Source organism: Oncorhynchus mykiss, chromosome 6 (genome assembly GCF_013265735.2).
Source record: "Oncorhynchus mykiss isolate Arlee chromosome 6, USDA_OmykA_1.1, whole genome shotgun sequence".
Classification (NCBI taxonomy): domain Eukaryota; kingdom Metazoa; phylum Chordata; class Actinopteri; order Salmoniformes; family Salmonidae; genus Oncorhynchus; species Oncorhynchus mykiss.
Window position 1 is genome coordinate 92,597,775 of NC_048570.1, and position 144,179 is coordinate 92,741,953.

The 144,179-nt window shown below is 47.5% G+C and overlaps 3 protein-coding genes and 1 long non-coding RNA gene across 8 annotated transcripts; all 4 read right to left on the bottom strand.

Annotated features, from left to right (window-relative positions):
* Nucleotides 1–1,990: 1,990 nt before the first annotated feature.
* On the bottom strand, nt 1,991–59,111 carry LOC118964979 (sodium/potassium/calcium exchanger 1-like). Of its 4 annotated transcripts, XM_036981557.1 has the most exons (12): nt 58,830–59,111; nt 57,077–58,117; nt 55,850–56,055; nt 38,818–38,925; nt 38,512–38,620; nt 32,290–32,343; nt 30,819–30,872; nt 22,358–22,449; nt 11,395–11,667; nt 10,862–10,951; nt 3,446–3,612; nt 1,991–2,277 (listed from the first exon to the last, which is right to left on the bottom strand). In XM_036981557.1, the coding sequence occupies exons 2-12, from the start codon at nt 57,921–57,923 to the stop codon at nt 2,028–2,030; spliced, it is 2,250 nt and encodes a 749-aa protein (XP_036837452.1). In that variant the 5' UTR covers nt 57,924–58,117; nt 58,830–59,111; the 3' UTR covers nt 1,991–2,027. The 4 variants fall into 4 exon arrangements, with proteins under 4 accessions (XP_036837452.1, XP_036837455.1, XP_036837453.1 ...); XM_036981560.1 differs by lacking the exon at nt 38,818–38,925; XM_036981558.1 differs by lacking the exon at nt 32,290–32,343.
* Nucleotides 59,112–66,182: 7,071 nt separating this feature from the next.
* On the bottom strand, nt 66,183–66,994 carry LOC118964980. Its single transcript, XR_005052307.1, has 3 exons — nt 66,451–66,994; nt 66,347–66,399; nt 66,183–66,244 (listed from the first exon to the last, which is right to left on the bottom strand). It is a non-coding gene; the product is annotated as an uncharacterized LOC118964980 (long non-coding RNA).
* Nucleotides 66,995–67,353: 359 nt separating this feature from the next.
* LOC118964981 (very-long-chain (3R)-3-hydroxyacyl-CoA dehydratase-like) lies at nt 67,354–82,491 on the bottom strand. The gene is made up of 11 exons (XM_036981561.1): nt 82,049–82,491; nt 80,029–80,071; nt 79,859–79,932; nt 79,353–79,517; nt 79,164–79,215; nt 78,117–78,227; nt 75,733–75,860; nt 74,650–74,762; nt 68,778–68,884; nt 68,411–68,542; nt 67,354–67,558 (listed from the first exon to the last, which is right to left on the bottom strand). The coding sequence occupies exons 1-11, from the start codon at nt 82,127–82,129 to the stop codon at nt 67,482–67,484; spliced, it is 1,083 nt and encodes a 360-aa protein (XP_036837456.1). The 5' UTR covers nt 82,130–82,491; the 3' UTR covers nt 67,354–67,481.
* Nucleotides 82,492–89,348: 6,857 nt separating this feature from the next.
* On the bottom strand, nt 89,349–112,909 carry LOC110507000 (E3 ubiquitin-protein ligase arih1). 2 transcript variants are annotated; one of them, XM_036981562.1, is made up of 14 exons: nt 112,447–112,909; nt 111,321–111,388; nt 110,753–110,897; nt 110,050–110,142; nt 109,666–109,721; nt 107,175–107,241; nt 106,804–106,910; nt 106,495–106,537; nt 105,717–105,788; nt 105,284–105,414; nt 103,074–103,137; nt 92,620–92,880; nt 91,596–91,708; nt 89,349–90,756 (listed from the first exon to the last, which is right to left on the bottom strand). In XM_036981562.1, exons 1-14 carry the CDS (start codon nt 112,720–112,722, stop codon nt 90,672–90,674), a joined length of 1,581 nt encoding a protein of 526 aa, XP_036837457.1. In that variant the 5' UTR covers nt 112,723–112,909; the 3' UTR covers nt 89,349–90,671. The 2 variants fall into 2 exon arrangements, with proteins under 2 accessions (XP_036837457.1, XP_036837458.1); XM_036981563.1 differs by having other exon boundaries at nt 90,651–90,756; nt 103,080–103,137.
* Between the last annotated feature and the right edge of the window lie 31,270 nt (nt 112,910–144,179).

A 144,179-nucleotide genomic window follows, 5' to 3' on the forward strand; every position in this document is an offset into this window, starting at 1 on the left:
GTTTCTACACTGGGATTAAATCACGTATACCGTGGCCAATCGTATGTGTTTCTACACTGGGATTAAATCATTTATACCGTGGCCAATCGTGTGTGTTTCTACACTGGGATTAAATCACGTATACCGTGGCCAATCGTGTGTGTTTCTACACTGGGATTAAATCACGTATACCGTGGCCAATCGTGTGTGTTTCTACACTGGGATTAAATCATTTATACCGTGGCCAATCGTGTGTGTTTCTACACTGGGATTAAATCACGTATACCGTGGCCAATCGTGTGTGTTTCTACACAGGGATTTAATCACTTATACCGTGGCCAATCGTGTGTGTTTCTACACTGGGATTAAATCACGTATACCGTGGCCAATCGTGTGTGTTTCTACACTGGGATTAAATCACGTATACCGTGGCCAATCGTGTGTGTTTCTACACTGGGATTAAATCATGTATACCGTGGCCAATCGTGTGAGTTTCTACACTGGGATTAAATCACGTATACCGTGGCCAATCGTGTGAGTTTCTACACTGGGATTAAATCACGTATACCGTGGCCAATCGTGTGAGTTTCTACACTGGGATTAAATCACTTATACCGTGGCCAATCGTGTGAGTTTCTACACTGGGATTAAATCACGTATACCGTGGCCAATCGTGTGAGTTTCTACACTGGGATTAAATCACGTCTACCGTGGCCAATCGTGTGTGTTTCTACACTAAAACGACGTCCACAGCCTTGACAGCGAACGCCATCTTTGTGAACGCCGGCGAAAATGACGTTTGAGAGACACACTGTCAACAACACACTTGGTTGTATATATTTTTCTGTTAAATACACCTTTTGATTGAATCCTGGCTTTCAATTTCAAATGACCTCAGAACATTTGTTTTCACACAACATAATTAATTAACCAATCAACACTACACCTTGCATTGAATATAATTTTTTTTTTAAAAGGATTTAATTGTACAACATATGGATAGGTTACTATACATCAATGCATTCTCTTTGTATCCATCTGACCCACACAAGTGTATTGCATACATACGTAACACATGACACACTACAATGCTGACAGTCAATGACATAATGGTACCATAGGGGGGTCGTGTAACTGATCTACACCATTCCTGGGTATTCTACACACTGAATCATTCACATGAAGAACTCAAAAGCTACTGTACCTCTCTGCACCTGATAAACCGGGGTTTTTGTTTTTTAACTCTAAAAGAAATTACTGTATTGACATTTATACACGGATGAACACTAAAATGGATGTGTATTTGTGGTGTGGCTGGACAACGTCTACGATTACTGAGTCTCTCTTCAGGATTGTTGTGGACAGACAACCTCTACTGCTGCACGTCAGTTCTGGTGAAGGAGACCAGCCATAGTCCAACCATGAAGGTGTCCACTGATTCAACAACACCTGGCTCAACACAGACAACACCATCCCCTCTGTGAACAGTAACACTAGGGGACCTCTAACCCCCCTGTACTGTGAATGTTAGTGACTGACAACGATACAGTTTGGCGGTTATTATTTAAATGACTTCCTGACACGCCTCTTTTTTTTTCTCCCCTCCCTCCTCATTGTAGTATGATGTATGTACTACAGTACCCATAATGCTCTGTACAGTACAACATATTCAGTTTCATCTTTAGTTTAAAAAAATAATAATTAAAAGAAGACGTTCCTGAAGCTAACATAATGGTTGGGTGGACTGGGTTCCAAGTGGGTGGACTGGGTTCTAAGTGGGTGGGCCTGGCTCCCCAGTGGGTGGACTGGGTTCCAAGTGGGTGGACTGGGTTCTAAGTGGGTGGGCCTGGCTCCCCAGTGGGTGGACTGGGTTCCAAGTGGGTGGGCCTGGCTCCCCAGTGGGTGGGCCTGGGTTCCAAGTGGGTGGGCCTGGCTCCCCAGTGGGTGGGCCTGGGTTCCAAGTGGGTGGGCCTGGCTCCCCAGTGGGTGGGCCTGGGTTCCCCAGTGGGTGGACCCGGCTCCCCAGTGGGTGTGTCTGACCTCTGACCTCAGATGGAGACGGGGCAGATAATAATACGGTCTTCCAGCATCACGCTGAGCACCAGAAACACGAAGTAAAGCATGAACATGGTGAGGCCCAGAACGCGGCTCATCTTCCACCGACACGCCGCGATGCTGACGATGACGAAGAGGAGCATGACGAAGAGGAGCACGATGGCACAGAACAGACCGTTGGAGTTCACCGCCACCGGTACGCCGCCTTGCATCGCCGAGAAGATCAACCATGGGACAGGCAGGCTGCAGAAATGTTGGGGGAGGGTGGGGACAGAGAGAGGAGGGGTGGAGGCAGAGAGACAGAGAGAGAGGAAAGGTGGAGGCAGAGGGATGTAGAGAGGGAGAGACAGATAGAGGAGGGATGTAGAGAGGGAGAGACAGAGAGAGAGGAAGGGTGGAGGCAGAGGGATGTAGAGAGGGAGAGACAGAGAGAGAGGAAGGGTGGAGGCAGAGGGATGTAGAGAGGGAGAGACAGAGAGAGAGGAAGGGTAAAGGCAGAGGGATGTAGAGAGGGAGAGACAGAGAGAGAGGAAGGGTAGAGGCAGAGGGATGTAGAGAGGGAGAGACAGAGAGGAGGGGTGGAGGCAGAAGGAGGGATGTAGCGAGGGAGAGAGGAAGGGTAGAGGCAGAGGGATGTAGAGAGAGAGAGACAGAGAGAGAGGAAGGATAGAGGCAGAGGGATGTAGAGAGGGAGAGACAGAGAGGAAGGGTAGAGGCAGAGGGATGTAGCGAGGGAGAGAGGAAGGGTAGAGGCAGAGGGAGAGGAAGGGTGGAGGCAGAGGGAGAGACAGAGAGAGAGGAAGGGTGGAGGCAGAGGGATGTAGAGAGGGAGAGACAGAGAGAGAGGAAGGGTAGAGGCAGAGGGATGTAGAGAGAGAGAGACAGAGAGAGGAGGGATGTAGAGAGGGAGAGACAGAGAGAGAGGAAGGGTGGAGGCAGAGGGATGTAGAGAGAGAGAGAGGAAGGGTAGAGGCAGAGGGATGTAGAGAGGGAGAGACAGAGAGAGAGGAAGGGTGGAGGCAGAGGGATGTAGAGAGAGAGAGGAAGGGTAGAGGCAGAGGGATGTAGAGAGAGAGAGGAAGGGTAGAGGCAGAGGGATGTAGAGAGAGAGAGAGGAAGGGTGGAGGCAGAGGGATGTAGAGAGGGAGAGACAGAGAGAGGAAGGGTAGAGGCAGAGGGATGTAGAGAGGGAGAGAGGAAGGATGGAGGCAGAGGGGGGAAAGACAATCACTTTTGAGAGTGGTAACACAAATTGCCTTGATTGTTTACAACAGACAACGGTACACAGTTCATAGTGATATCTCTGTAGTTACAGTGGTCTATACAAACCCCATAGTGATATCTCTGTAGTTATAGTAGTCTATACTAACCCCATAGTGATATCTCTGTAGTTATAGTGGTCTATACTAACCCCATAGTGATATCGAAGATGTTGGATCCCACTGAGCTGGACACAGCCATGTCTCCCAGTCCTTTCCGGGCCACGATGACACTAGTGATGAGGTCAGGGATGGAGGTGCCTGCTGCCAGGATGGTCAGGCCCATGATCTCCTCTGAGATGCCTATGGTCTCACCCACCTAGGGAGACAACAGTCAGTCAGTCAACCAATCAGTCTCACCCACGTATGGAGCCAACAGTCAGTCAATCAATCAGTCTCACCCACCTAGGGAGCCAACAGTCAGTCAATCAATCAGTCTCACCCACCTAGGGAGCCAACAGTCAGTCAACCAATCAGTCTCACCCACCTAGGAAGCCAATAGTCAGTCAGTCAATCAATCAGTCTCACCCACCTAGGGAGCCAACAGTCAGTCAGTCAATCAATCAGTATCCCCACCTAGAGCACTAGTAATCAGTCGATTAGGATTCAACCAGATCAGCATTAACCCACAATTACCCACGATAACCGTAGCTCATCATTGCTTTTGTTTATAGTGGGTGGGGTCAGAAGTGTTACTGCGTTGGAGTTGTCAAAACCCCAAGAGGCTCCCGACGTTATCCCTATCATTATCTCTATCAGTATCCCTATCATTATCCCCATCGGTATCCCTATCATTAGACCGATCATTATCCCTATCATTATCCCTATCGTTATCCCTGCCGTTATCCCTATCGTTATCCCTATCGTTATCCCTGCCGTTATCCCTACCGTTATCCCTATCGTTATCCCTACCGTTATCCCTATCGTTATCCCTGTCGTTATCTCTATCGTCATCCCTATCGTCATCCCTATCGGTATCCCTATCGGTATCCCTATCATTATCCCTATCGTTATCCCTATCGGTATCCCTATTGGTATCCCTATCATTATCCCTATCGGTATCCCTATCGCTATCTCTATCGTTATCCCTATCATTAGACCTATCGTTAGACCCTGTCGTTATCCCTATCGTTATCCCTATCATTAGGCCTGCCATTATACCTATCGTTAGACCTATCGTTAGACCCTATCGCTATCCCTATTGTTAGACCTATCGTTATCCCTATCATTATCCCTATCGTTAGACCCTGTCGTAAGACCCTGTCGTTAGACCCTGTCGTTAGCCCTATCGTTAGACCCATCGTTAGACCCATCGTTAGACCCCATCGTTAGACCCTATCGTTAGACCCATCGTTAGACCCCATCGTTAGACCCCATCGTTAGACCCTATCGTTAGACCCTATCGTTAGACGCATCGTTAGACCCTATCGTTAGACCCTATCGTTAGACCCGTCGTTAGACCTATCATTATCCCTATCGTTAGACGCATCGTTAGACCCCATCGTTAGCCCTATCGTTAGCCCTATCGTTAGCCCTATCATTAGACCCTATCGTTAGACCCTATTGTTAGACCCTATCGTTAGACCCTATCGTTAGACCCCATCGTTAGACCCATCGTTAGACCCTATCGTTAGACCCTATCGTTAGCCCTATCGTTAGACCTTATTGTTGGCCCTATCGTTAGACCCTATCGTTAGACCCATCGTTAGACCCTATCGTTAGACCCTATCATTAGACCCATCGTTAGACCCTATCGTTAGACCCTATCGTTAGCCCCTATCGTTAGACCCTATCGTTAGACCCTATCGTTAGACCCATCGTTAGACCCTATCGTTAGACCCTGTCGTTAGACCCTGTCGTTAGACCCTGTCGTTAGACCCTATCGTTAGCCCTGTCGTTAGACCCGTCGTTAGACCCGTCGTTAGACCCTATCGTTAGACCCTATCGTTAGCCCTATCGTTAGACCCATCGTTAGACCCAGCGTTAGCCCTATTGTTAGAGACCCTATCGTTAGCCCCGTTGTTAGACCCTATCGTTAGCCCTATCGTTAGACCCAGCGTTAGACCCTATCGTTAGACCCGTCGTTAGACCCTATCGTTAGACCTGTCGTTAGCCCCTATCGTTAGGCCCATCGTTAGACCCTATCGTTAGACCCTATAGTTAGACCCTATCGTTAGACCCTATCGTTAGACCCGTCGTTAGACCCTGTCGTTAGCCCTGTCGTTAGACCTATCGTTAGACCCTATCGTTAGACCTTATCGTTAGACCCAGCGTTAGCCCTATTGTTAGACCCTATCGTTAGCCCCGTTGTTAGACCCTATCGTTAGACCCTATCGTTAGACCCATTGTTAGCCCTATCGTTAGACCCAGCGTTAGACCCTATCGTTAGACCCTATCGTTAGACCCTATCGTTAGACCTTATCGTTAGACCCAGCATTAGACCCAGCGTTAGCCCCGTCGTTAGACCCTATCGTTAGACCCTATCGTTAGACCTTATCGTTAGACCCAGCGTTAGCCCTGTTGTTAGACCCGTCGTTAGCCCTATCGTTAGACCCATCGTTAGCCCTATCGCTAGACCCAGCGTTAGCCCTATCGGTAGACCCTATCGTTAGACCCCGTCGTTAGACCCCATCGTTAGACCCCATCGTTAGACCCATCGTTAGACCCCATCGTTAGACCCCATCGTTAGACCCTATCGTTAGACCCCATCGTTAGACCCCATCGTTAGCCCCATCGTTAGACCCCATCGTTAGACCCCATCGTTAGCCCTATCGTTAGACCCCATCGTTAGCCCCATCGTTAGACCTATCATTATCCCTATCGTTAGACGCATCGTTAGACCCCATCGTTAGCCCTATCGTTAGCCCTATCATTAGACCCTATCGTTAGACCCTATTGTTAGACCCTATCGTTAGACCCTATCGTTAGACCCCATCGTTAGACCCATCGTTAGACCCTATCGTTAGACCCTATCGTTAGCCCTATCGTTAGACCTTATTGTTGGCCCTATCGTTAGACCCTATCGTTAGACCCATCGTTAGACCCTATCGTTAGACCCTATCATTAGACCCATCGTTAGACCCTATCATTAGACCCTATCGTTAGCCCCTATCGTTAGACCCTATCGTTAGACCCTATCGTTAGACCCATCGTTAGACCCTATCGTTAGACCCTGTCGTTAGACCCTGTTGTTAGACCCTGTCGTTAGACCCTATCGTTAGCCCTGTCGTTAGACCCGTCGTTAGACCCGTCGTTAGACCCTATCGTTAGACCCTATCGTTAGCCCTATCGTTAGACCCATCGTTAGACCCAGCGTTAGCCCTATTGTTAGAGACCCTATCGTTAGCCCCGTTGTTAGACCCTATCGTTAGCCCTATCGTTAGACCCAGCGTTAGACCCTATCGTTAGACCCGTCGTTAGACCCTATCGTTAGACCTGTCGTTAGCCCCTATCGTTAGGCCCATCGTTAGACCCTATCGTTAGACCCTATAGTTAGACCCTATCGTTAGACCCTATCGTTAGACCCGTCGTTAGACCCTGTCGTTAGACCCTGTCGTTAGCCCTGTCGTTAGACCCGTCGTTAGACCCTATCGTTAGACCCTATCGTTAGACCCTATCGTTAGCCCTATCGTTAGCCCTATCGTTAGACCGTATCGTTAGACCTTATCGTTAGACCCAGCGTTAGCCCTATTGTTAGACCCTATCGTTAGCCCCGTTGTTAGACCCTATCGTTAGACCCTATCGTTAGACCCATTGTTAGCCCTATCGTTAGACCCAGCGTTAGACCCTATCGTTAGACCCTATCGTTAGACCCTATCGTTAGACCTTATCGTTAGACCCAGCATTAGACCCAGCGTTAGCCCCGTCGTTAGACCCTATCGTTAGACCCTATCGTTAGACCTTATCGTTAGACCCAGCGTTAGCCCTATCGCTAGACCCAGCGTTAGCCCTATCGGTAGACCCCATCGTTAGACCCATCGTTAGACCCCATCGTTAGACCCCATCGTTAGACCACATCGTTAGACCCCATCGTTAGACCCCATCGTTAGACCCATCGTTAGACCCTATCGTTAGACCCCATCGTTAGCCCCATCGTTAGACCCTATCGTTAGACCCCATCGTTAGACCCCATCGTTAGACCCTATCGTTAGACCCCATCGTTAGACCCCATCGTTAGCCCCATCGTTAGACCCCATCGTTAGACCCCATCGTTAGCCCTATCGTTAGACCCCATCGTTAGCCCCATCGTTAGACCCCATCGTTAGCCCTATCGTTAGACCCCATCGTTAGCCCCATCGTTAGACCCCATCGTTAGACCCTATCGTTAGCCCTATCGTTAGCCCCTATCGTTAGCCCCATCGTTAGACCCCATCGTTAGACCCTATCGTTAGCCCTATCGTTAGACCCTATCGTTAGCCCTATCGTTAGACCCTATCGTTAGCCCCATCGTTAGCCCCTATCGTTAGCCCTATCGTTAGCCCTATCGTTAGCCCTATCGTTAGCCCTATCGTTAGCCCTATCGTTAGACCCTATCGTTAGCCCTATCGTTAGCCCTATCGTTAGCCCTGTCGTTAGACCCTATCGTTAGCCCTATCGTTAGCCCTATCGTTAGCCCTATCGTTAGACCCTATCGTTAGCCCTATCGTTAGACCATATCGTTAGCCCTATCGTTAGACCCTATCGTTAGCCCTATCGTTAGACCCTATCGTTAGCCCTATCGTTAGCCCTATCGTTAGACCCTATCGTTAGACCCTATCGTTAGCCCTATCGTTAGCCCTATCGTTAGCCCTATCGTTAGACCCTATCGTTAGCCCTATCGTTAGCCCTATCGTTAGACCCTATCGATAGCCCTATCGTTAGCCCTATCGTTAGACCCTATCGTTAGCCCTATCGTTAGCCCCATCGTTAGACCTATGATGGACATTGCCATTGGATGTACTAGTAGAAACCCCCTGCAGCCATGTTAAACTCAAACACTAAAATGCGTGATGTTATTTTTATTTTTTTAAATTTGAAACTTTATTTAACTAGACAAGTCAGTTAAGAATACAATCCTATTTACAATGACGGCCTACCGGGGAACAGTGGTTTAACGACAGTTTTTTTTACCTTGTCAGCTTGGGGATTCGATCTAGCAACCTTTCGGTTACTGGTCCACCCTCTAACCACTAGGCTACCTGCTGGTTACTGACCCAACCTCTAACCACTAGGCTACCTGCTGGTTACTGACCCAACCTCTAACCACTAGGCTACCTGCTGGTTACTGACCCAACTCTCTAACCACTAGTCTACCTGCTGGTTACTGGTCCACCCTCTAACCACTAGGCTACCTGCTGGTTACTGGTCCACCCTCTAACCACTAAGCTACCTACTGGTTACTGGTCCACCCTCTAACCACTAGGCTACCTGCTGGTTACTGGTCCACCCTCTAACCACTAGTCTACCTGCTGGTTACTGGTCCACCCTCTAACCACTAGGATACCTGCTGGTTACTGGTCCACCCTCTAACCACTAGGCTACCTGCTGGTTACTGGTCCACCCTCTAACCACTAGGCTACCTGCTGGTTACTGGTCCACCCTCTAACCACTAGGCTACCTGCTGGTTACTGGTCCACCCTCTAACCACTAGACTACCTGCTGGTTACTGGTCCACCCTCTAACCACTAGGCTACCTGCTGGTTACTGGTCCACCCTCTAACCACTAGGCTACCTGCTGGTTACTGGTCCACCCTCTAACCACTAGGCTACCTGCTGGTTACTGGTCCACCCTCTAACCACTAGGCTACCTGCTGGTTACTAGTCCACCCTCTAACCACTAGGCTACCTGCTGGTTACTGACCCAACTCTCTAACCACTAGGCTACCTACCGCCACTACACTCTAACCACTAGGCTACCTGCTGGTTACTGACCCAACTCTCTAACCACTAGGCTACCTGCTGGTTACTGACCCAACACTCTAACCACTAGGCTACCTGCTGGTTACTAGTCCAACACTCTAACCACTAGGCTACCTGCTGGTTACTAGTCCAACGCTCTAACCACTAGGCTACCTGCTGGTTACTAGTCCAACGCTCTAACCACTAGGCTACCTGCTGGGACTGACCCAACGCTCTAACGACTAGGCCACCTAATGGTTACTAGTCCAACCTCTAACCACTAGGCTACCTGCTAGTTACTGGTCCAACCTCTAACCATTAGGCTACCTGCTGGTTACTGACCCAACACTCTAACAACTAGGCTACCTGCTGGTTACTAGTCCAACACTCTAACCACTAGGCTACCTGCTGGTTACTGGCCCAACACTCTAACCAATAGGCTACCTGCTGGTTACTAGTCCAACACTCTAACCACTAGGCTACCTGATGGTTACTAGTCCAACCTCTAACCACTAGGCTACCTGCTGGTTACTGACCCAACGCTCTAACGACTAGGCTACCTGATGGTTACTAGTCCAACCTCTAACCACTAGGCTACCTGCTAGTTACTGGTCCAACCTCTAACCATTAGGCTACCTGCTGGTTACTGACCCAACACTCTAACCACTAGGCTACCTGCTGGTTACTAGTCCAACACTCTAACCACTAGGCTACCTGCTGGTTACTGGTCCAACACTCTAACCACTAGGCTACCTGCTGGTTACTAGTCCAACACTCTAACCACTAGGCTACCTGCTAGTTACTGGCCCAACACTCTAACCACTAGGCTACCTGCTGGTTACTGGCCCAACCCTCTAACCACTAGTCTACCTGCTGGTTACTGGTCCACCCTCTAACCACAAGTCTACCTGCTGGTTACTGGTCCACCCTCTAACCACTAGTCTACCTGCTGGTTACTGGTCCACCCTCTAACCACTAGGTTACCTGCTGGTTACTGGTCCACCCTCTAACCACTAGTCTACCTGCTGGTTACTGGTCCACCCTCTAACCACTAGGCTACCTGCTGGTTACTAGTCCAACACTCTAACCACTAGGCTACCTGCTAGTTACTAGTCCAACACTCTAACCACTAGTCTACCTGCTGGTTACTGGTCCAACACTCTAATCACTAGGCTACCTGCTGGTTACTGGTCCATCCTCTAACCACTAGGCTACCTGCCGTAATCTACACCTTCATTAGGCTGATCTACATCCTTGCTATTTTGTTTAATGATTTTCAATTTCGGTGTCATTATCTCTATATAGCCTGCCCTACACCTTCTCATTCTGAACTTCTAATATGGGGGAGATATAAGGATGGGTGTGGTTTCGTGACCATGGCAACAAGAGCAACAGCTCACGGATTTGACAGCTCCTACGTAGTTACACCTCCTAAATCGCCTAAACAAAAACAACCATAAGCTACAGGTCTGTCTGTTATCTCGGGTTTGTCTGTTACCTCGTCGGGTCTCTCTGTTACCTCGGGTCTCTCTGTTACCTCGGGTCTGTCTGTTACCTCGGGTCTGGTCTGTCTGTTACCTTGGGTTATCGCTGATCTGATTAAATCCTGGCCTGAGTCAAAGAAGCACTGGACTAATAGTTTCTAAACAAGATGGAAGTCCTGTGATCTAAAAACCCAACCAGAGTGATACCTGATGTGCCCACCAGACCATTAGATAGGAGAACACAGCGATCCACGTGATGGAACCAATAAACGTCATGGCGAAGTATTTTCTGGAAGCCTGAGGAAGAACTCACAGGAAGCTCATATCAGCATGACATTAGAAAGATATTTTGTGTTCTACATTTTGGCCACTTTGCAGGACACAAACACAGTACACAAAATGGCGTGAATGTAAAGACAGAGATGATAAAGACAGAGATGTTAAAGACAGAGATGATAAAGACAGAGATGATAAGATGTTAAAGACAGAGATGATAAAGACAGAGATGATAAAGACAGAGATGATAAAGACAGAGATGGTAAAGACAGAGATGGTAAAGACAGAGATGGTAAAGACAGAGATGATAAAGACAGAGATGGTAAAGACAGAGATGATAAAGACAGAGATGATAAAGACAGAGATGATAAGATGTTAAAGACAGAGATGATAAAGACAGAGATGTTAAAGACAGAGATGATAAAGACAGAGATGGTAAAGACAGAGCTGTAGGTGATATTTACCGGGTTGCGTACGTCGGGCACAGTGAGCCACAGAGGGAACACTATCGGTAGGAGAAAAAGATATGTGGCCTGTTTACGTCTGGTGTCTGGCCATTCTAACGACAGAGGTTCCTCGTTCTCTTCACCCTCTTCCTCTTCTTCATCTTTATTTTCCTCATCGTCCTCTTCGTCTTCATCATCCTCGTCTTCCTCATCCTCGCTCTCTTCTTCACTCTCGTCCTCCTCACCGCTGTCTGAGCCGTCGGACCCCCCTGCGCCCGCTGGCCCCTGGTCCTAGTGAAGAGGGAGGGCGAGAGGGTGAGAGAGAAGGGTCGTAGGGGTAGAGTAGTGTTATGAATTAACTCTCTCCTATCTCTCTCCACCCTCTCTCCACTCTCTCTCCTCTCTCTCTCTCCTCTCGGTCTACTCTCCCCTCTCTGTGTCTCTGACGGATCTGGTTTCTTCTCTCCCTCTCCTCCCTCCCCTCTCTCCTCTCTCTACCGTCTGAGTCTCTGACGGGTCTGGTTTTTCCTATCTCCCCTCTCTCCCCTCTCTCCCCTCTCTCCCCTCTCTCCTCTCTCTCCTCTCTCTCCTCTCTCTCCTCTCTCTCCTCTCTCCTTTCTCTCCTCTCTCTAATGTCTGTGTCTCTGACGGGTCTGGTTTCTACTATCTCCCCTCTAGAGTAGTGTTATGAATTAACTCTCTCCTATCTCTCTCCACCCTCTCTCCTCTCGGTCTCCTCTCCCCTCTCTCCTCTCTCTCTCTCCTCTCGGTCTCCTCTCGGTCTCCTCTCCCCTCTCTGTGTCTCTGACGGATCTGGTTTCTTCTCTCCCTCTCCCCTCTCTCCTCTCTACCGTCTGAGTCTCTGACGGGCCTGGTTTCTCCTATCTCCCCTCTCCCCTCTCTCCCCTCTCTCTACCGTCTGAGTCTCTGACGGGTCTGGTTTCTCCTATCTCCCCTCTCTCCCCTCTCTCCTCTCTCTCCCCTCTCTCCTCTCTACCGTCTGAGTCTCTGACGGGCCTGGTTTCTCCTATCTCCCCTCTCTCCCCTCTCTCCCCTCTCTCTACCGTCTGAGTCTCTGACGGGTCTGGTTTCTCCTATCTCCCCTCTCTCTCCTCTCTCCTCTCTCTCCCCTCTCTCCTCTCTACCGTCTGAGTCTCTGACGGGCCTGGTTTCTCCTATCTCCCCTCTCTCCCCTCTCTCCCCTCTCTCTACCGTCTGAGTCTCTGACGGGTCTGGTTTCTCCTATCTCCCCTCTCTCCTCTCTCTCCCCTCTCTCCCCTCTCTCCTCTCTACCGTCTGAGTCTCTGACGGGTCTGGTTTCTCCTCTCTCCCCTCTCTCCTCTCTCCCCTCTCTCCCTTCTCTCTACCGTCTGAGTCTCTGACGGGCCTGGTTTCTCCTCTCTCCCCTCTCTCCTCTCTCTCCCCTCTCTCTACCGTCTGAGTCTCTGACGGGCCTGGTTTCTCCTATCTCCCCTCTCTCCTCTCTCTCCCCTCTCTCCCCTCTCTCTACCGTCTGAGTCTCTGACGGGTCTGGTTTCTCCTATCTCCCCTCTCTCCCCTCTCTCCTCTCTCTCCCCTCTCTCCTCTCTACCGTCTGAGTCTCTGACGGGTCTGGTTTCTCCTATCTCCCCTCTCTCCCCTCTCTCCTCTCTCTCCCCTCTCTCCTCTCTACCGTCTGAGTCTCTGACGGGTCTGGTTTCTCCTATCTCCCCTCTCTCCTCTCTCTCCCCTCTCTCCCCTCTCTCTACCGTCTGAGTCTCTGACGGGTCTGGTTTCTCCTCTCTCCCGTCTGAGTCTCTGATGGGTCTGGTTTCTCCTATCTCCCCTCTCTCCTCTCTCCCCTCTCTCCTCTCTCTCCCCTCTCTCCCTTCTCTCTACCGTCTGAGTCTCTGACGGGCCTGGTTTCTCCTCTCTCCCCTCTCTCCTCTCTCTCCTCTCTCTACCGTCTGAGTCTCTGACGGGCCTGGTTTCTCCTATCTCCCCTCTCTCCTCTCTCTCCCCTCTCTCCCCTCTCTCTACCGTCTGAGTCTCTGACGGGTCTGGTTTCTCCTATCTCCCCTCTCTCCCCTCTCTCCTCTCTCTCCCCTCTCTCCTCTCTACCGTCTGAGTCTCTGACGGGTCTGGTTTCTCCTATCTCCCCTCTCTCCCCTCTCTCCTCTCTCTCCCCTCTCTCCTCTCTACCGTCTGAGTCTCTGACGGGCCTGGTTTCTCCTATCTCCCCTCTCTCCTCTCTCTCCCCTCTCTCTCCTCTCTCTACCGTCTGTGTCTCTGACGGGCCTGGTTTCTCCTATCTCCCCTCTCTCCTCTCTCCCCTCTCTCTCCTCTCTCTACCGTCTGAGTCTCTGACGGGTCTGGTTTCTACTATCTCCCCTCTCTCCTCTCTCTCCCCTCTCTCCTCTCTACCGTCTGAGTCTCTGACGGGCCTGGTTTCTCCTCTCTCCCCTCTCTCCCCTCTCTCCTCTCTCTCCCCTCTCTCCTCTCTACCGTCTGAGTCTCTGACGGGTCTGGTTTCTCCTATCTCCCCTCTCTCCTCTCTCTCCTCTCTCTCCCCTCTCTCCTCTCTACCGTCTGAGTCTCTGACGGGCCTGGTTTCTCCTATCTCCCCTCTCTCCTCTCTCTCCCCTCTCTCTCCTCTCTCTGCCGTCTGTGTCTCTGACGGGCCTGGTTTCTCCTATCTCCCCTCTCTCCTCTCTCCCCTCTCTCTCCTCTCTCTACCGTCTGAGTCTCTGACGGGTCTGGTTTCTACTATCTCCCCTCTCTCCCCTCTCTCCTCTCTCTCCCCTCTCTCCTCTCTACCGTCTGAGTCTCTGACGGGCCTGGTTTCTCCTCTCTCCCCTCTCTCCTCTCTCCCCTCTCTCTCCTCTCTCTACCGTCTGTGTCTCTGACGGGCCTGGTTTCTCCTATCTCCCCTCTCTCCTCTCTCTCCCCTCTCTCTCCTCTCTCTACCGTCTGTGTCTCTGACGGGCCTGGTTTCTCCTATCTCCCCTCTCTCCTCTCTCCCCTCTCTCTCCTCTCTCTACCGTCTGAGTCTCTGACGGGTCTGGTTTCTACTATCTCCCCTCTCTCCCCTCTCTCCTCTCTCTCCCCTCTCTCCTCTCTACCGTCTGAGTCTCTGACGGGCCTGGTTTCTCCTCTCTCCCCTCTCTCCCCTCTCTCCTCTCTCTCCCCTCTCTCCTCTCTACCGTCTGAGTCTCTGACGGGTCTGGTTTCTCCTATCTCCCCTCTCTCCTCTCTCTCCTCTCTCTCCCCTCTCTCCTCTCTACCGTCTGAGTCTCTGACGGGCCTGGTTTCTCCTATCTCCCCTCTCTCCTCTCTCTCCCCTCTCTCTCCTCTCTCTGCCGTCTGTGTCTCTGACGGGCCTGGTTTCTCCTATCTCCCCTCTCTCCTCTCTCCCCTCTCTCTCCTCTCTCTACCGTCTGAGTCTCTGACGGGTCTGGTTTCTACTATCTCCCCTCTCTCCCCTCTCTCCTCTCTCTCCCCTCTCTCCTCTCTACCGTCTGAGTCTCTGACGGGCCTGGTTTCTCCTCTCTCCCCTCTCTCCTCTCTCCCCTCTCTCTCCTCTCTCTACCGTCTGTGTCTCTGACGGGCCTGGTTTCTCCTATCTCCCCTCTCTCCTCTCTCCCCTCTCTCTCCTCTCTCTACCGTCTGAGTCTCTGACGGGCCTGGTTTCTCCTATCTCCCCTCTCTCCTCTCTCTCCCCTCTCTCCCCTCTCTCTACCGTCTGAGTCTCTGACGGACCTGGTTTCTCCTATCTCCCCTCTCTCCCCTCTCTCAACTCTCCTCTCTCTCCTCTCTCCCCTCTCTCTACCGTCTGTGTCTCTGACGGGCCTGGTTTCTCCTATCTCCCCTCTCTCCCCTCTCTCCTCTCTCTCCTCTCTCCCCTCTCTCTACCGTCTGAGTCTCTGACGGGCCTGGTTTCTCCTCTTCTTTAGGTGTGGTCTGGTTTCTCCTATCTCCCCTCCTCTCTCTCCTCTCTCCCCTCTCTCTACCGTCTGAGTCTCTGACGGGCCTGGTTTCTCCTCTTCTTTAGGTGTGGTCTGGTTTCTCCTATCTCTCCTCTCTCTCCCCTCTCTCCCCTCTCTCTATCGTCTGAGTCTCTGACGGGCCTGGTTTCTCCTCTCTCCCCTCTCTCCTCTCTCCCCTCTCTCTCCTCTCTCTACCGTCTGAGTCTCTGACGGGCCTGGTTTCTCCTATCTCCCCTCTCTCCTCTCTCTCCCCTCTCTCTACCGTCTGAGTCTCTGACGGGCCTGGTTTCTCCTATCTCCCCTCTCTCCTCTCTCTCCCCTCTCTCCCCTCTCTCTACCGTCTGAGTCTCTGACGGGTCTGGTTTCTCCTATCTCCCCTCTCTCCCCTCTCTCCTCTCTCTCCCCTCTCTCCTCTCTACCGTCTGAGTCTCTGACGGGTCTGGTTTCTCCTATCTCCCCTCTCTCCCCTCTCTCCCCTCTCTCCTCTCTACCGTCTGAGTCTCTGACGGGTCTGGTTTCTCCTATCTCCCCTCTCTCCTCTCTCTCCCCTCTCTCCCCTCTCTCTACCGTCTGAGTCTCTGACGGGCCTGGTTTCTCCTATCTCCCCTCTCTCCCCTCTCTCAACTCTCCTCTCTCTCCTCTCTCCCCTCTCTCTACCGTCTGTGTCTCTGACGGGCCTGGTTTCTCCTATCTCCCCTCTCTCCCCTCTCTCCTCTCTCTCCTCTCTCCCCTCTCTCTACCGTCTGAGTCTCTGACGGGCCTGGTTTCTCCTCTTCTTTAGGTGTGGTCTGGTTTCTCCTATCTCCCCTCCTCTCTCTCCTCTCTCCCCTCTCTCTACCGTCTGAGTCTCTGACGGGCCTGGTTTCTCCTCTTCTTTAGGTGTGGTCTGGTTTCTCCTATCTCTCCTCTCTCTCCCCTCTCTCCCCTCTCTCTATCGTCTGAGTCTCTGACGGGCCTGGTTTCTCCTCTCTCCCCTCTCTCCTCTCTCCCCTCTCTCTACCGTCTGAGTCTCTGACGGGCCTGGTTTCTCCTATCTCCCCTCTCTCCTCTCTCTCCCCTCTCTCTACCGTCTGAGTCTCTGACGGGCCTGGTTTCTCCTATCTCCCCTCTCTCCTCTCTCTCCCCTCTCTCCCCTCTCTCTACCGTCTGAGTCTCTGACGGGTCTGGTTTCTCCTATCTCCCCTCTCTCCCCTCTCTCCTCTCTCTCCCCTCTCTCCTCTCTACCGTCTGAGTCTCTGACGGGTCTGGTTTCTCCTATCTCCCCTCTCTCCCCTCTCTCCCCTCTCTCCTCTCTACCGTCTGAGTCTCTGACGGGTCTGGTTTCTCCTATCTCCCCTCTCTCCTCTCTCTCCCCTCTCTCCCCTCTCTCTACCGTCTGAGTCTCTGACGGGTCTGGTTTCTCCTCTCTCCCGTCTGAGTCTCTGATGGGTCTGGTTTCTCCTATCTCCCCTCTCTCCTCTCTCTCTCCTCTCTCCCCTCTCTCTACCGTCTGTGTCTCTGACGGGCCTGGTTTCTCCTATCTCCCCTCTCTCCCCTCTCTCCTCTCTCTCCTCTCTCCCCTCTCTCTACCGTCTGAGTCTCTGACGGGCCTGGTTTCTCCTCTTCTTTAGGTGTGGTCTGGTTTCTCCTATCTCCCCTCCTCTCTCTCCTCTCTCCCCTCTCTCTACCGTCTGAGTCTCTGACGGGCCTGGTTTCTCCTCTTCTTTAGGTGTGGTCTGGTTTCTCCTATCTCTCCTCTCTCTCCCCTCTCTCCCCTCTCTCTATCGTCTGAGTCTCTGACGGGCCTGGTTTCTCCTCTCTCCCCTCTCTCCTCTCTCCCCTCTCTCTACCGTCTGAGTCTCTGACGGGCCTGGTTTCTCCTATCTCCCCTCTCTCCTCTCTCTCCCCTCTCTCCCCTCTCTCTACCGTCTGAGTCTCTGACGGGTCTGGTTTCTCCTATCTCCCCTCTCTCCCCTCTCTCCTCTCTCTCCCCTCTCTCCTCTCTACCGTCTGAGTCTCTGACGGGTCTGGTTTCTCCTATCTCCCCTCTCTCCCCTCTCTCCTCTCTCTCCCCTCTCTCCTCTCTACCGTCTGAGTCTCTGACGGGTCTGGTTTCTCCTATCTCCCCTCTCTCCTCTCTCTCCCCTCTCTCCCCTCTCTCTACCGTCTGAGTCTCTGACGGGTCTGGTTTCTCCTCTCTCCCGTCTGAGTCTCTGATGGGTCTGGTTTCTCCTATCTCCCCTCTCTCCTCTCTCCCCTCTCTCCTCTCTCTCCCCTCTCTCCCTTCTCTCTACCGTCTGAGTCTCTGACGGGCCTGGTTTCTCCTCTCTCCCCTCTCTCCTCTCTCTCCCCTCTCTCCTCTCTCTACCGTCTGAGTCTCTGACGGGCCTGGTTTCTCCTATCTCCCCTCTCTCCTCTCTCTCCCCTCTCTCCCCTCTCTCTACCGTCTGAGTCTCTGACGGGTCTGGTTTCTCCTCTCTCCCCTCTCTCCCCTCTCTCCTCTCTCTCCCCTCTCTCCTCTCTACCGTCTGAGTCTCTGACGGGTCTGGTTTCTCCTATCTCCCCTCTCTCCTCTCTCTCCTCTCTCTCCCCTCTCTCCTCTCTACCGTCTGAGTCTCTGACGGGCCTGGTTTCTCCTATCTCCCCTCTCTCCTCTCTCTCCCCTCTCTCTCCTCTCTCTACCGTCTGTGTCTCTGACGGGCCTGGTTTCTCCTATCTCCCCTCTCTCCTCTCTCTCCCCTCTCTCCTCTCTACCGTCTGAGTCTCTGACGGGTCTGGTTTCTCCTATCTCCCCTCTCTCCTCTCTCTCCTCTCTCTCCCCTCTCTCCTCTCTACCGTCTGAGTCTCTGACGGGCCTGGTTTCTCCTCTCTCCCCTCTCTCCTCTCTCCCCTCTCTCTACCGTCTGAGTCTCTGACGGGCCTGGTTTCTCCTATCTCCCCTCTCTCCTCTCTCTCCCCTCTCTCTACCGTCTGAGTCTCTGACGGGCCTGGTTTCTCCTATCTCCCCTCTCTCCTCTCTCTCCCCTCTCTCCCCTCTCTCTACCGTCTGAGTCTCTGACGGGTCTGGTTTCTCCTATCTCCCCTCTCTCCCCTCTCTCCTCTCTCTCCCCTCTCTCCTCTCTACCGTCTGAGTCTCTGACGGGTCTGGTTTCTCCTATCTCCCCTCTCTCCCCTCTCTCCTCTCTCTCCCCTCTCTCCTCTCTACCGTCTGTGTCTCTGACGGGTCTGGTTTCTCCTATCTCCCCTCTCTCCTCTCTCTCCCCTCTCTCCCCTCTCTCTACCGTCTGAGTCTCTGACGGGTCTGGTTTCTCCTCTCTCCCGTCTGAGTCTCTGATGGGTCTGGTTTCTCCTATCTCCCCTCTCTCCTCTCTCCCCTCTCTCCTCTCTCTCCCCTCTCTCCCTTCTCTCTACCGTCTGAGTCTCTGACGGGCCTGGTTTCTCCTCTCTCCCCTCTCTCCTCTCTCTCCCCTCTCTCCTCTCTCTACCGTCTAAGTCTCTGACGGGCCTGGTTTCTCCTATCTCCCCTCTCTCCTCTCTCTCCCCTCTCTCCCCTCTCTCTACCGTCTGAGTCTCTGACGGGTCTGGTTTCTCCTCTCTCCCCTCTCTCCCCTCTCTCCTCTCTCTCCCCTCTCTCCTCTCTACCGTCTGAGTCTCTGACGGGTCTGGTTTCTCCTATCTCCCCTCTCTCCTCTCTCTCCTCTCTCTCCCCTCTCTCCTCTCTACCGTCTGAGTCTCTGACGGGCCTGGTTTCTCCTATCTCCCCTCTCTCCTCTCTCTCCCCTCTCTCTCCTCTCTCTACCGTCTGTGTCTCTGACGGGCCTGGTTTCTCCTATCTCCCCTCTCTCCTCTCTCTCCCCTCTCTCCTCTCTACCGTCTGAGTCTCTGACGGGTCTGGTTTCTCCTATCTCCCCTCTCTCCTCTCTCTCCTCTCTCTCCCCTCTCTCCTCTCTACCGTCTGAGTCTCTGACGGGCCTGGTTTCTCCTATCTCCCCTCTCTCCTCTCTCTCCCCTCTCTCTCCTCTCTCTACCGTCTGTGTCTCTGACGGGCCTGGTTTCTCCTATCTCCCCTCTCTCCTCTCTCCCCTCTCTCTCCTCTCTCTACCGTCTGAGTCTCTGACGGGTCTGGTTTCTACTATCTCCCCTCTCTCCCCTCTCTCCTCTCTACCGTCTGAGTCTCTGACGGGCCTGGTTTCTCCTCTCTCCCCTCTCTCCTCTCTCCCCTCTCTCTCCTCTCTCTACCGTCTGTGTCTCTGACGGGCCTGGTTTCTCCTATCTCCCCTCTCTCCTCTCTCCCCTCTCTCTCCTCTCTCTACCGTCTGAGTCTCTGACGGGTCAGGTTTCTACTATCTCCCCTCTCTCCCCTCTCTCCTCTCTCTCCCCTCTCTCCTCTCTACCGTCTGAGTCTCTGACGGGCCTGGTTTCTCCTATCTCCCCTCTCTCCTCTCTCTCCCCTCTCTCCCCTCTCTCTATCGTCTGAGTCTCTGACGGGCCTGGTTTCTCCTCTCTCCCCTCTCTCCTCTCTCCCCTCTCTCTCCTCTCTCTACCGTCTGAGTCTCTGACGGGCCTGGTTTCTCCTATCTCCCCTCTCTCCTCTCTCTCCCCTCTCTCCCCTCTCTCTACCGTCTGAGTCTCTGACGGGCCTGGTTTCTCCTATCTCCCCTCTCTCCCCTCTCTCAACTCTCTCCTCTCTCTCCTCTCTCCCCTCTCTCTACCGTCTGAGTCTCTGACGGGCCTGGTTTCTCCTATCTCCCCTCTCTCCCCTCTCTCCTCTCTCTCCTCTCTCCCCTCTCTCTACCGTCTGAGTCTCTGACGGGCCTGGTTTCTCCTATCTCCCCTCTCTCCTCTCTCTCCCCTCTCTCTACCGTCTGAGTCTCTGACGGGCCTGGTTTCTCCTATCTCCCCTCTCTCCTCTCTCTCCCCTCTCTCCCCTCTCTCTACCGTCTGAGTCTCTGACGGGTCTGGTTTCTCCTATCTCCCCTCTCTCCCCTCTCTCCTCTCTCTCCCCTCTCTCCTCTCTACCGTCTGAGTCTCTGACGGGTCTGGTTTCTCCTATCTCCCCTCTCTCCCCTCTCTCCTCTCTCTCCCCTCTCTCCTCTCTACCGTCTGAGTCTCTGACGGGTCTGGTTTCTCCTATCTCCCCTCTCTCCTCTCTCTCCCCTCTCTCCCCTCTCTCTACCGTCTGAGTCTCTGACGGGTCTGGTTTCTCCTCTCTCCCGTCTGAGTCTCTGATGGGTCTGGTTTCTCCTATCTCCCCTCTCTCCTCTCTCCCCTCTCTCCTCTCTCTCCCCTCTCTCCCTTCTCTCTACCGTCTGAGTCTCTGACGGGCCTGGTTTCTCCTCTCTCCCCTCTCTCCTCTCTCTCCCCTCTCTCCTCTCTCTACCGTCTGAGTCTCTGACGGGCCTGGTTTCTCCTATCTCCTCTCTCTCCTCTCTCTCCCCTCTCTCCCCTCTCTCTACCGTCTGAGTCTCTGACGGGTCTGGTTTCTCCTATCTCCCCTCTCTCCCCTCTCTCCTTTCTCTCCCCTCTCTCCTCTCTACCGTCTGAGTCTCTGACGAGTCTGGTTTCTCCTATCTCCCCTCTCTCCTCTCTCTCCTCTCTCTCCCCTCTCTCCTCTCTACCGTCTGAGTCTCTGACGGGCCTGGTTTCTCCTATCTCCCCTCTCTCCTCTCTCTCCCCTCTCTCTCCTCTCTCTACCGTCTGTGTCTCTGACGGGCCTGGTTTCTCCTATCTCCCCTCTCTCCTCTCTCCCCTCTCTCTCCTCTCTCTACCGTCTGAGTCTCTGACGGGTCTGGTTTCTACTATCTCCCCTCTCTCCCCTCTCTCCTCTCTCTCCCCTCTCTCCTCTCTACCGTCTGAGTCTCTGACGGGCCTGGTTTCTCCTATCTCCCCTCTCTCCTCTCTCTCCCCTCTCTCCCCTCTCTCTATCGTCTGAGTCTCTGACGGGCCTGGTTTCTCCTCTCTCCCCTCTCTCCTCTCTCCCCTCTCTCTCCTCTCCCTACCGTCTGAGTCTCTGACGGGCCTGGTTTCTCCTATCTCCCCTCTCTCCTCTCTCTCCCCTCTCTCCCCTCTCTCTACCGTCTGAGTCTCTGACGGGCCTGGTTTCTCCTATCTCCCCTCTCTCCCCTCTCTCAACTCTCTCCTCTCTCTCCTCTCTCCCCTCTCTCTACCGTCTGTGTCTCTGACGGGCCTGGTTTCTCCTATCTCCCCTCTCTCCCCTCTCTCCTCTCTCTCCTCTCTCCCCTCTCTCTACCGTCTGAGTCTCTGACGGGCCTGGTTTCTCCTCTTCTTTAGGTGTGGTCTGGTTTCTCCTATCTCCCCTCCTCTCTCTCCTCTCTCCCCTCTCTCTACCGTCTGAGTCTCTGACGGGCCTGGTTTCTCCTCTTCTTTAGGTGTGGTCTGGTTTCTCCTATCTCTCCTCTCTCTCCCCTCTCTCCCCTCTCTCTATCGTCTGAGTCTCTGACGGGCCTGGTTTCTCCTCTCTCCCCTCTCTCCTCTCTCCCCTCTCTCTCCTCTCTCTACCGTCTGAGTCTCTGACGGGCCTGGTTTCTCCTATCTCCCCTCTCTCCTCTCTCTCCCCTCTCTCCCCTCTCTCTACCGTCTGAGTCTCTGACGGGCCTGGTTTCTCCTATCTCCCCTCTCTCACCTCTCTCAACTCTCTCCTCTCTCTCCTCTCTCCCCTCTCTCTACCGTCTGAGTCTCTGACGGGCCTGGTTTCTCCTCTTCTTTAGGTGTGGTCTGGTTTCTCCTATCTCCCCTCTCTCCTCTCTCTCCCCTCTCTCCCCTCTCTCTACCGTCTGAGTCTCTGACGGGCCTGGTTTCTCCTATCTCCCCTCTCTCCCCTCTCTCCTCTCTCTCCTCTCTCCCCTCTCTCTACCGTCTGAGTCTCTGACGGGCCTGGTTTCTCCTCTTCTTTAGGTGTGGTCTGGTTTCTCCTATCTCCCCTCCTCTCTCTCCTCTCTCCCCTCTCTCTACCGTCTGAGTCTCTGACGGGCCTGGTTTCTCCTATCTCCCCTCTCTCCTCTCTCCCCTCTCTCTACCGTCTGAGTCTCTGACGGGCCTGGTTTCTCCTCTTCTTTAGGTGTGGTCTGGGAGGTCGAGGGTTCAGCCTGCTCAGTCTTCTCAGGTCCAGCTGAAAAAAGACAGACACAAGACACAACCAATAAGCAACATGTCAGATGTTTACATTTAACAGACTCTCTTATCCAGAGACACTTAACAGTAGTGAGTCATTTAACAGACTCTCTTATCTAGAGACACTACAGTAGTGAGTCATTTAACAGACTCTCTTATCCAGAGACACTAAAGTAGTGAGTCATTTAGCAGACTCTCTTATCCAGAGACACTACAGTAGTGAGTCATTTAACATACTCTCTTATCCAGAGACACTAAAGTAGTGAGTCATTTAGCAGACTCTCTTATCCAGAGAGACTTACAGTAGTGAGTCATTTAGCAGACTCTCTTATCCAGAGAGACTTACAGTAGTGAGTCATTTAACAGACTCTCTTATCCAGAGACACTAGTAACCAGCAGGTAGACTAGTGGTTAGAGGGTGAACCAGTAACCAGCAGGTAGCCTAGTGGTTAGAGTGTTGGACTAGTAACCAGCAGGTAGACTAGTGGTTAGAGGGTGAACCAGTAACCAGCAGGTAGCCTAGTGGTTAGAGTGTTGGACCAGTAACCAGCAGGTAACCTAGTGGTTGGAGGATGGACCAGTAACCAGCAGGTAGCCTAGTGGTTAGAGGGTGGACCAGTAACCAGCAGGTAGCCTAGTGGTTAGAGGGGGAACCAGTAACCAGCAGGTAACCTAGTGGTTAGAGTGTTGGGCCAGTAACCAGCAGGTAGCCTAGTGGTTAGAGGATGGACCAGTAACTAGCAGGTAGCCTAGTGGTTAGAGTGTTGGACTAGTAACCAGCAGGTAGACTAGTGGTTAGAGGATAGACCAGTAACCAGCAGGTAGCCTAGTGGTTAGAGTGTTGGACTAGTAACCAGCAGGTAGCCTAGTGGTTAGAGTGTTGGACTAGTAACCAGCAGGTAGCCTAGTGGTTAGAGTGTTGGACTAGTAACCAGCAGGTAGCCTAGTGGTTAGAGGATGGACCAGTAACCAGCAGGTAGCCTAGTGGTTAGAGCGTTGGACTAGTAGCCAGCAGGTAGTCTAGTGGTTAGAGTGTTGGGTCAGTAACCAGCAGGTAGCCTAGTGGTTAGAGTGTTGGACTAGTAACCAGCAGGTAGCCTAGTGGTTAGAGGATGGACCAGTAACCAGCAGGTAGCCTAGTGGTTAGAGTGTTGGACTAGTAACCAGCAGGTAGCCTAGTGGTTAGAGTGTTGGGTCAGTAACCAGCAGGTAGCCTAGTGGTTAGAGCGTTGGACTAATAACCAGCAGGTAGCCTAGTGGTTAGAGTGTTGGACTAGTAACCAGCAGGTAGCCTAGTGGTTAGAGCGTTGGACTAGTAACCAGCAGGTAGCCTAGTGGTTAGAGTGTTGGGTCAGTAACCAGCAGGTAGTCTAGTGGAGTGTTGATGAAACTCAGTGTGGTGTGTTGATGAGACTCAGTGTGGTGTGTTGGTGTGACTCAGTGTGGTGTGTTGATGTGACTCGGTGTGTTGATGTGACTCAGTGTGGTGTGTTGACGTGACTTAGTGTGGTGTGTTGATGTGACTCAGTGTGGTGTGTTGATGTGACTCAATGTGGTGTGTTGATGTGACTCAGTGTGGTGTGTTGATGTGACTCAGTGTGGTGTGTTGATGTGACTCCTAGTGTGGTGTGTTGATGTGACTCAGTGTGGTGTGTTGATGTGACTCAGTGTGGTGTGTTGATGTGACTCAGTGCGGTGTGTTGATGTGACTCAGTGTGGTGTGTTGACGTGACTCAGTGTGGTGTGTTGATGTGACTCCTAGTGTGGTGTGTTGATGTGACTCAGTGTGGTGTGTTGATGTGACTCAGTGTGGTGTGTTGACGTGACTCAGTGTGGTGTGTTGATGTGACTCAGTGTGGTGTGTTGATGTGACTCAGTGTGGTGTGTTGATGTGACTCAGTGTGGTGTGTTGACGTGACTCAGTGTGGTGTGTTGATGTGACTCAGTGTGGTGTGTTGACGTGACTTAGTGTGGTGTGTTGATGTGACTCAGTGTGGTGTGTTGATGTGACTCAGTGTGGTGTGTTGATGTGACTCAGTGTGGTGTGTTGATGTGACTCAGTGTGGTGTGTTGATGTGACTCCTAGTGTGGTGTGTTGATGTGACTCAGTGTGGTGTGTTGATGTGACTCAGTGTGGTGTGTTGACGTGACTCAGTGTGGTGTGTTGATGTGACTCAGTGTGGTGTGTTGATGTGACTCAGTGTGGTGTGTTGATGTGACTCAGTGTGGTGTGTTGACGTGACTCAGTGTGGTGTGTTGATGTGACTCAGTGCGGTGTGTTGATGTGACTCAGTGTGGTGTGTTGACGTGACTCGGTGTGGTGTGTTGTGACTCAGTGCGGTGTGTTGATGTGACTCAGTGTGGTGTGTTGTTGTGACTCAGTGTGGTGTGTTGTTGTGACTCAGTGTGGTGTGTTGATGAGACTCAGTGTGGTGTGTTGATGAGACTCAGTGTGGTGTGTTGATGTGACTCAGTGTGGTGTGTTGTTAGTCTGTAATAACTGGAAAGGTGGTACATGGATACAGACACCTGTTAATCTGTGCATTTGTCTCTGTTTTTGGGGTCCGTCCACCATGTCTGGATGGAGTTGTGCTTGTTGGGAACAGGGGTCGCGGTGGAGTTGATTTGGGTTCGTACCCTGTAATCATTGGGCCTCTCAGTGTGTGTGTGTGTGTGTGTGTGTGTGTGTGGTCTAATGAGGTCCTTCAGTGGTCCAGGCCATTACAGTCTCTCAGGGTTATGACAACCACAGGCTGAAGCGGCCTTAACACGGACCCAATCAACACTGAGATTAACATGCAGATGGGGCCCTGCGCGGCCTTAACACCGACCCAATCAACACTGAGATTAACATGCAGATGGGGCCCTGCGCGGCCTTAACACCGACCCAATCAACACTGAGATTAACATGCAGATGGGGCCCTGCACGTGTGTGTGTCAGAGGAAAGGGTCATCGTCTTTTTGATTCATGGCTCGTTAACCTTTAGTTACACCGTTTTTGGCATATGACATAGGCCTACAATATAATAATAATAATAATAATAGCCAGCAGCATACCACCCTGTCCACAGGGCAACATTTGATGACAAAGTATTCCGAGTCGGGGGAGCAGAATCTCGCAGGTTCCTGTATGTTTCGCACCATGTGTTGTTGGTCATTAAGCAGAGCCGACCACCTTTGTTCTTAGCCAGAGTGATTCTGCTTCCTATCCACTCAGAAATCGGTAAAACCTGCCAGTTGTATATAATCCCTCTGGATGTCGGAGGAAAGTCTCAGAAAAACAAGAGAATGTTACAGGATCTGATGTCCCTCCGGGAAGGAGATCCTCGCCCTGAGCTTGTCAAGTTGGTTCATTAATGATTGAACACTGGCGAGTAGAATGCTCGGTAATGGAGGATGGGTCGGCCGGCGTCTTAATCTCAGTAAAACCCTGCCACGTCTGCCTCTCCGTCAGCGTCTTTGCTTTCTACTCTCCTGTAGGACTCCCAAGCAGCTCGGCACCTCGCTGAAGAAACTAGTCCATTGTTTCGCCATCTCAGAGAACTCGGGCAGACGGTGAGTACCCAGCGATTCGTATTCTAATAGTTCTACTCAGGTGTATGTTGTGATGCACAAAACAAACTGATTAAGAAAATGTTTGGAAAACACACAAGAAAAATGTGCAATGTTTTGTCAGAGCGCGAGGCGAGACACCCTCTGTCGGCCCCATCTTACCAGGAATACTTGGTCATTAAATGACACCCTTTTTCACCTTCTGAAAGTGTTCTCAGGGATCATCTCCATGGCTGTGTTCATCCAGCCCCAATCTGACACCAGGAAGGAGCTCCAAGATCTTTATTGGACCGTGAACAAACTGGAGACTGCATTCCCGGAGGCAGTGTTCATTGTTCTAGGGGACTTTAACAAAAGTAATTTGAGAACCGTGCTCCCAAATTAATTACCAACACCTCGACTGTCTAACTCGCGGACATTCTACTCTTGACCACTGCTACACGTCTTTTCGACACGGGTATAAGGCCCTTTCCCGTCCTCCTTTCGGCAAATCCAACCAGGACTCCATCCTGCCTACAAACAAAAACTCAAGAGGGAAGTTCCTGTTGGCCAGGTCTGTACAGCGTTGGTCCGTCCAATCAGAATTCACGCTCCAAGACTGGTTTGATCACGTGGGCTGGAATATGTTCTGGGTCGTCTCTGGAGATAACGTCAATATAGACGCCGACTCAGTCACCAGAGATATCGTTAATATAGACGCCGACTCAGTCACCGGAGATAACGTCAATATATATTACGCCGACTCAGTCACCAGATATAACATCAATCTACACACCGACTCAGTCACCAGATATAACATCAATCTACACACCGACTCAGTCACCAGATATAACATTAATCTACACACCGACTCAGTCACCAGAGATATCGTTAATATATATTACGCCGACTCAGTCACCAGAGATAACGTCAATATACACGCTGACTCATTCACCGGAGATAACGTCAGTCTACACACCGACTCAGTCACCGGATATAACATTAATCTACACACCGACTCAGTCACCGGAGATAACGTCAATATACACGCCGACTCATTCACCGGAGATAACGTCAGTCTACACACCGACTCAGTCACCAGAGATAACGTCAGTCTACACACCGACTCAGTCACCGGATTAATCAGAAAATGCATAGATGACATGTTACCGATAGTGTACTTCAAAACGTTCTCGATTCAAAAAAAGTGAATGGATAGCAGCCTTCTAGGAAAACTGAAAGAGAGAACTGCCAGGTGACCGGGGGGAAAGTTTGGTGAAACTGTACAAATACGACAGCCGCAGATTGATCAATATGGCGACACACCGAGGCGTATGTGGCAGGGGCTCCAACAATAACAGATTACAAAAAGGAAGCTAGCTACATTGCGGTCACCAACACCATCCTACCAGGGGAGCTAAACACCTTTTTCTCAAGATTCGGTCACAATGACCCTGAGCTGCCGAGGAGAGTCCCCGATGACAATGTGGGCTATACACTCTAAGTTTCCACTAGGATTTACATCAACACACCACACTAGGTGTCACACCAACACACCCCACTAGGAGTCACACCAACACACCCCACTAGGAGTCACATCAACACACCCCACTAGGAGTCACACCAACACACCCCACTAGGAGTCACATCAACACAGCACACTAGGAGTCACACCAACACACCCCACTAGGAGTCACACCAACAGACCACACTAGGTGTCACACCAACACACCCCACTAGGTGTCACACCAACACACCCCACTAGGAGTCACACCAACACACCCCACTAGGAGTCACACCAACACACCCCACTAGGAGTCACATCAACACACCCCACTAGGAGTCACACCAACACACCCCACTAGGAGTCACATCAACACACCCCACTAGGAGTCACATCAACACAGCACACTAGGAGTCACACCAACACACCCCACTAGGAGTCACACCAACAGACCACACTAGGAGTCACATCAACACACCACACTAGGTGTCACATCAACACACCCCACTAGGAGTCACATCAACACACCCCACTAGGAGTCACATCAACACACCCAACTAGGAGTCACATCAACACACCCCACTAGGAGTCACACCCCACTAGGAGTCACACCCCACTAGGAGTCACACCAACACACCCCACTAGGAGTCACACCCCACTAGGAGTCACACCAACACACCCCACTAGGTGTCACATCAACACACCCCGTACAGTGAAGAAGGAAACCAAGAGCAGGACTGACAGCCATTGTTCTGTTACTGGATGTCACCTATAGGTCTGTTTCCATAGAGACTTACAACACTGTCACACAACATAAATAGTTTTTTTGATTTCAACTATAGATCTGGATCTCACCTATAGGTCTGGATCTCACCTATAGGCCTGGATCTCTCCTATAGGCCTGGACCTCACCTATAGGCCTGGACCTCACCTATAGGCCTGGACCTCACCTATAGGCCTGGACCTCTCCTATAGGTCTGGACCTCTCCTATAGGTCTGGACCTCTCCTATAGGTCTGGACCTCTCCTATAGGCCTGGACCTCACCTATAGGCCTGGATCTCTCCTATAGGCCTGGACCTCTCCTATAGGCCTTGACCTCACCTATAGGCCTGGACCTCTCCTATAGGCCTGGACCTCCTATAGGCCTGGACCTCTCCTATTGGCCTGGACCTCACCTATAGGCCTGGACCTCACCTATAGGCCTGGATCTCTCCTATAGGCCTGGATCTCACCTATAGGCCTGGATATCACCTATAGGCCTGGACCTCTCCTATAGGCCTGGACCTCACCTATAGGCCTGGACCTCACCTATAGGCCTGGACCTCACCTATAGGCCTGGACCTCACCTATAGGCCTGGACCTCTCCTATAGGTCTGGACCTCACCTATAGGCCTGGACCTCACCTATAGGCCTGGACCTCACCTATAGGCCTGGACCTCTCCTATAGGCCTGGACCTCACCTATAGGCCTGGACCTCTCCTATAGGCCTGGACCTCTCATATTGGCCTGGACCTCTCCTATAGGCCTGGACCTCACCTATAGGCCTGGATCTCTCCTATAGGCCTGGACCTCCTATAGGCCTGGACCTCTCCTATTGGCCTGGACCTCACCTATAGGCCTGGACCTCACCTATAGGCCTGGATCTCTCCTATAGGCCTGGATCTCACCTATAGGCCTGGACCTCTCATATTGGCCTGGACCTCTCCTATAGGCCTGGACCTCTCCTATAGGCCTGGACCTCACCTATAGGCCTGGATCTCTCCTATAGGCCTGGACCTCTCCTATAGGCCTGGACCTCTCATATAGGCCTGGACCTCTCATATAGGCCTGGACCTCTCCTATAGGCCTGGACCTCTCCTATAGGCCTGGACCTCTCCTATAGGTCTGGACCTCACCTATAGGCCTGGACCTCTCCTATAGGCCTGGACCTCACCTATAGGCCTTGACCTCACCTATAGGCCTGGACCTCTCCTATAGGCCTGGACCTCCTATAGCCCTGGACCTCTCCTATTGGCCTGGACCTCACCTATAGGCCTGGACCTCACCTATAGGCCTGGATCTCTCCTATAGGCCTGGATCTCACCTATAGGCCTGGATATCACCTATAGGCCTGACCCTCTCCTATAGGCCTGGACCTCACCTATAGGCCTGGACCTCACCTATAGGCCTGGACCTCACCTATAGGCCTGGACCTCTCCTATAGGTCTGGACCTCTCCTATAGGCCTGGACCTCACCTATAGGCCTGGACCTCACCTATAGGCCTGGATCTCTCCTATAGGCCTGGACCTCTCCTATAGGCCTGGACCTCTCCTATAGGCCTGGACCTCTCCTATAGGCCTGGACCTCACCTATAGGCCTGGACCTCTCCTATAGGCCTGGACCTCACCTATAGGCCTCGACCTCACCTATAGGCCTGGACCTCACCTATAGGCCTCAACCTCACCTATAGGCCTGGACCTCACCTATAGGCCTCGACCTCACCTATAGGCCTCGACCTCTCCTATAGGCCTGCAGTGTGTCCTGCTGTGTGTCCTGCTGTGTGTCCTGCTGTGTGTCTTGCTGTGTGTCCTGCTGTCTACCTTCCCGCTGGCTGCTGGGTTAACTCTATCCCTCAATGCAGTATGAGACATTGAGGATTACCACGTACAGCTGACTGTGAGCTGTTTAAAATGTCTGTGACCGTTTCTCATCAACAACAGGTTGGCGTGTTTGCATGCCTCAAAGAGCTACAATGACCAAGAAATAGTGTAAACACGATAAAAAAGTACTTGTACATGCTACAGGGATAGTTGTGAGACACGTAACTTCATGTAAAGTTGCACGAAAAACATTCATGTGTAACAGTTAGACGCACATCCCTGCTGTGTGGCCTGCAGACTAGGAGACAGCAGTACAGTACAGCTCTAACACAAAGCCTTACAGACAACGCCAAGACAAAGAGAACCCATAACCAACGTAACGACAACATACAAAACATAACGACAACATTTTTACATTTAATTTGACCTTTATTTAACTAGGCTAAGTCAGTCAGGAACAAACATCAACCCAAACGCAACGTGTATACAGAACGTTAACGAGAACATTCACAGAACATAACGACAACATCAAACCAAACGCAACGTGTATACAGAACGTTAACGAGAACATTCACAGAACATAACGACAACATCAAACCAAACGCAACATGTATACAGAACGTTAACGAGAACATTCACAGAACATAACGACAACATCAAACCAAACGCAACGTGTATACAGAACGTTACGAGAACATTCACAGACGCTAACCAAATCAAGCACTAAACATACAGATAACGTTGGCCTTACCTTTCCTCTGCACCGACACCTCCGTCCTGACCTCCCCATTAAAGGTTGTTGTTTCTAATTGGCAGAGATACGTCAGGTAAAATGACTAGTTACCACGGCGACACAACATATCCACACGCTGCCTCGTGGAGAGTAATGTATGACGGAATATGACCAGTTACCACGGAGACACAACATATCCACACGTTGCCTCGTGTAGAGTAATGTATGACGGAATATGAGGGGAGTCATAGACACAACATATCCACACGTTGCCTCGTGGAGAGTAATGTATGACGGAATATGAGGGGAGTCATAGACACAACATATCCACACGTTGCCTCGTGTAGAGTAATGTATGACGGAATATGAGGGGAGTCATAGACACAACATATCCACACGTTGCCTCGTGTAGAGTAATGTATGACGGAATATGAGGGGAGTCATAGACACAACATATCCACACGTTGCCTCGTGTAGAGTAATGTATGACGGAATATGAGCGGAGTCATAGACACAACATATCCACACGTTGCCTCGTGTAGAGTAATGTATGACGGAATATGAGGGGAGTCATAGACACAACATATCCACACGTTGCCTCGTGTAGAGTAATGTATGACGGAATATGAGCGGAGTCATAGACACAACATATCCACACGTTGCCTCGTGTAGAGTAATGTATGACGGAATATGAGCGGAGTCATAGACACAACCGAAGTTACTGTACCACACAAACAAAACACAACCACTTCCTTCATAATATTGACTGAAAATGAGCTGAGCAGGCATGAATACAAGTATCCTCTTCTAGGGAAGAGTGAGATACAGTTCAGATGAAAACGTCTATTTTGGAGTGATAGATAGTAGACAGAAGATGAAGAGATACTCAGTAACTCGATAGGACAATGGAAGTTGTTGTGATAGATAGTAGACAGAAGATGAAGAGATACTCAGTAACTCGATAGGATAATGGAAGTTGTTGTGATAGATAGTAGACAGAAGATGAAGAGATACTCAGTAACTCGATAGGATAATGGAAGTTGTTGTGATAGATAGTAGACAGAAGATGAAGAGATACTCAGTAACTCGATAGGATAATGGAAGTTGTTGTGATAGATAGTAGACAGAAGATGAAGAGATACTCAGTAACTCTCGATAGGACAATGGAAGTTGTTGTGATAGATAGTAGACAGAAGGTGAAGAGATACTCAGTAACTCTCAGTAGGACAATGGAAGTTGTTGTGATAGATAGTAGACAGAAGATGAAGAGATACTCAGTAACTCTCGATAGGACAATGGAAGTTGTTGTGATAGATAGTAGACAGAAGGTGAAGAGATACTCAGTAACTCTCGGTAGGACAATGGAAGTTGGAGTGACAGACGGATGTCCTATGTACTAACAACGGAAACCCTTCAGAAGGGCTGGCATGAAGTGACAGTACAGGGTGACGACATGAGGAGGAGGTGACATTGTTGACATCCCTCTTACCTTGTCTAACTCTCCTCTGACCAGGGCCTCTAACATCTCTGCTAAATCCCGTCTCTGGAATAAGGGGACGATGGAAGACACCATAGAATTACATATTAGAACTCGTTTAATAGGATCTCTGTAGGAGAGACATTCAGTCAGCCTCTGTGTTTACCAGTTCCCCCAAGTCCCCTGACACCCAGAGCTGTGGTGTGGAGTAGCCATTAGAGCAGCGCTCTCCAAACCTGGTCCTGGGGGGGAGACCCAGAGCTGTGGTGTGGAGTAGCCATTAGAGCAGCGCTCTCCAAACCTGGTCCTGGGGAGGGACCCAGAGCTGTGGTGTGGAGTAGCCATTAGAGCAGCGCTCTCCAAACCTGGTTCTGGGGGGGAGACCCAGAGCTGTGGTGTGGAGTAGCCATTAGAGCAGCGCTCTCCAAACCTGGTCCTGGGGGGGAGACCCAGAGCTGTGGTGTGGAGTAGTCCAATAGAGCAGCTCTCTCCAAACCTGGTCCTGGGGGGGAGACCCAGAGCTGTGGTGTGGAGTAGTCCATTAGAGCAGCTCTCTCCAAACCTGGTCCTGGGGGAGACCCAGAGCTGTGGTGTGGAGTAGCCATTAGAGCAGCTCTCTCCAAACCTGATCCTGGGGGGAGACCCAGAGCTGTGGTGTGGAGTAGCCATTAGAGCAGCGCTCTCCAAACCTGGTCCTGGGGGGTAGACCTGATCCAAAAGCCTCTCAACACCTTGGTGCTGCCTTACACTAGAGACTCGTGTTGTGTGAGAAGTGAAGAGCAGAGGTCAAGTCCACCTGTGTTCCTGGATTACAGGGACGTGACTGTTCTGTCCTCTACTGGAGTGACCTTCACTGAGTCCTCAGGCCACCAGGCAGCCAGACCTGTCCCCATGCAGCCTCCTCCCTCCCAGCACTCTCATCCTTAATCAGCTTTCAATACAGGCTAATAAAAGCTGGATAAGAGCCAGCCTCTGGCCGACCAATCTCTTTATCTCAATAGCACTGTCTCTAGGTCTCTCGTTGTACTGGACTGTGTGTGTCACTGAGCTAATGAGTCTGATGCTGCTGTGAAGCTAACAGTCTGATGCTGCTGTGAAGCTAACAGTCTGATGATGCTGGGAAGCTAACAGTCTGATGCTGAAGGTGAAGCTAACAGTCTGATGCTGAAGGTGAAGCTAACGGTCTGATGCTGCTGTGAAGCTAACAGTCTGATGCTACTGTGAAGCTAACAGTCTGATGATGCTGGGAAGCTAACAGTCTGATGCTGAAGGTGAAGCTAACGGTCTGATGCTACTGTGAAGCTAACAGTGTGATGTTGCTGTGAAGCTAACAGTCTGATGCTGCTGTGAAGCTAACAGTCTGATGCTGAAGGTGAAGCTAACAGTGTGATGCTACTGTGAAGCTAACAGTCTGATGTTGCTGTGAAGCTAACAGTGTGATGCTGCTGTGAAGCTAACAGTCTGATGCTACTGTGAAGCTAACAGTCTGATGCTACTGTGAAGCTAACAGTCTGATGCTACTGTGAAGCTAACAGTCTGATGTTGCTGTGAAGCTAACAGTGTGATGCTGCTGTGAAGCTAACAGTCTGATGCTGCTGTGAAGCTAACAGTCTGATGCTGAAGGTGAAGCTAACAGTGTGATGCTGCTGTGAAGCTAACGGTCTGATGCTACTGTGAAGCTAACAGTCTGATGCTGCTGTGAAGCTAACAGTGTGATGCTGCTAACAGTGTGATGCTAATGTGAAGCTAACAGTCTGATGCTGCTGTGAAGCTAACAGTCTGATGCTGCTGTGAAGCTAACAGTCTGATGCTGAAGGTGAAGCTAACAGTGTGATGCTACTGTGAAGCTAACAGTCTGATGTTGCTGTGAAGCTAACAGTGTGATGCTGCTGTGAAGCTAACAGTCTGATGCTGAAGGTGAAGCTAACAGTCTGATGCTGAAGGTGAAGCTAACAGTCTGATGATGCTGTGAAGCTAACAGTCTGATGCTGCTGGGAAGCTAACAGTCTGATGCTGCTGGGAAGCTAACAGTCTGATGCTGAAGGTGAAGCTAACAGTGTGATGCTACTGTGAAGCTAACAGTCTGATGTTGCTGTGAAGCTAACAGTGTGATGCTGCTGTGAAGCTAACAGTCTGATGCTGAAGGTGAAGCTAACAGTCTGATGCTGAAGGTGAAGCTAACAGTCTGATGATGCTGTGAAGCTAACAGTCTGATGCTGCTGTGAAGCTAACAGTCTGATGCTGAAGGTGAAGCTAACAGTCTGATGCTGCTGTGAAGCTAACAGTCTGATGCTGCTGTGAAGCTAACAGTCTGATGCTGCTGTGAAGCTAACAGTCTGATGCTGCTGTGAAGCTAACAGTCTGATGCTGAAGGTGAAGCTAACAGTCTGATGCTGCTGGGAAGCTAACAGTCTGATGCTGAAGGTGAAGCTAACAGTCTGATGCTGCTGTGAAGCTAACAGTCTGATGCTGCTGTGAAGCTAACAGTCTGATGCTGCTGTGAAGCTAACAGTCTGATGCTGCTGTGAAGCTAACAGTATGATGCTGCTGTGAAGCTAACAGTCTGATGCTGTTCTTTGAGAGAATAACAGGTTGAGCAGGTTTCTGTTTCTGTTGAAGCCCAGCACTAAAACAATTATTCAACAATATAACTCCTCGTGTAGTCATTTATGAGGGCATAGTGAATGTAGAAGGTCCCTGTGGCAGTAGTGAATGTAGAAGGTCCCTGTGGCAGTAGTGAATATAGAAGGTCCCTGTGGCAGTAGTGACTATAGAAGGTCCCTGTGGCAGTAGTGAATATAGAAGGTCCCTGTGGCAGTAGTGACTATAGAAGGTCCCTGTGGCAGTAGTGAATGTAGAAGGTCCCTGTGGCAGTAGTGAATATAGAAGGTCCATGTGGCAGTAGTGAATATAGAAGGTCCCTGTGGCAGTAGTGACTATAGAAGGTCCCTGTGGCAGTAGTGAATGTAGAAGGTCCCTGTGGCAGTAGTGAATGTAGAAGGTCCCTGTGGCAGTAGTGAATATAGAAGGTCCCTGTGGCAGTAGTGACTATAGAAGGTCCCTGTGGCAGTAGTGAATATAGAAGGTCCCTGTGGCAGTAGTGACTATAGAAGGTCCCTGTGGCAGTAGTGAATGTAGAAGGTCCCTGTGGCAGTAGTGACTATAGAAGGTCCCTGTGGCAGTAGTGACTATAGAAGGTCCCTGTGGCAGTAGTGGATATAGAAGGTCCCTGTGGCAGTAGTGAATATAGAAGGTCCCTGTGGCAGTAGTGACTATAGAAGGTCCCTGTGGCAGTAGTGAATGTAGAAGGTCCCTGTGGCAGTAGTGAATATAGAAGGGCCCTGTGGCAGTAGTGACTATAGAAGGTCCCTGTGGCAGTAGTGAATATAGAAGGTCCCTGTGGCAGTAGTGACTATAGAAGGTCCCTGTGGCAGTAGTGACTATAGAAGGTCCCTGTGGCAGTAGTGACTATAGAAGGTCCCTGTGGCAGTAGTGAATATAGAAGGTCCCTGTGGCAGTAGTGAATATAGAAGGTCCCTGTGGCAGTAGTGACTATAGAAGGTCCCTGTGGCAGTAGTGAATATAGAAGGTCCCTGTGGCAGTAGTGAATGTAGAAGGTCCCTGTGGCAGTAGTGAATATAGAAGGTCCCTGTGGCAGTAGTGGATATAGAAGGTCCCTGTGGCAGTAGTGACTATAGAAGGTCCCTGTGGCAGTAGTGGATATAGAAGGTCCCTGTGGCAGTAGTGGATATAGAAGGTCCCTGTGACAGTAGTGAATATAGAAGGTCCCTGTGGCAGTAGTGACTATAGAAGGTCCCTGTGGCAGTAGTGGATATAGAAGGTCCTTGTGGCAGTAGTGGATATAGAAGGTCCCTGTGGCAGTAGTGGATATAGAAGGTCCCTGTGGCAGTAGTGACTATAGAAGGTCCCTGTGACAGTAGTGACTATAGAAGGTCCCTGTGGCAGTAGTGAATATAGAAGGTCCCTGTGGCAGTAGTGACTATAGAAGGTCCCTGTGGCAGTAGTGAATGTAGAAGGTCCCTGTGACAGTAGTGGATATAGAAGGTCCCTGTGGCAGTAGTGGATATAGAAGGTCCCTGTGGCAGTAGTGAATGTAGAAGGTCCCTGTGGCAGTAGTGAATATAGAAGGTCCCTGTGGCAGTAGTGACTATAGAAGGTCCCTGTGGCAGTAGTGAATATAGAAGGTCCCTGTGGCAGTAGTGGATATAGAAGGTCCCTGTGGCAGTAGTGACTATAGAAGGTCCCTGTGGCAGTAGTGGATATAGAAGGTCCCTGTGGCAGTAGTGGATATAGAAGGTCCCTGTGACAGTAGTGAATATAGAAGGTCCCTGTGGCAGTAGTGACTATAGAAGGTCCCTGTGGCAGTAGTGGATATAGAAGGTCCTTGTGGCAGTAGTGGATATAGAAGGTCCCTGTGGCAGTAGTGGATATAGAAGGTCCCTGTGGCAGTAGTGACTATAGAAGGTCCCTGTGACAGTAGTGACTATAGAAGGTCCCTGTGGCAGTAGTGAATATAGAAGGTCCCTGTGGCAGTAGTGACTATAGAAGGTCCCTGTGGCAGTAGTGGATATAGAAGGTCCCTGTGGCAGTAGTGGCTATAGAAGGTCCCTGTGACAGTAGTGACTATAGAAGGTCCCTGTGGCAGTAGTGAATGTAGAAGGTCCCTGTGGCAGTAGTGGCTATAGAAGGTCCCTGTGACAGTAGTGACTATAGAAGGTCCCTGTGGCAGTAGTGACTATAGAAGGTCCCTGTGGCAGTAGTGACTATAGAAGGTCCCTGTGGCAGTAGTGGATATAGAAGGTCCCTGTGACAGTAGTGAATATAGAAGGTCCCTGTGGCAGTAGTGGATATAGAAGGTCCCTGTGGCAGTAGTGACTATAGAAGGTCCCTGTGGCAGTAGTGACTATAGAAGGTCCCTGTGGCAGTAGTGACTATAGAAGGTCCCTGTGGCAGTAGTGACAAGGCCATCAGACTGTTAAACAGCCATCACTAACATAGAGAGGCTGCTGCCAACATCCAGACTCAAATCTCTGGCCACTTAAATACATGGACATAATAAAGGTTTCACTAGTCACTTTAAATAACGCCACTTTAATAATGTCTACATACCCTACATTACTCATCTCATATGTATATACTGTACTCTACACCATCTACTGTATCTTGCCTATGCCGTTCGGCCATCGCTCATCCAGATATTCTTATTCATCCCTTTACATTTGTGTGTATAAGGCAGTTGTTGTGATTTTGTTAGATTACTTGTTAGATATTACTGCACAAGCATTTCGCTACACTCGCGTTAACATCTGCTAACCATGTGTATGTGACCAATAAAGTTTAATTTGATTTGAATAGACGTAATACATGGTTCAGTAGCTCCTCCCAGGAGGCATAGCTTCCTGGTCCCTGGTACTGTACAGGAAGGACAATACTTTATGATCATTGATTAGGACCATAGATTAGGACCATAGATTAGGACCATAGATAAGGACCATAAATTAGGACCATAGATTAGGACCATAGTATAGGGCCATAGTATAGGACCATAGATTAGGACCGTAGATTAGGACCATAGATTAGGACCATAGTATAGGGCCATAGTATAGGACCATAGATTAGGACCGTAGATTAGGACCATAGATTAGGACCATAGATTAGGACCATAGTATAGGACCATAAATTAGGACCATAGATTAGGACCATAGATTAGGACCATAGATAAGGACCATAGATAAGGACCATAAATTAGGACCATAGATTAGGACCATAGTATAGGACCATAGTATAGGACCATAGATTAGGACCATAGATTAGGACCATAGATAAGGACCATAGATAAGGACCATAAATTAGGACCATAGTATAGGACCATAGTATAGGACCATAGATTAGGACCATAGATTAGGACCATAGATTAGGACCATAGATTAGGACCATAGATTAGGACCATAGACTCGTACCATAGATTAGGACCATAGATTAGGACCATAGATTAGGACCATAGACTCGTACCATAGATTAGGACCATAGATTAGGACCATAGATTAGAACCATAGATTAGGACCATAGATAAGGACCATAGATTAGTACCATAGTATAGGGCCATAGATTAGGACCATAGATTAGGACCATAGATTAGGACCATAGATTAGGACCATAGATTAGGACCATAGCGGTCCCTGTAATAATAAAGACTGATATAAAGTCCAGTACCTTCTCCCAGTGGGTCCAGTGTGTGGATCATCAGCTGGAAGATGGTGTTTCTGTTGGTGCTGTTGTGGAGAGACGCATTACTGCCTCCTCTCTGGAGAGTGGGCTTCACCTGGGACATAACAAACACACCACACACACACACACACAGGGTTGAAGCCACGGCAGATCACGCCAGGTTACATTCAGGTAAAGACCTCTTTTTGCTGGTCACTTAAATGACATCTAAAAAAAATGTAAAAAAATATAAACTATTTTACAATCAGTACACAACCTGATCATGACATCACAATCAAAGAGTGTTGAGACCTTCAGTTTTTCTCTGTCTCTCTTCTGGGGTGAGTCTTGAGGTAGTGGTTTGGGTTCTGGTGAAACATTGTTTTGAGGTGGATCAGGTGGTGGATGTCCACTGTTCTGCTGTAAATACAGGAATACTTTAGTACACGTTCACAATAAGAACCAGAGGGAGGAGAAAAGGCAGACTGTTAAAGAACTACTCCAGTGGGCTAAATATACTGAATGGCTTTTACATGGTCAGGTTGTATTCTGATTGTAAAAAGGAAAGTCTGTTTTTAAAAAGTATGTTGTTTCAACCAGAAAAGAATGTCTTTATGAAATCCCATGCCAACATTTGCCCAGCTGGGTAGAGGATGCATAATGGGTGTCTACTGAAGACAGGATCAGCCAAAAACAGGATTAGCCTAGTGGTTAGAACGTTGGACTAGTAACCGGAAGGTTGCAAGTTCAAATCCCCGAGCTGACAAGGTACAAATCTGTCGTTCTGCCCCCTGAACAAGGCAGTTAACCCACTGTTCCTAGGCCGTCATTGTAAATAAGAATTTGTTCTTAACTGACTTGCCTAGTTAAATAAAATAAAAATATAACAACAGTGATATTAGTGAGAACAGGTAACTGCCAAAATAAAGGAGAACAGCAACATAAAGTGTTTTAACAGGGCGTTGAGCCAGAACAGCTTCAATGGCATAGATTCTACAGGTGTCTGGAAGTCTACTGGAGGGATGTGACATCGTTCTATTGGAGGGATGTGACATCATTCTTCCACCAGAAAATTCCATAATGTGGTGTTTTGTTGATGGTGGTGGAAAACACTGTCTCAGGACCCACTCCAGAATCTCCCACACAGTGCATTCCCGAGTGGTGCAGCGGTCTAAGGCACTGCATTGCTTAGGGGCGTCACTACAGACCCGGGTTCGATCCGGGGCTGTAATCACAACCAGCCGAGATCGGGAGTCCCAAAGGGTGGAGCACAATTGGCCCAGCGTCTTCCGGGTTAGGGGAGGGTTTGGCCGGGGTAGGCAGTCATTGTAAATAAGAATTTGTTCTTAACTGACTTGCCTACTTAAATAAATAAAAATAAGTATTCAGATCCCTTGACTTTTTCCACATTTTGTTAAATTACAGCCTTATTCTAAAATGGATTAAATAAAACATTTTCCTCAATCTACACACAACACCCTAGAATGAAAAAGCAAAAACAGGTTTTTAGAAATATTGTCAAATTTAATAAAAATAAAAAACAGAAAAAACAGAACAGAAAGTGTTCAGACCCTTTGCTACGAGACTTCAAATTGAGCTCAGGTGCATCTTGTTTCCATTGATCATCCTTGAGATGTTTCTACAACTTGATTGGAGTCCACCTGTGGTCAATTCAATTGATTGGACATGATTTTGGAAAGGCACACACCTGTCTATATAAGATCCCACAGTTGACAGTGCATGTCAGAGCAAAAACCAACCATGAGGTCGAAGGAATTGTCCGTAGAGCTCCGAGACAGGATTGTATCGAGGCACAGATCTGGGGAAGGGTACCAAGAAATGTCTGCAGCATTGAAGGTCCCCAAGAACACAGTGGCCTCCATCATTCTTAAATGGAAGAAGTTTGGAACCACCAAGACTCTTCCTAGAGCTGGCCTCCTGGCCAAACTAAGCAACCGGGGTGAGAAGGGCCTTGGTCAAGGAGGTGACCAAGAACCCGATGGTCACTCTGATAGAGCTACAGTGTTCCTCTGTGGAGATTGTAGAACCTTCCAGAAGGACAACCATCTCTGCAGCACTCCACCAATCAGGCCTTTATGCTAGAGTGGCCAGACGGAAGCCAATCCTCAGTAAAAGGCATATGACAGCCCGCTTGGAGTTTGCCAAAAGGCACCTAAAGGACTCAGATCATGAGTAACAAGATTCTCTGGTCTGATGAAACCAAGATTGAACTCTTTGGCCTGAATGCCAAATGTCATTTCTGGAGGAAACTTGGCACCATCCCTACAGTGAAGCATGGTGGTGACAGCATCATGCTGTGGGGATGTTTTTCAGCGGCAGGGACTGGGAGACTAGTCAAGATCGAGGGAAAGATGAACGGAGCAAAGTACAGAGAGATCCTTGATGAAAACCTGCTCCAGAGCACTCAGGACCTCAGACTGGGGTGAAGGTTCACCTTCCAACAGGACAACGTCCCTAAGCACACAGATAAGACAATGCAGGAGTGGCTTCGGGACAAGTCTCTGAATGTCATTGAGTGGCCCAGCCAGAGCCTGGACTTGAACCCGATCGAACATCTCTGGAGAGACCTGAAAATAACTGTGCATCCACCTGATAGAGCTTGAGAGGATCTGCAGAGAAGAATGGGAGAAAATCCCCAAATATAGGTGTACCAAGCTTGTAGCGTCATACCCAAGAAGACTCGAGGCTGTAATCGCTGCCAAAGGTGCTTCAACAAAGTACTGAGTAAAGGGTCTGAATACTAACATTTCTAAAAAACAGTTTTTGCTATGTCATTATGTGGTATTGTGATGTCATTATGTGGTATTGTGATGTCATTATGTGCTATTGTGATGTCATTATGTGCTATTGTGATGTCATTATGGGGTATTGTGATGTCATTATGTGGTATTGTGTGTAGATTGATGAGGGGGAAAAAAACAATTGAATCCATTTTAGAGTAAGGCTGTAACGTAACAAAATGTGGAAAAAGTCAATGGGTCTGAATACTTTCCGAATGCACTGTAAGTGTTCAATTGGGTTGAGATCTGGTGACTGAGATGACCATGGCATATTGTTTACATCGTTTTCATGCTCATCAAAGCATTCAGTGATCACTCGTGCCCTGTGGACGGGGGCACCGCCATCCCATAGGGGCATAGCCATGGTAACCAAAATAATGGTCTGCCCAGCATTTTATACATGACCCTAAGCATGATGGGATGTTAATTGCTTAACTAACTCAGGAACCACACCTGTGTGGAAGCACCTGCTTTCAATATAATTGATATCCCTCAAGTGTTTCCATTATTCTGGCAGTTACATGTACTTGTTTGTTGATAGGTTCAAAAGTACCGATGGTAGCACCCTGGATACACTACTACAAGTGCCTTAGTCCTGATAGGTTCAAAAGTACTGATGGTAGCACCCTGGATACACTACTACAAGTGCCTTAGTCCTGATAGGTTCAAAAGTACTGATGGTAGCACCCTGGATACACTACTACAAGTGCCTTAGTCCTGATAGGTTCAAAAGTACTGATGGTAGCACCCTGGATACACTACTACAAGTGCCTTAGTCCTGATAGGTTCAAAAGTACTGATGGTAGCACCCTGGATACACTACTACAAGTGCCTTAGTCCTGATAGGTTCAAAAGTACTGATGGTAGCACCCTGGATACACTACTACAAGTGCCTTAGTCCTGATAGGTTCAAAAGTACTGATGGTAGCACCCTGGATACACTACTACAAGTGCCTTAGTCCTGATAGGTTCAAAAGTACTGATGGTAGCACCCTGGATACACTACTACAAGTACCTTAGTCCTGATTTAAAGGTTCAAATATACCTACTGGGGTTCTATGAGTTGCCTACAACAGTATAAACCGTGTACTTGCATGTCATTTTCTTAGCAATCCCACACCAACCATCATACTAATGGGGATCCCCATTAGTTCCTGCCAAGGCAGCAGCTACTCTTCCTGGGGTTTATTATGGATCCCCATTAGTTCCTGTCAAGGCAGCAGCTACTCTTCCTGGGGTTTATTATGGATCCCCATTAGTTCCTGTCAAGGCAGCAGATACTCTTCCTGGGGTTTATTATGGATCCCCATTAGTTCCTGCCAGGGCAGCAGCTACTCTTCCTGGGGTTTATTATGGATCCCCATTAGTTTCTGCCAAGGAAGCAGCTACTCTTCCTGGGGTTTATTTTGGATCCCCATTAGTTGCTGCCAAGGAAGCAGCTACTCTTCCTGGGGTTTATTTTGGATCCCCATTAGCTGTTGCCAAGGAAGCAGCAACTCTTCCTGGGGTCCAAACACATTAAAGCACTTAATACACACATAAAACTAAAGATAAAACAGTACATCATATAACATTATAACGTCACTACATATCTACAATACATAATGTATAACACCACCATACAACAATATTACGACGTATGTGTTGATGGGTTCTGATTTCTAAATGTGAAATATGAAATATACTTATTCATGTCACTGAGGGAGAGAGGGGAATGTTGAACGTTTACATTAAGTCAGGATATGTTTTTGTTAGTCATCAGGGATCCTATGGGAGGAGGAAGAGACGCAGTCTGGTACAAGTCAACATGGCAGCCGTGAGTTTTGGGAGGAGTGAGGAATTTGGGCGGAGGTCTTGGTTAGATGAAGTGAGGAAGAACATACACTACCGGTCAAATGTTTTAGAACTCTTACTTATTCAAGTTATAAAAATATATATATATATTTTTTTTTTAACTATTTTCTACATTGTAGAATAATAGTGAAGACATCAAAACTATGAAAAAACACATATGGAATCATGTAGTAACCAACAAAGTGTTGAACAAATGAAAATATATTTTAGAGTTTAGATTCTTCAAAGTAGCCACCTTTTGCGTTGATAACACTCTTGGCATTCTCTCAGCCTTGATGTCAGCTTTGCACACTCTTAGCATGCTTTTCCAACAGAGTTGGAAATATGTTCCCACATATGCTGAGCATTCGTTGGCTGCTTTTCCTTCACTCTGTGGTCCGACTCATCCCAAACCATCTCAATTTGGTTGAGGTCGGGGGATTGTGGAGGCCAGGTCATCTGATGCAGCACTCCATCACTCTCCTTTTCGGTAAAATAGCCCATACACAGCCTGGAGGTGTGTTGGGTCATTGTCCTGTTGAAAAACAAATGATAGTCCCACTAAGCCCAAACCAGATGGGATGACGTACCGCTGCAGAATGCTGTGGTAGACATGCTGGTTAAGTGTGCCTTGAATTGTAAATAAATCATAGACAGTATCACCAGCAAAGCACGCCCACACCATCACACCTCCTCCTCCATGCTTCACGGTGGGAAATACACATGCGGAGATCATCTGTTCATCCACACCGCGTCTCACAAAGACACGGCGGTTGGAACCAAAAATCTCCAGTTTGGACTCCAGTTTGGATTTCCACCGGTCTAATGCCCATTGCTCGTGTTTCTTGGCCCAAGCAGGTCACTTCTTCTTATTGGTGTCCTTCAGTAGTGGTTTCTTTGCAGCAATTCGACCTCGAAGGCCTGATTCACACAGTCTCCTCTGAACAGTTGATGTTGAGATGTGTCTGTTACTTGAACTCTGAACTCTGAACTCTCGCATTTATTTAGGCTGCTATTTCTGAGGCTGGTAACTCTAATGAACTTATCCTCTGCAGCAGAGGTAACTCTGGGTCTTCCTGTCCTGTGGTGGTCCTCATGAGAGCCAGTGTCATCATAGCGCTTGATGGTTTTTGCGACTGCACTTGAAGAAACATTAAAAGAGTCTTAAAGTAATGGACTGTAGTTTCTCTTTGCTTATTTGAGCTGTTGTTGCCATAATATGAACTTGTGTGTTGCAGGGTGTGTGTTGGAGGGTGTGTGTTGGAGGGTGTGTGTTGGAGGGTGTGTGTTGGTGTGTTGAAGGGTGTGTGTTGGTGTGTTGGAGGGTGTGTGTTGGTGTGTTGGAGGGTGTGTGTTGGTGTGTTGGAGGGTGTGTGTTGGTGTGTTGGAGGGTGTGTGTTGGTGTGTTGGAGGGTGTGTGTTGGTGTGTTGAAGGGTGTGTGTTGGTGTGTTGGAGGGTGTGTTGGAGGGTGTGTGTTGGTGTGTTGGAGGGTGTGTGTTGGTGTGTTGAAGGGTGTGTGTTGGTGTGTTGGAGGGTGTGTTTTGGTGTGTTGGAGGGTGTGTTGGAGGGTGTGTGTTGGTGTGTTGGAGGGTGTGTGTTGTGTGTGCTGGAGGGTGTGTTTTGGTGTGTTGGAGGGTGTGTGTTGGTGTGTTGGAGGGTGTGTTTTGGTGTGTTGGAGGGTGTGTGTGTTGAAGGGTGTGTGTTGGTGTGTTGGAGGGTGTGTTGAAGGGTGTGTGTTGGTGTGTTGGAGGGTGTGTTTTGGTGTGTTGGAGGGTGTGTTGGAGGGTGTGTGTTGGTGTGTTGGAGGGTGTGTGCTGTGTGTGCTGGAGGGTGTGTTTTGGTGTGTTGGAGGGTGTGTGTTGGAGGGTGTGTGTTGGTGTGTTGGAGGGTGTGTGTTGTGTGTGCTGGAGGGTGTGTTTTGGTGTGTTGGAGGGTGTGTGTTGGAGGGTGTGTGTTGGTGTGTTGGAGGGTGTGTTTTGGTGTGTTGGAGGGTGTGTGTGTTGAAGGGTGTGTGTTGGTGTGTTGGAGGGTGTGTGTTGGTGTGTTGAAGGGTGTGTGTTGGTGTGTTGGAGGGTGTGTTGGAGGGTGTGTTGGAGGGTGTGTGTTGTTGTGTTGGAGGGTGTGTCTTGTGTGTGCTGGAGGGTGTGTTTTGGTGTGTTGGAGGGTGTGTGTTGGAGGGTGTGTGTTGGTGTGTTGGAGGGTGTGTGTTGTGTGTGCTGGAGGGTGTGTTTTGGTGTGTTGGAGGGTGTGTGTTGGAGGGTGTGTGTTGGTGTGTTGGAGGGTGTGTGTTGGTGTGTTGGAGGGTGTGTGTTGGAGGGTGTGTGTTGGTGTGTTGGAGGGTGTGTGTTGGAGGGTGTGTGTTGGTGTGTTGGAGGGTGTGTGTTGGTGTGTTGGAGGGTGTGTGTTGGAGGGTGTGTGTTGGTGTGTTGGAGGGTGTGTGTTGGAGGGTGTGTGTTGGTGTGTTGGAGGGTGTGTGTTGGAGGGTGTGTGTTGGTGTGTTGGAGGGTGTGTGTTGGTGTGTTGGAGGGTGTGTGTTGGAGGGTGTGTGTTGGTGTGTTGGAGGGTGTGTGTTGGAGGGTGTGTGTTGGTGTGTTGGAGGGTGTGTGTTGGAGGGTGTGTGTTGGTGTGTTGGAGGGTGTGTGTTGGAGGGTGTGTGTTGGTGTGTTGGAGGGTGTGTGTTGGTGTGTTGGAGGGTGTGTGTTGGAGGGTGTGTGTTGGTGTGTTGGAGGGTGTGTGTTGGTGTGTTGGAGGGTGTGTGTTGGTGTGTTGGAGGGTGTGTGTTGGAGGGTGTGTGTTGGTGTGTTGGAGGGTGTGTGTTGGTGTGTTGGAGGGTGTGTGTTGGTGTGTTGGAGGGTGTGTGTTGGTGTGTTGGAGGGTGTGTGTTGTGTGTGCTGGAGGGTGTGTTTTGGTGTGTTGGAGGGTGTGTGTTGGAGGGTGTGTGTTGGTGTGTTGGAGGGTGTGTGTTGGTGTGTTGGTGGGTGTGTGTGTTGAAGGGTGTGTGTTGGTGTGTTGGAGGGTGTGTGTTGGTGTGTTGGAGGGTGTGTGTTGGAGGGTGTGTGTTGTGTGTGCTGGAGGGTGTGTGTTGGAGGGTGTGTTGAAGGGTGTGTTGAAGGGTGTGTGTTGGTGTGTTGGAGGGTGTGTGTTGGAGGGTGTGTGTTGTGTGTGCTGGAGGGTGTGTTGGAGGGTGTGTTGAAGGGTGTGTTGAAGGGTGTGTGTTGGTGTGTTGGAGGGTGTGTGTTGGTGTGTTGGAGGGTGTGTGTTGGTGTGTTGGAGGGTGTGTGTTGGTGTGTTGGAGGGTGTGTTGGAGGGTGTGTGTTGTTGTGTTGGAGGGTGTGTGTTGTGTGTGCTGGAGGGTGTGTTTTGGTGTGTTGGAGGGTGTGTGTTGGAGGGTGTGTGTTGGTGTGTTGGAGGGTGTGTGTTGTGTGTGCTGGAGGGTGTGTTTTGGTGTGTTGGAGGGTGTGTGTTGGAGGGTGTGTGTTGGTGTGTTGGAGGGTGTGTGTTGGAGGGTGTGTGTTGGTGTGTTGGAGGGTGTGTGTTGGAGGGTGTGTGTTGGTGTGTTGGAGGGTGTGTGTTGGTGTGTTGGAGGGTGTGTGTTGGAGGGTGTGTGTTGGTGTGTTGGAGGGTGTGTGTTGGAGGGTGTGTGTTGGTGTGTTGGAGGGTGTGTGTTGGAGGGTGTGTGTTGGTGTGTTGGAGGGTGTGTGTTGGTGTGTTGGAGGGTGTGTGTTGGAGGGTGTGTTGGAGGGTGTGTGTTGGAGGGTGTGTGTTGGTGTGTTGGAGGGTGTGTGTTGGAGGGTGTGTGTTGGTGTGTTGGAGGGTGTGTGTTGGAGGGTGTGTGTTGGTGTGTTGGAGGGTGTGTGTTGGTGTGTTGGAGGGTGTGTGTTGGAGGGTGTGTGTTGGTGTGTTGGAGGGTGTGTGTTGGTGTGTTGGAGGGTGTGTGTTGGTGTGTTGGAGGGTGTGTGTTGGAGGGTGTGTGTTGGTGTGTTGGAGGGTGTGTGTTGGTGTGTTGGAGGGTGTGTGTTGGTGTGTTGGAGGGTGTGTGTTGGTGTGTTGGAGGGTGTGTGTTGTGTGTGCTGGAGGGTGTGTTTTGGTGTGTTGGAGGGTGTGTGTTGGAGGGTGTGTGTTGGTGTGTTGGAGGGTGTGTGTTGGTGTGTTGGTGGGTGTGTGTGTTGAAGGGTGTGTGTTGGTGTGTTGGAGGGTGTGTGTTGGTGTGTTGGAGGGTGTGTGTTGGAGGGTGTGTGTTGTGTGTGCTGGAGGGTGTGTGTTGGAGGGTGTGTTGAAGGGTGTGTTGAAGGGTGTGTGTTGGTGTGTTGGAGGGTGTGTGTTGGAGGGTGTGTGTTGTGTGTGCTGGAGGGTGTGTTGGAGGGTGTGTTGAAGGGTGTGTTGAAGGGTGTGTGTTGGTGTGTTGGAGGGTGTGTGTTGGTGTGTTGGAGGGTGTGTGTTGGTGTGTTGGAGGGTGTGTGTTGGTGTGTTGGAGGGTGTGTGTTGGTGTGTTGGTGGGTGTGTGTGTTGAAGGCTGTGTGTTGGTGTGTTGGAGGGTGTGTGTTGGTGTGTTGGAGGGTGTGTGTTGGAGGGTGTGTGTTGTGTGTGCTGGAGGGTGTGTGTTGGAGGGTGTGTTGGAGGGTGTGTGTTGGTGTGTTGGAGGGTGTGCTGGAGGGTGTGTGTTGGTGTGTTGGATGGTGTGCTGGAGGGTGTGTGTTGGTGTGTTGGAGGGTGTGTGTTGGAGGGTGTGTTGGAGGGTGTGTGTTGGAGGGTGTGTGTTGGTGTGTTGGAGGGTGTGTGTTGGAGGGTGTGTGTTGGTGTGTTGGAGGGTGTGTGTTGGAGGGTGTGTGTTGGTGTGTTGGAGGGTGTGTGTTGGTGTGTTGGAGGGTGTGTGTTGGAGGGTGTGTGTTGGTGTGTTGGAGGGTGTGTGTTGGTGTGTTGGAGGGTGTGTGTTGGTGTGTTGGAGGGTGTGTGTTGGAGGGTGTGTGTTGGTGTGTTGGAGGGTGTGTGTTGGTGTGTTGGAGGGTGTGTGTTGGTGTGTTGGAGGGTGTGTGTTGGTGTGTTGGAGGGTGTGTGTTGTGTGTGCTGGAGGGTGTGTTTTGGTGTGTTGGAGGGTGTGTGTTGGAGGGTGTGTGTTGGTGTGTTGGAGGGTGTGTGTTGGTGTGTTGGTGGGTGTGTGTGTTGAAGGGTGTGTGTTGGTGTGTTGGAGGGTGTGTGTTGGTGTGTTGGAGGGTGTGTGTTGGAGGGTGTGTGTTGTGTGTGCTGGAGGGTGTGTGTTGGAGGGTGTGTTGAAGGGTGTGTTGAAGGGTGTGTGTTGGTGTGTTGGAGGGTGTGTGTTGGAGGGTGTGTGTTGTGTGTGCTGGAGGGTGTGTTGGAGGGTGTGTTGAAGGGTGTGTTGAAGGGTGTGTGTTGGTGTGTTGGAGGGTGTGTGTTGGTGTGTTGGAGGGTGTGTGTTGGTGTGTTGGTGGGTGTGTGTGTTGAAGGCTGTGTGTTGGTGTGTTGGAGGGTGTGTGTTGGTGTGTTGGAGGGTGTGTGTTGGAGGGTGTGTGTTGTGTGTGCTGGAGGGTGTGTGTTGGAGGGTGTGTTGGAGGGTGTGTGTTGGTGTGTTGGAGGGTGTGCTGGAGGGTGTGTGTTGGTGTGTTGGATGGTGTGCTGGAGGGTGTGTTGGAGGGTGTGTGTTGTGTGTGTTGGTGTGTTGGAGGGTGTATTGTGAGTAGTGGTGTACTACAGTGTTACGGGGCTCTGAGAAAGCCCTGGGAAAACCACTAACTTGGGGCAAAGAGAAAAATAATCTCCTGCTATTTTACGCATTTTGCCTGAAGATTGAGAGAAAATGTTGCTGTTTTAAAGCTCATTTCCTGCGATTCTACACATATTGCCATGGAACAGAGAGATAAATGTGCAGTTTTATAGCTAATCTCATGCTATTCTACACATTTTGCACTGAAGTTGAGATCATGTGTGATTTCAGTCAGTGTACGCTTGTGGATTCTGCATTGTTTGGCATATTGGTAGTTAATTTGAAAAAATGTATAGAATCATTCTTCTAAAACTGGCTAGCTAGCTAACAACACACAGCGCAGGTACATTCTTCTAAAACTGGCTAGCTAGCTAACAACATACAGCGCAGGTACAGTGCCTTGCGAAAGTATTCGGCCCCCTTGAACTTTGCGACCTTTTGCCACATTTCAGGCTTCAAACATAAAGATATAAAACTGTATTTTTTTGTGAAGAATCAACAACAAGTGGGACACAATCATGAAGTGGAACGACATTGATTGGATATTTCAAACCTTTTTAACAAATCAAAAACTGAAAAATTGGGCGTGCAAAATTATTCAGCCCCCTTAAGTTAATACTTTGTAGCGCCACCTTTTGCTGCGATTACAGCTGTAAGTCGCTTGGGGTATGTCTCTATGAGTTTTGCACATCGAGAGACTGAAATTTTTTCCCATTCCTCCTTGCAAAACAGCTCGAGCTCAGTGAGGTTGAATGGAGAGCATTTGTGAACAGCAGTTTTCAGTTCTTTCCACAGATTCTCGATTGGATTCAGGTCTGGACTTTGACTTGGCCATTCTAACACCTGGATATGTTTATTTTTGAACCATTCCATTGTAGATTTTGCTTTATGTTTTGGATCATTGTCTTGTTGGAAGACAAATCTCCGTCCCAGTCTCAGGTCTTTTGCAGACTCCATCAGGTTTTCTTCCAGAATGGTCCTGTATTTGGCTCCATCCATCTTCCCATCAATTTTAACCATCTTCCCTGTCCCTGCTGAAGAAAAGCAGGCCCAAACCATGATGCTGCCACCACCATGTTTGACAGTGGGGATGGTGTGTTCAGGCTGATGAGCTGTGTTGCTTTTACGCCAAACATAACATTTTGCATTGTTGCCAAAAAGTTCCATTTTGGTTTCATCTGACCAGAGCACCTTCTTCCACATGTTTGGTGTGTCTCCCAGGTGGCTTGTGGCAAACTTTAAACAACACGTTTTATGGATATCTTTAAGAAATGGCTTTCTTCTTGCCACTCTTCCATAAAGGCCAGATTTGTGCAATATACGACTGATTGTTGTCCTATGGACAGAGTCTCCCACCTCAGCTGTAGATCTCTGCAGTTCATCCAGAGTGATCATGGGCCTCTTGGCTGCATCTCTGATCAGTCTTCTCCTTGTATGAGCTGAAAGTTTAGAGGGACGGCCAGGTCTTGGTAGATTTGCAGTGGTCTGATACTCCTTCCATTTCAATATTATCGCTTGCACAGTGCTCCTTGGGATGTTTAAAGCTTGGGAAATCTTTTTGTATTCGAATCCGTCTTTAAACTTCTTCACAACAGTATCTCGGACCTGCCTGGTGTGTTCCTTGTTCTTCATGATGCTCTCTGCGCTTTTAACGGACCTCTGAGACTATCACAGTGCAGGTGCATTTATACGGAGACTTGATTACACACAGGTGGATTGTATTTATCATCATTAGTCATTTAGGTCAACATTGGATCATTCAGAGATCCTGACTGAACTTCTGGAGAGAGTTTGCTGCACTGAAAGTAAAGGGGCTGAATAATTTTGCACGCCCAATTTTTCAGTTTTTGATTTGTTAAAAAAGTTTGAAATATCCAATAAATGTCGTTCCACTTCATGATTGTGTCCCACTTGTTGTTGATTTTTCACAAAAAATACAGTTTTATATCTTTATGTTTGAAGCCTGAAATGTGGCAAAAGGTCGCAAAGTTCAAGGGGGCCGAATACTTTCGCAAGGCACTGTACATTCTTCTAAAACTGGCTAGCTAGCTAACAACATACAGCGCAGGTACATTCTTCTAAAACTGGCTAGCTAGCTAACAACATACAACGCAGGTACATTCTTCACATTCATTATTTTACACTATCTTATCACAGCACTGGGAAACCAGGGTGGACCAACTCCCTGACCAAAATGGCTGACCTTTATCGCATCATAAGAACATTCATCACCATTCTAGTATTCAAATTCCTGATTCCATGGGGGCGACCTCCAGGGTGCTCACAACCCAGGGGACGGACGGACGGACGGACGGAAAAGACAATATAAGGGAAATGATCAAACGGTCAAAGATGGTGATGTGATGATCTGTGTATAGAGATGTAAAAGGCTGCTAAGCCAGATGGGAGTCTGGCTGATAAGCAACGTCAAAGGCAGTCGCAAGGAGGTTGGGTGTGGTCAATCACTGTTCCTAAATGTCAGAAACAGGACCAAACCCGGTCCAGCCGCTCTGTCTGTCTGTCTGTCTGTCTGTCTGTCTGTCTGTCTGTGTTAGCTGGTTGGTAGTCTGTTGTCGAGGGCCATTGACAAACAAACGCTATCATTTAGCATAACGTAACATGTAGGCTACAAATGAAGCTTTGACAACTGAAGAAGGGTATGCTGTGTGGTCATCGGTGTCCTGTATGGTCATCGGTGTCCTGTGTGGTCATCGGTGTCCTGTGTGGTCATCCGTGTCATGTGTGTTCATCAGTGCCCTGTGTGGTTATCGGTGTCCTGCGTGGTCATCGGTGTCCTGTGTGGTCATCAGTGTCCTGTGTGGTCATCAGTGTCCTGTGTGGTCATCAGTGTCCTGTGTGGTCATCAGTGTCCTGTGTGTTCATCAGTGTCCTGTGTGGTCATCAGTGTCCTGTGTGGTCATCAGTGTCCTGTGTAGTCATCAGTGTCCTGTGTGGTCATCGGTGTCCTGTGTGTTCATCAGTGCCCTGCGTGGTTATCGGTGTCCTGCGTGGTCATCGGTGTCCTGTGTGGTCATCAGTGTCCTGTGTGGTCATCAGTGTCCTGTGTGTTCATCAGTGTCCTGTGTGGTCATCAGTGTCCTGTGTGGTCATTAGTGTCCTGTGTGGTCATCAGTGTCTTGTGTGGTCATCAGTGTCCTGTGTAGTCATCAGTGTCCTGTGTAGTCATCAGTGTCCTGTGTGGTCATCAGTGTCCTGTGTGTTCATCAGTGTCCTGTGTGTTCATCAGTGTCCTGTGTGGTCATCAGTGTCCTGTGTGGTCATCAGTGTCCTGTGTAGTCATCAGTGTCCTGTGTGGTCATCAGTGTCCTGTGTGGTCATCAGTGTCCTGTGTGGTCATCAGTGTCCTGTGTGTTCATCAGTGTCCTGTGTGGTCATCAGTGTCCTGTGTGGTCATCAGTGTCCTGTGTGGTCATCAGTGTCCTGTGTGGTCATCAGTGTCCTGTGTGGTCATCAGTGTCCTGTGTAGTCATCAGTGTCCTGTGTGGTCATCAGTGTCCTGTGTGTTCATCAGTGTCCTGTGTGTTCATCAGTGTCCTGTGTGGTCATCAGTGTCCTGTGTGGTCATCAGTGTCCTGTGTGTTCATCAGTGTCCTGTGTGGTCATCAGTGTCCTGTGTGTTTAGCAGTGGAGGCTGCTGGGGGGAGGACGGCTCATAATAATGACTTGTGACGGAACGAATGGAACGGCTCCTAACCAGGCTGGATCATGTTGTTGTGTTGTTGTGTTGTTGTATGTTTTAATGATGTCATGTATTGTGTTGTTGTATGTTTTAATGATGTCATGTGTTGTGTTGTTGTATGTTTTAATGATGTCATGTATTGATTGCTGTTGTCTTCTTGGCCTGGTCTCCCTTGAAAAAAAGAGACTCTTGGTTCTCAATGTGCGTTTCCTGGTTAAATTAAGCAAAAATTTATATATTTTAATGTTTTTTTAATTGAATGTATTTGATACCATTCAACTGACTCCGCTCCAGCCGTTACCACGGGCCCGTCCTCCCCAATTAAGGAGCCACCAACCTCCTGTGGCGTTGAAGTGGGTAGGGTGCTATTTGTTTCTACTGGTTTGGACAATAATGCCCTGCTACAGCTTTGTCTGCCAAAGAGAATATACAATGAAACACAGAGAATTGATATTCAGATGACCGTGACTAGAGATACACGGTGACTGGCACCGGGTGTGTGATTTAGCTGAATAATACACTCCTTCAGTGTGACAATGACAAACTGATGGCTGACATTACTTTACATCTCATCAGCATTACATCACCCCCCCCCCCCCCCCCCCCCCCCCCTGGTCTCCCTCTGACCCATGCTCCCCTACGCTGGGCTCTGACACCTGGGATCCTTTCAGGGATTCAGTCCCAATCATCAAAGGCTGCCGAGTCTGGCTGCCACACACACACTCTCACTCTCACTCTCTCACACACACACACACACACACTCTCACTCTCACTCTCTCTCTCCCTCTCTCCCCTACTCTCTCACACACACACACACACACACTCACTCTCTCTCCCTCTCTCCCCTACTCTCTCTCGCACGCACGCACGCACACACACACACACACACACACACAGGCTCTGATGACAGTCCAGTGAATCAACCATTCCATGTCTCTCATGGACTGGACCAGAGAGGGTCTGGGTCCTGGGTGGTATTGTCTCTCATGGACTGGACCAGAGAGGGTCTGGGTCCTGGGTGGTATTGTCTCTCATGGACTGGACCAGAGAGGGTCTGGGTCCTGGGTGGTATTGTCTCTCATGGACTGGACCAGAGAGGGTCTGGGTCCTGGGTGATAATGTCTCTCATGGACTGGACCAGAGAGGGTCTGGGTCCTGGGTGGTATTGTCTCTCATGGACTGGACCAGAGAGGGTCTGGGTCTTGGGTGGTATTGTCTCTCATGGACTGGACCAGAGAGGGTCTGGGTCCTGGGTGGTATTGTCTCTCATGGACTGGACCAGAGAGGGTCTGGGTCCTGGGTGGTATTGTCTCTCATGGACTGGACCAGCGAGGGTCTGGGTCCTGGGTGATATTACAATGGGCTTTTCTAGTATTTACAGTGCCTTGCGAAAGTATTCGGCCCCTTGAACTTTGCGACCTTTTGCCACATTTCAGGCTTCAAACATAAAGATATAAAACTGTATTTTTTTGTGAAGAATCAACAAGAAGTGGACACAATCATGAAGTGGAACGACATTTATTGGATATTTAAAACTTTTTTAACAAATCAAAAACTGAAAAATTGGGAGTGCAAAATTATATAGCCCCCTTAAGTTAATACTTTGTAGCGCCACCTTTTGCTGCGATTACAGCTGTAAGTCGCTTGGGGTATGTCTAGCAGTTTTGCACATCGAGAGACTGACATTTTTTCCCATTCCTCCTTGCAAAACAGCTCGAGCTCAGTGAGGTTGGATGGAGAGCATTTGTGAACAGCAGTTTTCAGTTCTTTCCACAGATTCTCGATTGGATTCAGGTCTGGACTTTGACTTGGCCATTCTAACACCTGGATATGTTTATTTTTGAACCATTCCATTGTAGATTTTGCTTTATGTTTTGGATCATTGTCTTGTAGGAAGACAAATCTCCGTCCCAGTCTCAGGTCTTTTGCAGACTCCATCAGGTTTTCTTCCAGAATGGTCCCATATTTGGCTCCATCCATCTTCCCATCAATTTTAACCATCTTCCCTGTCCCTGCTGAAGAAAAGCAGGCCCAAACCATGATGCTGCCACCACCATGTTTGACAGTGGGGATGGTGTGTTCAGGGTGATGAGCTGTGTTGCTTTTTCGCCAAGCATAACGTTTTGCATTGTTGCCAAAAAGTTCAATTTTGGTTTCATCTGACCAGAGCACCTTCTTCCACATGTTTGGTGTGTCTCCCAGGTGGCTTGTGGCAAACTTTAAACGACACTTTTTATGGATATCTTTAAGAAATGGCTTTCTTCTTGCCACTCTTCCATAAAGGCCAGATTTGTGCAATATACGACTGATTGTTGTCCTATGGACAGAGTCTCCCACCTCAGCTGTAGATCTCTGCAGTTCATCCAGAGTGATCATGGGCCTCTTGGCTGCATCTCTGATCAGTCTTCTCCTTGTATGAGCTGAAAGTTTAGAGGGACTGCCAGGTCTTGGTAGATTTGCAGTGGTCTGATACTCCTTCCATTTCAATATTATCGCTTGCACAGTGCTCCTTGGGATGTTTAAAGCTTGGGAAATCTTTTTGTATCCAAATCCGGCTTTAAACTTCTTCACAACAGTATCTCGGACCTGCCTGGTGTGTTCCTTGTTCTTCATGATGCTCTCTGCGCTTTTGACGGACCTCTGAGACTATCACAGTGCAGGTGCATTTATACGGAGACTTGATTACACACAGGTGGATTGTATTTATCATCATTAGTCATTTAGGTCAACATTGGATCATTCAGAGATCCTCACTGAACTTCTGGAGAGAGTTTGCTGCACTGAAAGTAAAGGGGCTGAATAATTTTGCACGCCCAATTTTTCAGTTTTTGATTTGTTAAAAAAGTTTGAAATATCCAATAAATGTCGTTCCACTTCATGATTGTGTCCCACTTGTTGTTGATTCTTCACAAAAAAATACAGTTTTATATCTTTATGTTTGAAGCCTGAAATGTGGAAAAAGGTCGCAACAAAAAATTGTTTTTTGGTAGTTTTCTCTGTCTGTCTGTCTGTCTGTCTGTCTGTCTGTCTGTCTGTCTGTCTGTCTGTCTGCCTGTCTGCCTGTCTGCCTGTCTGCCTGTCTGCCTGCCTGCCTGCCTGCCTGCCTGCCTGCCTGCCTGCCTGCCTGCCTGCCTGCCTGCCTGCCTGCCTGCCTGCCTGTCTGTCAGCCACTCTGGCTGCCTGTCTGTCTGTCTGCCTGTCTGTCAGCCTCTCTGTCTGCCTACCTACCTGTCTATCTGTCTTTTTGCTTCACCAAAACTGCCTAACAAAGTCCCAACAACACTACCAACCTTCTTGGGTTCCTTCTCCTCCTCCTCCTCTGGCATGATGATCTTGACGATGCTCTTGTGTTTGTTGATCTGCGTCTTGACGAAGTGTTCGATCTGCACGTTGAACTTCATGAAGCAGACGTAGGCCACGTAACCTGACACCAGCATTACGCTCTCCCACCACATGATGGTGTTGTCCAAGAAGAACACGATCAGCATGATCAGATCTATGATGGAGGAGGAGGAGGAGGAGGAGGAGCAGGGTGAGGAGGAGGAGGAAGGGGTGGAGGAGGAGGAGGAGGGGGAGGAAGAGGAAGAGAGGGAGGAGGAGGAGGAGGAAGGAGAAGAAGAGGAGGGAGGAGGGAGAGGAGGAAGGAGGAGGGGGAGGAGGAAGGGGGGGAGGGGGAGGAAGGTAAAGAAGGAGGTAGAGGAGGAAGGAGGAGGAGGACGAGGAGGGAGAGGTGGAGGAGGACGGGGTGGGAGAGGTGGTGGAGGGGCAGGAAGAGGAGGAGGGCAAGAAATATGAGAACATGATAGTGTTGTCCAGGATGAACACGATCAGCATGATCAGGTCTAGGAGAGAGGAGAGGATGTGTCCAAATGGCATCCTATTCCCTATATAGTGGTACTACTATAGACCAGAGCCCTATTCCCTATATAGTGGCACTACTATAGACCAGAGCCCTATTCCCTAAATAGTGCACTACTATAGACCAGAACCCTATTCCCTATATAGTAGTGCTACTATAGACCAGAGCCCTATTCCCTATATAGTGGTACTACTATAGACCAGAGCCCTATTTCCTATATAGTGCACTACTTTTGGCCAGAGTGCAAAAGCGTTCTGCTGCTGTCACAATAGTAGAACCCTCTGTGGAAAGGGGTTCCACGTGGAACCTACAAGTTTTCTCCTATGGGGACAGCCGCAGAACCCTGTTTGGTTCTAGATAGCACGTTTCTGAGTGTATGTACCTATATAGTTCACTATAAGGGGAAAACTATAGGATGCAATGAACCCATTTCAGTGGGATCGACTGTTGGCTCCAAGGTAAGCACCTTTTAAAGTATGTACTTTCCCCCAAAATTCCCAGGTTTTCCAGAAATCCGGGATGGGAGTATTCCAGATGTCTTGTTTATTCCCTCCTGATTCCGGGAGTCTACAAACCGGGATTTCTGGAAAAACCTACTATTCTCTACCTATTATCTGTCAAATGATATTATTATTGTTATAATAATAATTATTATTACCTATGATGTAGAAGGAGACGTCTCTGAACAGGGGCCACCAGGTGAGGTGGAGCATCTCCCTGGAGAAGATGGCACACATCCCGATGACAAACAGGATGTTAAACACCGCTGACCCCACGATTGTCCCGATGCCCACGTTGCTATGGGAGATGAACACGCCAATCAGAGAGGTGAACAGTTCGGGGGCGGAGCCTCCTGCAGCCATGAAGGTTGCCCCGGCGACGTCGTCGGAGATGTCGAGCTTCACGGTGATGACGCCGAGCGCCGGGACGAAGAACTCGTCACAGACGATGGCGAGGGAGACGAACATGTAGACCATGCCCAGGATGTGGAGGGTCACCCAGCCCTGCCTCCTCTGGTCCACTGTGAACAGGTCCTCTGGGTACTCTCCCTTCCTGTGGGGGACTCCAGGGATACCCGGGGAGGTGGTGGTGTTAGGAGGAGGGGAGGTGGGAGGAGGTTCAGTCGGAGGCTCAGGTTCAGGGTCCTCTACGTAGATACAGTGCTTAATGTCAGTCCTGTTGACAGTTATCACGATGACGTCATCCCCCTCCAGCACAGTAGGAGCCCTGGTGATGACGTCATCATCATAGCTCTCTGTTAGGCTAGAGAGGTTAGAGGTCACCACCTCTCGTGTGTCTACCTCCAGAACACTACTACTATCACTACCGCCCCCTTCCACCGGGAGTGCTGTCCCAGGGTCCTCCTCTGCAGCGGCCTGGCGGGCCACCCGTGGCTCCTGCAGCCGGGCCTTGAACGTCACGGTGTAGACGCAGCACAGTAATACACCAGAGAGGAAGAAGAGGATGCGACTCCGATTGAGTCTCCGTCTTTGTGGCAAATGCATTGTTCACCGCTGCCAGAGTGGTCTTGATTCCCACAGCGGATTATTAGGTCCGTGTCAGATGCATGGTTAGGCTTATGGGAACAGGTCCAGTAGCATTAGTTAGCCAAATAATGCAGTTCAGTGAGCGGTCAGCACCCATCTTCAGCATAGTCTGTTTTAATGTCATAGTCCTGGCATGATGTCCCAGCTCCAAACTATAAATATAAAATGTAAAAAAAGGGGGGAAATAAATAGATAATTCACTCAGTTTAGACTACAATGCAAAACTCATGTCATACATTTGACATAATAATGTAATCAAATACTAATAAAAACACTACTGGGATTATTAGAAGGGTTTATTATAAGGGCGCGCGTTCACGTGAAGGGAGTCGCAGGAGCGCGGAGGATGGGATACAGCCACCTGTTACTATGGCTACATAATTGCAGGTACTCTGCTCTCCGAAGGGCTGCACAGATTAAATGACACGTGTAATGAAATGCAGCAAATGTAGTTAATGTACAAATGACAATTAAAATAAAAAAAAACAGCGAATTAAGTAGAAAATATCATTATGTGGGGCCCTACTTTTCATTGACGTGCGCGGGTCATGAACGTGCTGATATGCGCTCCTCGAGTCGAGACAACATACGCGATTTGATTCATTCCAAACGTTCAACCAACCATTTCATTTTCACGTGTGTATCTAGGTGGGTCGGGTTAAGAATTAAGAAACGAAAATAATGATACATTTAACTGAATTTCGTGGGGAAATTCCAGGCAAGAAACAGTGCCCGATATGGAGTCATTGACAAGTATCCGGGGCTTCCACAAGGTCAATGACGATTATTGTAGCTTAAATCCCTTCTCTGTAAAACATCTGTAAACCATACTTAACCCTTTTTCAATTGTTAATAAAAACGTACCTTTAATCGCTGAGTTGTTGTGATAGAGGTGTTCTAGACGCGAGGTCTCTCTCCAGCTGTGTGCGCTAAGGTAAAGGGATTGGTTGAGAGATGCTGACTCTAGTTTTTGGTGAGCGGCTACAAGGGCGCACCGCAGGATGACAGCTCACACCTCCTCTCTACGGCTCAGCATAATACCTGCAGTCTTTTAAGAGGATTAGGTTAGGTGTTCACACAATCTCTCACATTCTCACGAACACGTTTAAACTGCTTCAAATTCAATGCATTCCTATTCATTTGTTCATAATCCGCCAAGTGCATGCAGTGTCTCCAACCACCAACGCTGAGCAAAAACCAACCATGTTTGCGCGCTGAAGTGGAAGGAGGGTTGGCAAGGCATAATTACAATTCTGAAGAGTGCTCCTTTATGCACACAGACAGACAGGCAGAGTGCTCCTTTATAGACACAGACAGACAGGCATGTAGACAGAAAGGCAGACAGAAAGGCCTACAGGCAGGTAGACAGGCAGAAAGACAGGCAGAAAGGCAGACAGACAGACAGGCAGAAAGACAGGCAAAAAGGCAGACAGACAGGCAGAAAGGCAGACAGATAGGCAGATATACAGGCAAACAGACAGGCAGACAGACAGACAGGCAGACAGAAAGGCAGACAGGCAGACAGAAAGGCCAACAGGCAGGTAGACAGGCAGACAGGCAGACAAGCAGGCAGATATACAGACAGACAGACAGACAGGCAGACAGACAGACAGGCAGAAAGACAGGCAGAAAGGCAGACAGACAGGCAGATATACAGGCAGATATACAGGCAGAAAGGCAGACAGACAGGCAGACAAAGGCAGACAGGCAGACAGAAAAGCCAACAGGCAGGTAGACAGGCAGACAAGCAGGCAGATATATAGACAGACAGACAGACGGACAGCTGAAAACTGTTGTGCTGTTTAAAGAAGCAATAAAACTGTAGACTAGTTGAGTATCTGGAGCATCAGCATTTGTGGGTTTGATTGCAGGCTCAAAATGGCCAGAAACAAAGTACATTCTCCTGAAACTCGTCAGTCTATTCATGTTCTGAGAAATGAAGGCTATTACATGCGAGAAATTGCTAAGAAACTGAAGATCTCGTACAACGCTGTGTACTACTCCCTTCACAGAACAACGCGAACTGGCTCTAACCAGAATAGAACAACAGTTTTCAGCTGTGCTAACATAATTGCAAAAGGGTTTTCTAATGATCAATTAGCCTTTTAAAATGATAAACTTGGATTAGCTAACACAACGTGCCATTGGAACACAGAGTGATGGTTGCTGATAATGGGCCTCTGCACACCTATGTAGATGTTCCATTAAAAATCTGACGTTTCCAGCTACAGAAGTCATTTACAACATTAACCATGTCTACACTGTATTTTCAATCAAGTTGATGTTATTTTAATAGACAGAAAAAATGTGCTTTTCTTTCAAAAACTAGGACATTTCTAAGTGACCCCAAACGTTTGAACGGTAATGTATATAAAGGGGTTATTATGAGGAGATAAAGGACACCTATATAACGGGGTTATTATGAGGAGATAAAGGACACCTATACAAAGAGGTTATTATGAGGAGATAAAGGACACCTATATAAAGGGGTTATTATGAGGAGATAAAGGACACCTATATAAAGGGGTTATTATGAGGAGATAAAGGACACCTATATAAAGAGGTTATTATGAGGAGATAAAGGACACCTATATAAAGGGGTTATTATGAGGAGATAAAGGACACCTATATAAAGGGGTTATTATGAGATAAAGGACACCTATATAAAGGGATTATTATGAGATAAAGGACACCTATATAAAGGGGTTATTAGGAGATAAAGGACACCTATATAAAGGGGTTATTATGAGGAGATAAAGGACACCTATATAAAGGGGTTATTATGAAGAGATAAAGGACACCTATATAAAGGGGTTATTATGAGATAAAGGACACCTATATAAAGAGGTTATTATGAGGAGATAAAGGACACCTATATAAAGGGGTTATTATGAGGAGATAAAGGACACCTATATAAAGGGGTTATTATGAGATAAAGGACACCTATATAAAGGGGTTATTAGGAGATAAAGGACACCTATATAAAGGGGTTATTATGAGATAAAGGACACCTATATAAAGAGGTTATTATGAGGAGATAAAGGACACCTATATAAAGGGGTTATTATGAGGAGATAAAGGACACCTATATAAAGGGGTTATTATGAGGAGATAAAGGACACCTATATAAAGGGGTTATTATGAGGAGATAAAGGACACCTATATAAAGAGGTTATTATTATGAGATAAAGGACACCTATATAAAGGGGTTATTATGAGATAAAGGACACCTATATAAAGAGGTTATTATGAGGAGATAAAGGACACCTATATAAAGGGGTTATTATGAGGAGATAAAGGACACCTATATAAAGGGGTTATTATGAGGAGATAAAGGACACCTATATAACGGGGTTATTATGAGGAGATAAAGGACACCTATATAAAGGGGTTATTATGAGGAGATAAAGGACACCTATATAAAGGGGTTATTATGAGGAGATAAAGGACACCTATATAAAGAGGTTATTAGGAGGAGATAAAGGACACCTATATAAAGGGGTTATTATGAGATAAAGGACACCTATATAAAGAGGTTATTATGAGGAGATAAAGGACACCTATATAAAGAGGTTATTATGAGGAGATAAAGGACACCTATATAAAGGGGTTATTATGAGGAGATAAAGGACACCTATATAAAGGGGTTATTATGAGATAAAGGACACCTATATAAAGAGGTTATTATGAGGAGATAAAGGACACCTATATAAAGGGGTTATTATGAGGAGATAAAGGACACCTATATAAAGGGGTTATTATGAGGAGATAAAGGACACCTATATAAAGGGGTTATTATGAGGAGATAAAGGACACCTATATAAAGGGGTTATTATGAGGAGATAAAGGACACCTATATAAAGGGGTTATTATGAGGAGATAAAGGACACCTATATAAAGGGGTTATTATGAGGAGATAAAGGACACCTATATAAAGAGGTTATTATGAGGAGATAAAGGACACCTATATAAAGAGGTTATTATGAGGAGATTAAGGACACCTATATAATTATGGGCTTTTATTCACATCACCAGCTATGCTCTTTTCATAAAGAACTACAGATATTCACTTTATTTCACACAACTTTATTGGTTATTATAATATCACACATTATAATTTATCCTTCAACCATTCAAAACCTTCTAATAAAACACATGATTCCAGACAGTGATCCTCTTCCCTTAATTCTCTAACAACGTCCATTTCCCTGAGGTTCTGGGCTCTGACCGGTTCTCTTTGTCTGTTTCGATGACAGGAAGTGTGCAAGAGCACACTCTAGGAGAAGTGTGGAGAGTCGGGACGCAACTCTAACCATGTCATCAGACACAGATCAGTGAGCCTTTGAACAACACAGCAAGGATGGCATGATGGAGATAGTAGATATCACGGGGACTATAAACATCACTGGAGAATACAGTAGCTTACATCCCAGAATGCAGCTTGATTCTATTACTGCATGAGAAACACTGTTGGCATACAAAAGTTATTTTAGGAATAAAGCATTTTTTTTTTTTTATGTCAATATCAAATCATTCCTGGGTAACAATGAAGTACCTTACTGTGATTTTAATTAAAATGGTCACTAAATAAACAAAAAGTAGATTCTTAACAACGGGCAATTTCTCAAGCAACAATTTAGCTAGGTCTGTCTGGGAGTGGTCTGAGTGGGGAGGGGGAAAACTGAAAACTGTGCTGTTATTGGCAGAGGGGTTTTAGAACTCTCTTTCTTATTGGTCTATTAACTAATTCACCCCATAGTGATGTCACCGTGGAAGGCCAAAACTCCATCCTGCCAAAACAGACTGAAATGTCAGTCTATTCAAACAACTCTTACACTAAAAAGGACATTATGATAATGTTCACAATTTCACAGTGTTATTCCAACCTCATAGTGTAGAAATATATATAAATACATATTTCTGACTGCACTGGGCCTTTAAAAAAATAAATAAAACTTATAACAAAACAATGTATAGCATTAGGCCTGACGCTGACTCATGGTCAGATGGGACAGTAGTGAAGTGCAACATGACTGTTCTATCAATGACTGTAACAGAGTCAGAGTCAATTCAGTTCTATTCAGTCAAGTCATTACAGTGGATCCAAAATAAAAAGAGTGATTTGAAAACACTCTTCATAGAATACAATGGGCAGTTTTCATTTCACTTCCTGAATTCAAACTGAAGGCAGGTCCATTATGAGGATTACATGAGATGCAAAATGGAATTCAGAAAATACACAAGTTGTTTAGTCTGGCCAAGAGACGCTAGAACCGTTTATAGTACGGCTCCTTCAATACTAACAGTACAGTATGACATGTATCTGTTAATACTAACAGTATGACATGTATCTGTCAATACTAACAGTATGACATGTATCTGTTAATACTAACAGTATGACATGTATCTGTTAATACTAACAGTATGACATGTATCTGTTAATACTAACAGTATGACATGTATCTGTTAATACTAACAGTACAGTATGACATGTATCTGTTAATACTAACAGTACAGTATGACATGTATCTGTTAATACTAACAGTACAGTATGACATGTATCTGTTAATACTAACAGTACAGTATGACATGTATCTGTTAATACTAACAGTATGACATGTATCTGTTAATACTAACAGTATGACATGTATCTGTTAATACTAACAGTATGACATGTATCTGTTAATACTAACAGTATGACATGTATCTGTTAACACTAACAGTATGACATGTATCTGTTAATACTAACAGTACAGTATGACATGTATCTGTTAATACTAATAGTACAGTATGACATGTATCTGTTAATACTAACAGTACAGTATGACATGTATCTGTTAATACTAACAGTACAGTATGACATGTATCTGTTAATACTAACAGTACAGTATGACATGTATCTGTTAATACTAACAGTACAGTATGACATGTATCTGTCAATACTAACAGTATGACATGTATCTGTTAATACTAACAGTACAGTATGACATGTATCTGTTAATACTAATAGTACAGTATGACATGTATCTGTTAATACTAACAGTACAGTATGACATGTATCTGTTAATACTAACAGTATGACATGTATCTGTTAATACTAACAGTACAGTATGACATGTATCTGTTAATACTAACAGTATGACATGCATCTGTCAATACTAACAGTATGACATGTATCTGTTAATACTAATAGTACAGTATGACATGTATCTGTTAATACTAACAGTACAGTATGACATGTATCTGTTAATACTAACAGTATGACATGTATCTGTTAATACTAACAGTACAGTATGACATGTATCTGTTAATACTAACAGTATGACATGTATCTGTTAATACTAACAGTATGACATGTATCTGTTAATACTAACAGTACAGTATGACATGTATCTGTTAATACTAACAGTATGACATGTATCTGTCAATACTAACAGTATGACATGTATCTGTTAATACTAACAGTACAGTATGACATGTATCTGTTAATACTAACAGTACAGTATGACATGTATCTGTTAATACTAACAGTATGACATGTATCTGTTAATACTAACAGTATGACATGTATCTGTTAATACTAACAGTATGACATGTATCTGTTAATACTAACAGTACAGTATGACATGTATCTGTTAATACTAACAGTACAGTATGACATGTATCTGTTAATACTAACAGTATGACATGTATCTGTTAATACTAACAGTACAGTATGACATGTATCTGTTAATACTAACAGTATGACATGTATCTGTCAATACTAACAGTATGACATGTATCTGTTAATACTAACAGTATGACATGTATCTGTTAATACTAACAGTATGACATGTATCTGTTAATACTAATAGTATGACATGTATCTGTTAATACTAACAGTATGACATGTATCTGTTAATACTAACAGTATGACATGTATCTGTTAATACTAATAGTATGACATGGATATAAATCATAAAAAGAGGGTGTGAATTGAATGCACTTGTTTGTGTTAGAGGAGGTACCTCTGATGGACAGACTGGGTGAGGAAGATGAGTGTTTGTGTTAGAGGAGGTACCTCTGATGGACAGACTGGGTGAGGAAGGGAAGGGTTTGTGTTAGAGGAGGTACCTCTGATGGACAGACTGGGTGAGGAAGATGAGTGTTTGTGTTAGAGGAGGTACCTCTGATGGACAGACTGGGTGAGGAAGATGAGTGTTAGTGTTAGAGGAGGTACCTCTGATGGACAGACTGGGTGAGGAAGGGAAGGGTTTGTGTTAGAGGAGGTACCTCTGATGGACAGACTGGGTGAGGAAGATGAGTGTTTGTGTTAGAGGAGGTACCTCTGATGGACAGACTGGGTGAGGAAGATGAGTGTTTGTGTTAGAGGAGGTACCTCTGATGGACAGACTGGGTGAGGAAGGGAAGGGTTTGTGTTAGAGGAGGTACCTCTGATGGACAGACTGGGTGAGGAAGGGAAGGGTTTGTGTTAGAGGAGGTACCTCTGATGGACAGACTGGGTGAGGAAGATGAGTGTTTGTGTTAGAGGAGGTACCTCTGATGGACAGACTGGGTGAGGAAGATGAGTGTTTGTGTTAGAGGAGGTACCTCTGATGGACAGACTGGGTGAGGAAGATGAGTGTTTGTGTTAGAGGAGGTACCTCTGATGGACAGACTGGGTGAGGAAGATGAGTGTTTGTGTTAGAGGAGGTACCTCTGATGGACAGACTGGGTGAGGAAGATGAGTGTTTGTGTTAGAGGAGGTACCTCTGATGGACAGACTGGGTGAGGAAGATGAGTGTTTGTGTTAGAGGAGGTACCTCTGATGGACAGACTGGGTGAGGAAGATGAGTGTTTGTGTTAGAGGAGGTACCTCTGATGGACAGACTGGGTGAGGAAGATGAGTGTTTGTGTTAGAGGAGGTACCTCTGATGGACAGACTGGGTGAGGAAGATGAGTGTTTGTGTTAGAGGAGGTACCTCTGATGGACAGACTGGGTGAGGAAGGGAAGGGTTTGTGTTAGAGGAGATACCTCTGATGGACAGACTGGGTGAGGAAGATGAGTGTTAGTGTTAGAGGAGGTACCTCTGATGGACAGACTGGGTGAGGAAGATGAGTGTTAGTGTTAGAGGAGGTACCTCTGATGGACAGACTGGGTGAGGAAGGGAAGGGTTTGTGTTAGAGGAGGTACCTCTGATGGACAGACTGGGTGAGGAAGATGAGTGTTTGTGTTAGAGGAGGTACCTCTGATGGACAGACTGGGTGAGGAAGATGAGTGTTTGTGTTAGAGGAGGTACCTCTGATGGACAGACTGGGTGAGGAAAATGAGTGTTTGTGTTAGAGGAGGTACCTCTGAAGGACTGGGTGAGGAAGAAGAGTGTTAGTGTTAGAGGAGGTACCTCTGATGGACAGACTGGGTGAGGAAGATGAGTGTTTGTGTTAGAGGAGGTACCTCTGAAGGACAGACTGGGTGAGGAAGAGAAGTGTCTGTTAGAGGAGGTACCTCTGATGGACAGACTGGGTGAGGAAGATGAGTGTTAGTGTTAGAGGAGGTACCTCTGATGGACAGACTGGGTGAGGAAGATGAGTGTTTGTGTTAGAGGAGGTACCTCTGATGGACAGACTGGGTGAGGAAGATGAGTGTTTGTGTTAGAGGAGGTACCTCTGATGGACAGACTGGGTGAGGAAGGGAAGGGTTTGTGTTAGAGGAGGTACCTCTGATGGACAGACTGGGTGAGGAAGGGAAGGGTTTGTGTTAGAGGAGGTACCTCTGATGGACAGACTGGGTGAGGAAGGGAAGGGTTTGTGTTAGAGGAGGTACCTCTGATGGACAGACTGGGTGAGGAAAATGAGTGTTTGTGTTAGAGGAGGTACCTCTGAAGGACAGACTGGGTGAGGAAAATGAGTGTTTGTGTTAGAGGAGGTACCTCTGAAGGACTGGGTGAGGAAGATAAGTGTCTGTTAGAGGAGGTACATCCACAGGAAAATAGAAGAGGAGGATGTGGTTGGTTGTTTATCAGTGGAGGAGAGAAGAGAGGTGAGAGAGGAGAGAGAGGACAGAGGAGAGAGGAGAGAAGAGAGGTGTGAGAGGAGAGAAGAGAGGAGAGGAGAGAGAGGACAGAGGTGTGAGGTGAGGAGAGAAGAGAGAGGACAGAGGTGTGAGGTGGGGAGAGAAGAGAGAGAGGACAGAGGGGTGAGGTGAGGAGAGAAGAGAGAGAGGACAGAGGTGTGAGGTGAGGAGAGAAGAGAGAGAGGACAGAGGTGTGAGGTGAGGAGAGAAGAGAGAGAGGACAGAGGTGTGAGGTGAGGAGAGAAGAGAGAGGACAGAGGTGTGAGGTGAGGAGAGAAGAGAGAGAGGACGGAGGTGTGAGGTAAGGAGAGAAGAGAGCGAGGACAGAGGGGTGAGGTGAGGAGAGAAGAGAGGTGTAAGGAGAGGAGAGGAGAGAAGAGAGAGAGAGGTGTGAGGAGAGGAGAGGTGTGAAAAGGCAACCAGCAGTGAGACTGGAGAGATCGTGAGGTGTATCTTTCTATCCGTTAGTTATTTTTCCTCTTCCTGGAGCGCATTCGTCTCCTCCTCTGGCGAAACAGGTGGCGGAAGTTGATGAACAGACCTGGGAAGAAAAAAACTACTTTTTATCATTTAAAATGTTTGTTAAGTGAAAACTCCATCCACTTGGCCAGAAAGACAAGTCCAAGCAAATATACTGTAAGAAAACAAATCGTATTTTGACCCAAAGTGAATGTTTCTCCCTTAGAGACATTAACAGATCCTGAAACATGACAGATAGATACAGCTGGAGGGTCAGAGAGAGGGTCAGAAAGAGGGTCAGAGAGAGGGTTAGGGTAGAGGGTTAGAGAGAGGGTCAGAGAGAGGGTTAGGGTAGAGGGTTAGGGTAGAGGGTTAGGTAGAGGGTTAGAGAGAGGGTCAGAGAGAGGGTCAGAGAGAGGGTTAGGGTAGAGGGTTAGGGGTAGAGGGTTAGGGTAGAGGGTTAGGGTGGAGGGTTAGGGTGGAGGGTTAGGGTGGAGGGTTAGGGTAGAGGGTTAGGGTAGAGGGTTAGGGTGAGTAGAGGGTTAGGGTAGAGGGTTAGGGTAGAGGGTTAGGGTAGAGGGTTAGGGTAGAGGGTTACGGTGGAGGGTTAGGGTGGAGGGTTAGGGTAGAGGGTTAGGGTAGAGGGTTAGGGTAGAGGGTTAGGGTGAGTAGGGGTGGAGGGTTAGGGTAGAGGGTTAGGGTAGAGGGTTAGGGTAGAGGGTTATAGGGTGGAGGGTTAGGGTGGAGGGTTAGGGTAGAGGCTTAGGGTAGAGAGAGGGTTAGGGTGGAGAGAGGGTTAGGGTGGAGGGGTAGAGAGAGGGTTAGTGTATGGGTTTAGAGGGTGGGGTTAGAGGGTGGGGTCAGAGGGTGGGGTTAGAGGGTGGGGTCAGAGGGTGGGGTTAGAGGGTGGGGTCAGAGGGTGGTACTAACTGACCGAGGAACATGAGGGCCAGGTAGATCTTCAGAGTGAAGGAAAAGCTGAAGGATGAGCCCAGGACCGTAGGTAGAGGGATGCTGTACAGACGGGTCTCATCGAAGATAGGCAGGGACTGGATCACAGCGATAGCTAAGAGGAAACAGACAGGACAGACAGGAATACATAGCAACACTCGGATATCTTGGTAATAAACTAAGTAATATCTTGTTTGACTACAAACATCATACCACAATTATTTACATACAATTTACAATAAGTGAATATAGCAGGCATAGAGCTCTCTGAGGAGTGTGTGTGTGGTGTGTGTGTGTGTGTGTGTGTGTGTGTGTGGTGTGTGGTGTGTGTGTGTGACAGGTCCACTGACCCTCTGCTAGCACCCCCAGAGGGTAGAGGGGCATCCAGATGGAGTATCTGAGCCAGGTCAGCAGCTTCCAGTCTGTGTCGATGCAGGCCAGCATGTAGAATGGATACCTGGGACAGACGACAAAACAACAGGTTTATTTAGCATCATTCACAAGCAGTGAGCAATACAATGCAGGCCAGCGTGTAGAATGGATACCTGGGACAGACGACAAAACAACAGGTTTATTTAGCATCATTCACAAGCAGTGAGCAATACAATGCAGGTCAACATGTAGAATGGATACCTGGGACAGACGACAAAACAACAGGTTTATTTAGCATCATTCACAAGCAGGGAGCAATACAATGCAGGTCAACAGGTAGAATGGATACCTGGGACAGACGACAAAACAACAGGTTTATTTAGCATCATTCACAAGCAGTGAGCAATACAATGCAGGTCAACATGTAGAATGGATACCTGGGACAGACGACAAAACAACAGGTTTATTTAGCATCATTCACAAGCAGTGAGCAATACAATGCAGGTCAACGTGTAGAATGGATACCTGGGACAGACGACAAAACAACAGGTTTATTTAGCATCATTCACAAGCAGTGAGCAATACAATGCAGGTCAACATGTAGAATGGATACCTGGGACAGACGACAAAACAACAGGTTTATTTAGCATCATTCACAAGCAGGGAGCAATACAATGCAGGTCAACATGTAGAATGGATACCTGGGACAGACAACAAAACAGCAATACAATGCAGGTCAACATGTAGAATGGATACCTGGGACAGACAACAAAACAGCAATACAATGCAGGTCTTCATGTAGAACAGGCAAATAACAACAGTAACAGCATTAGTGAGACGGCTGCAATACAGTGCAGGCCAACGTGTAAAACGGGTACCTGCGAAATGCTTACAACTAGCCTCACTAGCTGGTCCATTCATGGTTACAACTAGCCTCACTAGCTGGTAATATAATGTCCATTCATGCTTACAACTAGTCTCACTAGCTGGTCCATTCATGGTTACAACTAGCCTCACTAGCTGGTCCATTCACGGTTACAACTAGCCTCACTAGCTGGTCCATTCACGGTTACAACTAGCCTCACTAGCTGGTCCATTCACGGTTACAACTAGCCTCACTAGCTGGTCCATTCACGGTTACAACTAGCCTCACTAGCTGGTCCATTCACGGTTACAACTAGCCTCACTAGCTGGTCCATTCACGGTTACAACTAGCCTCACTAGCTGGTCCATTCACGGTTACAACTAGCCTCACTAGCTGGTCCATTCACGGTTACAACTAGCCTCACTAGCTGGTCCATTCATGGTTACAACTAGTCTCACTAGCTGGTCCATTCATGGTTACAACTAGCCTCACTAGCTGGTCCATTCATGGTTACAACTAGCCTCACTAGCTGGTCCATTCATGGTTACAACTAGCCTCACTAGCTGGTCCATTCATGGTTACAACTAGCCTCACTAGCTGGTCCATTCATGGTTACAACTAGCCTCACTAGCTGGTACATTCATGGTTACAACTAGCCTCATTAGCTGGTCCATTCATGGTTACAACTAGCCTCACTAGCTGGTCCATTCATGGTTACAACTAGCCTCACTAGCTGGTCCATTCATGGTTACAACTAGCCTCACTAGCTGGTCCATTCATGGTTACAACTAGCCTCACTAGCTGGTCCATTCATGGTTACAACTAGCCTCACTAGCTGGTCCATTCATGGTTACAACTAGTCTCACTAGCTGGTCCATTCATGGTTACAACTAGCCTCACTAGCTGGTAATATAATGTCCATTCATGGTTACAACTAGCCTCACTAGCTGGTCCATTCATGGTTACAACTAGCCTCACTAGCTGGTCCATTCATGGTTACAACTAGCCTCACTAGCTGGTCCATTCATGGTTACAACTAGTCTCACTAGCTGGTCCATTCATGGTTACAACTAGCTTCACTAGCTGGTCCATTCATGGTTACAACTAGCCTCACTAGCTGGTCCATTCATGGTTACAACTAGCCTCACTAGCTGATCCATTCATGCTTACAACTAGTCTCACTAGCTGGTCCATTCATGGTTACAACTAGTCTCACTAGCTGGTAATAAAATGTCCATTCATAGTTACAACTAGCCTCACTAGCTGGTCCATTCATGGTTACAACTAGCCTCACTAGCTGGTAATAAAATGTCCATTCATAGTTACAACTAGCCTCACTAGCTGGTCCATTCATGGTTACAACTAGCCTCACTAGCTGGTCCATTCATGGTTACAACTAGCCTCACTAGCTGGTCCATTCATGGTTACAACTAGTCTCACTAGCTGGTCCATTCATGGTTACAACTAGCCTCACAAGCTGGTCCATTCATGGTTACAACTAGCCTCACTAGCTGGTCCATTCATGGGAGCTCCACCCGGCACAGCCAGAAGAGGACTGGCCACCCCTCGGAGCCTGGTTCCTCTCTAGGTTTCTAATCTCCACCCGGCACAGCCAGAAGAGGATTGGCCACCCCTCGGAGCCTGGTTCCTCTCTAAGTTTCTAATCTCCACCCGGCACAGCCAGAAGAGGACTGGCCACCCCTCGGAGCCTGTTTCCTCTCTAGGTTTCTAATCTCCACCCGGCACAGCCAGAAGAGGACTGGCAACCCCTCGGAGCCTGGTTCCTCTCTAGGTTTCTAATCTCCACCCGGCACAGCCAGAAGAGGACTGGCCACCCCTCAGAGCCTGGTTCCTCTCTAAGTTTCTAATCTCCACCCGGCACAGCCAGAAGAGGACTGGCCACCCCTCGGAGCCTGTTTCCTCTCTAGGTTTCTAATCTCCACCCGGCACAGCCAGAAGAGGACTGGCAACCCCTCGGAGCCTGGTTCCTCTCTAGGTTTCTAATCTCCACCCGGCACAGCCAGAAGAGGACTGGCCTCCCCTCAGAGCCTGGTTCCTCTCTAGGTTTCCTCTTAGGTTCCTGCCTTTCTAGGGAGTTTTTCCTAGCCACCGTGCTTCTACATCTGCAATACTTGCTGTTTGGGGTTTTAGGCTGGGTTTCTGTACAGCACTTTGAGATATCAGCTGATGTAAGAAGGGCTATATAAATACATTTGATTGATTGATGACAATTTCCTTACACCATATATCTAACACCGAACCACTCTTTAGGATACTTCGATCGCAGGTGAGGAGACTAAAGTTGAGGTTATAGAAAAAGAGTTAAGGAAAACCCATGAAAACAACGTAAACCATTTACCCTGGCCGTTTCAGTCTCCAGATCTCAACCCAATTCAACACCTCTGGGAGATTCTGTTGCAGAGCCTGACATGGTGCACCGCCATCAACAAAACACCACATTATGGAATTTTCTGGTGGAAGAATAATGTCACATCCCTCCAATAGAATGATGTCACATCCCTCCAATAGAACGATGTCACATCCCTCCAATAGAACGATGTCACATCCCTCCAATAGAACGATGTCACATCCCTCCAATAGAACGATGTCACATCCCTCCAATAGAACGATGTCACATCCCTCCAATAGAACGAAGTCACATCCCTCCAATAGAACGATGTCACATCCCTCCAATAGAACGATGTCACATCCCTCCAATAGAGTTCCAGAACCTGTAGAATCTATGAGGAGGTGTATTGAAGCAACTTTATGTCGTGTTTCCTTTATTTTGGCCGTTATCTGGATGTGAGCTGTATTGAGGTAGAGTCACCTGTAGATCTATATTAACTATAGAGGTAGAGTCACCTGTAGATCTATATTGACTATAGAGGTAGAGTCACCTGTAGATCTATATTGACTATAGAGGTAGAGCCACCTGTAGATCTATATTGACTATACTATAGAGGTAGAGTCACCTGTAGATCTATATTTACTATAGAGGTAGAGTCACCTGTAGATCTATATTGACTATAGAGGTAGAGCCACCTGTAGATCTATATTGACTATAGAGGTAGAGCCACCTGTAGATCTATATTGACTATACTATAGAGGTAGAGTCACCTGTAGATCTATATTTACTATAGAGGTAGAGTCACCTGTAGATCTATATTGACTATAGAGGTAGAGTCACCTGTAGATCTATATTGACTATAGAGGTAGAGCCACCTGTAGATCTATATTGACTATACTATAGAGGTAGAGTCACCTGTAGATCTATATTTACTATAGAGGTAGAGCCACCTGTAGATCTATATTGACTATAGAGGTAGAGCCACCTGTAGATCTATATTGACTATACTATAGAGGTAGAGCCACCTGTAGATCTATATTAACTATACTATAGAGTCACCTGTAGATCTATATTGACTATACTATAGAGGTAGAGTCACCTGTAGATCTATATTTACTATAGAGGTAGAGTCACCTGTAGATCTATATTGACTATAGAGGTAGTCACCTGTAGATCTATATTGACTATACTATAGAGGTAGAGTCACCTGTAGATCTATATTAACTATACTATAGAGGTAGAGCCACCTGTAGATCTATATTAACTGTACTATAGAGGTAGAGTCACCTGTAGATCTATATTGACTATAGAGGTAGTGTCACCTGTAGATCTATATTGACTATACTATAGAGGTAGAGTCACCTGAAGATCTATATTGACTATAGAGGTAGAGTCACCTGTAGATCTATATTGACTATAGAGGTAGAGTCACCTGAAGATCTATATTGACTATAGAGGTAGAGTCACCTGTAGATCTATATTGACTATAGAGGTAGAGTCACCTGAAGATCTATATTGACTATAGAGGTAGAGTCACCTGTAGATCTATATTGACTATACTATAGAGGTAGAGTCACCTGAAGATCTATATTGACTATAGAGGTAGAGTCACCTGTAGATCTATATTGACTATAGAGGTAGAGTCACCTGAAGATCTATATTGACTATAGAGGTAGAGTCACCTGTAGATCTATATTGACTATAGAGGTAGAGTCACCTGTAGATCTATATTGACTATAGAGGTAGAGCCACCTGTAGATCTATATTGACTATAGAGGTAGAGTCACCTGTAGATCTATATTGACTATAGAGGTAGAGTCACCTGTAGATCTCTATTGACTATACTATAGAGGTAGAGTCACCTGTAGATCTATATTAACTGTACTATAGAGGTAGAGTCACCTGTAGATCTATATTGACTATAGAGGTAGAGTCACCTGTAGATCTATATTGACTATACTATAGAGGTAGAGTCACCTGTAGATCTATATTTACTATAGAGGTAGAGTCACCTGTAGATCTATATTGACTATAGAGGTAGTCACCTGTAGATCTATATTGACTATACTATAGAGGTAGAGTCACCTGTAGATCTATATTAACTATACTATAGAGGTAGAGCCACCTGTAGATCTATATTAACTGTACTATAGAGGTAGAGTCACCTGTAGATCTATATTGACTATAGAGGTAGTGTCACCTGTAGATCTATATTGACTATACTATAGAGGTAGAGTCACCTGAAGATCTATATTGACTATAGAGGTAGAGTCACCTGTAGATCTATATTGACTATAGAGGTAGAGTCACCTGAAGATCTATATTGACTATAGAGGTAGAGTCACCTGTAGATCTATATTGACTATAGAGGTAGAGTCACCTGTAGATCTATATTGACTATAGAGGTAGAGCCACCTGTAGATCTATATTGACTATAGAGGTAGAGTCACCTGTAGATCTATATTGACTATAGAGGTAGAGTCACCTGTAGATCTCTATTGACTATACTATAGAGGTAGAGTCACCTGTAGATCTATATTAACTGTACTATAGAGGTAGAGTCACCTGTAGATCTATATTGACTATAGAGGTAGAGTCACCTGTAGATCTATATTGACTATAGAGGTAGAGTCACCTGAAGATCTCTATGGTGCTCCAGAGGTAGAAGACGAAGAAGACCACTGCTTTGTTCTGCATCTCCTCCAGACTACCGAAGATCACAAACAGGATTACGTTCCTACCCACCACCTGGACAGGTCAACAACAACAACAAAAAATCACAGAAACACACTTCATTAAAGGGTTAATTCACCCTAAATACAAAATCACTTGTCCTCGCCCTGAATGCATCCCGGCCTCAACCTGAATGCATCCCGGCCTCAACCTGAATGCATCCCGGCCTCAACCTGAATGCATCCCGGCCTCGCCCTGAATGCATCCCGGCCTCGCCCTGAATGCATCCCGGCCTCGCCCTGAATGCATCCCGGCCGGCCTCAACCTGAATGCATCCCGGCCGGCCTCAACCTGAATGCATCCCGGCCGGCCTCAACCTGAATGCATCCCGGCCGGCCTCAACCTGAATGCATCCCGGCCGGCCTCAACCTGAATGCATCCCGGCCGGCCTCAACCTGAATGCATCCCGGCCTCAACCTGAATGCATCCCGGCCTCAACCTGAATGCATCCCGGCCTCAACCTGAATGCATCCCGGCCTCAACCTGAATGCATCCCGGCCTCAACCCGAATGCACCCCGGCCTCAACCCGAATGCACCCCGGCCTCAACCCGAATGCACCCCGGCCTCAACCCGAATGCACCCCGGCCTCAACCCGAATGCATCCCGGCCTCAACCCGAATGCATCCCGGCCTCAACCCGAATGCATCCCGGCCTCAACCCGAATGCACCCCGGCCTCAACCCGAATGCACCCCGGCCTCAACCCGAATGCACCCCGGCCTCAACCCGAATGCATCCCGGCCTCAACCCGAATGCATCCCGGCCTCAACCCGAATGCATCCCGGCCTCAACCTGAAAGTCTCCTATGGGCAAGGAGAGAATCTTTGCTTTGGGTTGGTTTACAAAACCATTGCCGTTAACTTTAGCTTTGACTAACCAAAAACAACTAAAAAGTCAATGTAACCTAAATTAGCATGTTTTTTTTTTTATTTTAAACCCAAGTCATTTTGAAAGTTATTTTTCTGTGTGTTTGGATTGAACCCTACCTGGATCATAGCAGGGAACACCCCTGTCTTGACCAGACCCACTAGAGGGTTCATGACCTCTGCTACGGCCATCATCTGACAGAAATACATCATGTCAGCAATGGTGTGGAACGTGTCATAGAACGAGTCTGGCAAGAGGGAGAGAAAGAGAGGTAGAACACAGTTACACAGTGGAGAGGTAGAAAACAGTTACACAGTGGAGCGGTAGAACACAGTTACACAGTGGAGAGGTAGAACACAGTTACACAGTGGAGAGGTAGAACACAGTTACACAGTGGAGAGGTAGAACACAGTTACACAGTGGAGAGGTAGAACACAGTTACACAGTGGAGAGGTAGAACACAGTTACACAGTGGAGAGGTAGAACACAGTTACACAGTGGAGAGGTAGAACACAGTTACACAGTGGAGAGGTAGAACACAGTTACACAGTGGAGAGGTAGAACACAGTTACACAGTGGAGAGGTAGAACACAGTTACACAGTGGATAGGTAGAACACAGTTACACAGTGGAGAGGTAGAACACAGTTACACAGTGGAGAGGTAGAACACAGTTACACAGTGGAGAGGTAGAACACAGTTACACAGTGGAGAGGTAGAACACAGTTACACAGTAGAGAGGTAGAACACAGTTACACAGTGGAGAGGTAGAACACAGTTACACAGTGGAGAGGTAGAACACAGTTACACAGTGGAGAGGTAGAACACAGTTACACAGTGGTGCTATACAGTGGTGCTACACAGTGGTACTATACAGTGGTACTATACAGTGGTGCTACACAGTGGTGCTACACAGTGGTGCTATACAGTGGTGCAACACAGTGGTACTATACAGTGGTGCTACACAGTGGTACTATACAGTGGTACTATACAGTGGTGCTACACAGTGGTACTATACAGTGGTACTATACAGTGGTGCTACACGGTGGTGCTATACAGTGGTGCAACACAGTGGTGCTATACAGTGGTGCTACACAGTGGTACTATACAGTGGTACTATACAGTGGTGCTACACGGTGGTGCTACACAGTGGTACTATACAGTGGTACTATACAGTGGTGCTACACAGTGGTACTATACAGTGGTACTATACAGTGGTGCAACACAGTGGTACTATACAGTGGTGCTACACAGTGGTACTATACAGTGGTGCTATACAGTGGTGCTACACAGTGGTACTATACAGTGGTGCTACACAGTGGTGCTATACAGTGGTACTATACAGTGGTACTATACAGTGGTACTATACAGTGGTGCTACACAGTGGTGCTACACAGTGGTACTATACAGTGGTGCTATACAGTGGTGCTACACAGTGGTACTATACAGTGGTGCTACACAGTGGTGCTATACAGTGGTACTATACAGTGGTGCTACACAGTGGTACTATACAGTGGTGCAACACAGTGGTGCTACACAGTGGTGCTATACAGTGGTACTATACAGTGGTGCTATACAGTGGTACTATACAGTGGTGCTATACAGTGGTGCTATACAGTGGTACTATACAGTGGTGCTATACAGTGGTGCTATACAGTGGTGCTACACAGAGGTGTAGGCCAAACACTGCACATCCAGAGTAGCCTGGTTCCATACTGTACGTGCTCAAATCCAGTGGTTCTCAACCTATTTTAGTGGCTCTACACCAATCACATTTAGCTGTGCCTGAAGTACACCCCAAGTACCACTTGACGTGTATTTCACCAGTAGGTCTACGTTCTCATTAGTGTCCTCGAGTATCTCTGCGGATAGACCAAACACAACAGGGTGGCAACTACTGCTGTAGTCAACTCTTAAAATGTTGTGAAGACATACAAACAGAATTTGGCTAAAACGCCAAACAGACTGGACCACCAGGCTATTCAAAGCTATTTGCAAGACAAATGAATCTACAGACTAACAGTCAATGTTCTCTTTCTCATATTCAAATGGACACATCTATGAATAAAGAGCCTGTTTAGTTATTCTAGGGAAGTAACACATTGGCTCGCTGGTGTGGTTTAATCTGACTCACTCAGATCACTTCACAGAAACACAACTGAATATAAACTAGACAGCTTTCAGAAACACGACTAGACAGCTTTCAGCTAAAAAAAAAAATTGAGGAGGAAGAATGATAATGTATGTAAATATTAGTGTTTATATGAGCCATCTAATACTAACTCTCTCACATTATGATGAAGAACCAGTTCTGAGGTAGCTAGTTCCAACTGTAGCTGTGGAAAAGGAATGATTCTGATTGTATTCTTTTCTATCCCTGAAACACTGACTTCACCTACTGTGTGTCTATCTATGGCCAACGCTGTCGTCAACTGTCAAGACAACCAACCAACAAACAACAGCTACTAACAAGGCTGGACCCTCAGCAGGCTCTGGACCACTGACCTTGTCCCAGGATGAAGAGACGGACGGTCATGTTGACAAAGATCCAGGAGAAGCCCAGGAACTGGACTAGGTTGTACATGAACAGATAGCCCTTCTTCAGGCCCAGGTAGGCTGAGAGAACAAACCACATATTACCATACAACATCTTTAAAACACATAACATCAGGTTGTACATGAACAGATAGCCCTTCTTCAGGCTCAGGTAGGCTGAGAGAACAAACCACATATTACCATACAACATCTTTAAAACACATAACATCAGGTTGTACATGAACAGACAGCCCTTCTTCAGGCTCAGGTAGGCTGAGAGAACAAACCACATATTACCATCTTTAAAACACATAACATCAGGTTGTACATGAACAGATAGCCCTTCTTCAGGCCCAGGTAGGCTGAGAGAACATTGTACAGCTTTCAATAAAAACACAATTCAAAAAATACAAAAGGAAACTCCAGTCAGTTGGTTTTTTATGTCTATAACCAAAACCAAAATGATTTGACATTTCAGATGTTTACATTATCAAATATCAAGTACATAAAAAAGGTAGTTTGTACTTGTGTGTGGTATAAACTAAAAGATGAAGCACAGTCAAAACCAGGGTTGGCGGCCAGTTGGCGGTGCGCGGTGGATTTATTTGGCCCCACAACTTTTCAGAGAAAAAAAAAAAGTTGCATTTTTCTTTCTTTTTTTTCTTTTTGCATTTTCATTGTTGGAGGGTGTAAGGGTGTAAAAACACCAGGATGTTCATTTAGTCAAATCTGTTCTCAAGTATAATAGAGAGAGACGTGATCGGATACAACTTTAAGCAACGTTTCAAATGATCCGTTTTTGGATTCTTGCCGTCAAATTGCAGTCTACAAATGATTTGTGCTCATGTTCCGGTCTGCCGACCAACTGGTTAATGAAAAATAAATATATCAGCCTGAGGCTGAACGTAGTTGATGATCCCTGGTCTAAACCAACAGCATCTTTACCAAGAAATGTAAATATTCAGATTAGAGATAAAAAGGGCCGCGGTGTTCACAGCTGCACCGCTCGGTACTTACGGTCTTTACGGATTCTTGACTCGATGCTGACCTTGTTTATCTTCTCCTCTTCCTGAAAACAAAACAGACAGACCGTCAGGTGTAATAAATGTCATAACACCCTTATAAAAGACAAAATAAATAAAGCCTTATACTTCCTTGTGTATTACATCTAAAAGTTGTACCAAAACTGACCCTGGTCATTACTACCTTAGCCTGAAGCTCCATCTCCGCGTCTGATTCGTCGAGCCAACGGTCGAAGTCTGGCGCCAGGAAGAGAGGTTTCCTCTCCTGCAGAGTGAGTCTGTCCCACCAACGCTGCTCTTGCTTCCTCACTGTCACATTTACCAGGCGCTGGGTCGACCTGTGACTAACCTGGCAGACAGACACACAGTGAGTATGATAATAATTGTAGATACCACAGGAGGTTGGTGGCACCTTCATTTGGGGAGGACGGGCTCGTGGTAATGACTGGAGCGGAATCAGTGGCATGGTATCAAATACATGGTTTCCATTCCATTCCATTTGCTCCGTTCCAGACATTATCATGAGCAGCCTCCTGCGGAAGACACACTTACTAATAAACCACAAGCAGGGAACAGTAACAATCTCTAGTACCAGAAGAGAATGTTTGTCTTTGAGACTGAGAAGAGTGTGAGGTATTTATCACTAATGAAAAAAAAACTACATTTCTGGAATAGGAAATAATAGAATACCTCAGGTTTCACTGGTTCCAGGAAGTCCAGACTGAACTCATAGTCATGGTCTCCTTTAGCGCCGTGACCCTGAGCTGTCCAACAAAGGAACGTCGGTTTAATACCATGCACTCTGTACAGACTAGACGTATTTTCCTTCTTTCTGTTCCAGCGTAATACAAACCACCAACCTTTGAATTGCAGGGTGTTGTTTTGCACGCAGATTTCAAGATCCTAAAAAAAAAAAATGCAAAAAGAAAAATGTCATGCATCAACAACAAACAACTCAAAAAGCGGAAGACTGTCAGCTACCAGGCTAAACATAGAAACCACACACTAACATTGGTTGAGATCAAACTAAGTGACTGAATGGCGGATGTGTTTCCTTCACACATACAGCATCACTAAACGTGTTCTGATGACATTACATACAGTAAGTAGTACGTAGCTGGAGTACATGTGGTCACGATGTACCTTGAGTGTGTGTTTGCTGACTGGCTAAATTGGATCCAGCGATCACCATGACAATTCCTGAATCTTTTATGAAGCATTGACATTTGGTAGGATGCACCACCACCACTAGCTACTACAACTCAATATGAATTACAGTAGCTAGTTAGCTTCAGTCGCTGAGTGTTGGCTACTGTCTCGCCTCGTTGAGAACCATACTTCTCATGACGACCTGATTTTGTTATGTGGAAACACTGGATCAAGACCTCAGGAAACTATATATAATATAGAAGTTATATAAATGATATATATATGTTACTCTGTCTTGTGACATGCTACACTTTTTTTATCACTCTGTATAGCTAATAGAACAAGTGGTAAATTATCTAGCTAGATGTACGAGCTTACTAGCTAACATGTAAGCATGGGGCTGCTATCAGTCCATTCTCTAAGCAGCATTGTAGCTAATGTCATGTATGTCATTTGTTCATGTCAGCGACGTGCATTCAATTGACAACGTCCAGCAGTGAGCTTAAACAAATACACTTATTACTGGCTGAAAGAGGCCATCTAGCTGGCTTGTTGTCCTAACCATCTAGCTGGCTTGTTATCCTAACCATCTAGCTGGCTTGTTATCCTAACCATCTAGCTGGCTTGTTATCCTAACCATCTAGCTGGCTTGTTGTCCTAACCATCTAGCTGGCTTGTTATCCTAACCATCTAGCTGGCTTGTTGTCCTAACCATCTAGCTGGCTTGTTGTCCTAACCATCTAGCTGGCTGTTATCCTAACCATCTAGCTGGCTTGTTGTCCTAACCATCTAGCTGGCTTGTTATCCTAACCATCTAGCTGGCTTGTTGTCCTAACCATCTAGCTGGCTTGTTGTCCTAACCATCTAGCTGGCTTGTTGTCCTAACCATCTAGCTGGCTTGTTGTCCTAACCATCTAGCTGGCTGTTATCCTAACCATCTAGCTGGCTTGTTATCCTAACCATCTAGCTGGCTTGTTGTCCTAACCATCTAGCTGGCTTGTTGTCCTAACCATCTAGCTGGCTGTTATCCTAACCATCTAGCTGGCTTGTTATCCTAACCATCTAGCTGGCTTGTTGTCCTAACCATCTAGCTGGCTTGTTGTCCTAACCATCTAGCTGGCTTGTTGTCCTAACCATCTAGCTGGCTTGTTGTCCTAACCATCTAGCTGGCTTGTTGTCCTAACCATCTAGCTGGCTTGTTGTCCTAACCATCTAGCTGGCTTGTTGTCCTAGCCATCTAGCTGGCTTGTTGTCCAAACCATCTAGCTGGCTTGTTGTCCTAGCCATCTAGCTGGCTTGTTGTCCTAACCATCTAGCTGGCTTGTTGTCCTAGCCATCTAGCTGGCTTGTTGTTCTAGCCATCTAGCTGGCTTGTTGTCCTAACCATCTAGCTGGCTTGTTGTACTAGCCATCTAACTGGCTTGTTGTCCTAGCCATCTAGCTGGCTTGTTGTCCTAACCATCTAGCTGGCTTGTTGTCCTAGCCATCTAGCTGGCTTGTTGTCCTAACCATCTATCTGGCTTGTTGTCCTAACCATCTAGCTGGCTTGTTGTCCTAACCATCTAGCTGGCTTGTTGTCCTAACCATCTAGCTGGCTTGTTGTCCTAACCAGCTAGCTGGCTTGTTGTCCTAACCATCTAGCTGGCTTGTTGTCCTAACCATCTAGCTGGCTTGTTGTCCTAACCATCTAGCTCGATGACAGGTCGGTCCCGGAGATCATCCGTAACATACCTTAGCGTCACTCAGCTCCACACGCAGGTAGATGTCTGCATGACGCTGTGCCCAATACACGTGGGGTGTGAGGGTCTGCATTGTGATATCTAAAAGGTACTGTTAGTGAAATTAATATCCTTGCTGTTATATCACTGAGAAGCAATGCTGGAGATCCTCCGCCTCATTCATTAGGACAGCTGGTTAGATGCGGAAACAGTCATCCATGATACTCAGGGGTGCGTTCAGTTCGATTGAACGTTTACGTTGCTTAACGGTTTGTACTGAACGACACGGTTCCCTAAAACGATCTTGAACTTACTTTGAGGTACGTTTGCTCCGTGTGTATCGAAGCAATTTACTATAAATGACTGCGGCACAGCGGTCCTCCAACACAAACCCCATCCAACTACGCCTTCCCCGTTTTTGAACTGGTCGTTCAGAACAGCACCGTTTCCGTTGAATTGAACGTTACAGTACGTTTTTCTGCATTGAACGTAGCTCAGGTGTCGCAACGTGCGCGTTACACCCACAAATCAAAACAAAGGAAGGAACGTGCTCGTGCACAGTCGGTACAATTTTTAAAAAAAGTTTGAAAACATTGATACTATTTAAATGGAAATACATATAATATGGATGGTCTCTGGATTTGTCTTGGACTGTACAGAAGTACAGATCTTACAAAGGTAATTTTTTTTTTTTAATTCGGGGCTTCATGTATGCTATGGGTGAAACCAACATCCAAGGGCTGCTCGCGTCATGTTCCGCTCCATGTGACACCAGCCAATTCATGCCTTCTGAAATATTTACATCTGATGTGTGAAAAGGATTGAGTGATATCCACCCTCATGTTATGTACTATATACAGTCCATACAATACAAGTGACTGTTGTACAATCAGTCAAGTAATCAGTGGTGGAAAAAGAACTCCGTTGTCATACTTAAGTGAAAGTAAAGATTACTTGTCATTTTCTATTAAGTTAAAAGTGAAAGTCACCCAGTAAAATAATACTTGAGTAAAAGTATTTGGTTTTAAATGTACTTAAGTATAAAAAGTAAATGGAACTTCTAAAATGTACATAAGTATCAAAACTAAAAGTATAAATCATTTCAAATTCGGTATATTAAGAAAACCAGAAGGGACCATTTTTTATTTATTGTCAGATAGCCAGGGGCACACTCCATCACTCCATCACTCCATCACTCCAACACTCCAACACTCCAACACTCCATCACTCCATCACTCCAACACTCCATCACTCCAACACTCCAACACTCCATCACTCCATCACTCCAACACTCCATCACTCCAACACTCCATCACTCCATCACTCCATCACTCCAACACTCCATCACTCCAACACTCCAACACTCCATCACTCCATCACTCCATCACTCCAACACTCCAACACTCCAACACTCCATCACTCCAACACTCCAACACTCCATCACTCCAACACTCCATCACTCCAACACTCCAACACTCCATCACTCCATCACTCCAACACTCCATCACTCCAACACTCCATCACTCCATCACTCCATCACTCCAACACTCCATCACTCCAACACTCCAACACTCCAACACTCCATCACTCCATCACTCCAACACTCCAACACTCCATCACTCCATCACTCCAACACTCCATCACTCCATCACTCCAACACTCCAACACTCCAACACTCCATCACTCCAACACTCCAACACTCCATCACTCCAACACTCCAACACTCCATCACTCCATCACTCCAACACTCCATCACTCCATCACTCCAACACTCCAACACTCCAACACTCCATCACTCCAACACTCCATCACTCCATCACTCCATCACTCCAACACTCCAACACTCCATCACTCCAACACTCCATCACTCCAACACTCCATCACTCAGACATCATTTACAAACGAAGCATTTGTGTTTTGTGAGTCCTCCAGATCAGAGGCAGTAGGGATGACCAGGGATGTTCTCTGTTTAATGAGTCTGCCAGATCAGAGGATGACCAGGGATGTTCTCTGTTTAGTGAGTCCTCCAGATCAGAGGCAGTAGGGATGACCAGGGATGTTCTCTGTTTAGTGAGTCTGCCAGATCAGAGGCAGTAGGGATGACCAGGGATGTTCTCTGTTTAGTGAGTCTGCCAGATCAGAGGATGACCAGGGATGTTCTCTGTTTAGTGAGTCCTCCAGATCAGAGGCAGTAGGGATGACCAGGGATGTTGTCTGTTTAGTGAGTCCTCCAGATCAGAGGCAGTAGGGATGACCAGGGATGTTCTCTGTTTAGTGAGTCTGCCAGATCAGAGGATGACCAGGGATGTTCTCTGTTTAGTGAGTCCTCCAGATCAGAGGCAGTAGGGATGACCAGGGATGTTCTCTGTTTAGTGAGTCCTCCAGATCAGAGGCAGTAGGGATGACCAGGGATGTTCTCTGTTTAGTGAGTCTGCCAGATCAGAGGATGACCAGGGATGTTCTCTGTTTAGTGAGTCCTCCAGATCAGAGGCAGTAGGGATGACCAGGGATGTTCTCTGTTTAGTGAGTCCTCCAGATCAGAGGCAGTAGGGATGACCAGGGATGTTCTCTGTTTAGTGAGTCTGCCAGATCAGAGGATGACCAGGGATGTTCTCTGTTTAGTGAGTCCTCCAGATCAGAGGCAGTAGGGATGACCAGGGATGTTGTCTGTTTAGTGAGTCCTCCAGATCAGAGGCAGTAGGGATGACCAGGGATGTTCTCTGTTTAGTGAGTCTGCCAGATCAGAGGATGACCAGGGATGTTCTCTGTTTAGTGAGTCCTCCAGATCAGAGGCAGTAGGGATGACCAGGGATGTTCTCTGTTTAGTGAGTCCTCCAGATCAGAGGCAGTAGGGATGACCAGGGATGTTCTCTGTTTAGTGAGTCTGCCAGATCAGAGGATGACCAGGGATGTTCTCTGTTTAGTGAGTCCTCCAGATCAGAGGCAGTAGGGATGACCAGGGATGTTCTCTGTTTAGTGAGTCCTCCAGATCAGAGGCAGTAGGGATGACCAGGGATGTTCTCTGTTTAGTGAGTCTGCCAGATCAGAGGATGACCAGGGATGTTCTCTGTTTAGTGAGTCCTCCAGATCAGAGGCAGTAGGGATGACCAGGGATGTTCTCTGTTTAGTGAGTCCTCCAGATCAGAGGCAGTAGGGATGACCAGGGATGTTCTCTGTTTAGCGAGTCCACCAGATCAGAGGCAGTAGGGATGACCAGGGATGTTCTCTGTTTAGTGAGTCCTCCAGATCAGAGGCAGTAGGGATGACCAGGGATGTTCTCTGTTTAGTGAGTCCACCAGATCAGAGGCAGTAGGGATGACTAGGGATGTTCTCTGTTTTGTGAGTCCGCCAGATCAGAGGCTAGTAGGGATGACCAGGGATGTTCTCTGTTTAGTGAGTCCTCCAGATCAGAGGCAGTAGGGATGACCAGGGATGTTCTCTGTTTAGTGAGTCCACCAGATCAGAGGCAGTAGGGATGACCAGGGATGTTCTCTGTTTAGTGAGTCCTCCAGATCAGAGGCAGTAGGGATGACCAGGGATGTTCTCTGTTTAGTGAGTCCACCAGATCAGAGGCAGTAGGGATGACCAGGGATGTTCTCTGTTTAGTGAGTCTGCCAGATCAGAGGATGACCAGGGATGTTCTCTGTTTAGTGAGTCCTCCAGATCAGAGGCAGTAGGGATGACCAGGGATGTTCTCTGTTTAGTGAGTCCTCCAGATCAGAGGCAGTAGGGATGACCAGGGATGTTCTCTGTTTAGTGAGTCTGCCAGATCAGAGGATGACCAGGGATGTTCTCTGTTTAGTGAGTCCTCCAGATCAGAGGCAGTAGGGATGACCAGGGATGTTCTCTGTTTAGTGAGTCCACCAGATCAGAGGCAGTAGGGATGACCAGGGATGTTCTCTGTTTAGTGAGTCCTCCAGATCAGAGGCAGTAGGGATGACCAGGGATGTTCTCTGTTTAGTGAGTCCACCAGATCAGAGGCAGTAGGGATGACTAGGGATGTTCTCTGTTTTGTGAGTCCGCCAGATCAGAGACAGGAGGGATGACCGGGGATGTTCTCTGTTTAGTGAGTCTGCCAGATCAGAGGCAGTAGGGATGACCAGGGATGTTCTCTGTTTAGTGAGTCCTCCAGATCAGAGACAGGAGGGATGACCGGGGATGTTCTCTGTTTAGTGAGTCCACCAGATCAGAGGCAGTAGGGATGACTAGGGATGTTCTCTGTTTAGTGAGTCCACCAGATCAGAGGCAGTAGGGATGACCAGGGATGTTCTCTGTTTAGTGAGTCCTCCAGATCAGAGACAGGAGGGATGACCAGGGATGTTCTCTGTTTAGTGAGTCCTCCAGATCAGAGACAGGAGGGATGACCGGGGATGTTCTCTGTTTAGTGAGTCCACCAGATCAGAGGCAGTAGGGATGACTAGGGATGTTCTCTGTTTAGTGAGTCCACCAGATCAGAGGCAGTAGGGATGACCAGGGATGTTCTCTGTTTAGTGAGTCCTCCAGATCAGAGGCTAGTAGGGATGACCAGGGATGTTCTCTGTTTAGTGAGTCCTCCAGATAAGAGGCTGTAGGGATGACCGGGGATGTTCTCTGTTTAGTGAGTCCTCCAGATCAGAGGCTAGTAGGGATGACCAGGGATGTTCTTTTGATAAGTGTGTGATTTTTGACCATTTTTACATGCAAAATGTAACAAGTACTTTTTTGTGTCAGGGAAAATGTATGCAGTAAAAAGTACATTATTTTCCTTCAGGAATGTAGTGAAGTAAAAGTAGACATAAATATAAAAATAGTAAAGTACAGATACCCCCAAAAAACTACTTAAGTAAAAATACATTGAAGTACTACTTAAATACTTCACACCACTGCAAGTAATACAGGTCCAGACAGATGATGCATGTATCAACAGTCCAGACCCCCAAAAAATTATCTTGGTTAGAGCGCCAGCACGCCAAACTATCAAGTTTGACCTACTTGTGATGCTGTAGGTCTATGAGTCTATGAATGGTGCATTCGGAAAGTATTCAGACCCCTTGACTTTTTCCACATTTTGTTACATTACAGCCTTATTCTAAAATGAGTTTGTTATTTTTGATCCAATCTACACACAATACCCCAAAATGACAAAGCAAAAACAGGATTTATAAATGTGCTAATTTATTACAAATAAAAGATACCTTAAATTTACATAAGTATTCAGACTATTTGCTATAAAATTCTTAAAATTGAGCTCAGGTGCATCCTGTTTCGATTGATAAACGTTGAGATGTTTTTACAACTTGGAGTCCACCTGTGGTAAATTCAATTGATTGGACATGATTTGGAAAGGCACACACCTGTCTATATAAAAGGTCCCACAGTTGACAGTGCATGTCAGAGCAAAAACCAAGCCATGAGGTCGAAGGAATTGCCCGTAGAGCTCAGAGACAGGATTGTGTTGAGGTACAGATCTGGGGAAGGGTAGCAAAAAAATGTCTTCAGCTTTGAATGTCCCCAAGCACACAGTGGCCTCCATCATTCTTAAATGGAAGAAGTTTGGAACTACCAAGACACTTTCTAAAGCTGAGCAATCAGGGGAGAAGGTGCTTCAACAAAGTACTAAGAAAAGGGTCTTAATACTTATTGTAAATGTGATTTCAGTTTATTTTTAATACATTTCTGAAAATGTCTAAAAACTAGTTTATGCTTTGTCATTAGGGGGTATTGTGATGTCATTAGGGGGTATTGTGATGTCATTATGGGGTATTGTGATGTCATTAGGGGGTATTGTGATGTCATTAGGGGGTATTGTGATGTCATTAGGGGGTATTGTGTATAGATTGAGGGGAGAAAAACAATTGAATACATTTTACAAGGCTGTAACGTAACAAAATGTGGGAAAAGTCAAGGGGCCTGAATGCACTGTGTGTTTATGGGTCTATGATATTTGATGCGGGTGGAATGTGAACAGGAGCCAAGTGTTCCAAGCATTAATTATATTTGGTCTAAAGAAACAAAATCATATAACAAATACATTTCCTTTTTGAATGACATTTATTTAAATAGGACATTTTGTTTGTAAGAATGGTTATAATACATGAAAGCAACTGTGTGTCTCTGAACTTCCCATTTCACAGAAAGTATCAGAAACAAAGAGATAAAAAATAGTATTTTCAGATGATTTCACACTTTGGTGAAGAGAAATCTTCGTTTCCGTCTTGTCAGCCACATCAACGTCAGACTCTCGTCTTTCTCGAGGGCTACAGTGCATTGAGAAATGTATTCTAACAAACACTGGACTGAGGACAGCACTGCCACTAGTCCAGCCACTTCTCTGGGCTCGGGTTCGTCTCGTTTTGGACCTCGTAAGCTCGTATAAAACTGGAAAGTGTTATGAAGGTAAAATGGCATCATGTTACCATGTTGGTACGACCCAGGCTGCTTTCCAAATGACAACCTATCTCCTATAGTGCTCCACTCCCCGTTGGTCTGTGGTCAAAAGTGGTGCACTATATAGGGAATAGGGTGGCATTTCAGACTAGCAACCAGTGTAAACGCCACTCTCATAGTCTAGCCTAGATGCCAAAGCTTTACAACAACAGACATCTCAAAAACATCAGCGCTGCTTTATGCTCAGTCCTTATATTTTTTTTGAAATGCAGTTGACGGACAATACTCGTTCCTTAAAGCCCACGAAGCAGTTTGTATAGCTCAACTGGATGGTGCTATCAAAAACAATACTCTTTTACACAACAGATAAAGAAAGGGGAGGGGTTATGGGGTACGTCTTGTCAGCCAGGTCTGTCACAGTTCCTACTTCTTTAGGGGACTAGGTCATGTAGTCATGCTGACTGACTCAAGTTTAAAACAGCCCTTTCAGGGAATTACATACCGCCTCCCAGGTTACCAAGGTGCCCTACCGCCTGCCAGGTTACCACGGTGCCCTACCGCCTGCCAGGTTACCACGGTGCCCTACCGCCTGCCAGGTTACCACGGTGCCCTACCGCCTGCCAGGTTACCACGGTGCCCTACCGCCTGCCAGGTTACCACGGTGCCCTACCGCCTGCCAGGTTACCACGGTGCCCTACCGCCTGCCAGGTTACCACGGTGCCCTACCGCCTGCCAGGTTACCACGGTGCCCTACCGCCTGCCAGGTTACCACGGTGCCCTACCGCCTGCCAGGTTACCACGGTGCCCTACCGCCTGCCAGGTTACCACGGTGCCCTACCGCCTGCCAGGTTACCACGGTGCCCTACCGCCTGCCAGGTTACCACGGTGCCCTACCGCCTCCCAGGTTACCAAGGTGCAAACAAAAAAACCATGAGGAAAAGCTCAAGTCTGAAAAAAGAAATACATTTGTTTATTTTTTTTATGAGTGAATGTCACTCAATTTGGCTCTCATGAAACAGTTGGTAGTGTGTTATCTGGAAATTACAACTTCTAAGGAGAAACAGGAGGGGTGGTGATGGAAGAACAAGAGGGAAGGAGGGGGGTTAGAACAAACAGGACATTACCTTCATCCCAAACGGCACTCTATTCCCTATATAATGCATTACTATTGACCAGGGCCCCATAGTGTACTATATAGAGAATATGGAGCCACTTAGGACACAGTGGAGTCATTCTCTGTTCCTTTCTCAAAACCCCCTCAGGTGCAATTAGCTGATAACCTCTGAAGGTTGCAAGGTTCAATTCCAACTATGAATAAATCAATGTATTACCTGAACTACAGTCTGGCGTGCTGTTAAAAAGAAGAAGAAGATGGTTTGTTCTTTAGTCTCATTCTCTCACCTCATGCTATCCTTTTTAGGGGGATTTTGTTTTTTGTCAGAATTGCTTTCAAAAAGCTACCGCAACCCGGTCAGAGTTTCATCGCTCGTTCAAACTGTTTCTTTCCTTGTCCTCCTGGGTGAAGCTACACAGCTTCTAAAAAAAACCTCACAAAGAAAACATTTTCTTTTAAAGCAGGAGCGAACTTGTCTTCTACACAGCAACTATATTTGAATATTTGAAAAGAAGAAAAAAAAATAATAAATATTTTTCAAAACAACAAAAGAAAAGACAAATGAAAGAAAACGGCCTTGCTGTTCCATGCATATGTGTTATTTACAAACTGAAAAACACGGTTCCTTTTTCCTGCACTCCCCCCATGGTTCAACCCACATGGTTCAGCACCTTACAATCAGCAAAATCAACATTCAAAAAACCCTACATGTCATCTGACCACATTTTAATCAACATGGCTTGAACAGTTGGACTGTGTTGAACACAAACCCATGTCCCACACAAGGGTACTTTAAAAAGTAAACAAATAAAATACATCACTGGAGAACTGAACAGTGGGGGAGGTGATGATGTTACTATAGTGACCAATGACCAATTGAGAGAAGCGGGGGGGGGGGGGAGGAGTTCTTTTTTTTTTGTCCTCACAATCCAATCTGCTACAAACAATACTGTTGTACGATTAATGTTAGAAATATTCTACTTTTTTTTATTTTATTATTTTGATATAATTTATTTTAAACTTTTCCATTAAACAAAACCCAAGAGGAGGAGAAAAAAAAATGCAATATTGGGAAGATCAGCAACAACCTGCCCCGTGGCATTGCATCAGCGCTCTAGTCTGTAGAGGTTTTTTCTTTTTAGTAAAGAGTCTATCCTTAATCTTCTATGTATTCCCAGAGGTCCTTCTCATAGCCCTCGTGCACATGTTGCAGCAGCACCCGACGCCGACTCTCACAGTATCTGGAGGACAGGAAACAGGAAACAGGTGAGGAGGAGAGGAAGGCTCATTTTAAAAATGACTTCTATAGAACTCAGCTGTACTTCCTGTCATAATAAAGACATCTATACCAGGTATTGAACTCAGCTGTACTTCCTGTCATCATAAAGACATCTATACTTCCTGTCATAATAAAGACATCTATAGCAGGTATAGAACTCAGCTGTACTTCCTGTCATAATAAAGACATCTATACCAGGTATAGAACTCAGCTGTACTTCCTGTCATAATAAAGACATCTATAGCAGGTATAGAACTCAGCTGTACTTCCTGTCATAATAAAGACATCTATACCAGGTATAGAACTCACCTGTACTTCCTGTCATAATAAAGACATCTATACCAGGTATTGAACTCACCTGTACTTCCTGTCATAATAAAGACATCTATACCAGGTATAGAACTCACCTGTACTTCCTGTCATAATAAAAGACATCTATACCAGGTATTGAACTCACCTGTACTTCCTGTCATAATAAAGACATCTATAGCAGGTATAGAACTCAGCTGTACTTCCTGTCATAATAAAGACATCTATACCAGGTATAGAACTCACCTGTACTTCCTGTCATAATAAAGACATCTATACCAGGTATAGAACTCACCTGTACTTCATGTCATAATAAAGACATCTATACCAGGTATAGAACTCACCTGTACTTCCTGTCATAATAAAGACATCTATACCAGGTATAGAACTCACCTGTACTTCCTGTCATAATAAAAGACATCTATACCAGGTATTGAACTCAGCTGTACTTCCTGTCATAATAAAGACATCTATACCAGGTATAGAACTCACCTGTACTTGTCCTGTACTTTCTGTTTGATGTCCTGCAGAGAGTCCTGGGAGATGTCCCGCTCCAGATATCCAGACAGAACCTCCGTAGCGTTCTCCAAGTCAGCCTGATTGTTCTAAAAGAGGACCGCTTGGGTTCAGTCATAGCATATACACTGAATTAACAAAACATTAAGAACACCTGCTCTTTCTGTGACAGGCTGACCAGGCGTAAGATTGTCAGTGTAGATGAAGGGGAGGAGTCAGGTTAAAGAAGGATTTTTAAGACCTGAGACATGGATTGTGTGTATGTGTGCAATTGAGTGTGAATGAGAAATACTAAATATTTAAGTGCCTTTGAACGGGGTATGGTAGTAGGTGCCATGCGCACCGGTTTGAGTGTGTCAAGAACTGCAACGCTGCTGGGTTTCGTAAACTCAGTGTATAGTATAGGGCCACTACTTTAGAGAGGAGACCTTGACTTGTAGCCCTCCCTTCTCTACCCTCCCTCCCTTCTCTACCCATCCTCCCTTCTCTACCCCCCCTCTCCCTTCTCTACCCCCCCCCCCCCCTCTCCCTTCTCTACCCCCCCTCTCCCTTCTCTACCCCCCCCTCTCCCGTCTCTACCCCCCCCCTCTCCCTTCTCTACCCCCCCCCCCCCCCCTCTCCACCCCCCCCTCTCCCTTCTCTACCCCCCCCCTCTCCCTTCTCTACCCCCCCCCTCTCCCTTCTCTACCCCCCCCCCTCTCCCTTCTCTACCCCCCCCCTCTCCCTTCTCTACCCCCCCCTCTCCCTTCTCTACCCCCCCCTCTCCCTTCTCTACCCCCCCTCTCCCTTCTCTACCCCCCCCTCTCCCTTCTCTACCCCCCCCTCTCCCTTCTCTACCCCACCTCCCTTCCCTCCCTTCTCTACCCCCCCTCCCTTCCCTACCCCCCCCTCCCTTCCCTCCCTTCTCTACCCTCCCTCACCTCAAAGATGGGACTGGTTGTTCTTTTTCAGGTAGAAGGGTTTGGGTAGAAGGGTTAGGACTTTGGCTGTGAAAAGTTACCTCAAAGATGATGGACTGGTTGTTCTTCTTGAGGTAGAAGGCGAAGACGTAGGTGAACATGAGTGTGGAGCGACACTGACACAGCACGTCCACGGCCTTCTTCAGGAACTGCACCTCGATCCAGGACATGTTGTGATGCTGCATCTCCTCCATCTTGGCCTTGACCCCGGCGTACAGCTTGTGCTCGAAGCGCAGCGACTGCATGTGGTTCATGTAACGGTTGCAGTAGAACAGGTACCTCTGCAGGGCTGCCCTGGACCGCTGGAGGAGGAGGAGGAGGAGGGACAACGCCTGGCTCTTAAAATTAGAACAATCATCAAGCCTGGGTGAATATGTTTATCATTATAGAACTAGCAGCACACCCACCCACCCACCACTAGCAGCACACCCACCAACCACTAGCAGTACACCCACCACTAGCAGCACACCCACCCACCACCACTAGCAGCACACCCACCCACCACTAGTAGCACACCCACCACTAGCAGCACACCCACCCACCCACCACCACTAGCAGCACACCCACCCACCCACCACCACTAGCAGCACACCCACCCACCACTAGCAGCACACCCACCCACCACCACTAGCAGCACACCCACCCACCACCACTAGCAGCACACCCACCCACCACCACTAGCAGCACTGACCACCCACCCACCCACCCACCACCACTAGCAGCACACCCACCCACCACCACTAGCAGAACACCCACCCACCACTAGCAGCACACCCACCCACCACTAGCAGCACACCCACCCACCCACCACCACTAGCAGCACACCCACCCACCTTTAGCAGCACACCCACCCACCTTTAGCAGCACACCCACCCACCACCATTAGCAGCACACCCACCCACCACTAGCAGCACACCCACCCACCACTAGCAGCACACCCACCACCACAACTAGTAGCACACCAACCCACCACCACTAGTAGCACACCCACCCACCACCACTAGCAGCACACCCACCCACCACTAGCAGCACACCCACCACCACAACTAGTAGCACACCAACCCACCACAACTAGTAGCACACCCACCCACCACAACTAGTAGCACACCAACCCACCACCACTAGTAGCACACCCACCCACCACCACTAGCAGCACACCCACCCACCACTAGCAGCACACCCACCCACCACTAGCAGCACACCCACCCACCCACCCACCACTAGCAGCACACCCACCCACCCACACACCACTAGCAGCACTCCCACCCACCCACCCACCCAAGTTTACATACACTAAGTTGATTGTGCCTTTAAACAGCTTGGAAAATTCCAGAAAATGATGTCCCGGCTTTAGAAGCTTCTGATAGGCTAATTGACATAATTTGAGTCAATTGGAGGTGTACCTGTGGATGTATTTCAAGGCCGACCTTCAAACTCAGTGCTTCTTTGCTTGACATCATGGGAAAATAAAAATAAATCAGCCAAGACCTCAGAAAAAAATTCTAGACCTCTACAAGTCTGGTTCATCCTTGGGAGCAATTTTCAAACGCCTTAAGGTGCCACGTTCATCTGTACAAACAATAGTACGCAAGTATAAACACCATGGGCCCACTCAGCCATCATTCTGCTCAGGAAGGAGACGCGTTCTGTCTCCTAGAGATGAACGTACTTCGGTGCGAAACATGCAAATCAATCCCAGAACAAAAGCAAAGGACCTTGTGAAGATGCTGGAAGAAACAGGTACAAAAGTATCTATAGCCACAGTAAAACGAGTCCTATATCGACATAACCTGAAAGGCCGCTCAGCAAGGAAGAAGCCACTGCTCCACAATCGCCACCATAAAAAAAGCCAGACTACGGTTTGCAACTGCACATGGGGACAAAGATCATACTTTTTGGAGAAATGTCCTCTGGTCTGATGAAACAAAAATAGAACTGTTTGGACATAATGACCATCGTTATGTTTGGAGGGAAAAGAGGGAGGCTTGCAAGCCGAAGAACACCATCCCAACCGATCCCACCCCCCCCCCCAATAGCCCACCCCCCCACTAGCACAACCCCCCCACTAGCACAACCCCCCCACTAGTATAACCACTAGCACAACCCCCCCCCCACTAGTATAACCACTAGCAGAACCCCCCCACTAGCAGAACCCCCCCACTAGCACAACCCCCCCACTAGTATAACCACTAGCACAACCCCCCCACTACAACCCCCCCACTAGTATAACCACTAGCAGAACCCCCCCACTAGCACAACCCCCCCACTAGTATAACCACTAGCACAACCCCCCCACTAGCACAACCCCCCCACTAGTATAACCACTAGCCCACCCCCCCACTAGTATAAACACTAGCACAACCCCCCCCCCACTAGTGTAACCACTAGCCCACCCCCCACTAGTATAACCACTAGCCCACCCCCCACTAGTATAACCACTAGCACAACCCCCCCACTAGTATAACCACTAGCACAACCCCCCCACTAGTATAACCACTAGCACAACCCCCCACTAGTATAACCACTAGCACAACCCCCCCCCACTAGTATAACCACTAGCACAACCCCCCCCCCACTAGTATAACCACTAGCACAACCCCCCCACTAGTATAACCACTAGCACAACCCCCCCACTAGCACAACACCCCCACTAGTATAACCACTAGCAGAACCCCCCCACTAGCACAACCCCCCACTAGTATAACCACTAGCACAACCCCCCCACTAGCACAACCCCCCCCACTAGCCCACCCACCCACCACTAGCCCACCCACCCACCCACCCACCCACCACTAGCCCATCCACCCACCACTAGCCCACCCACCCACCACTAGTATAACCACTAGCCCACCCCCCACCACTAGCCCACCCACCCACCACTAGCCCACCCACCCACCACTAGCACACCCACCCACCCACCACTAGTATAACCACTAGCCCACCCCCCCCACCACTAGCCCACCCACCCACCACTAGCACACCCACCCTCCACTAGCCCACCCACCCACCACTAGCACACCCACCACTAGTATAACCACTAGCCCCCCCCCCACCCACTAGTATAACCACTAGCCCACCCCCCCACTAGTATAACCACTAGCCCACCCCCCCATTAGTATAACCACTAGCCCCCCCCCCCCCCACTAGCACAACCCCCCCACTAGTATAACCACTAGCACAACCCCCCCCCCACTAGTATAACCACTAGCAGAACCCCCCCACTAGCACAACCCCCCCACTAGTATAACCACTAGCACAACCCCCCCACTACAACCCCCCCACTAGCACAACCCCCCCACTAGTATAACCACTAGCAGAACCCCCCCACTAGCACAACCCCCCCACTAGTATAACCACTAGCACAACCCCCCCCACTAGCACAACCCCCCCACTAGTATAACCACTAGCCCACCCCCCACTAGTATAAACACTAGCACAACCCCCCCCCCCACTAGTGTAACCACTAGCCCACCCCCCACTAGTATAACCACTAGCCCACCCCCCACTAGTATAACCACTAGCACAACCCCCCCACTAGTATAACCACTAGCACAACCCCCCAACTAGTATAACCACTAGCACAACCCCCCCCCACACTAGTATAACCACTAGCACAACCCCCCCACTAGCACAACACCCCCACTAGTATAACCACTAGCAGAACCCCCCCACTAGCACAACCCCCCACTAGTATAACCACTAGCACAACCCCCCCACTAGCACAACCCCCCCACTAGTATAACCACTAGCCCACTAGCCCATCATGGGAAAATAAAAATAAATCAGCCAAGACCTCAGAAAAAAATTCTAGACCTCTACAAGTCTGGTTCATCCTTGGGAGCAATTTTCAAACGCCTTAAGGTGCCACGTTCATCTGTACAAACAATAGTACGCAAGTATAAACACCATGGGCCCACTCAGCCATCATTCTGCTCAGGAAGGAGACGCGTTCCGTCTCCTAGAGATGAACGTACTTCGGTGCGAAACATGCAAATCAATCCCAGAACAAAAGCAAAGGACCTTGTGAAGATGCTGGAAGAAACAGGTACAAAAGTATCTATATCCACAGTAAAACGAGTCCTATATCGACATAATCTGAAAGGCCGCTCAGCAAGGAAGAAGCCACTGCTCCAAAATCGCCACCATAAAAAAAGCCAGACTACGGTTTGCAACTGCACATGGGGACAAAGATCATACTTTTTGGAGAAATGTCCTCTGGTCTGATGAAACAAAAATAGAACTGTTTGGACATAATGACCATCGTTATGTTTGGAGGGAAAAGAGGGAGGCTTGCAAGCCGAAGAACACCATCCCAACCGATCCCACCCCCCCCCAATAGCCCACCCCCCCACTAGCACAACCCCCCCACTAGCACAACCCCCCCACTAGTATAACCACTAGCACAACCCCCCCCCCACTAGTATAACCACTAGCAGAACCCCCCCACTAGCACAACCCCCCCACTAGTATAACCACTAGCACAACCCCCCCACTACAACCCCCCCCACTAGTATAACATCTAGCAGAACCCCCCCACTAGCACAACCCCCCCACTAGTATAACCACTAGCACAACCCCCCCACTAGCACAACCCCCCCACTAGCCCACCCCCCCACTAGTATAAACACTAGCACAATCCCCCCCCCCACTAGTGTAACTACTAGCCCACCCCCCACTAGTATAACCACTAGCCCACCCCCCACTAGTATAACCACTAGCACAACCCCCCCACTAGTATAACCACTAGCACAACCCCCCCACTAGTATAACCACTAGCACAACCCCCCCACTAGCACAACCCCCCCACTAGTATAACCACTAGCACAACCCCCCCACTAGCACAACCCCCCCACTAGTATAACCACTAGCCCACCCCCCCCCCACTAGTATAACCACTAGCACAACCCCCCCCCACTAGTATAACCACTAGCACAACCCCCCCACTAGTATAACCACTAGCACAACCCCCCCACTAGCACAACACCCCCACTAGTATAACCACTAGCAGAACCCCCCCACTAGCACAACCCCCCACTAGTATAACCACTAGCACAACCCCCCCACTAGCACAACCCCCCCACTAGCCCACCCACCCACCACTAGCCCACCCACCCACCCACCACTAGCCCATCCACCCACCACTAGCCCACCCACCCACCACTAGTATAACCACTAGCCCACCCCCCACCACTAGCCCACCCACCCACCACTAGCCCACCCACCCACCACTAGCACACCCACCCACCCACCACTAGTATAACCACTAGCCCACCCCCCCCACCACTAGCCCACCCACCCACCACTAGCACACCCACCCTCCACTAGCCCACCCACCCACCACTAGCACACCCACCACTAGTATAACCACTAGCCCCCCCCCCCCCACTAGTATAACCACTAGCACAACCCCCCCCCCCCCCCCACTAGTATAACCACTAGCAGAACCCCCCCACTAGCACAACCCCCCCACTAGTATAACCACTAGCACATCCCCCCCACTACAACCCCCCCACTAGCACAACCCCCCCACTAGTATAACCACTAGCAGAACCCCCCCACTAGCACAACCCCCCCACTAGTATAACCACTAGCACAACCCCCCCACTAGCACAACCCCCCCACTAGTATAACCACTAGCCCACCCCCCACTAGTATAAACACTAGCACAACCCCCCCCCACTAGTGTAACCACTAGCCCACCCCCCACTAGTATAACCACTAGCCCACCCCCCACTAGTATAACCACTAGCACAACCCCCCCACTAGTATAACCACTAGCACAACCCCCCCACTAGTATAACCACTAGCACAACCCCCCCACTAGTATAACCACTAGCACAACCCCCCCACTAGTATAACCACTAGCACAACCCCCCCCCCACTAGTACAACCCCCCCCCACTAGTATAACCACTAGCACAACCCCCCCACTAGCACAACACCCCCACTAGTATAACCACTAGCAGAACCCCCCCACTAGCACAACCCCCCACTAGTATAACCACTAGCACAACCCCCCCACTAGTACAACCCCCCCACTAGCACAACCCCCCCACTAGCACAACCCCCCCACTAGCACAACCACTAGCAGAACCCCCCCACTAGCACAACCCCCCCACTAGTATAACCACTAGCACAACCCCCCCACTAGTACAACCCCCCCACTAGCACAACCCCCCCCACGAGCACAATCCCCCCCCACGAGCACAATCCCCCCACTAGTACAACCACCACCAGTACCCCATAACAGGCATAACCACCAGTACCCCATAACCACCAGTACCCCATAACAGGCATAACCACCAGTACCCCATAACAGGCATAACCACCAGTACCCCATAACAGGCATAACCACCAGTACCCCATAACCACCAGTACCCCATAACAGGCATAACCACCAGTACCCCATAACAAGCATAACCACCATTATAAACTGGGTGGTTTGAGCCCTGAATGCTGATTGGCTGACAGCCGTGGTATACCACGGGTATGACAAAACATTTATTTTTACTGCTCTAATTACGTTGGTGACCAGTTTATAATAGCAATAAGGCACCTCGGGGGGTGAGGTATAGTGCCAATATACCACAGCTAAGGGCTGTGTCCAGGCACTCGCTTGCATTATGCTTATGGACAGTCCCTAGCCGTGGTATATTAGCCATATACCACACCCACTCTGGCCTTATTGCTTAAGTACACCATCACTAGCATAGCCACCACTACACCATCACTAGCATAGCCTCCACTACACCACCACTAGCATAGCCACCACTACACCGCCACTAGCATAGCCACCACTACACCGCCACTAGCATAGCCACCACTACACCGTCACTAGCATAGCCACCACTACACCGCCACTAGCATAGCCACCACTACACCGCCACTAGCATAGCCACCACTGCACCGCCACTAGCATAGCCACCACTACACCGCCACTAGCATAGCCACCACTAGCATAGCCACCACTACACCGCCACTAGCATAGCCACCACTACGCCGCCACTAGCATAGCCACCACTACACCACCACTAGCATAGCCACCACTACACCGTCACTAGCATAGCCACCACTACACCGCCACTATCATAGCCACCACTACACCGTCACTAGCATAGCCACCACTACACCGCCACTAGCATAGCCACCACTACACCGTCACTAGCATAGCCACCACTACACCGCCACTAGCATAGCCACCACTACACCGCCACTAGCATAGCCACCACTACACCGTCACTAGCATAGCCACCACTACACCGCCACTAGCATAGCCAACCCTACACCGCCACTAGCTTAGCCACCACTACACCGTCAATAGCATAGCCACCACTACACCGCCACTAGCATAGCCACCACTACACCGTCACTAGCATAGCCACCACTACACCGCCACTAGCATAGCCTCCACTACACCGCCACTAGCATAGCCTCCACTACACCTCCACTACACCACCACTAGCATAGCCACCACTACACCGCCACTAGCATAGCCACCACTACACCTCCACTACACCACCACTAGCATAGCCTCCACTACACCGTCACTAGCATAGCCACCACTACACCGCCACTAGCATAGCCACCACTACACCGCCACTAGCATAGCCTCCACTACACCTCCACTACACCACCACTAGCATAGCCTCCACTACACCGTCACTAGCATAGCCACCACTACACCTCCACTAGCATAGCCACCACTAGCATAGCCTCCACTACACCACCACTAGCATAGCCACCACTACACCGCCACTAGCATAGCCTCCACTACACCTCCACTACACCACCACTAGCATAGCCACCACTACACCGCCACTAGCATAGCCTCCACTACACCTTCACTAGCATAGCCACCACTACACCGTCACTAGCATAGCCACCACTACACCGCCACTAGCATAGCCACCACTACACCGCCACTAGCATAGCCACCACTACACCGCCACTAGCATAGCCACCACTACACCGCCACTAGCATAGCCACCACTACACCGCCACTAGCATAGCCACCACTACACCGCCACTAGCATAGCCACCACTACACCGCCACTAGCATAGCCACCACTACACCGTCACTAGCATAGCCACCACTACACCGCCACTAGCATAGCCACCACTACACCGCCACTAGCATAGCCACCACTACACCGCCACTAGCATAGCCACCACTAGCATAGCCACCACTACACCGCCACTATCATAGCCACCACTACACCGTCACTAGCATAGCCACCACTACACCGTCACTAGCATAGCCACCACTACACCGTCACTAGCATAGCCACCACTACACCGTCACTAGCATAGCCACCACTACACCGCCACTAGCATAGCCACCACTACACCGCCACTAGCATAGCCACCACTACACCGCCACTAGCATAGCCACCACTACACCGTCACTAGCATAGCCACCACTACACCGTCACTAGCATAGCCACCACTACACCGCCACTAGCATAGCCACCACTACACCGTCACTAGCATAGCCACCACTACACCACCACTAGCATAGCCTCCACTACACCTCCACTACACCACCACTAGCATAGCCTCCACTACACCACCACTAGCATAGCCTCCACTACACCTCCACTACACCACCACTAGCATAGCCACCACTACACCGCCACTAGCATAGCCACCACTACACCGCCACTAGCATAGCCTCCACTACACCTCCACTACACCACCACTAGCATAGCCTCCACTACACCGTCACTAGCATAGCCACCACTACACCGTCACTAGCATAGCCACCACTACACCGTCACTAGCATAGCCACCACTACACCGTCACTAGCATAGCCACCACTACACCGCCACTAGCATAGCCACCACTACACCGCCACTAGCATAGCCACCACTACACCGCCACTAGCATAGCCACCACTACACCGTCACTAGCATAGCCACCACTACACCGCCAATAGCATAGCCACCACTACACCGCCACTAGCATAGCCACCACTACACCTCCACTACACCACCACTAGCATAGCCTCCACTACACCGTCACTAGCATAGCCACCACTACACCGCCACTAGCATAGCCACCACTACACCGCCACTAGCATAGCCTCCACTACACCTCCACTACACCACCACTAGCATAGCCTCCACTACACCGTCACTAGCATAGCCACCACTGCACCTGCACTAGCATAGCCACCACTAGCATAGCCTCCACTACACCGCCACTATCATAGCCACCACTACACCGCCACTAGCATAGCCTCCACTAGCATAGCCACCACTATCATAGCCACCACTACACCGCCACTAGCATAGCCACCACTAGCATAGCCACCACTACACCGTCACTATCATAGCCACCACTACACCGCCACTAGCATAGCCACCACTAGCATAGCCACCACTACACCGCCACTATCATAGCCACCACTACACCGCCACTATCATAGCCACCACTACACCGTCACTATCATAGCCACCACTAGCATAGCCACCACTACACCGCCACTACCATAGCCACCACTACACCGCCACTATCATAGCCACCACTACACCGCCACTAGCATAGCCACCACTAGCATAGCCACCACTACACCGCCACTATCATAGCCACCACTACACCGCCACTAGCATAGCCTCCACTACACCGCCACTATCATAGCCACCACTACACCGCCACTAGCATAGCCACCACTAGCATAGCCACCACTACACCGTCACTATCATAGCCACCACTACACCGCCACTAGCATAGCCACCACTAGCATAGCCACCACTACACCGCCACTATCATAGCCACCACTACACCGCCACTAGCATAGCCACCACTACACCGCCACTAGCATAGCCACCACTACACCGCCACTAGCATAGCCACCACTACACCGCCACTAGCATAGCCACCACTACACCACCACTAGCATAGCCACCACTACACCACCACTAGCATAGCCACCACTACACCGCCACTAGCATAGCCACCACTACACCGCCACTAGCATAGCCACCACTACACCACCACTAGCATAGCCACCACTACACCGCCACTAGCATAGCCACCACTAGTACACCACCACTAGCATAGCCACCACTACACCACCACTAGCATAGCCACCACTACACCGCCACTAGCATAGCCACCACCACACCGCCACTAGCATAGCCACCACTAGTACACCACCACTAGCATAGCCACCACTAGTACACCACCACTAGCATAGCCACCACTAGTACACCGTCACTATCATAGCCACCACTACACCATCACTAGCATAGCCACCACTAGCATAGCCACCACTACACCACCACTAGCATAGCCACCACTAGCATAGCCACCACTAGTATACCACCACTAGCATAGCCACCACTACACCGTCACTAGCATAGCCACCACTACACCATCACTGAACTGTTGTGGGAATGAGGAAATATGTCATTATACATGATGGTCAACAAAGACCAGGACTGTGTTGTGATTCTAGTCTACAGTGAGGAACACTAAAGACACCATGACTCACTGTTACCTCTTGGGCGTCCCTCGCTGCCTTGGCATCATCCTCATTGTAGCGGTTGCAGTTGTACCTACAATAAACACAGAGCTAGGAATTAGTGAGAGGAGAAAAAAACAAAAAACAAAAAACATTTTAGTCCCAATATACACTGCTCAAAAAAATAAAGGGAACACTTAAACAACACAATGTAACTCCAAGTCAATCACACTTCTGTCAAATCAAACTGTCCACTTACGAAGCAACACTGATTGACAATACACTTCACATGCTGTTGTGCAAATGGAATAGACAACAGGTGGAAATTATAGGCAATTAGCACGACACCCCCAATAAAGGAGGGGTTCTGCAGGTGGTGACCACAGACCACTTCTCAGTTCCTATGCTTCCTGGCTGATGTTTTGGTCACTTTTGAATGCTGGCGGTGCTTTCACTCTAGTGGTAGCATGAGACGGAGTCTATAACCCACACAAGTGGCTCAGGTAGTGCACCTCATCAATGCGAGCTGTGGCAAGGTTTGCTGTGTCTGTCAGCGTAGTGTCCAGAGCATGGAGGTGCTACCAGGAGACAGGCCAGTACATCAGGAGACGTAGAGGAGGCCGTAGGAGGGCAACAACCCAGCAGCAGGACCGCTACCTCCGCCTTTGTGCAAGGAGGAGCAGGAGGAGCACTGCCGGAGCCCTGCAAAATGACCTCCAGCAGGCCACAAATGTGCATGTGTCTGCTCAAACGATCAGAAACAGACTCCATGATGGTGGTATGAGGGCCCGACGTCCACAGGTGGGGGTTGTGCTTACAGCCCAACACCGTGCAGGACATTTGGCATTTGCCAGAGAACACCAAGATTGGCAAATTCGCCACTGGCACCCTGCTTTCATCTTCACAGATGAAAGCAGGTTCATACTGAGCACGTGACAGATGTGAGAGTCTGGAGACGCCGTGGAGAACGTTCTGCTGCCTGCAACATCCTCCAGCATGACCGGTTTGGCGGTGGGTCAGTCATGGTGTGGGGTGGCATTTCTTTGGGGGGCCGCACAGCCCTCCATGTGCTCGCCTGACTGCCATTAGGTACCGAGATGAGATCCTCAGACCCCTTGTGAGACCATATTCTGGTGTGGTTGGCCCTGGGTTCCTCCTAACGCAAGACAATGCTAGACCTCATGTGGCTGGAGGCCACACACACTACTGAGCCCCATTTTGACTTGTTTTAAGGACATTACATCAAAGTTGGATCAGCCTGTAGTGTGGTTTTCCACTTTAATTTTGAGTGTGACTCCAAATCCAGACCTCCATGGGTTCATAAATTTGATTTCCATTGATCATTTTTGTGTGATTTTGTTGTCAGCACATTCAACTATGTTAAGAAAAAAGTATTTAATAAGAATATTTCATTCATTCAGATCTAGGATGTGTTATTTTAGTGTTCCCTTTATTTTTTTGAGCAGTGTAGTTGTAGCGTCCTTCATTATTACAGCAACAACAAAGACCGACAGCAACCGGAGGGATGCAAGTTTGAATCCCGGGTCTGACAGAAAATCTGTCCGGAAGTGAGCTTTTAATAACCAGGAGAGGTGCTAGCAACAAGTCCTAGACGCCTTCACCTGCCGCCGAGGCCTTGATCAGGGCACCTAACCCCCCCCCCCCCCACCACAACAACACCTGCTCCACAGCTGCCCAAGTAAGGCTGCCCCCCCCCCCCGCTCCAACCTGTATGTGTCTTTCTGGGGTGTTGTGATAAAGCAGAAGGACAATAATGGAATCTAAAAGGGATACTTCTGAATGTTGGCAGTGAGGTCATTCATCAACTTCCCCCCCCAGAGTCAGATGAACTCACCGATACCCTTTTTATGTTTCTGTGGCCAGTATGAAGGAAGTTAGAGGTAGTTTCACGAGCCAATGCTAACTAGCATTAGCACAATGACTGCAAGTCTATGGGTATCTTACTAGCATGCTAGCAGATTATTATTATTTTTTTAACCTTTATTTAACTAGGCAAGTCAGTTAAGAACAAATTCTTATTTTCAATGCCTCTGCCCCTGAACTGCCTGTTTAGGGGCAGAACGAAAGATTTGTACCATGTCAGCTCTGGGATTTGAACTTGCAACCTTCCGGTTACTAGTCCAACACTCTAACCACTAGGCTACCCTGCCGCCCAGATACCCATAGACTTCCAGTAAAATAGCACTAGTCAGTAGGAGGTAGATCCCCCACCCACCCACCAGGCAGAGCCGTGTGGTTCCCAGGGCCCCAGGCAGACCCAGCAGAACTCTGCCTTGCAGCTCTGGTTCCGACACACCATGTGGTTGCAGCCGCCGTCCTTCTCAATGGTCACGTGGCATTTGGGGCACTCCTGAGGGACAGATGGCCAAGCAGAGATGGGGGCTCAGTAACAGTCCATCGTTCGCACAGCGGCAGCACTATAGAGCAACATGTAAGAGCCAGTTTCCCTGACACAGATTAAGCCTAGAATATCCACAGAGAATGCTTTTTTAGTCCAGGTATAGGGCGTAATCTGTGTCTGGGGGAAAGCAGTCCTAAAAATGCTTAAAGAGATCTATACAAATCTACCTGGTTTCGTGGGAAGGACACACAAGTGATCCATAAAAAAAAACAGACCAGGATTGTATTTAGAGCTAAAGCCTTTTTAAATACCCTTGTATTGGCTGCGATCCAGTTAGACGTCTCGCTGTCATCGTCACACTTCTTGATCCATTTCCTCAACCACTGAAAGATTACAACAAAGAGATTCAATACAACAAGTTCAAAGTCACCAAGATAACTAACTATATTACAGTATAACTATGTTAATGTCAGGGGACCTCTGTCCCAAGCACACTTTACCACTAAGCATGAATGTGTAGACTAGGGCCCAGTCTAGAACCAACCCATCGTCACTAGTGGAGAACTGAAAGGATAAGCAATATGGTGACCATTCTACCTATCCTGGTAGGGGACAAGGTGAAGCTACCACCACCTATCCTGTCAGGGGACAAGGTGACGCTACCACCACCTATCCTGTCAGGGGACAAGGTGAAGCTACCACCACCTATCCTGTCAGGGGACAAGGTGAAGCTACCACCACCTATCCTGTCAGGGGACAAGGTGAAGCTACCACCACCTATCCTGTCAGGGGACAAGGTGAAGCTACCACCACCTATCCTGTCAGGGGACAAGGTGAAGCTACCACCACCTATCCTGTCAGGGGACAAGGTGAAGCTACCACCACCTATCCTGTCAGGGGACAAGGTGAAGCTACCACCACCTATCCTGTCAGGGGACAAGGTGAAGCTACCAACACCTATCCTATCAGATCTACAGTACATGAAATGTATATGGGGTAAGGGTTAGAGTTGTTTTTGTGGACTGCGTCTGACCACTATTACATTACCACTGACAGGGAGGGTTGAATTTAGACTCCGTTGTGACATACCTTACACTTGACGGGATCATGCCAGTTCTCGCCACAATTGAAGCTGCAAATGAATTGGGTTGAAATAAAGATCCACATGTAACCATTAAAATCAATAACTTTTTTTAATTATAGGATTCCATTTGTGTGACAACTGCAGGAGATATCGTCATGCGTTTTTGAGAACAGTGTGTGAATAAAATCAAGACGTCTTCTGTGTGAGTATTAGTGGTAAGATGGTCTTTTACATGCCAGAGAACGTGTGATATACAACAAAAAAACAAAACCAATAAGCAGGGAATCTAAGTCACAGTATGGCTTGTCTCTTACCAGAACTGCCGGCCACATGTGCATCTCACAGGCTTAGCATCTGGGTACTGGACTTTGACTACGTGATGACAGTCTGGCGCCGGGCACCATTTTAACAGCCGATTGCACTGAGGACGAGAGGACAGGAACATAAGAAGTGGGATACAAAAGCAGAAGGAATTACATGCCGATCCTCCTCTTCTCCCAAACAAGCAAGATTATCTAACATCTGAAGAACAGATTCAATATTCTCACAGCTAGGCTTACATGGAAAATGGCTACATTGTATTTTAGAGTACAGACATCTACATATTAAGTACAAGATGCTGTGTGTGTGTGTGTATATATATATATATATATATAAAATCAATGAAGAACATTACACAGCTTACCTCTACAAAACTATTGGTAATCAAGTGTTGGTACTTCAACTTCACCTTGGACTCTGTGATCAGTCTCCTATAGGAAAATATTGTGGTTTTCAAATTATAATTAAAATATAGTGGATTTGAACAAATACAAAAAAAATGTGATTTATAAAAACTCATCTGCTACTCTACATCTTCAACTCTCACGTGTAGAACAAGCAGCGTGTAGGAACTAGCAGCATGTAGAACTAGCAGCATGTAGAACTAGCAGCGTGCAGGAACTAGCAGCGTGCAGAACTAGCAGCGTGTAGGAACAAGCAGCGTGTAGGAACTAGCAGCGTGTAGGAACTAGCAGCGTGCAGGAACTAGCAGCGTGCAGAACTAGCAGCGTGTAGGAACTAGCAGCGTGTAGGAACTAGCAGCGTGTAGGAACTAGCAGCGTGTAGGAACTAGCAGCGTGTAGGAACTAGCAGCGTGTAGGAACTAGCAGCGTGTAGGAACTAGCAGCGTGTAGGAACTAGCAGCGTGCAGAACTAGCAGCGTGTAGAACTAGCAGCGTGTAGAACTAGCAGTGTGTAGAACTAGCAGCGTGTAGGAACTAGCAGCGTGTAGAACTAGCAGCGTGTAGAACTAGCAGCGTGTAGAACTAGCAGCGTGTAGGAACTAGCAGCGTGTAGGAACTAGCAGCGTGCAGAACTAGCAGCGTGCAGAACTAGCAGCGTGCAGAACTAGCAGCGTGTAGGAACTAGCAGCGTGTAGGAACTAGCAGCGTGTAGGAACTAGCAGCGTGCAGAACTAGCAGCGTGCAGAACTAGCAGCGTGCAGAACTAGCAGCGTGCAGAACTAGCAGCGTGTAGGAACAAGCAGCGTGTAGGAACTAGCAGCGTGTAGGAACTAGCAGCGTGTAGGAACTAGCAGCGTGTAGAACTAGCAGCGTGCAGAACTAGCAGCGTGTAGGAACAAGCAGCGTGTAGGAACTAGCAGCGTGTAGGAACTAGCAGCGTGTAGAACTAGCAGCGTGCAGAACTAGCAGCGTGCAGAACTAGCAGCGTGCAGAACTAGCAGCGTGTAGGAACAAGCAGCGTGTAGGAACTAGCAGCGTGTAGGAACTAGCAGCGTGTAGAACTAGCAGCGTGTAGAACTAGCAGCGTGTAGGAACTAGCAGCGTGTAGGAACTAGCAGCGTGTAGGAACTAGCAGCGTGTAGAACTAGCAGCATGTAGGAACTAGCAGCGTGTAGGAACTAGCAGCGTGTAGGAACTAGCAGCGTGTAGGAACTAGCAGCGTGTAGGAACTAGCAGCGTGTAGGAACAAGCAGCGTGTAGGAACTAGCAGCGTGTAGGAACTAGCAGCGTGTAGAACTAGCAGCGTGTAGGAACTAGCAGGAACTAGCAGCGTGTAGGAACTAGCAGCGTGTAGGAACTAGCAGCGTGTAGAACTAGCAGCGTGTAGGAACTAGCAGCGTGTAGAACTAGCAGGGTGTAGAACTAGCAGGCTGTAGAACAAGCATGTAGAACTAGCAGCGTGTAGAACTAGCAGCGTGTAGAACTAGCAGCGTGTAGAACTAGCAGCGTGTAGAACTAGCAGCGTGCAGAACTAGCAGCGTGCAGAACTAGCAGCGTGTAGAACTAGCAGCGTGTAGAACTAGCAGCGTGTAGAACTAGCAGCGTGTAGAACTAGCAGCGTGTAGAACTAGCAGCGTGTAGGAACTAGCAGCGTGTAGGAACTAGCAGCGTGTAGGAACTAGCAGCGTGTAGAACTAGCAGCGTGTAGAACTAGCAGCATGTAGAACTAGCAGCGTGTAGAACTAGCAGCGTGTAGAACTAGCAGCGTGTAGAACTAGCAGCGTGTATAACTAGCAGCGTGTAGAACTAGCAGCGTGTAGAACTAGCAGCGTGTAGGAACTAGCAGCGTGTAGAACTAGCAGCATGTAGAACTAGCAGCGTGTAGGAACTAGCAGCGTGTAGAACTAGCAGCGTGTAGGAACTAGCAGCGTGTAGAACTAGCAGTGTGTAGAACTAGCAGCGTGTAGGAACTAGCAGCGTGTAGAACTAGCAGTGTGTAGAACTAGCAGTGTGTAGAACTAGCAGTGTGTAGAACTAGCAGTGTGTAGAACTAGCAGTGTGTAGAACTAGCAGTGTGTAGAACTAGCAGCGTGTAGGAACTAGCAGCGTGTAGAACTAGCAGTGTGTAGAACTAGCAGCGTGTAGGAACTAGCAGCGTGTAGAACTAGCAGCGTGTATGTAATGCTGAAACTTAATAATAATAATAAATATGAAAGGCTTTACTGTCACAGAGCGGATAGATGCAGTGAAATGTGTTGGTTTTTACAGGGTCCTCCATAGTAGTAAGGAGCCCCTGGAGCAAATCGGGGTTAAGTGTCTTGCTCAAGGGCACAGACAGATTGTTCATCTTGACGGCGCGGGTATTTGGAAACCAGCAACCTTTCAGTGACTGTCCCAACGCTGTAACCGCTAGTCTACCTGCTGTGGAATGTAAAGAGACGTAACACTTACATGACTGTGTTGTCGTCCACCAATATATCACAGCTGTGAGCCGGGCAGGAAATTGTCTATTTTTTTTTTTTAAGGAAAGAGAAAGGAAACATGGTGAGATTTTTTCACATCTCAACAAAAGTCCAATGATTGCTTTTCCTGAGTGAGAATAAGAGTTTACAGTCCATGGTAACGATACATACATACATGCTGTGTGTATGAATGTATGTATGTATGAATAAGCGCTTGGTCAAAGGTCATTGTTTTAACGTTTTGTCTGTGCTATTGCATTGCTTTCTTCTTGACTACTTCCTGCTGACCTCTTGCCAGGCCCCGCCCACCAAGGGTTTCTTACCGTAAGGGTCTTTTCTCTGGTTAAACAAAAAAGGTGTTTGTGGTGCTTACCTGTCCCATCCCCTCCTCAATGATTTTGGTAGTCAAGTAGTCACCCCAACACTGCATGCAGAACTTGTGTCCACACTCCAGGCCAGTGAAGTACTGTGGGAGAGGAAGATGAAGATTCAGTCATAGAGGCTAGGGGGTAAGGGTAAGAGGCTTGGGGGTAAGGGTTAGAGGCTAGGGGGTATGGGTTAGAGGCTAGGGGGTATGGGTTAGAGGCTAGGGGGTATGGGTTAGAGGCTAGGGGGTATGGGTTAGCGGGTAAGAGGCTAGGGAGTAAGGGTAAGAGGCTAGGGGGTAAGGGTTAGCGGCTAGGGGGTAAGGGTTAGCGGCTAGGGGGTAAGGGTTAGCGGCTAGGGGGTAAGGGTTAGCGGCTAGGGGGTAAGGGTTAGCGGCTAGGGGGTAAGAGGCTAGGGGGTATGGGTATGAGGCTAGGGGGTAAGGGTAAGAGGCTAGGGGGTAAGGGTAAGAGGCTAGGGGGTAAGAGTTAGAGGCTAGGGGGTAAGAGTTAGAGGCTAGGGGGTAAGGGTTAGAGGCTAGGGGGTAAGGGTTAGAGGCTAGGGGGTGTCTCCCTTCATAATACTGACTAACTGAGTTTGGGTAGTTCAGGTAGGAGATCTGACTTGGCATGTCCTGATCCTTTCAGATGTACACTACTGCCTAGCGGATAGGGAGTTGTGCATCTCTCCCTTCAGAGTAGGGTACTGACCGAGTTTGGGTAGTTCAGGTAGCAGATCTGACAGGGAAGATCCTGAGCAGAGGACCTCGTGTTCATCAGCCGTGTCCTCGACTTCTTACTGGGGTTGATGACATGGCATTCCGAGAACAATTTGTCAAGGTTCCCATCAAAATATCTAGTGAGAGAAGACATGTCATCACTGGCTGGGAAACACGCTACTTTAATTGGCTGGTGTATTATTCACTAGAATAGGGTCTTTAGGTCATGCTAGAACAAACGGTTACATAGAAAGACAATAGGTCATAGCCAAACTAGAGCACCAAGAAAAAGGCGAAACCTGTGCCAGATCTCGGGACTTTTAACTATTGGACATAGTGCAAACTGAGCATTAAAAAGGGCCTGCAGTAAAATTGGTAAACAGACAATTCATTTGATCAATTCAATTTCCTTGTGTAATGCTGTCTATTCATATTTAATACCAGACCATATGGCCATTCAACAGACCACCTAACCTAACACAATGATGGCACTAATAGAGCCAAGATGATTACACTGTTTTTTTACAACAAATCATACAAGAGCCAATGTCACGACTAACCTTTCCATCAGTTTCTCTTTGTCCCAATTGAAGTGACTAAGAAGTATTCTTGTTATCGTTGCAGGGTTCTAGAGAAGAGTAACAAAAAAATGAGGAGGCAAAAATACACATTTATATGGCCTCCGGGAAAGCTTCATAACTTTGTTTAAAAGACAGCCACTTAACTAGCAAGCTATTTAGCATTGGATTATAACACACTAACCGGTAACTAGCAGTACGGTCATGTCAGTTACACAGACAAAATAAGGCTATTATTGTTCAAAATGTGTCTAATAATAGGATTTATATATTTAAAAATAAATCTGCAATTCATTGCAGACAAACTCAGTGGCTGACAGAAGTGGGAATCAAGGTTCGGCCATGTTGTTTCAGGCGCACAGGCCTCAAAAAAACCAGACAGTGGAAAGTAAAGATAGCAAAGTGAGCTAGTTGATAATCCAGGTGAAACTATGGACACACAGGGGGGGTTGATAGGATTTCAACAAAAAACTAAATAGCTCAGTAACGTTAGCTACTTCGCCATTTTGATGCCATGATAGTAGACAAATACTGTTGATGACAGTGTTGTAATAGCTACGTTGTAGGCAAATGACACAGATGACTAGCCAAACTAGCTAGCTTTTCTGGCTGGGTCTAATAGTTATTATTATTTATTTTTTTACTTCATCTTACTGTAGCTAGTTGGGTCAGCATCTTGGCAGAGTTGACAACTCACTTATATCTCGTTGAACCAGGCGCACTAGTCATTCAAGAGATATAACATGATGTGTTATTGGTTCGTTAGCTAACCTTAATTGACTCAACTAAAGAGAAAACATTTTGTCAGCTTACCTACCAGACAGATACCATTAATTTAGTTAGCTGGTTAGCTACAGTAACAGTTTGTTGAAATGGAAGTCGGAGTAATTTAGCTACAGTACCTAAACTAAGGTAACGTTACTAACGGTAGTTTGTAACTAGTTAGGTAAGGTTAGCTAACAAACAGGCTAACATACGTTGAGGCTTACAGTCACCTACGATTGTTTGTGATGGACAGTAAACTAACTCGGTAAATAATTAGCTGTTTACGTTTTTACAATTTGCGGCCTACCGAGACCCAACATCCTCGGCCTTTCCTTCACCTCACCTGGATGACATCATTGACCTCCCTGATACACTCGACCATATGCTGAAGGATCTGTTCAGCAGTCAAAACCTCGAACCGATAATCCTCTTCGTCTTGACCGGGCCCTAGGCCACTGCCTCCGGTCTCCCCACATTCATCTCGTTCTCCACCGGCCACAACAGGATCATCCAACTCCACTTCCAGGGTGTCGTCTTCGGGATCCTCCTCGGCGCTGTCTTCGCTGCATTCCTCTTCCTCCTCGTCGAATTCATAATTGTACCCTTCGTCTGAGTCCATTACTCGGTTTAACTTGATATTGTGACAAGGTATGATACCAAACGCTAGATACTAGGATGTGTACAGGCCGCGACGAAAACAAGAGACGAAATATTTCGAAAGAGAAAAATATTTCCAGGGAGAGAGAGTAGCTACAACAACATGAGCGCAGCTGCCGCTGGACCAACAAAGAGATGCGGCGTCATACGGACCGACGCGTTACGTCAAAAATAAAATAAGGAAAGGATTGTCCAGGCAAGAGATGTACAAACACTTCAAAACTCATCAAAGATCACTGATATTTATTTGTTGAAGACAGCAATGGAATGTTTTAACAAATGATTACATATATATATATATATATATATATATATATAAGGCTGACATTCACCGTTGTGTTGTTTTTTTCTCTAGTGAATTTGACCTTCTTTTAAATTAGCCTAATCCTTCATGATAAATAATTCAACAAACATTGGTTATTTATATTCCTGTGTAGGACATTGTGTACTATGGACACAATAATCCTATGGCCACATTACTCCCTAAAAATACAGTATTGGCATACCCATTACAATCAATGGATATATTGTCGTTTTAATACATTTAGTTTTGTATCATATTGTAGTGCTGTAGCCAATCACTTTATATCACATGTAAGCGCATGAGACAACATTATATAGGGCCTGTTTACAATTACACTGGTGAATCTTGCAAACAGAGTGAGTGTGTATGTAGACACTTTACCACTAGATGGCAGCACATAGTTAAATCTAAATCTTTTGACCTGCATTGGATTTAATGTAGTGTGACTGACAGCAATCGGCTCCATAGCCTGTGGCTGAGGGCACAGTGTTGCGGTAATGTTATAGAACATAAGTAGGCTAATCTAATTTAGCAAGTATTAATTTTGCAAGTATATTGCAATAATTGTATATGTAGTCTTCAATTTTTTTTAAAACTCTACTGTTTAGGAAAATGTGGAATCACAAGGCGTCTTTAATTCACATAAATCTCCTTTGAGTATATCTGGGTTTTTTTTCCCGGATGATGAATAACCAGACTGTTTTCAAGAACTATTACACATCCTCAGAGACCTCTGTGAATTGAGGTATATTGTGTGTTTCAGGTTTTGTGGTCACAGTTTTTTTTTGTAATGATTCTATCTTATTGAAAGCCTACACATACCACAATGAAGGACAAAATAATTACTAGACAAAAGAGTCTTTGAGCCAACACATTATATGTAGAGGAATGGTAGTTGAAAGCAGAATGGAGTGACCTGGGTCTCTGTACTCCACGTTTGTTTTTCGGGGAGACGTGTGACTGATAGCTGCTTGATTTCATATTCATTGTTTGTAGTATTCTTTTTTCCAATGCTGGCTGCAATCCCTCAACTACAATTGTAAACTGAATCTTTCCACTGTATAAATCATCTGCTGTTTACAAAAAAATAGCCTTTGCTGTGATGGCACAATTATCTGTAGCAGGTGTTCTTTTGTCTGGTGCAAATACAGTTTGTTTTCATGCTGTCGAACAAGAAAGCCCAAAGCAATAATCATTGCATTATCTCCCATTGTAACAGTCAACAGTAGTTAACCCTAGGGTCTTAGAGATTTAGAGACTTTATATGACAGATGGCCATGGTGTGATCTTTATGCATAGTGCTGCTAAATATCGGTTGCAACCTGTTGAGGAAACCAAACAGAAAAGCGATTGTAACATTCTGATAGATTTTTTAAAACTATTTGGTCCTTTGACTAATCAGATTATTTATTTTGCACATAATTGGGCAAAATATCAGAATTGGGCTGCCTGTAATAAACAACAGCCCAAGTAGACAAATACTGTATTCTCTTAAAGAGAGTGGACATTTCTCTTACAATGCCCGCCAGCTGAAAAAATGTTTTTGATATTTTGTCATTTTGCAGATTACAATAAAATCTAGTTTGGTAAAGCAACCCGGTTGGGTAACACAAAAAAACTGATAGTGAATGTGTATGTAGATTTACAGTTGGGTGTAGAAGGATGAGCTCATAGCGACGGTACAGTACAGGGAAATACATTTTACCTTGTCTCTGTGCTCTTGTGATTACATGAGACAGGAGCAGGTTTAATGTGATACACCTTTAATGTGCCTCACAGCAATCCCCTGATCTGAGCCAGACCAGACAGAGCCTGATCACATCCCGTTAAAGCATGAACTGAACTTTCCTCCTAACACAACAACACATCACTAACCGCTCAGTCTCCGTCTCAACACCAGCACTCCAATAAAAAAAAAAAATGGGATTGAAACAAAAATATTATATGGCTATTATTTTTTTTTGGGGGGGGGGAAACACAGTGTATCCCCTGCTAGGATGCCAGCCCCCCTAGGTGAACACATACAAACACACACATCCCTCGGTGCACCGCAGGGATACTCTATCTGTGAGATCCACGGGGGGTGGCAGTGAGGGGGACATACAAGTGCCACGTTACACTGGTCCTTTGAGCCGGGAGGACTGGGGGACAATGGTGCTGTTAACACTGCTGACTGGGACCTTTGGGCCTTCTGAAACTTTAATGTGATTTGGTGAGCGACCTACCGCTCGCCGAGGTCAGAGATGAACCCGGGCCCCGGCAACATCCCGGGGTTGCCGTGTGCCGTTGCCGCTGTAACCAGACACCGGCCCGGCGACGGGGGCAGAGGGGGAATCGGGTGCCGGCTCGTCTTTGTCCCCTGTGGCATGGATAATGACCCGTCTGTCCTCACCGGGGGCATAGAGAGATGGGACTCAGTGTCTCAGGTAAAAAAGAGCACAGGTTACCAATCTGATTTATACAAGGCAGGACAGTGACCTGATCTCAGGCAGAGGAGACTGTTTTTGAATGATTTATACTCTGTGTTTTTCCTTCCTGTGGGTTTTGCCTCAGCTCGCACCATACAGAACTCTAGTCTATTCCTATCTAGTACTCGGGAGAGTTGTTCCTCTCTGTCTGTATCTTATCAGGGGTACATGATATAGATAGTGGGTTTATGTGCTGATTTCCTTGTAATGAAGAATCTTTCGATCAATCGATTAAATTGATTTCTAAATAAATTTAGCTCAAATCTGAAAGAGACACCTTTCGATGAGTGTGCCTTCCTTGATAATCTATGATCAGTCACCTATAAAAACTCTTCCATTATGTTTTGGCACCTTGACAAAATAGTGTATTTAAGTGAATTTCCAATCATAGCCCTGTAGCAGGGGTCAGGGCCAACTAACTTCTTCTGCCTCTGGCAGAGGGCTAGGACTGACTTGGTCCCCTGGCAGAGTGGATGAGGGCTGGAGGACTTGGTCCCCTGGCAGAGTGGATGAGGGCTAGGACTGACTTGGTCCCCTGACAGAGTGGATGAGGGCTGGAGGACTTGGTCCCCTGGCAGAGTGGATGACGGCTGGAGGACTTGGTCCCCTGGCAGAGTGGATGAGGGCTGGAGGACTTGGTCCCCTGGCAGAGTAGATGAGGGCTGGAGGATTTGGTCCCCTAGCAGAGTGGATGAGGGCTGGAGGACTTGGTCCCCTAGCAGAGTGGATGAGGGCTGGAGGATTTGGTCCCCTGGCAGAGTGGATGAGGGCTGGAGGACTTGGTCCCCTAGCAGAGTGGATGAGGGCTGGAGGATTTGGTCCCCTGGCAGAGTGGATGAGGGCTGGAGGACTTGGTCCCCTAGCAGAGTGGATGACGGCTGGAGGACTTGGTCCCCTGGCAGAGTGGATGAGGGCTGGAGGACTTTGTCCCCTGGCAGAGTGGATGAGGGCTGGAGGACTTGGCCTTTTGGCTATACAGTAGAAAAGTGATCTCTGGGTGTTTTGTCCCGCTGTAATCAGACAGGAACATCATCCATCATGAGAGAGAGGCTATAACAGCCAGGTTACAATGGGAGATAAGATAATGAGAGAGGTTATTACAGCCAGGTTACAATGGGAGATAAGATAAGGAGCAAGGTTACAGGAGCCCGGCCCAGACGGCCTCGCGGGGAGAAGTACAGCTCAGGTGACAGCCCAGGTAGGTTCCTCATTACATAGCCAGGCCTGGCCTACATGGCTAACTGTCCGCTGGCCTGGGAAGGCTAGAGTAAGCCAGGGCTGGAGTGTAAGGGCTCGATGCATGGTCACATGGTGAATTGGTTTATGCTGAATTGGTTTCGTGGTGAATTGGTTCCGTGGTGAATTGGTTTATGCTGAATTGGTTCCGTGGTGAATTGGGTTTTGTGGTGAATTGGTTCCGTGGTGAATTGGGTTTTGTGGTGAATTGGTTCCGTGGTGAATTGGTTCCGTGGTGAATTGGGTTTTGTGGTGAATTGGTGTTGTGGTGAATTGGTTTATGCTGAATTGGTGTTGTGGTGAATTGGTGTTGTGGTGAATTGGTTTTGTGGTGAATTGGTGTTGTGGTGAATTGGTTTTGTGGTGAATTGGGTTTTGTGGTGAATTGGGTTTCGTGGTGAATTGGGTTCCGTGGTGAATTGGGTTTCGTGGTGAATTGGGTTTTGTGGTGAATTGGGTTTTGTGGTGAATTGGGTTTCGTGGTGAATTGGGTTTTGTGGTGAATTGGGTTTCGTGGTGAATTGGGTTTTGTGGTGAATTGGGTTTTGTGGTGAATTGGGTTTCGTGGTGAATTGGGTTTTGTGGTGAATTGGGTTTTGTGGTGAATTGGGTTTTGTGGTGAATTGGGTTTCGTGGTGAATTGGGTTTTGTGGTGAATTGGGTTTTGTGGTGAATTGGGTTTTGTGGTGAATTGGGTTTCGTGGTGAATTGGGTTTCGTGGTGAATTGGGTTTCGTGGTGAATTGGGTTTTGTGGTGAATTGGGTTTTGTGGTGAATTGGGTTTTGTGGTGAATTGGGTTTCGTGGTGAATTGGGTTTCGTGGTGAATTGGGTTTTGTGGTGAATTGGGTTTTGTGGTGAATTGGGTTTTGTGGTGAATTGGTTTTGTGGTGAATTGGTTTCGTGGTGAATTGGTTTCGTGGTGAATTGGTGTTGTGGTGAATTGGTGTTGTGCTGAATTGGTTTTGTGGTGAATTGGTGTTGTGGTGAATTGGTGTTGTGGTGAATTGGTTTCGTGGTGAATTGGTGTTGCGGTGAATTGGTGTTGTGCTGAATTGGTTTTGTGGTGAATTGGGTTTTGTGCTGAATTGGTGTTGTGGTGAATTGGTGTTGTGGTGAATTGGTTTCGTGGTGAATTGGTTTCGTGGTGAATTGGTGTTGTGGTGAATTGGGTTCGTGGTGAATTGGTTTCGTGGTGAATTGGTTTCATGGTGAATTGGTGTTGTGGTGAATTGGTGTTGTGCTGAATTGGTTTTGTGGTGAATTGGTGTTGTGGTGAATTGGTGTTGTGGTGAATTGGTTTCGTGGTGAATTGGTGTTGTGGTGAATTGGGTTTTGTGCTGAATTGGTGTTGTGGTGAATTGGTGTTGTGGTGAATTGGTTTTGTGGTGAATTGGTTTTGTGGTGAATTGGGTTTCGTGGTGAATTGGTTTTCGTGGTGAATTGGGTTTTGTGGTGAATTGGGTTTTGTGGTGAATTGGTTTTGTGGTGAATTGGTTTTGTGGTGAATTGGGTTTCGTGGTGAATTGGGTTTCGTGGTGAATTGGGTTTTGTGGTGAATTGGTTTTGTGGTGAATTGGTTTTGTGGTGAATTGGTGTTGTGGTGAATTGGGTTTCGTGGTGAATTGGGTTTTGTGGTGAATTGGTGTTGTGGTGAATTGGGTTTCGTGGTGAATTGGGTTTTGTGGTGAATTGGTGTTGTGGTGAATTGGGTTTCGTGGTGAATTGGGTTTTGTGGTGAATTGGTGTTGTGGTGAATTGGGTTTCGTGGTGAATTGGGTTTTGTGGTGAATTGGTTTTGTGGTGAATTGGTTTCGTGGTGAATTGGTTTTGTGGTGAATTGGTGTTGTGGTGAATTGGTGTTGTGGTGAATTGGTGTTGTGGTGAATTGGTGTTGTGGTGAATTGGTGTTGTGGTGAATTGGTTTTGTGGTGAATTGGTGTTGTGGTGAATTGGTTTTGTGGTGAATTGGTGTTGTGGTGAATTGGTGTTGTGGTGAATTGGTGTTGTGGTGAATTGGTGTTGTGGTGAATTGGGTTTTGTGGTGAATTGGTTGGAATCAGCAGAGTCCTGGTTCGTAACCTGATAGAGTGGAACAATAACTAGAGAATAGACAAAACACTGTAAAACATGATGTCCTGTATACTCCTGTCAGTGATGTGGTGGACATTACTCTTGTATTGAAATGCCTTTATCAAGGCAGCATGAGTGTTAATCCTCTATTGTTTCATCTCTAATTGCAATGTCTTGGCCAGGTCGCAGTTGTACATGAGAACTTGTTCTCAACTAGCCTACCTGGTTAAATAAAGGTGTTCTCAACTGGCCTACCTGGTTAAATAAAGGTGTTCTCAACTAGCCTACCTGGTTCAATAAAGGTGAAATAAATCAATAATAATAAATGTCGCCAATGACTTGTGTAAACATAAAATCAAGAGTTTATTAGTTATAATACATCTCAATTTCAACTCTTTATCTCGGACTCGCCCAACAAATATCAACATACGCAATGTACCAGAGTCTGCTTATCCCCTAAATCACTGACATGACATGATCGTCATCTGAAGGCGATTAAAGTATAAGTCGTTGGTCTGGCAGAGTGTGTGTCTGCAGGTGCATGAGGCGTTTCACGTGTCACAGAGTTTTGGGATTGTGTGACCCGGCCAGAGGTCGGCATCATGTCCCCACAGGTGACAGAAATCCGTCCCGTTGTCTTATCATCCCCTGTAGAAGTGTGCCATGACCCGAGTGTGTGTGTGTGTGTGTGTGTTTGTCACCGATAAGACCCACAGCCATGTCTGTCTGTCCGTCCAGCATGCTCGTAGCCTTTCACTCACTGACATGGAGCCGCTGGTCGCTAATCCTGGACTGACGCCTCTCTCTCTTCAGAGTCACAATAGGCATAGATCTGTTTTGAATATCTTGCCAACTCCTATGGTCATTGTCACATTTTGTGTACTAGAAAGCACAAACAGATCTGGGGCCAGGCCATAACTAACCACCACCCCGAGTCTGTGTGTCTGGGAGGGTCTGGGAACATCAGTCAATCTGTCATGTCTAATGGATGCCAATATTGTTCTCCCCAAATCCGTTTACAGAGAAAAGGACAACACCAGTGGGTGTAAGTGGGTTATTTTGACAGTTACACCACAAAGTACAGATGTGATTTCACATTAAGGATATTTTTGAGGGGCAAAATTAATTAATTTGCCTTGGATTAACGATTAACAGCTAAGAGGGTTTGAGAATTTAATATTATGAAGCTAATATTCACCCGAAAGCAAGGGTATTATTTTAATTAGGCCCAGCCGAAATTAAATATGATGAATTAGTAAAAACAGATATTCTGTTCCAGAAAGACATCTGCTGTAAATTACTGGTCTGCATTTTGGGCGGGATGATGTTTATTGGCTATAAGATACTGGTTTATCAGTCATATGGACACATTGGGCCGGCTGCCTTGTTACTGGCTATAAGATACTGGTTTATCAGTCATACGGACACATTGGGCCGGCTGCCTTGTTACTGGCTATAAGATACTGGTTTATCAGTCATATGGACACATTGGGCCGGCTGCCTTGTTACTGGCTATAAGATACTGGTTTATCAGTCATACGGACACATTGGGCCGGCTGCCTTGTTACTGGCTATAAGATACTGGTTTATCAGTCATATGGACACATTGGACCGGCTGCCTTGTTACTGGCTATAAGCTGTGGTAAGGGAGGTGTTGCTAACATTTACGATAGCAAATTTAAATTTACAAAAAAAAAGTAGTCATGAAATCTATTCAGCCTACTCGATCACTTTTTATAGCTACTGTTTACAGGCCTCCTGGGCCATATACAGCGTTCCTCACTGAGTTCCCTGAATTCCTATCGGACCTTGTAGTCATAGCAGATAATATTCTAATCTTTGGTGACTTTAATATTCACATGGAAAAGTCCACAGACCCACTCCAAAAGGCTTTTGGAGCCATCATCGACTCAGTGGGTTTTGTCCAACATGTCTCTGGACCCACTCACTGTCACAGTCATACGCTGGACCTAGTTTTGTCCCATGGAATAAATGTTGTGGATCTTAATGTTTTTCCTCATAATCCTGGACTATCGGACCACCATTTTATTACATTTGCAATTGCAACAAATAATCTGCTCAGACCCCAACCAAGGAACATCAAAAGTCGTGCTATAAATTCACAGACAACACAAAGATTCCTTTATGTCCTTCCAGATTCCCTCTGTCTACCCAAGGACGCCAGAGGACAAAAATCAGTTAACCACCTAACTGAGGAACTCAATTTAACCTTGCGCAATACCCTAGATGCAGTTGCACCCCTAAAAATTAAAAACATTTCTCATAAGAAACTAGCTCCCTGGTACACAGAAAATACCCGAGCTCTGAAGCAAGCTTCCAGAAAATTGGAACGGAAATGGCGCCACACCAAACTGGAAGTCTTCCAACTAGCTTGGAAAGACAGTACTGTGCAGTACCGAAGAGCCCTTACTGCTGCTCGATCATCCTATTTTTCTAACTTAATTGAGGAAAATAAGAACAACCCGAAATTCCTTTTTGATACTGTCGCAAAGCTAACTAAAAAGCAGCATTCCCCAAGAGAGGATGACTTTCACTTTAGCAGTGATAAATTCATGAACTTCTTTGAGGAAAATATTATGATTATTAGAAAGTATATTACGGACTCCTCTTTAAATCTGTGTATTCCTTCAAAGCTCAGTTGTCCTGAGTCTGCACAACTCTGCCAGGACCTAGGATCAAGAGAGACGCTCAAGTGTTTTAGTACTATATCTCTTGACACAATGATGAAAATAATCATGGCCTCTAAACCTTCAAGCTGCATACTGGACCCTATTCCAACTAAACTACTGAAAGAGCTGCTTCCTGTGCTTGGCCCTCCTATGTTGAACATAATAAACGGCTCTCTATCCACCGGATGTGTACCAAACTCACTAAAAGTGGCAGTAATAAAACCTCTCTTGAAAAAGCCAAACCTTGACCCAGACAATATAAAAAACTATTGGCCTATATCGAATCTTCCATTCCTCTCAAAAATTTTAGAAAAGGCTGTTGCGCAGCAACTCACTGCCTTCCTGACGACAAACAATGTATACGAAATGCTTCAGTCTGGTTTTAGACCCCATCATAGCACTGAGACAGCACTTGTGAAGGTGGTAAATTACATTTTAATGGCATCGGACCGAGGCTCTGCATCTGTCCTCGTGCTCCTAGACCTTAGTGCTGCTTTTGATACCATCGATCACCACATTCTTTTGGAGAGATTGGAAACCCAAATTGGTCTACACGGACAAGTTCTGGCCTGGTTTAGATCTTATCTGTCGGAAAGATATCAGTTTGTCTCTGTGAATGGTTTGTCCTCTGACAAATCAACTGTACATTTCGGTGTTCCTCAAGGTTCCGTTTTAGGACCACTATTGTTTTCACTATATATTTGACCTCTTGGGGATGTTATTCGAAAACATAATGTTAACTTTCACTGCTATGCGGATGACACACAGCTGTACATTTCAATGAAACATGGTGAAGCCCCAAAATTGCCCTTGCTAGAAGCATGTGTTTCAGACATAAGGAAGTGGATGGCTGCAAACTTTCTACTTTTAAACTCGGACAAAACAGAGATGCTTGTTCTAGGTCCCAAGAAACAAAGAGATCTTCTGTTGAATCTGACAATTAATCTTAATGGTTGTACAGTCGTCTCAAATAAAACTGTGAAGGACCTCGGCGTTACTCTGGACCCTGATCTCTCTTTTGAAGAACATATCAAGACCATTTCAAGGACAGCTTTTTTCCATCTACGTAACACTGCAAAAATCAGAAACTTTCTGTCCAAAAATGATGCAGAAAAATGAATCCATGCTTTTGTCACTTCTAGGTTAGACTACTGCAATGCTCTACTTTCCGGCTACCCGGATAAAGCACTAAATAAACTTCAGTTAGTGCTAAATACGGCTGCTAGAATCCTGACTAGAACCAAAAAATTTGATCATATTACTCCAGTGCTAGCCTCTCTACACTGGCTTCCTGTCAAAGCAAGGGCTGATTTCAAGGTTTTACTGCTAACCTACAAAGCATTACATGGGCTTGCTCCTACCTATCTCTCTGATTTGGTCCTGCCGTACATACCTACACGTACGCTACGGTCACAAGACGCAGGCCTCCTAATTGTCCCTAGAATGTCTAAGCAAACAGCTGGAGGCAGGGCTTTCTCCTATAGAGCTCAATTTTTATGGAACGGTCTGCCTACCCATGTCAGAGACGCAAACTCGGTCTCAACCTTTAAGTCTTTACTGAAGACTCATCTCTTCAGTGGGTCATATGATTGAGTGTAGTCTGGCCCAGGAGTGGGAAGGTGAACGGAAAGGCTCTGGAGCAACGAACCGCCCTTGCTGTCTCTGCCTGGCCGGTTCCCCTCTTTCCACTGGGATCCTCTGCCTCTAACCCTGGCTTACTAGGGCTCTCTCATGCCGTCCCTATAGGGGGTGCGTCACCTGAGTGGGTTGATTCACTGATGTGGTCATCCTGTCTGGGTTGGCGCCCCCCCCTTGGGTTGTGCCGTGGCTGAGGTCTTTGTGGGCTATACTCAGGCTTGTCTCAGGATGGTAAGTTGGTGGTTGAAGATATCCCTCTAGTGGTGTGGGGGCTGTGCTTTGGCAAAGTGGGTGGGGTTATATCCTTCCTGTTTGGCCCTGTCCGGGGGTGTCCTCGGATGGGGCCACAGTGTCTCCTGACCCCTCCTGTCTCAGCCTCCAGTATTTATGCTGCAGTAGTTTATGTGTCGGGGGGGCTAGGGTCAGTTTGTTATATCTGGAGTACTTCTCCTGTCCTATTCGGTGTCCTGTGTGAATCTAAGTGTGCGTTCTCTAATTCTCTCCTTCTCTCTTTCTTTCTCTCTCTCGGAGGACCTGAGCCCTAGGACCATGCCCCAGGACTACCTGACATGATGACTCCTTGCTGTCCCCAGTCCACCTGGCCGTGCTGCTGCTCCAGTTTCAACTGACCTGAGCCCTAGGACCGTGCCCCAGGAATACCTGACATGATGACTCCTTGCTGTCCCCAGTCCACCTGACCGTGCTGCTGCTCCAGTTTCAACTGTTCTGCCTTATTATTATTCGACCATGCTGGTCATTTATGAACATCTTGGCCATGTTCTGTTATAATCTCCACCCGGCACAGCCAGAAGAGGACTGGCCACCCCACATAGCCTGGTTCCTCTCTAGGTTTCTTCCTATGTTTTGGCCTTTCTAGGGAGTTTTTCCTAGCCACCGTGCTCCTACACCTGCATTGCTTGCTGTTTGGGGTTTTAGGCTGGGTTTCTGTACAGCACTTTGAGATATCAGCTGATGTACGAAGGGCTATATAAATACATTTGATTTGATTTGATTTGGTATGACTGGCTTGTTACTGGCTATAAGATACTGGTGTATCAGTCATATGGACACATTGGACCGGCTGCCTTGTTACTGGCTATAAGATACTGGTTTATCAGTCATATGGATACATTGAGCCGGCTGCTTTGTTACTGGCTATAAGCTGTGGTAAGGGTGCCTTGTTACTGGCTATAAGCTGTGGTAAGGGTGGTATGACTGGCTTGTTACTGGCTATAAGCTGTGGTATGACTGGCTTGTTATTGGCTATAAGCTGTGGTATGACTGGCTTGTTATTGGCTATAAGCTGTGGTAAGGGTGGTATGACTGCCTTGTTACTGGCTATAAGCTGTGGTAAGGGTGGTATGACTGCTTTGTTACTGGCTATAAACTGTGGTAAGGGTGGTAAGGGTGCCTTGTTACTGGCTATAAACTGTGGTAAGGGTGGTATGACTGCTTTGTTACTGGCTATAAACTGTGCTAAGGGTGCCTTGTTACTGGCTATAAGCTGTGGTAAGGGTGGTATGACTGCCTTGTTACTGGCTATAAGCTGTGGTAAGGGTGCCTTGTTACTGGCTATAAACTGTGGTAAGGGTGGTATGACTGCCTTGTTACTGGCTATAAACTGTGGTAAGGGTGGTATGACTGCCTTGTTACTGGCTATAAGCTGTGGTAAGGGTGGTATGACTGCCTTGTTACTGGCTATAAACTGTGGTAAGGGTGGTATGACTGCCTTGTTACTGGCTATAAGCTGTGGTAAGGGTGGTATGACTGCCTTGTTACTGGCTATAAACTGTGGTAAGGGTGGTATGACTGCCTTGTTACTGGCTATAAGCTGTGGTAAGGGTGGTATGACTGCTTTGTTACTGGCTATAAACTGTGGTAAGGGTGGTATGACTGCTTTGTTACTGGCTATAAACTGTGGTAAGGGTGGTAAGGGTGCCTTGTTACTGGCTATAAACTGTGGTAAGGGTGGTATGACTGCTTTGTTACTGGCTATAAACTGTGGTAAGGGTGGTATGACTGCCTTGTTACTGGCTATAAGCTGTGGTAAGGGTGGTATGACTGCCTTGTTACTGGCTATAAGCTGTGGTAAGGGTGCCTTGTTACTGGCTATAAACTGTGGTAAGGGTGGTATGACTGCCTTGTTACTGGCTATAAACTGTGGTAAGGGTGGTATGACTGCCTTGTTACTGGCTATAAGCTGTGGTAAGGGTGGTATGACTGCCTTGTTACTGGCTATAAACTGTGGTAAGGGTGCATTGGGCGGGCTGGGCCAGATGCCAGTTACAAGCGTTATTGTTGTGTTGTATTGAACTCTGAGTGACTCTTTAAGGAACATCTGTGTTCTGGACAGTCAGACGACACCATCATTGGCTGTGTGTTTATGAGTGCCACAATGTGTATTGAAGACATTAAATATTGATTAAATTCAGATGACCTGGATATAAACTGGTTTATCTGCATGACAGTACATTTTAAACAACTCTTATACTGTTCGACACACCAACAGTTTATTCTGTTTCCTAATATAATAAGGCCGTTTACAGCTAGTGAGAATCTATCACGACCCCCCCCCCCCCCATCCCAGACCCTGTAACAACACTAGCTAGAACCCCCCCCCCCCCCCCCCCCACACCCACACACACACACACACATCCCAGATCCTGTAACAACACTAGCTAGAACCCGCGAATCCCAGACCCTGTAACAACACTAGCTAGAACCCTCTTCCCCCCCGCCCCAGACCCTGTAACAACACTAGCTAGAACCCTCTTCCCCCCCGCCCCAGACCCTGTAACAACTCTAGCTAGAACCCCCCCATCCCAGACCCTGTAACAACACTAGCTAGAACCCCCCCATCCCAGACCCTGTAACAACTCTAGCTAGAACCCCCCCATCCCAGACCCTGTAACAACACTAGCTAGAACCCCCCCCCCATCCCAGACCCTGTAACAACACTAGCTAGAACCCCCCCATCCCAGACCCTGTAACAACTCTAGCTAGAACCCCCCCATCCCAGACCCTGTAACAACACTAGCAGCACCCCCCCATCCCAGACCCTGTAACAACTCTAGCTAGAACCCCCCCATCCCAGACCCTGTAACAACACTAGCTAGAATCCCCCCCCCATCCCAGACCCTGTAACAACACTAGCTAGAACCCCCCCATCCCAGACCCTGTAACAACACTAGCTAGAACCCCCCCATCCCAGACCCTGTAACAACACTAGCTAGAACCCCCCCATCCCAGACCCTGTAACAACACTAGCTAGAATCCCCCCCACATCCCAGACCCTGTAACAACACTAGCAGCACCCCCCCCATCCCAGACCCTGTAACAACACTAGCAGCACCCCCCCATCCCAGACCCTGTAACGACACTAGCTAGAATCCCCCCCACATCCCAGACCCTGTAACAACACTAGCTAGAACCCCCCCATCCCAGACCCTGTAACAACACTAGCTAGAACCCCCCCATCCCAGACCCTGTAACAACACTAGCTAGAACCCCCCCCCCCCATCCCAGACCCTGTAACAACACTAGCAGCACCCCCCCATCCCAGACCCTGTAACAACACTAGCTAGAACCCCCCCATCCCAGACCCTGTAACAACACTAGCTAGAACCCCCCCATCCCAGACCCTGTAACAACACTAGCTAGAACCCCCCCATCCCAGACCCTGTAACAACACTAGCAGCACCCCCCCCATCCCAGACCCTGTAACAACACTAGCAGCACCCCCCCATCCCAGACCCTGTAACGACACTAGCTAGAATCCCCCCCACATCCCAGACCCTGTAACAACACTAGCTAGAACCCCCCCCCCATCCCAGACCCTGTAACAACACTAGCAGCACCCCCCCATCCCAGACCCTGTAACAACACTAGCAGCACCCCCCCATCCCAGACCCTGTAACAACACTAGCAGCACCCCCCCATCCCAGACCCTGTAACAACACTAGCTAGAACCCCCCCCATCCCAGACCCTGTAACAACACTAGCAGCACCCCCCCATCCCAGACCCTGTAACAACACTAGCTAGAACCCCCCCCCCCCCACACCCACACACACACACACACATCCCAGATCCTGTAACAACACTAGCTAGAACCCGCAAATCCCAGACCCTGTAACAACACGAATTAGAACCCTCCTCCCCACACATCCCAGACCCTGTATCAACACTAGCTAGAATCCCCCACATCCCAGACCCTGTAACAACACTAGCTAGAACCCCCCCCACACACCCACACACACACACACACATCCCAGATCCTGTAACAACACTAGCTAGAACCCGCAAATCCCAGACCCTGTAACAACACGAATTAGAACCCTCCTCCCCACACATCCCAGACCCTGTATCAACACTAGCTAGAATCCCCCACATCCCAGACCCTGTAACAACACTAGCTAGAATCCCCCCATCCCAGACCCTGTAACAACACTAGCAGCACCCCCCCCATCCCAGACCCTGTAACAACACTAGCAGCACCCCCCCATCCCAGACCCTGTAACAACACTAGATAGAATCCCCCCCCCCCCCCCCCCATCCCAGACCCTGTAACAACACTAGCTAGAACCCCCCCATCCCAGACCCTGTAACAACACTAGCTAGAACCCCCCCCCATCCCAGACCCTGTAACAACACTAGCAGCACCCCCCCATCCCAGACCCTGTAACAACACTAGCTAGAATCCCCCCCACATCCCAGACCCTGTAACAACACTAGCTAGAACCCCCCCCCCCATCCCAGACCCTGTAACAAGACTAGCAGCACCCCCCCATCCCAGACCCTGTAACAACACTAGCAGCACCCCCCCCATCCCAGACCCTGTAACAACACTAGCAGCACCCCCCCATCCCAGACCCTGTAACAACACTACCTAGAACCCCCCCCCCCCATCCCAGACCCTGTAACAACACTAGCAGCACCCCCCCATCCCAGACCCTGTAACAACACTAGCTAGAACCCCCCTCCCCATCCCAGACCATGTAACAACACTAGCTAGAACCCCCCCCACATCCCAGACCCTGTAACAACACTAGCTAGAACCCCCCCCATCCCAGACCCTGTAACAACTCTAGCAGCACCACCCCATAATAAACCTTCTCCATCTCAGTCAGCAGTAAATGGACTTTAAGCTAAGTCGTCCCAATGTTTAATTTACTTGGTGAAATGAGCTTACATGCCTGTGATATTTACTTAAGCAATTGATTTTCTCATTCTGATAATGATGGTCATCTCAGCAGATGGTGGTGGTGGGGGGGGGGTCTATGAGGGGGAGAGGAAGTTTGGGAGGGGGTACGGAGGGGGGGGGGGATGTATGGAGGGGGGAGAGGAAGTTTGGGAGGGGGTACGGAAGGGGCTCTTTGAAGGGCCCTAAACGACTCCCTACCCTACACTACTCCATACCCTAAACGACTCCCTACCCTACACGACTCCCTACCCTAAACGACTCCCTGCCCTACACTACTCCCTACCCTACTCCCTGCCCTAAACGACTCCCTACCCTACACTACTCCATACCCTAAACGACTCCCTGCCCTACACTACTCCCTACTCTAAACGACTCCCTGCCCTACCCTACTCCCTGCCCTAAACGACTCCCTACCCTATGCTACTCCCTGCCCCAAATGACTCCCTGCCCTACACTACTCCCTACCCTACAGTACTCACTGCCCTAAACTACTCCCTGCCCTACACTACTCCCTGCCCTAAACGACTCCCTACCCTATCCCTCCCTGTATCCCCCATCCCTCTCTTCTAGTCCCCTAACTAACCAACTCCAACCCCCCGGATCTCCTAAACGTGCCCCCCTTCAGCTTTTGTCTTCAGCCGTGTGTCGTGTGGTCGAGGCATGACTGATTCTTTAATCCACAAGTGGCCGTGTCAGCAATCAGGAGATGAGAGGCTTGGGGGTGGGGGTGAGGGAGGTGAGTAGGGAGGTGGGGGTCAGGAAGGGTGGGGGGTGGGTGAGGGAGGTGAGTAGTGAGGTGGGGGTCAGGGAGGGAGGTAAGTAGGGAGGGTGGGGGTCAGGGAGGGTGGGGGTGAGGGAGGTGAGTAGTGAGGTGGGGGTCAGGGAGGGTGGGGGGTGGGGGGGTGAGGGAGGTGAGTAGTGAGGTGGGGGTCAGGGAGGGTGGGGGGTGGGGAGGTGAAACAATAACAATACCCATTGATAATGCTCATTAATTTCCTTTCCCTCAGAGAACTGCAACACATCCCAAAACACAATTACCAGTTAGATCAGATCTATAATAATTGACATATGTCACGAGCAACTTTGTTAAAATCTCTCAGATTACCATGTACAGTTATGAACAATAACACAAAAATAAAGGTAATTTCCTCCTGATCTCCCCGGCATTAACACTAATCTGCTTGTGTACTCCATATTTCCAGAAGGAACGAGCCTAATCTAGATTGTAATCTAATCCTGGGTGGATGGTGGGTGGTGGATGAAGAAGGGCTTTGAGTGAGTCGCAGCCCCGAGACCAGGTTATAGGGAGGTGAACGGGGTGTAAACGCAATCAAATGGCCAAACACTAGTACTCATTTTTATTGATCATTATTATTATTATTTTCAATTAAAGTGTAACGGTTTTCTTCCGCTGAAGGAGAGGAGGACCAAAATGGCAGCGTGGTTAGTGTTCAACATCTTTAATATAGACGATAAACGAGAACACTACAAAATACAAAACAACAAATGTGGAAAACTGAAACAGTCCTATCTGGTGCAATGACAGAAGACAACCACCCACAAAATACCCAAAGAACATGGCTGCCTAAATATGGTTCCCAATCAGAGACAACGACAGACAGCTAGCTGCCTCTAATTGAGAACCAATCTAGGCAACCATAGACATACAAAACTACCTAGAAAGGCACCGCATCATAAACATACAAAAACCCCTAAGGTCAGGGCGTGACAGTAAGAAGTGTTAATTTTTTTAATTACATTTTTTACTAGGCAAGTCAGTTAAGAACACATTCTTATTTTCAATGACGGGCCTAGGAACAGTGGGTTAACTGCCTGTTCAGGGGCAGAATGACAGATTTTTACCTCATCAGCTCGAGGATTCAATCTTGCAACCTTCCGGTAATTAGTCCAACTTTGCTAGTCCAACTCTCTAACCACTAGACTACCTGCTGGTTACTAGTCCAACACTCTAACCACTAGACTACCTGCTGGTTACTAGTCCAACACTCTAACCACTAGGCTACCTGCTGGTTACTAGTCCAACACTCTAACCACTAGGCTACCTGCTGGTTACTAGTCCAACACTCTAACCACTAGGCTGCCTGCTGGTTACTAGTCCAACACTCTAACCACTAGGCTACCTGCTGGTTACTAGTCCAACACTCTAACCACTAGGCTACCTGCTGGTTACTAGTCCAACTCTCTAACCACTAGACTACCTGCTGGTTACTAGTCCAACTCTCTAACCACTAGGCTACCTGCTGGTTACTAGTCCAACTCTCTAACCACTAGGCTACCTGCTGGTTACTAGTCCAACTCTCTAACCACTAGACTACCTGCTGGTTACTAGTCCAACTCTCTAACCACTAGGCTACCTGCTGGTTACTAGTCCAACACTCTAACCACTAGGCTACCTGCTGGTTACTAGTCCAACACTCTAACCACTAGGCTACCTGCTGGTTACTAGTCCAACACTCTAACCATTTGACTACCTGCTGGCTACTAGTCCAACTCTCTAACCACTAGGCTACCTGCTGGTTACTAGTCCAACTCTCTAACCACTAGGCTACCTGCTGGTTACTAGTCCAACTCTCTAACCACTAGACTACCTGCTGGCTACTAGTCCAACTCTCTAACCACTAGGCTACCTGCTGGTTACTAGTCCAACTCTCTAACCACTAGACTACCTGCTGGTTACTAGTCCAACTCTCTAACCACTAGGCTACCTGCTGGTTACTAGTCCAACACTCTAACCACTAGGCTACCTGCTGGTTACTAGTCCAACACTCTAACCACTAGGCTACCTGCTGGTTACTAGTCCAACACTCTAACCATTTGACTACCTGCTGGCTACTAGTCCAACTCTCTAACCACTAGGCTACCTGCTGGTTACTAGTCCAACTCTCTAACCACTAGGCTACCTGCTGGTTACTAGTCCAACTCTCTAACCACTAGACTACCTGCTGGCTACTAGTCCAACTCTCTAACCACTAGGCTACCTGCTGGTTACTAGTCCAACACTCTAACCACTAGACTACCTGCTGGTTACTAGTCCAACTCTCTAACCACTAGGCTGCCTGCTGGTTACTAGTCCAACACTCTAACCACTAGGCTACCTGCTGGTTACTAGTCCAACTCTCTAACCACTAGACTACCTGCTGGTTACTAGTCCAACTCTCTAACCACTAGACTACCTGCTGGTTACTAGTTCAACGCTCTAACCACTAGTCACCCTATTATGAAACATCTGTCATTGTCTCTAAAGGATATGAATGAATTCATACTTTATTGTCCCCCAGGCAAATGTGTCTGGCTAAAACCCAGGGAAATGTGTCTGGCTAAAACCCAGGGAAATGTGTCTGGCTAAAACCCAGGGAAATGTGTCTGGCTAAAACCCAGGGAAATGTGTCTGGCTAAAACACAGGGAAATGTGTCTGGCTAAAACACAGGGAAATGTGTCTGGCTAAAACACAGGGAAATGTGTCTGGCTAAAACCCAGGGAAATGTGTCTGGCTAAAACACAGAGAAATGTGTCTGGCTAAAACACAGAGAAATGTGTCTGGCCAAAACACAGAGAAATGTGTCTGGCTGAAACACAGGGAAATGTGTCTGGCTAAAACACAGGGAAATGTGTCTGGCTAAAACCCAGGGAAATGTGTCTGGCTAAAACCCAGGCAAATGTGTCTGGCTAAAACACAGAGAAATGTGTCTGGCTAAAACACAGAGAAATGTGTCTGGCTAAAACCCAGGCAAATGTGTCTGGCTAAAACACAGGGAAATGTGTCTGGCTAAAACACAGGGAAACCTGGCACATACAGTACATAGTGTACATCCCAAGACACACATGGACAATACTTGACTTATTGTAACGATTATCGTCCTCCCCTTCTGAGGAGGAGTAGTAAGAAGGATCGGAGGACCAATGCGCAGCGTGGTAAGTGTCCATATTGTATTTATTATATGAACACAAAACAAAAACAACGACAACGAAACAAAACAGTCCTGAATGCTGAAATACAAAACACAGAACAGAAAATAATTACCCACGAAACACTGGTGGGAAAAGGCCACCTAAGTATGATTCTCAATCAGAGACAACTAACGACACCTGCCTCTGATTGAGAACCATACCAGGCCAAACACATAAACACAACATAGAAAAAACGAACATAGACAACCCACCCAACTCACGCCCTGACCATACTAAAACAAAGACCTAAATAAAAGAACTAAGGTCAGAACGTGCCACTTATAAACCACAGGACACACATGGACAACACTTGACTTATAAACCACAGGACACACATGGACAACACTTGACTTACAAACCATACAAATCACTGGTCATACTTCAGTCATACTTCACAGACATACAGTATCGTCGTGAAATGGGGAAAGAGGTGATACAGCCCCCCACCCAATTTTTTTGTATCTATCTAAAGAACCCCAAAGTCATCTCTTGTTCTCCTGTGTTGTTCTAAAGAAGCCCTAAGTCATCTCTTGTTCTCCTGTGTTGCTCCTGTCTCTCCTGTCCTGACCTGCCCAGCTAGCACCATACTGACTGCTCCTCTCTCTCCTGTCGTGACGTACCCAGCATGCACTGCACCATACTGACTGCTCCTCTCTCTCCTGTCCTGACGTACCCAGCTAGCACCATACTGACGGCTCCTATCTCTCCTGTCCTGACCTGCCCAGCTAGCACCATACTGACGGCTCCTATCTCTCCTGTCCTGACGTACCCAGCATGCACTGCACCATACTGACTGCTACTGTCTCTCCTGTCCTGACATACCCAGCATGCACTGCACCATACTGACTGCTCCTATCTCTCCTGTCCTGACCTAGATCTCTGATGGTAAACAGCTGCTTCTCAAAGCCACGTGGTGCTGTCCTCAGCAGAACGGACGGCCCAGGGAGGAGGGTGGGAGGACACTGTGGCGCCCGGCCTCAGCCAGCAGGGTTAGGACTGTGTCCCAAATGACACCCTATTCCCTACATAGTGCCCTATCAGAGAGGGGAGAGTCCCTAAGGGCCCTGGTCAAAGGGAGTGCACTATATGGGGAACGGGAAGCCGTTTGGGATGCACCCTAGGTCAGCCGCTCAGCGCTTGGCTGGAGGAGAGGAGATCAGTGTCAGATTGGAGCTTCGCTGAGCCCTTTGACGGAGCTCACATCGCCTGGCTAGTTTAGGAGATCCCCCCCACCCCCCCACCCTAGATCCCCCCCCCCCACCCTAGATCCCCCCCCCACCCAGACACTTAACACAGCCAACTGCCGTGCTGCTAGTACAGACGTGTGAGAAGAGTGCACGATTATGGCACACGCACCTCTTATGGATCAGAGGCAACTTTCACGCAGCAGCCCCTGAATGGTCAGCCACCTGCCTGCTTTTAGGTGCCCTTCAGCAAGCAGGCATGGGCTTCCTGTTTCTGCGTCCCAAAGGACATCCTTTCCCCTACATAGTGCATCACTTTTTACCAGAACCCATAGGTAATAAGCTACTGGTCAAAAGTAGTGCACTATATAGGGAATATTTATTTTCATCTAACTTTTATTTAACTAGGCAAGTCAGTTAAAGAACAAATTCTTATTTTACAATGACAACCTACCACGGCCAACCCCTCCCCTAAACCCAGACAACGCCGGGACAATTGTACGCCGCTCTATGGGTTGGTTGGTTGTGATACAGCCCGGGATCGAACCAGGGTCTGTAGTGACCCATCCAGCACTACGATGCAGTGCCTTAGACCGCTGCGCCACTCGGGAGCCCAAAGGGTGCCAATTATTTCCCAAATGGCACCATATACCCTGGCTGTGGTCAAAACCAGGACAGGAGCAGTCAGTATGGTGCAGTGCATGCTGGGTACGTCAGGACAGGAGAGAGAGGAGCAGTCAGTATGGTGCAGCGCTAGCTGGGTATGTCAGGACAGGAGAGAGAGGAGCAGTCAGTATGGTGCAGTGCATGCTGGGTACGTCAGGACAGGAGAGAGAGGAGCAGTCAGTATGGTGCTAGCTGGGCAGGTCAGGACAGGAGAGAGAGGAGCAGTCAGTATGGTGCAGTGCATGCTGGGTATGTCAGGACAGGAGAGATAGGAGCAGTCAGTATGGTGCAGTGCTAGCTGGGTATGTCAGGACAGGAGAGATAGGGTCTGACTCCTGGTCAAATGTAGTGCACAATAGGGATTAGGGTGCCATTTGAGACAGAGGCCCATAACGAAAATGATCTGTAATATACAGTAACTAAAACTAAGTCAACAAATACTAGTGGCCGTAGGAATGTAAAATACCCGTCTGTGTTTGTCAAGTGTGCCCCTCATTTAGCACAGTGCTGGCTGGACAGGACAGACAGGCAGGGTGTCAGTGCAGGTTAAGGCTGAGATGAGATACTATGACACTACTGGTTGAGTGTGACCTGACTTTAGCACAGTGCTGGCTGGACAGGACAGACAGGCAGGGTGTCAGTGCAGGTTAAGGCTGAGATGAGATACTACTACACTACTGGTTGAGTGTGACCTGACTTCAGCACAGTGCTGGCTGGACAGGACAGACAGGCAGGGTGTCAGTGCAGGTTAAGGCTGAGATGAGATACTACGACACCACTGGTTGAGTGTGAGCTGACTTTAGAAGCCAGGGCACTTAGTTGCCTCTCTTGCTATTTGTGACATGCATGCAGTCAGGCATTCGGGAAAGTATTCAGACCCCTTCACTTCTCCCACATTTTGTTACCTTATTCTAAAATGGATTAAATAGTCCCCCCCCCCCCCCTCATCAATCTACACACAATACCCCATAATGACATCACAATACCCCACAATGACATCACAATACCCCATAATGACATCACAATACCCTATAATGAAAAAACAAAAACATGTTTTTGCAAATTTAACAAATGTATAAAAAAATTCAAAACTGAAATATCACATTTACATAAGTATTCAGACCCTTTACTCAGTACTTTGTTAAAGCACCTTTGGCAGCGATTACAGCCTTGAGTTTTCTTGGGTATGAAGCTACAAGCTTGGCACACCTGTACTTGGGGAGTTTCTCCCATTCTTCTCTGCAGGTCCTCTCAAGCTCAGGTCAGGTTGGATGGGGAACGTCGCTGCACAGCTATTTTCAGGTCTCTCCAGAGATGTTTGATCAGGTTCAAGTCCGGGCTCTGGCAGGGCCACTCAAAAACATTCAGAGATGTGTCCCAATGCCACTCCTGCGTTGTCTTGGCTGTGTGCTTAGGGTCATTGTCCTGTTGGAAGGTGAAGCTTCGCCCCCAGTCTGAGGTCCTGAGCGCTCTGGAGCAGGTTTTCATCAAGGCTCTCTCTGTATTTTGCCACGTTCATCTTTCCCTCAATCCTGACTAGTCTCCCAGTCAATGCCGCTGAAAAACATCCCCACAGCATGATGCTATCACCACCATGCTTCACCGTAGGGATGGTGCCAGGTTTCCTCCAGATGTGATGCTTGGCATTCAGGCCAAATAATTTAATAATGGTTTCATCAAACCATGTTTCTCATGGTCTGAGTCCTTTAGGTGCCCTTTGGCTCCAAACTCCAAGCCATTTGACACTCTACCATAAAGGCCTGATTGGTGGAGTGCTGCAGAGATTGTTGTCCTTCTGGAAGGTTCTCCCATCTCCACAGAGGAACTCTGGTGCTCTGTCAGAGTGACCATCGGGTTCTTGGTCACCTTCCTGACCAAGGACCTTCTCCTCCGATTGCTCAGTTTGACCGGGCGGCCAGCTAAAGGAAGAGTCTTGGTGGTTCCAAACTTCTTCCATTTAAGAATTATGGAGGCCACTTTGTTCTTGGGGACCTTCAATGCTGCAGATATGTTTTGGTACCCTTTCCCAGATCTATACCTCAACACAATCCTGTCTCTGAGCTCTACAGACAATTCCTTCATCCTCATGGCTTAGTTTTTGCTCAGACATGCACTGTCAACTGTGGGACCTTATATAGACAGGTGTGTGCCTTTCCAAATCATAGTCCAATCAATTGAATTTACCACAGGTGGACTCCAATCAAGTTGTAGAAACATCTCAAAGATGATCAATGGAAACAGGATGCAGCTGAGCTCAATTTGGAGTCTCATAGCAAAGGGTCTGAATACTTATGTAAATAAGGTATCTGATTTATTTAATTTTATACATTTGCAAAAAGCTGTTTTTCGCTTTGTCATTATGGGGTATTGTGTGGAGATTGGTGAGGTAATAAAAAAAATATATCTATTTTAGAATAAGGCTGTAATGTAACATAATGTGGAAAAAGTCAAAGGGACTGAATGCTTTCTGAATGCTCTGTGCATCTTCCATGCTACTGTAGATCTGTGTGGGTTGGGAGTTATTGACTGGGAGCAGAGGTTAGTTGTTCAATGTGTCCTTGCATTTTCAGAATGTAAACTTCTTCTAGGAATTCTTACTTTGGTTGATTTGGACTAGAAATTGAAATGCATTGATATAGTATATTAGGGCGGCAGGTAGCCTAGTGGTTAGAGTGTTGGGCCAGTAACCAGCAGGTAGCCTAGTGGTTAGAGCGTTGGGTCAGTAACCAGCAGGTAGCCTAGTGGTTAGAGCATTGAACCAGTAACCAGCAGGTAGCCTAGTGGTTAGAGCATTGGGCCAGTAACCAGCAGGTAGCCTAGTGGTTAGAGCATTGGGCCAGTAACCAGCAGGTAGCCTAGTGGTTAGAGCATTGGGTCAGTAACCAGCAGGTAGCCTAGTGGTTAGAGCATTGGGCCAGTAACCAGCAGGTAGCCTAGTGGTTAGAGCATTGGGCCAGTAACCAGCAGGTAGCCTAGTGGTTAGAGCATTGGGCCAGTAACCAGCAGGTAGCCTAGTGGTTAGAGTGTTGGACTAGTAACTGTAAAGGTTGCTAGATCAAATCCCTGAGCTGACAAGGTAACAATCTACAGTAACTGATTGATTAAAGGACACGAACAATCAACAAGGTCACATTTTCCTCACACAATCATTATCGTGTACATGAGTCCAGATCCTGCAGTAAGTTGAGTGAAGAGGTGACATGAGCTTTGTCCGGGGTGGAGGAGGTGGGGTGTTGGTGGGGCGGCCCGAGCTTTTCCACCTGACGCACAGGTAAGAGGCTCAAGATCGATCGCACAGAAGGCATTATCACCTGGTTAACATAACACTCCCTCAACACACAAACATTGATGTCTGGACCACCACACTGCCACAGTCAGCACTCATACTAAGTACTTTATTAGACTTATACATTAAATACGTGTTCGGTTATGAAGAATCTGATATACAGTAGTAATTAATTGATACAGGAATATCAGAAACATGAATATATTTTTAAAAAATTAAAAAATAAAAACATAGAAAAAGATAAATATGTAAATCATGAAGGAAATAAAATGATAATAAATCAATATGATTGTACTCTAACAGATCAGTCTTGGTGTGATTCAGGGCATGTCCTGTATGTGAAATATAAACATTCATTAATATTGTTACATCACAATCCAACGGTTCTAATCATACGTAGAATTCTAATATTAAGCTCCTCCCCCACTCCCATTCCTAATCTCTTTGTCTTGCCATAATCTCTGCCCTGCTCATCTAAGCAAGTCTGCACTGCACAACTCGTGTTGCTATCATCTGTCCTGCTGTAACCAGGTGTGTTGTTACGTAAAGCGATCCAACGGCCTGTTCTACCTGTCTAACTCACAGCAGGTGGTCACACTGTGAACAACAGGTACAGTGGACAGATAGGATCATTTTCTATATGGAGACCGGAGATCGTCTTTGGGTCAAGGATTTGGCTGTAAGTCCCATGGTCACATTCGTAGGTGTAAACGTTATGAAGATTTGAATGTACTGGATGTACTGTACATAAACCAAATGTTTCCAAGTATATCGCTGAGATATCACGTTTGCTTTCTATCGACCCGATCTTTAACAATTCACCACTTTCTTATTCTTGGCAACTTTAATAATGGAATAAAACATTTAAAACAAGTCTGATTTTTAAGTAAAATTAATTAATATTAGAAAGTATTTAAAAACCATTCTGTCCTACCCTACAGAACATCCCTAAAAATGTATATCACTCCAAACACCTGGCTGTTCTACCATATGATGCAAGGTAAAGAGTTGTAACTGTTGCAGATCCAGACACAAGCTGATTCTCAGTGATCCTGTCCGGTGATGAACAGATCGTTTTGGAACATCTTTTTTTGAACAAGTTAAGATACTGTCTTAAATCCTTACAGGGATCATTAGCAGATCTTCTATCTGCTTTAATCAAACACGTGTTTTTATTTCTTCTTTTGTTCGCCAGGGTAGCCTAGTGGTTAGAGCGTAGAGGCGGCAGGGTAGCCTAGTGGTTAGAGCGTAGAGGTGGCAGGGTAGCCTAGTGGTTAGAGTGTTGGACATGTAACCGGAATGGTTGCAAGTTCAAATCCCAGAGCTGACAAGGTTCTGTCGTTCTGCCCCCTGAACAAGGCAGTTAACCCACTGTTCCTAGGCCATCATTAAAAATAAGAATTTGTTCTTAACTGACTTGCCGAGTTAAATAAAGGTCAAATTAAAATTTCAGTTACAGCTGCACACACCACATGACTGTGGAGAAGGTGTGACGTAAAACCTCTCCACCATAAAAAACGTTTTTGAACACTCACTTCTAGACGTGACCTGTAGTACACATCACATGTTGACTTAGTCAGATTATACATGGCATGGCATTGGAGAGGGGGCGGGAAGGGGGGTATATCTGTTTTTCTATTTTAATACAGTTGCAAAAAATTCTAAAAACCTGTTTTCCACTTATGTTATTATGGGCTGTTGTGTGTAGATAGCTGAGGATTTCTTCATTTATTTAATCCGTTTTAGAATAGGACTGTGATGTATCAAAACATGGAAATAGTCAAAGGGTCTGAATACCATGTCCTGTATAACCTACACAACAGTCAACGGGTCTGAATACCATGTCCTGTATAACCTACACAACAGTCAACGGGTCTGAATACCATGTCCTGTATAACATACACAACAGTCAACGGGTCTGAATACCATGTCCTGTTTAACATACACAACAGTCAAAGGGTCTGAATACCATGTCCTGTTTAACCTACACAACAGTCAACGGGTCTGAATACCATGTCCTGTATAACCTACACAACAGTCAACGGGTCTGAATACCATGTCCTGTGAAACATACACAACAGTCAACGGGTCTGAATACCATGTCCTGTGAAACATACACAACAGTCAACGGGTCTGAATACCATGTCCTGTATAACCTACACAACAGTCAACGGGTCTGAATACCATGTCCTGTATAACCTACACAACAGTCAACGGGTCTGAATACCATGTCCTGTATAACCTACACAACAGTCAACGGGTCTGAATACCATGTCCTGTGAAACATACACAACAGTCAACGGGTCTGAATACCATGTCCTGTGAAACATACACAACAGTCAACGGGTCTGAATACCATGTCCTGTGAAACATACACAACAGTCAACGGGTCTGAATACCATGTCCTGTGAAACATACACAACAGTCAACGGGTCTGAATACCATGTCCTGTATAACATACACAACAGTCAACGGGTCTGAATACCATGTCCTGTTTAACCTACACAACAGTCAACGGGTCTGAATACCATGTCCTGTGAAACATACACAACAGTCAACGGGTCTGAATACCATGTCCTGTGAAACATACACAACAGTCAACGGGTCTGAATACCATGTCCTGTGAAACATACACAATAGGAATATGTATATATTTCATGTTATATTTCTTATATATGTATATACTGTATATCTGTTTCTTGTAGAAAGCTATTAGCTGTGTCCACCCCACCTTAATTATCTCACCACCGCGACCTGGTAGATTAAAGTCAGGACATGAGGCACGAGGCAGAGCTGTGCTATCGACCAAAGCATTTCCTCTAAAGATAATGAGAAGACTCTGTTAAAATATGCATCTTTCGCCCCTGATCCTCCCTGCCAACTCACACGACCATGTTAACTGGAGTGTACACTAGTCTGCCCTTAACATTTCAATCATGTAGCAGACACTCTGATCCAGAGCCATTTACAGGAGCAATCAGGGTTAAGTGCCTTGCTCATGGGCACATCAATATGTATTTTACCTAGTCGGCTCGAACCAGCAACCTTTCGGTTACTGTCCCAACGCTCTAGGCTCCCTTCCGCCCACTTCTCCACTAAATGATGTTAGGAGTCACCTACTGTGACCTGTCTGTCTGGTTTGTCGCGCAGTTAACCCGGAGTTAACCCTGGAATTTGAGGTCAGAGATTAACCTCATCGTTTGTGGTGATCTTAAAATGGCAGATGCCTTTTTTTTTTTTTATCTGTAAGAGACAAGATGGTTTCTTTGTCCTTGTTTACTATGTGTGTAAATGATGCTATGCATCTCGGACAAGTACTCAAGTATGTCACGGCCCAAGTCAACCACTATGCATCTCGGACAAGCACCCAAGTATGTCACGGCCCAAGTCAACCACTATGCATCTCGGACAAGCACCCAAGTATGTCACGGCCCAAGTCAACCACTATGCATCTCGGACAAGCACCCAAGTATGTCACGGCCCAAGTCAACCACTATGCATCTCGGACAAGCACCCAAGTATGTCACGGCCCAAGTCAACCACTATGCATCTCGGACAAGCACCCAAGTATGTCACGGCCCAAGTCAACCACTATGCATCTCGGACAAGCACCCAAGTATGTCACGGCCCAAGTCAACCACTATGCATCTCGGACAAGCACCCAAGTATGTCACGGCCCAAGTCAACCACTATGCATCTCGGACAAGCACCCAAGTATGTCACGGCCCAAGTCAACCACTATGCATCTCGGACAAGCACCCAAGTATGTCACGGCCCAAGTCAACCACTATGCATCTCGGACAAGCACCCAAGTATGTCACGGCCCAAGTCAACCACATACAGTACACGCACATATTTTCAAAACTGTTGTGATGCCCGTTTGCCGGTTTGTGTCATCTTTTCGATGAATTGAGTCGTTGAATTAGGTGTGTCAGTACTGGGCCAGAATAAAACTGGGTTACATTGGAGGTACCTACAGTAAGGACAGGAAATGACAAGAGATTTACAACGAGAAGGCACGTGTGTGTCTTTACTATTTTCATTGTGACTCACGACAAAAAAAAAAAAGCAAGACATTTAATGAGATAAATCCAACCAATAAAATAAAATAGCCAATCAGTGGCCTCTCTCAGAACACTAATTAGTTACCGGGTAAATCTTGCAGAGGTCATCAGTGTTACAGATAAGTATGAAGCAGAGAGCAGCAGCAGCCACCATATGGCTAAAGATGCCCATCACCAGGATTCTGTCTTCTTTACTGCTCTTTTAATCTTTTGGGCTAATTGTTTTCTTCTCCTCCCTCATCCCACCTCGTCCACTACTGGTCTGATCACAGTCTATGGTACCCCTAAGTAGAAGACTAAGTTTTATAGTGGTGTAAGCTGATTAGCTGGTTTACTACAATGGGGGTTTTTAAGCTGTTTTGTGTCGAGGTGGAACTTGCTGACATCGACATTTAATCTGATCTCTTTAAGCAATTTTTTTTGTGGGAAGACTTTTTTGAGGGGCTAAGCTACAGTAAACCTCTGGGTTATTCCCCGTTTACATTTGGTATTTCATTAGGATCCCCGTTAGCTGTTGAAAAAGCAGCAGCTACTCTTCCTGGGTTCTACACAAAACAGGAAACAGGATATTAATACAGGACATTAATACAGGACATTGATACAGGACATTAATACAGGACATAGATACAGGACATTGATACAGGACATTAATACAGGACATAGATACAGGACATTGATACAGGACATTAATACAGGACATTGATACAGGACATTAATACAGGACATTAATACAGGACTAACGGGGACATTAATACAGGACATTAATACAGGACATTGATACAGGACATTGATACAGGACTAACGGGGACATTGATACAGGACATTAATACAGGACATTGATACAGGACATTAATACAGGACTAACGGGGACATTGATACAGGACATTAATACAGGACATTAATACAGGACATTGATACAGGACATTAATACAGGACTAACGGGGACATTGATACAGGACATTAATACAGGACATTAATACAGGACATTAATACAGGACATTGATACAGGACATTAATACAGGACATTAATACAGGACATTAATACAGGACATTAATACAGGACATTAATACAGGACATTAATACAGGACATTAATACAGGACATTGATACAGGACATTAATACAGGACATTGATACAGGACATTGATACAGGACATTAATACAGGACATTAATACAGGACATTAATACAGGACATTAATACAGGACATTAATACAGGACATTAATACAGGACATTAATACAGGACTAACGGGGACATTGATACAGGACATTAATACAGGACATTAATACAGGACATTAATACAGGACTAACGGGGACATTAATACAGGACATTAATACAGGACATTAATACAGGACATTAATACAGGACATTAATACAGGACTAACGGGGACATTAATACAGGACATTGATACACAGGACATTAATACAGGACATTGATACAGGACATTAATACATGTGTGTTTTGTTTATTGTACCGTTTGTCTACTTTGGGCGTTATTGCGGTTTTCCTTGGGCATGAATAAAGTGCGCCTGTTTATCACCCATCTCTCATCTCTCTCCTGCACCTGACTTCCCTTCAGCCAGTTGAGCACACAGTGACATGTTCATTTGAGCAATATGAGATGAAACGGAGTTCCATGCAGTAATGGCTCTATATTTCCACTGGACGCTCTCTTGAATTTGTTCTGGATTTGGGGACTGTGAAAAGACCCCTGGTGGCATGTCTGGTGGGGTAAGTGTGTGTGTCTTAGAGCTGTGTGTAAGTTGACTATGCAAACAATTTGGGATTTTCAACACATTAATGTTTCATATAAAAAGAAGAAGTGATGCAGTTCGTCTTTCCTCAACTCTTAGCCAAGAGAGACTGGCATGCATAGTATTTATATCAGCCCTCTGATTACAAGGAAGATCAAGATGTGCCGGTCTGTTCTGGGCCAGCTGCAGCTTAAAAACCCCTACAGGATTGGTGTGTCCCCCGCGGGCCGGTTGAGCTATCGTGTGCTAATGTGATTAGCATGAGGTTGTAAGTAACAATAACATTTCCTAGGACAGAGATATATCTGATATGGGCAAAAAGCTTAAATTCTTGTTAATCTAACTGCACTGTCCAATTTACAGTAGTTATTACAGTGAAATAATACCATGCTATTGTTTGAGGAGAGTGCATAGTTATGAACTTGAAAATGTACCAATAAACCAATTAGGCACATTTGGAAAGGAAAGGAAAGACCTTAAAACCTCTTAAGGATCGGACCCTTTAAAAAAAATGTGGGCCTAAAATGACATACCCAAATCTAACTGAAGGATATGCATATTCCTGATACCATTTGAAAGGAAACACTTTGAAGTTTGTAGAAATATGCAATGAGGAGACTAAAACACATGAAATGTGGTAAAAGACCATACAAATAATACACATTCTATTTTTTTTCCTCATCTTTGAAATGCAGGAGAAAAGGCCACAATGTATTATTCCAGGTTAGGCGCACTTTCGATTTTGGCCACTAGGTGGCAGCAGTGTACATGCGACGTTTTAGACTGATCCAATGAACCGTTGCATTTATGTTCAAAATTTTGTATCAAGTCTCCTTGCTGCTCTGTGGGATCAGAACAGGAGCAACTCTGAATCAAATCACTGA

Excerpts from the sequence above, each read along its gene's own strand:
- LOC118964979 (XM_036981557.1), bottom strand. The coding sequence starts at position 57,923 with ATGCATTTGCCACAAAGACGGAGACTCAATCGGAGTCGCATCCTCTTC. Across the intron at positions 38,621-38,817 it reads GAGACAGAGAAAAACTGAAG|GTGAAGCCCACTCTCCAGAG; the intron begins GTCTCAACACTC and ends GTTATGTCCCAG. Across the intron at positions 30,873-32,289 it reads TCAGAGGAGAGTTAGACAAG|AAACAACAACCTTTAATGGG; the intron begins GTAAGAGGGATG and ends TCTGCCAATTAG.
- LOC118964981 (XM_036981561.1), bottom strand. The coding sequence starts at position 82,129 with ATGCAGACCCTCACACCCCACGTGTATTGGGCACAGCGTCATGCAGAC. Across the intron at positions 79,518-79,858 it reads TGGAACCAGTGAAACCTGAG|GTTAGTCACAGGTCGACCCA; the intron begins GTATTCTATTAT and ends TCTGTCTGCCAG. Across the intron at positions 75,861-78,116 it reads TCTCTTCATCCTGGGACAAG|ACTCGTTCTATGACACGTTC; the intron begins GTCAGTGGTCCA and ends CCCTCTTGCCAG.
- LOC110507000 (XM_036981562.1), bottom strand. The coding sequence starts at position 112,722 with ATGGACTCAGACGAAGGGTACAATTATGAATTCGACGAGGAGGAAGAG. Across the intron at positions 107,242-109,665 it reads GTGGACGACAACACAGTCAT|GAGACTGATCACAGAGTCCA; the intron begins GTAAGTGTTACG and ends ATTTTCCTATAG. Across the intron at positions 91,709-92,619 it reads ACCAGTCCATCATCTTTGAG|AACAATCAGGCTGACTTGGA; the intron begins GTAACTTTTCAC and ends GTCCTCTTTTAG.